At 37.8% G+C, this 144,179-nt stretch overlaps 2 protein-coding genes and 2 long non-coding RNA genes across 6 annotated transcripts; 2 read left to right on the top strand and 2 right to left on the bottom strand.

The window, feature by feature from the left end:
- The first annotated feature begins 2,501 nt into the window (after positions 1-2,501).
- LOC128507341 (uncharacterized) lies at positions 2,502-4,291 on the top strand. Its single transcript, XR_008355813.1, has 3 exons — positions 2,502-2,546; positions 2,765-2,958; positions 4,242-4,291. It is a non-coding gene; the product is annotated as an uncharacterized LOC128507341 (long non-coding RNA).
- A 36,128-nt stretch (positions 4,292-40,419) lies between these two features.
- On the top strand, positions 40,420-45,216 carry LOC128507340 (uncharacterized). Of its 2 annotated transcripts, XR_008355812.1 has the most exons (6): positions 40,420-40,596; positions 40,813-40,960; positions 42,207-42,321; positions 43,567-43,622; positions 44,746-44,897; positions 44,982-45,216. It is a non-coding gene; the product is annotated as an uncharacterized LOC128507340 (long non-coding RNA). The 2 variants fall into 2 exon arrangements; XR_008355811.1 differs by having other exon boundaries at positions 44,746-45,216.
- A 4,308-nt stretch (positions 45,217-49,524) lies between these two features.
- LOC128507336 (collagen alpha-1(XXIII) chain) lies at positions 49,525-123,251 on the bottom strand. The gene is made up of 29 exons (XM_053478134.1): positions 122,780-123,251; positions 120,860-120,926; positions 74,126-74,161; positions 67,804-67,811; positions 66,538-66,564; positions 64,539-64,565; positions 64,199-64,225; positions 63,717-63,743; positions 63,490-63,516; positions 60,433-60,492; positions 59,194-59,310; positions 55,266-55,292; positions 55,123-55,149; positions 54,323-54,376; positions 54,094-54,156; positions 53,969-54,004; positions 53,794-53,847; positions 53,124-53,168; positions 52,827-52,871; positions 52,586-52,684; positions 52,446-52,499; positions 52,213-52,278; positions 51,359-51,385; positions 51,202-51,270; positions 51,010-51,072; positions 50,875-50,901; positions 50,364-50,417; positions 50,172-50,258; positions 49,525-49,644 (listed from the first exon to the last, which is right to left on the bottom strand). The coding sequence occupies exons 1-29, from the start codon at positions 123,047-123,049 to the stop codon at positions 49,600-49,602; spliced, it is 1,635 nt and encodes a 544-aa protein (XP_053334109.1). The 5' UTR covers positions 123,050-123,251; the 3' UTR covers positions 49,525-49,599.
- Positions 123,252-128,968: 5,717 nt separating this feature from the next.
- Positions 128,969-142,471, bottom strand: clk4b (CDC-like kinase 4b). Of its 2 annotated transcripts, XM_053478896.1 has the most exons (13): positions 142,354-142,471; positions 139,993-140,185; positions 135,655-135,871; positions 134,973-135,063; positions 131,988-132,054; positions 131,787-131,903; positions 131,503-131,669; positions 131,301-131,395; positions 131,056-131,185; positions 130,885-130,967; positions 130,701-130,780; positions 129,472-129,562; positions 128,969-129,384 (listed from the first exon to the last, which is right to left on the bottom strand). In XM_053478896.1, the coding sequence occupies exons 2-13, from the start codon at positions 140,178-140,180 to the stop codon at positions 129,232-129,234; spliced, it is 1,479 nt and encodes a 492-aa protein (XP_053334871.1). In that variant the 5' UTR covers positions 140,181-140,185; positions 142,354-142,471; the 3' UTR covers positions 128,969-129,231. The 2 variants fall into 2 exon arrangements, with proteins under 2 accessions (XP_053334871.1, XP_053334872.1); XM_053478897.1 differs by lacking the exons at positions 134,973-135,063; positions 139,993-140,185; positions 142,354-142,471 and having other exon boundaries at positions 135,655-135,783.
- Positions 142,472-144,179: the final 1,708 nt, after the last annotated feature.

The raw sequence follows: 144,179 nt of genomic DNA, 5'->3' as shown, positions 1-144,179 counted from the left end.
TCATGGGACGTGATTGAGGCGTGAATCTGCTGTCTACGGTACAAAGAAATCTCTCACCGTTCACCTGTTTATACCATGCTGTGCGTTTTCTTAAAGAAAGTAAGTGGTTTAGGCAGTCTGTTAAGACATTCACCCAGTCACTTGAAGTCTGTCCATTGCTCAGTCAGTCAGTCATGTATTTAATGACTCTGCCCCTCAGTCAGTTGCTGTCCTTATTTGCTCAGTCACTCAGTCTATTGTTAAATCATTTCTTCAGTCAGTTCCAGTTTTTCAGTCAATCGTTTAGTCAGTCATTCAGGCAGTCAATCAGACAATTGCTCAGTCAGTCACTCAGTCATTGTTTACTTCGGTCAGTTGCTGTTTTTAGTTAGTTGCTCAGTTACTTAGTTCATTGGTAAGTCAGTCATTTTGTTGCTCAGTCAGTCACTTTGAAGGACTTTCAGGAAGAAGAGGAAGGACTTTCTGAAGGAGGGAGATAAGCTGAACCTGTACGCTACCACAATGAGAAAAGGAAGAAGAACATCTTGATGATGAAGCAAAGCCAGAATGTCCGGACCAAAGGCAAACGCTTCTTCAAGGAGAAACGGGTTTGAGTGTCAGCTGCAGACTAAACAGGAAGCTGTGCAGGTTTTAAACATGTTAGAGGTACAGTTTTAGTCTGAGTAACTTTTATGTTGTATTTTTTTTCCCACAGATTGCTCTCAGATATGCACTTTTGAGGAAGAAAAAAAAACAAGTAGCATCTCACTATCAGAATCTCTGTACAGATTAGTGATGGTTCGTTCATGAACGATTTGTTCTTTTTTAAAGAATCTTTAACGTGACTCAGAAGAATGAGTAGTCTCAGTGAGTGATTTGTTAATTTTCTACTGCGCGTGCATGCGGAAAGCATCGCAAAACCTCCGTAGGTTATGTACAGGAAACAGAAATGAGTAGTTACCTTTGAGTCCTTGGTCCGAATCGTTCGTTGCAGTGCAGTACAGAGCAAACAGAATTGAGCGATTCTTCTTCTCATGAGTCTTTTACTCGTTCATGTGTTCGTTTCGTTTCCTGTGTAATTCACTGCGTAGCGTCTATGAGAGTCACGTGACAAAAGAACAAATGATTCGGACCAAAAGATATGAGAGGTGAGCTGCTCATTCTGTTTATAATAATATGTCCCTGGCTGCACTGTAATATTTTCATTATTGGAACTATAACCAAATTTTTTGTATGTAGACGTATTTGGGGTCTGTTTATTGCAAATGTGACATTTTATTTTATTTCTGGTCAAAAGAATGAAATTAACTAAATTACTCAAAAAAAAAAAGATAAAAAAGAAATACACAGGAAGTTACAGGCAGTGGGTGAAAGGAATAAAAAAAGAGAGTATAAAAGTGTCAGTCATTTGTCTACACACATCTACAGTGGAAACAGCATTTATTTTGTGCCGAGAGGGTTTTAGGTAAGAACACCGCTTATTCCGCAACTGGCAACCCAGTCAGTTAGTCGGAAGTGCTGCATTCAGATCAACAAGTAGTTCATATGAAGTAGACTACACAGGGCACACTATAAAGTACACTGCGGCACGGACAACAGCAATCGGCAATTAAGTGCTCTTCCTGTGATATCCCGGATGTAAAGAAGGAAAAAAAACGGGACATAGGAGGGAAAGAAATCGAGACCACGTGAATCATTTCCTGCACCGCAAACTCCGAGTACAAACTAAATGCCTTTATATTTTAGGCCAAGCCGAAACTCACTTACTCAGAATTCTACATAGTAATTCTCTACATGCCTGTTTAACAACACACATATAACTCTAATCCGAGTACCCGAGAAAAAAAAGAAAAATATTTTTCTTCTTCCTTTATTTTTTAGCCAGGCGCATTACTGACCCTCACTGGACTGGATCGGTATTACACGGACAAGGATCAGGCTTTTAGGAGCATTGCTGCCACCTGCTGGACTAAATAGAAGAGTCAAGTTTCGAGAGATCTCGCCAAAAATTCTTCATTCAACGGTTCAAGGCCTGTCATTGCGCATGCGCAGTTTGTCTTCGCGGCATTTTGAGTGGGTTTTCCTTCAGTAACAGCGCTGTGGCAGGGGCTGAATATCCTCTGGTTTAGGTAGGTCTTCTTTTTGTTTTAACATCGAAAATAACCTAAATTAGTACGCAAATACGTTAAAAAAATTTATATTATGTTTTAAAATATTTTTCTGGGTAATGATATTTTACACGGAGCTCGGACAGCTATTTAGCGATCTGCCGAGTTCACGCCACGTGCTTCATTTGAAAGCAATGTTTAGTTTACTCAGTATAATTTAAAGGGAATGAATTAAAATATAAGGTTAGAGTGTGTAAATTATATGTTGTAAACGTAGGTTCGTTTTTTGGTCTTGTCATGCTGGTAGGGTCTTGGGAAGGCGGCTTTGGGACCCTGTAGAATTCTTCATTCAACGGTTCCAACTGTCATTGCGCATGCGCAGTTTGTCTTCGCTGCATTTTGAGTGGGTTTTCTTTCAGTAACAGCGCTGTGGCAGGGGCTGAATATTCTCTGGTTTAGGTAAGTTTTTCTTTTTGTTTTAACATCGAAAATAACCTAAATTAATACGCAAATACTTTTAAAAAATGTAATAGTTCACGCCACGTGCTTCATTTGAAAGCAATGTTTAGTTTACTCAGTATAATTTGAAGGGAATAAATTAAAATATACGGTTAGAGTGTGTGGTGAATTATATGTTGTAAACGTAGGTTCGTCTTTTGGTCTTGTCATGCTGTTAGGGTCGTGGGGAGGCGGCTTTAAGACCCTGTAGAATTCTTCACCGGCTGGTCCGTTCCGTTTCACTGACCGCGTTTTGGATTTAGCCCAATCAGTGTCGCTAAATGCAAACCACGTGATTACTGTTCATCCAGCCACACACAACATGGAAGCCGCATGAGGGAACACGTGATCAACCAGGCAAGTCGTCATTATTGTAAGTTAATACAGTATTGTTAAATACTGTAGATAGAAAACAAATAATAAGTTATAGGGTATTCCTTACTTTGTTAATTTTGTGGTTGTTTCTGATCTGTATAACATAGCAACACGCTGTACATAATGTTTAGTATAAAACACTGAAAATACATAATCATGTTGTATGGTTAATACCTATTATTTCAGAAGTTTAGTTTGTTTTAACATCAATTTTATTTTATTATTTAATATACCAATATACACGGTGCTCTTCATAAGTATTGAAACAGACAAGACAAAATTGTTGTTTAATATGGAGTTGATATATGATAAATATCATTCAAGGATAAATATGATGCAATAAAATTTCACATTTGATCTCTGTCGCATTTCAACTTGTACACGTTTTACCAGCTGAGCAGAACAGCATATTTAGAGTTTCATTTAGGGCTGCAACAACGAATCGATAAAAATCTATTACTAAAAGCTTTGGCAATGAATTTCATAATCGATTCGTTGTGCCGTGCGATGCAGAGACGTTTGATTATTTAAAAAAAAAACTTTAGTTAAGTGCGGAGCGAAGTGAACATATGCGTGTCCGTATGCGTGTAAAGCAAAAGCAAGTCTCATTAGAGACGTTAAAAATTTTCTCTCTCTGCTCAAGGATTAGCCTGCTCTTTGCCTGTTGTGTGTGTCTGTGTTTGTGTGCGTCATTGGACACCGTGCCCCACACACACACACAGACCCGTCCTACTTTCACCTTCACAGACACAGCACATGTCTGTGCACTTTCTAAAGATTTTAGTTCTGTTTTTGAATAAAAGGTTGGAAATGAATTTTCTTGGGTTTTTGTTTTTTATCCGATTCATCGATTAATAAAAAAAAAAACCGACAGATTAATCAATTATTAAAATAACCGTTAGTTGCAGCTCTAGTTTCATTTGGCTCACAGGTATTTTTATGTCCTCAGATGCATCCTGTTGCATTACTTATTTAAACAAAATGTAGGGAATGTTTAGTCTTAGTTTTATACATTGCTTCTGCATTTTGAGTCTACATTTGGTGACAACACAGACAGACTTTTATAACCATAAAATATTTGTGTTGAAATAGCTATCATCTTTTAATTATCTGTAGATTAATCTTATCTTTGCTTTTCCAGTTTGTATGGAGGGCACTGTATATATTTATTTATTTAATATTCTCCCCTTGTGTGTGTAATATTTGTTGTTTTAAACCAAGTCACTTTATTTGAAATGTAACATTGCACATGTCAAACTGTTTTTGCTTTTCTTTACATAGGTTTGGAATGCAGGGTAAGATTCAGCACAGGTTCCAGCACTATCAAGGGCGATCCTGGAAGCAGCCTTGTTCGTGTACTGACTGTGTCTGCACTTTTTAAAAACTGTAGGTGTTTTGTTAAAATCACAATTCACAAATAGACTGTTGCAGTTACTGACTGCTTTATTTTTAATTGAGTTACATGATTTAAAGGTGTTTGTCAACCAGCCCAGTTTTTAAACCCTATCAGAAACCATTTGATGAGGAGCTATGACAGTCAGATGTCCTCTAAAGGATTGTGAGCTGTCAATCATTGTCCTTACAACTTTCAGTAGTCACATATCTCATACGCATAAATCTTGAGGTTTTAAAGATTTTAGTTTTTCTGTTACAATGCGAACTGATAATTTGGAAAAGCAGTAAAGAGGCGGAGTCAGGAGATCTTGTGCAGAATCCGCAGTCAAACGTAGAGTATACAGGTCTAAAGCATAGACTTACATCATTGATCCTTTATATGCAGACAGTTTTGCACTTGTCAAAAAGTGCAACCCAGGAGATATTAATAGGGATGTGTGACATTGTTTCGTTGTCTAGGTTTACAGCAAAATAGTTCAGGAATATTTTAAGAAAATATGAAAGCCACTTTAGTGAGTAATTGGCAGAGGAGCTTGCTGAATTGATAATGTATAATATTGTAAAGACAACAAAAAAATCAATCAAAAAATAGGTAAAATACAAATTACAACAAGAATTTAAATCATCAACTCAAATATTTGGTTCTAATTAAACAGAAATTTCTATGAACTTGTAAGAACTGTGTAGAACATGAATCAGTCTGTGGCAGATTCTGAATCCGAAATTTCCACTGAAGTCACAGATGAGTAAATGCCACTCGATGTTGCTTTTTGAAGTTTGCAAAGACTGCTAAATTTTGGGAAATTTCAGGACTTCATTGTGCTTGATTTATTTTTTTGTATGTTTTTTTTGCAATTGGTGTTTGTTCTGGGTAAGATGCTGCAGACTCAACATGTCTTGTGATGCAGAGATTTCTCATGCGAGATTCATCTTCTTAGGTGTGATTGTTTTGTTTTTTTTGGCCACAAGATGGCATTGTGGGGAAATGGGACAGATTTAGTCAAGTGAATTGGTATGCTTTACATTGTATATTCGTATTAATTGCATGTAAGACTCACTTTGCCAGACTTAAGAACAAATCAGACTTCTGTGGCCTGTGTTGTGTATGTGCTGACAATCTTCGGGCTCACAGTCTTCAAAAAAGAGGGCTCTTAGATTTCAAAAAAAGCTTTCAGGCTAAAAATCTGTGTAGATATAGACACAATATGCTGGTTGGTTTCAGCTTCGAACTCTTAAACAGCACAACTCAATTACAGATAAACTGAGAGATCACCATGAGCTTCAGAGCAGACTGGGTGAAAAAAAAGTGTCCTTGGTAAGCACCTTTCTTCCTTTACTCAATAACTGGGTTCCCACCAGATGTTCTACATAAAACTTAGGTGGAAATTGTTCCAATTATCAGTTGTTACTTGTAAGAAGTCCTTGTAAGAGTAAAATTTAATGCAATTGTTAAGAGTAAGCAGACCTCAAGTAATTTCCCAGTCCAGTTTCTCAAAGAAAACCATAGGGGGACTGGGCATGAGAACTGGGCGTTACTATTATTATTACTATTCTTATTACTGGGCGTTACTATACTTATTAATCAGTAATCTTGTACCCAATTCTGTGGCTGCCTGGGGAAATTTTTGATGGACTTCAGAAAGGTAGTTGAGTTGGTCATGTAGGTCAAGTTCTCAAAAGCAACCCTGTGCTTTTTAAAACGAAAAAAATCAGAACACACAACTACTCCAATACACATTCCCAAACCTGAAATTGCGACCAAAACACCACTACGTGGTGCACTATCCGCATCTAATTCGCTGTCTTTTGGTCATTAGTTGAGCTCTGGGCAATCAGATATGAAGCCAAGCACAGCTACTTCAAAGATGTAGTGCATGATGTCCCCAATTTCAGGGAAGGAACATGATGGTGCTTAAGAGATTCTTTCTCCATTAATTGCTCTTCACATTGTCGCAGAGTGTACATAAAAAGTGCATCATTATATTTTGATCGAAATGTTTGTGGTAAAGGTATGTCACAGGTTAATGGAAAAGTTCCCCAAAAGATAAATGACATTTTAAACCTGTATGACTGTAGAATTCAGAAAACAAAAGGTGTCAGTTTTTTTTTTTTTATATGGGCCATATATCTAACTTCAAAGTGTCAAAAGTAGGCAATTTTAGTCAATGGGAAAATGATTGCCTCAACACTGTCCTGCAGATTTAGTATGATCAGTTTGGGTCAGAAACAGAATTTAGGTCTATGTACATGCCCTGCACATGTGATCTTTGGAAGTTCCATGAGCAGATGTTTAGGAAAATGTTTAACTCGTTGTGGGACGAGCAGAATTCCATCAATCAAAAAAATGGGTTTTGATCCTGCCCTGTTTTTTATTTTTTTATTTTTTTTTATACACTACAGGACGCAAAGCCAGAAGACTTCACAAAATGGATGAAGATGGGGATCTCAACTGTTGTTGAAGATGACCTTGCCACCATCCATTCGACCTTAAATGTAAGGTGTTTGTATGTCGTACTGGATAATGTGCAAGACCTTTCTACAGCTGTTGCTCTCCGATTTTATTAAGTTGTTGTGTGGTTCGGATGGTCCGCTGCGGCGACCCCTCGGCGGGAGCAGCTGAGGTGGTGGACACTTACCTTACATGCCGAGATGATGTTCGGGTCACACCTAGTAAACTCAGTCAGTACCAGTCAAAAATGTGTTTTGCCACAACATGGTTGTAGAATTAAAAAATGAAGAATTCTATATTTACATTTACAGCATTTTTAGGGTTGAGGGCCTTGTTCAAGGGCCCAACAGTGCTGTGTCCATCACTTCACTTTTTACAGTGTCAAATCTTGTCTGATGATGTCTCTTGTCGGGCCACTGAATCTTTGTAAATATGTTGTCGGAAATTCAATTAGTAAGGATACTTTATTATTATTATTTTTATTCTGTTGCACATTACTCCCATTTATATTCCGCAAGAATTCTACCATGAAATCTCAGTGCTCATAAATTTTGCGATTTGCATCTATATACAATTCTCCATCTTTAAATTCTACAACCATTTTTTTTATTTTTTATTTCTGATTCTGTCTAAGGAGACAGTGAATGTCTTTTGAAATGATCAAATGCCTGCTTGTTGTTGACAGGATTTAACTATAAATTCTCCTACTATTTTAGTACGTCATTATTGAAGACGTGTCCCCCATTCATTTAATGCAGTGTTCAGTTTGTTTTTAATCCTGCCTGTTGCATTTTGTCTTTCTCGTCATTTCTTTTTCCAGAAATTAGTCTTGTGGGATGAAAAGGCAAACCCAGACTGTTTAACATTAAATTGAATGTATTTTATTTATATTTATAACAGTAAGAAGAAAAGAAATAACACACTTTTCAATTTTTGCATGTTTTCAAATAGCAATGGGGTCTCCTGCCTTCTATGGCTGTAGTGCAAGCCTCTAAATAAGGAAAGATCAAATAATTTATCTGTCTGTAGTAGGGCTGCAACAACTAATCGATAAAATCGATAATTATCGATAATGAAATTCGTTGTCAACGAATGCCGTTATCGATTAGTTGGGCTGCGCACGTTACTAAGAAGCGCGACCCCAAGATGCTGAAATACACACAGATACACAGCCGCTCGCGCAATGGAGGTTACAGAAGCGTCTGCAGGAAAAAGCGCGCGCCCCGAGTCCTCCAAGGTATGGGAGTGATTTACATTAAACGCCTCTAAGAAGACGGTAACCTGCACGCTATGCAAGACCGAACTTACATGGCATGTCATGCACGAACACTTAAAGAGAAAACGTGTTGGTGTTACGGATGGCGAAACGTCAGCAGGGTCAGTAAAAGCTGTATCTCTTTATTGTGTAAAAGTTGTATAGTTTAAGTGCTTTTAGTTTAAACTGTTTGCTAACTTCGGGACAGTCGCGCTAGATCTGTTCACGTGCTACTCGCTAGGATTACATTGCGCAATCACCTCATGAGCAATAGTGATTAGTTAAATGGCGCTAATTTAGATTAGCTTAATTTACATGGTGTGAACAGTAGAATATTACATTTAGTGATTGTTGTGATTTTCAGCGAATGCAAATAACAGTATATTTGTGACTATTAGCTTTTTGCATTTCTACAGTTTTTTTATAGTCCACTACAAAGTTAACTTGTAATTTACTGTGGTTTTACTTATGCATACATCATTTTATTATACAAAATTACATTATTTTAGCTGTTTGTCTTATCAACTGAATATATCAGTGTATTTTTTAACTATATATATATATATATATATATATACTGTGTGTGTATATATATATACTGTATATATTATATACTACATTTCATTTAAGGTTTAAAATGTCCAAATTAAACATCATTAACTCTATATGTGGCTTTTGCATTTTTTAAAGTTTATTTTTATACATAAATAATACCCTGATTTATGTTTTTTTTTAAATAGTTATAAGCGAAATATCAAATGAAAGTAGCGGTTAGGCTTTATCCGATTAATCGAAAAATATAATCGCCCAACTAATCGATTATCAAAATAATCGTTAGTTGTAGCCCTAGTCTGTAGCCTGTTTAGTTCCGCGCCTTGTGCAAAAGTCCGCTCTGTCTGACGAGTCCCAATCAATGAGAAATGCGCTCTCTGTATGTTGGAAAAGCCCATGATAGACAGATTTAAGGAAAGGAGGGGTTTTCTTCTGCGTCTCATACACATCACTATTTTAGTAGGCTAACCTGTAATATTTCTCTCCCATAGATTTTACTCAACTTTTTCTAATTGGTTCAATACTAAACAGGTCTTTTATCTTCCAAATACGGAATTCTGTAGTTATGAGACAGTTGGCAACCCTAGGTATGATTTGAAGCTGTCCAATATTGCGTTGTATTTGCTGAACCGTGTGATCTTGCATGACAATGTACATCCGCACACTGTGTTTAAGCATCCGCCCTTTAGTCCAGATCCCGCTCCATCAGATTTTTACCTGTTCGATCCTCTGAAAGCAGCTCTATGAGGATGAATATTTACTTCTGATCGTTGGCTGGTTTAATTTATATTATAATGAAGAAAAATAGGCTCCTGGCTCAGTTATATTAACAGATCCAGTGACTTTCAAAGAGCACTTGCTTTAAAGATTTACAGTAAAATGACTATTTTGTGTGTACAAGTTAGCATTTATACTAATAAACACTGATGGTTTAGTCAAAATTATAATTACAATCTTGTAGAATGTGAAGTTACTGTTCGATTATGGAAAAAATCATCATGATTTTTTTGGTCATGATTGGAATCACGATTATTTTACACGATTACTTATTGACTATGAAAATATGTTGCATTTATTGAACAGAACAGTGAATTCTCCTTAAAACAGAATAAGACAGATAAAACAGATAAAGGCAAACAAGATCAACAATGTAGTGCACTTCCACAATCTTTTGAAAACAAGTAATAAATAAAATGTAAATATTAAATAAAATAATTAATAAATTATAAATAATAAATTATTATTAATAGTGTCGAGATGGCAAAGCATAACGCGGTGGTGTTACCAAACGGTGCCGACACAACCGTGTAGCAAATCTTGCACCTAATGTTTTTGTTTCAGGTGTGTGAGGATGCACGCGTCAAAACGCAAGTCAATAAAAATTTTTTAAAAAGTGAATAATCGTTTTTTTCGATTACACCATTTTTAAAATCGAAATTCGATTAATTGCACAGCCCTAGTTGCTGTGCTTTAAGCAGGTCTGTGTGGTCCACGTTTACATCCATGCAATAATACCCTGGAATTCAAATTCTAGGAGCCATCTGATAAGCTCAAAACCGTTGCATAGTTAAAAACAAAAGTTTTATTTCCATTTAAAAACTATTAATTTAAATTTTTTAAACTTATAATTTTATTGTCTGTCAATTTTTGAATAAATGCTATAGAAACATGACTCACCTTTAAAAAGATGACTAGTTCTTTGTCCTTTCAAACAACTACGTCCCATTGTCTAGGATGTAGTGCTAGGATAAGGTCAACAGTTGCTTTTATTTTCCCAATTGTGGGATTCTGATTTGAAGGTCAGGGGTTACAACCCACCACTTCCAATTGACCACTGCTGAGCCCGTGAGAGACCCTTAATGAAAATTATGTTGAAGTTTGGAATCATGTGGGAGAAAAGAATGATGCTGCTTTGTCTGTCAGGTTATTACAGGTTGTGGTTTTTTTTAGGGAGGGGTGGGGGTTTGGTGCTTTGGTAAGGTATGAAAAATGTCAGGTTTTTATAGGTTGAAGGCGAGGCATTGGAGCAGAGGTTAAGACTTTAAGATGTTTTAATAAGGTAAAAAAATGAACACCTTCAAAAGGATGACTAGTTCTTTGTCCTTTTGAACAAATACATCCCATTGTCTAGTATGTAGTGCTAGGATAAGGTCAACAGTTGCCTTTATTGTCCCAAACACATGAACGGTGTCCATGAAACTCACCCAGCCTAGTGGCTGTTGAAGATGGGATTCCTGAGCATCGGATTTTGCCATTGGCATTTGACCAGTGATCTCCATTTAGTTTGTGTTTTTAATGATTGTGCAGCAGTCAGTGTGAATGTGGGGTGTGTTGTCTAAGGATGTGATCAGAATACTTTGTATCTCTCTTGATCAATTTATCAGTATTTAAATCAGTAAGGTGACACAAGGATTGCCAGGGTCATGAAAAAAAAAATAATGCTTAATGTGGCATTAAGTGAAGTGTCTTTTTTTTTTTTTTTTTTTTTTTTTTTTTTGGGTTGGTTGGGGATGCTTTGGTAGTCGACACCAGGACAGGGGGGAATGAAAAATGTCAGGTTTTTATAGGTTGAAGGCGGGGCATAGGAGCAGAGGTTAAGACTTTAAGATGCTTTAATAAAGTAAAAAAATGAACACCTTCAAAAAGATGACTAGTTCTTTGTCCTTTTGAACAAGTACGTCCCATTGTCTAGTATGGAAACGATGTCCATGAAACCCACCCAGCTGTTGAAGATGGGATTCTTGCGCGTCTGATTTTGCCATTGGCAGTTTTGAATGTTTACCAGTGGTCTCCATTTAGTGTGTATTTGTTAAAATTGCGCAGTCAGTTTAAATGTGTGTTGTCTAAGGATGTGATCACAAATGTGACAACAAAAAACACATCTCTCTGAATCAGTTTATCGGTATGTACACTCACCTAAAGGATTATTAGGAACATTATACTAATACGGTGTTTGACCCCCTTTCGCCTTCAGAACTGTCTTAATTCTATGTGGCATTGATTCAACAAGGTGCTGAAAGTATTCTTTAGAAATGTTGGCCCATATGGATAGGATAGCATTTTGCAGTTGATGGAGATTTGTGGGATGCACATCCAGGGTACGAAGCTCCCGTTCCACCACATCCCAAAGATGCTCTATTGGGTTGAGATCTGGTGACTGTGGGGGCCATTTTAGTACAGTGAACTCATTGTCATGTTCAAGAAACCAGTTTGAAATGATTCGAGCTTTTGTGACATGGTGCATTATCCTGCTGGAAGTAGCCATCAGAGGATGGGTACATGGTGGTCATAAAGGGATGGACATGGTCAGAAACAATGCTCAGGTAGCCCGTGGCATTTAAACTATGCCCAATTGGCACTAAGGGCCTAAAGTGTGCCAAGAAAACATTCCCCACATCATTACACCACCACCACCAGGCAAAATTTTTTCAGTCTTCAACTGTCCAATTTTGGTGAGCTCATGCAAATTGTAGCCTCTGTTTCCTATTTGTAGTGGAGATGAGTGGTACCCGGTGGGGTCTTCTGCTGTTGTAGCCCATCCGCCTCAAGGTTGTGCGTGTTGTGGCTTCACAAATGCTTTGCTGCATACCTCGGTTGTAACGAGTGGTTATTTCAGTCAAAGTTGCTCTTCTATCAGCTTGAATCAGTCGGCCCATTTTCCTCTGACCTCTAGCATCAACAAGGCATTTTCGCCCACAGGACTGCCGGATACTGGATGTTTTTCCCTTTTCACACCATTCTTTGTAAACCCTAGAAATGGTTGTGCATTTTGTGAAATACTCAAACCGGCCCGTCTGGCACCGACAACCATGCCCCACTCAAACTTGCTTTAAACCCCCTTTTTTTTCCTTCCCATTCTGACATTCAGTTTGGAGTTCAGGAGATTGTCTTGACCTGGACCACACCCCTAAATGCATTGAAACAATTGCCATGTGATTGGTTGATTAGATAATTGCATTAATGAGAAATTGAACAGGTGTTCTTAATAATCCTTTAGGTGAGTGTAAATCAGTGTGGTGATGCAAGGGTTGGTTTCCCACGTCCAGGGGAAAAAAATTAAAGAAAAATTATTTCTATACACTGTTAAAAATGGCCATTGTTTATCCAACTGCCGTTTTTCAGAAATAAAGCTTTTCCAACTGCAACTAAGAATAATTAGTCTCTACAGCAAACCTCTTTGTATTGTTGCCCTAACAAGCAGTTTGTGAACAGCACAGATTTTGAGTTGTAAACAAAACAGTGCACGTGCACATTGTCTACAGGGTTTTCGAGGCTGAGACGCAAAAGCAGGACATGGTGGACTGCCACCCTGTGGACAAACATTTATCTGCATGGAGAAGGTTTCTGATTGGAAGTTTTTAGACCCAGCATTTGTCACTGTTGAGCATGTGAGCAAGACCCTTAATGAAAATTATGTGGAAGAAAAGAATGATGCTGCTTTGTCTGCCACCTGGCAGCACCAGGTCACACCACAAGTCTTTGAATACATTCTTACGACATCATTTTTTACTGCATCAAATCTTACCTGATATCCTCAGCCCTCAAGCCACTTTACCTTTGCAAATATATCAACACAGTTTTTTTTTCTGTTAATAAAACTAGTGACTTTATTCTTTGTTCATCACCCTCTTGCTCATTTCTCTCAGAAGTATGCTCTGCATAAACTGTTTCACAAAACTGAAAAGAATTTGTGATATCTTCCCATAAAGAACCGAATTGGCATCCATATAGAATTTTCCATTTTGAAATCTACAACCATTTTGTGTTGAATTTCTAATTCTGTCTCAGGTGTCAGTGTATGTTTGACCAATTCTTTAAATTCCTTCTTGTTGTAATTTGATATACTTAAAAAAGAGGAGCTGACTGCAAATGAGGTGATTATTTTACGGTGAAATTTTAATGTTATTGTTAAAGACGTGCTCCCCCCTTTTTGATCTTGTTGATTCCTCTTTTATATCGTTAAGTCGATACCCAATTGTTCTAATTCGCCAAATGCCTCTGTCAGTCTGATTTTGACCCTGTCTGTTACGCGCTGTCTGTCTTTTTTATCCTTAGCTCGAGAAATAAGTCCTGTGGGGAAAAAAGTCAAATCCAAACTGTTAACAAATTCAAATTCAAATTTTGAATTCTATATTAAATGTATTTATATTTAGTGGGAAGAGCAGAACGCGCTTTTAAATTCTTGCACATTCTCAAAAGGCAATGCGTCTCCTGTTCCCGGTGGCTGTAGTGCAAGCCTCTGAATAAGAAAAGATAAAATAATTCCGTAAAAACTGTTAAAACATGCATTAATTATACTATGATCAGGTCATATATAATGGTATTGATGAGCACACTGGACAGCAGGACCAGCCTTTTTGCCCCAGGGCACCGCCCTAAGTGTGCGAAAATAAAAGTTAAAAATTATAAACATTTGTGTAATTAATTAAATATTAATTATATATACATTGTAGATCAGGGTAAAACCTTGATGGTGTCTCTAATGTTGTAAAAGCATTGGGCAAGCGCTGTGTTATATAAAATAGTTTGTTTGGATTATATTGTAGGGCCATGAGGTCTCACAACCTAGTTTTAATGCAAATAGGGTTGAAATAGGATTGGTCACCAATGCAGTGTTAATTGTTACTTTTTAGTGTTGGCCAATCAGAGCCATCCTTGAGCGAGACTACTGATAAAGGGTGATTGATGAAAACAGGTGAGAGAAGTTTCTGGAAAAGAAAGACGTAATGGTAATGGAGCTAATGGTGTTTAGGAGTTTGCTGTTCAAGACTCTGGTTGCAAAAAGCGACTGGGAGGTATTTAAAACGTATTCACGACATTTCAACAGGGACTGTGAGTACAGTGCGGTGAAACAGGCCTGCAACGAATTAAGTTTCTGCCGGCAGTTTTGTTTTTGTTTTTACAGCTAGGTGACCGGGTCACATTAGTTAGTTTACAGAGGTGTACATAAAAGAATTGTTGTAGTAAGAGCAATAAGTGTTGTATTGCTATTTTTGTTTATTTCTAGAATTAGACTTGGTTTAAAAGCAGAAGAGAATTAAGTTGATGTTTACATGGTAAACATAGTATTTAGGTTGGTATTTATTTTATTTATCTTTGTTTTCTTACAAGGGATTGTTTTATTTATTTCAATTTGACAAGTACTTATTTTTTGTAAATAAGTGAACAATGTATTTTGGTTAATTATACACCCAAGGTTGTGTCTGTCCATTGTTTATAATTACTGGGCTTGAGAGTGTTCACAAGTTAAAGGCAGTTAGGCGGGTGAGAACCCAACATAGGAATCCAGGTTAAACAGTTAAATGTAATTTAACAACCAGCGCCCGGGTGGCCATGGGGGCGCTACATAAAATTGAAGACACCGCTGGGATATTTGGTAATAAAAAGCTAAATATTATTTGTAGTTAGTACTTTGATTTAGACAGTAGGTGAAGACTTGCTAGGTGTAAGAGGTCTTTGGTGTGGGAACACTCAACTGTAGTAATTACAGTGGAACCTTGGATTACGAGCATAATTCGTATATTCGTATAATTGTCGAAGCGGTCTCGTATTCCAAAACACTCGTAAACCAAATGTAATTGTCCCATAAGAAATAATGAAAACTCAAATTATTCAATTCACAGCCCAAAAAAATAAATACATAAAAATGATTAACACAAAATATTAAGCAGAGTTAAAACAAATTAACCTGCACTTTACCTTTAAAAAAAGTAAAAATAAATCCCGACAAATAAGTGTTTCTGTTTGTGCGTGCAGGCGCTGTGTGTGTGAACCTAGCGTAAGTTCCCCTCTCTCCCTTCTCGTCTTACACAGACCCTTCCTCCACTCTTTTCACACACAATGGAAACACTGTTTTATCGGAACAATAAACAAGAAATCTCTCTAACGACACTCGATTGAAAGTAAAGTAAAAATAAAACACATTAACCTGCACTTTACTTTTGAAAAGAATCGCGACAGAGCAGTGTTTCTGTGTAGAGCAGAGAGAAAGTGTCTGTTTGTGAAGGCGAAAGTAGAAGGGGTCTGTGTATGCAGGCAAAGAGCAGGCTAAGCCTTCAGCAGAGGGAGAAAATGGACACGCGTGCTGTACATACATGTATACAGACACAAAAAATGTTTTATGCACACACACGTGGTCACAGTGTTAGAGTAAACGGTACACGTGTGCACGGATGTTGATTATACCAGTGAAAGACATGCAGTAAGACCCAGCAGGGGAGACTATTACCCACAATTCCCCAGCGCAAGGGAGAGAAAAAACGTAGGCTCAGTTGTGATCACGTGACGCACGGCGTCAAAACAACAAGCAAATGCATGATCCATAATACTCGGTAATTGGTAAACCAAGACTTGTTCGTTTTCCAAATCAAAATTCATTCAAAATCTTTTTTCGTCTTGCGAAACACTCGTAAACTGTTACTCACAATCCGAGGTTTCACTGTATATAACATTTTGTAAGCATAGCAGATTTAGCAGTACGCTCTGAGCTATTGAAGGAGCTCAGGGAGTGGTGTAAGGGGGAATCCCTTAACAAAGCTTATTCCTTTGCTAGTTCTGGTCCCTAAAGGGTTTGAAGTGGCTAAGATTGAAGCAACTCTTGAAACTGTCAAGGTTTTTGGACAAGTACAAGTTAGAGGAAGGAGGTTTAGCACAAGCCTTAACCAAAAATTGTGTGTGAAAGCAAGCAGCAAGTTGACTTGAAGAGAGTCCCTTTAGAAGTGATGCTTGCTATTACTAATGTGTTATTTCGCCTTTAGAACGTTTTTAAGTGGACGAAAAGCCCCCACCTCCAATAAAGCACTTGCTTGATGCTTCATCCTCATGCCTCAGCTGACTCTATTATTAGGGGTGTGGGTTACCTGTTGTCTAAAATAGAGAGACCATATCCCTCAGGAGAAACTGGTAGCTAACGTCGTCTCCGAGTTTTCTCTGTGCAGTGCGAACAGCAGATGCTGATGTCTCACCCCTTTAGGTCTTAGAGGTAATTGAGAGCTCTTTTGAAACTGTTGAATCAGGTAAGGATCTTTACTTTGAGTTGTGACTGATGCAACAAGAGCCAAAGGAAAAATTGTCAGATTTTTTTTGAGACGACTAGAGCAGTCTCTCACAAAAGTTGTTAATAGAGGTGGTATTACTTTTAGTCGTGTGGACCAGGTAGAACAGCTACTTCGGGGTGCCAAACATTCAGATCTGATGTTGGTGCAGCTGTCACTAAGGGGGAGGAGGCAGAATCCTCCAATATCTGAAAGCTGATATTAAAGAACTGCAGTCAGTGTTCCATGAAAACTAGGCCATTTCAAAGAAAGGCCAGTGGCAGGGTTAGATCAGACGGGTCAGTCTAAATCTGCTCTAATGACAGAGAATGCAGAGATAGCTGTCAAGAGTTTGCAGTGTAAAGTGGCCAATAGGGTGAATAATAATGAAGTGTACACAAAAGATAAGGCATTGAGAGCAGACCCACCTAGACCTGCTCAAAAACTTTTTTTTAGAAGTACTGTGCTGCCCTCGGTATATGTCCTGAATATAACTTGACAGCCAGATAAACACTTTCCGAACATCAAGACTCTGAAGACGAGACTCCCCTTGTCCACAGGTTTATTGACATTTACAAGAAAGGTGAAACTGAAATGTTTAAAAGTACAAAAGAATAATCCAATTAAACTTCTGTGTAAAATGCACAGCTAAACAAATGCTCAAAGAAATAAATTAAATGTTCTCATTTTAACTGTAGCACTTTTTCAAATATAACATATTCACTAACATTTAACAGACAGTTACCAAAACCTTATTTTTTGCACTGTTGTACATGTAGTGTTAGCACTCTATGAACTGCAAAAAAATGCTAACCTAGTCAGAAATATAATTTTTTTTAAGAAAGAACTTAACACTTAAATTAAGTGCTGTCAATAATTTCAAAACACATGTAGGGATCAATAAAACAATAAACACATACCCACGATGCTACTACAAGCAAGGAGTACTCAAATATCGCATTTCACTGCAAGGAAAGCCGAACACGCTACTCTCTGTCTCTGCTTGACTGCCTCTGAGTACAGGTCACCTGACAACTCCCTACTTACACTTTTCTTAAAGGGGCCACTACTCAATTATATACAACAGTGACAAAACAAGTACAGAAGAATGCATTTGCTATCACTGTGGAGAAACTGGGCACTTTGCTAATAAATGCCAGAATGCAGAAAACCAGGGCAGAGTAATTCAAAAGCTAATTCGTTCTCTTAAGAAAGTGAGGTGATCTCTGTGAAAGGTAAACACATTCCGAAAGGGTTGATGGGTCCATCTTCAGTAGTGCCCAAATGGGTCAGTGTGTTCTTACCAAACAGGGATTGACTGAGGGTGCGCTCTTAATGAACTGAAGCTGCAAAATAGAGGTCTGTTTTAACTGTGACTGCCAACAGTTAATTAATTCATACTACTACTATTAATACTAATAATAATGCACAATATACTGTAGCGTAAAAAACTGTAGAGTGCTGTATGGCTGTATACAGCACAGCTGTTATGCGGTTGGTTTAAATTCTTACTGGCACATTGTATCAAAATACCCAAACCCAGCCACTGGATGCAGTGCCAGTCCCAAGCCCAGATAAAATGGGAGGGTTGCGCCAGGACGGGCATTCGGCGTAAAACCTGTGCCAAGTTTTTGTGAGGATCAGATGGTCCAATGTGGTGAGGTGGTGGACGCTTTTTACATGTCAAGATATTGCTCCGGTCACGTCTAGTAAAGTCAGTCAAAGTCAGTACAGTCATTTTTGAAGCAAAATCAATGCTTTGCCACAACATGGTTGTAGAATTCGAAAAAGAGAAATTCTATATTTACAGGATTTTAAGCAGTTGAGGGTTAAGGCCCTGTTCAAAAGCCCAACAGTGGCAGCTTGGTGGGGCTGGGTTTTTAAACTGAAGAATTCTGGTCATTTTCTGGGTTTCTGATTAGAAGGTCAGGGGTTCAAGACTCAGCACTGCCAACTTGAAACTGTTAAGAATGTGAGCAAGATCCTTAATAAGAGCCATGTGTAGAGTTGATTGCTGATGCTTGATCCGCCACCTGGTAGCACCAGGTCACGCTGGTGACCTCATCTTTTACAGCATCAAATCAAATTCTTCCTCATTGTAATTTGTACCTAAAATGGGGGCTGCAAATGAGGTGAATATTTTTGAGTGAAATTTTAATGTGATTTATTAAAGACGTGCTCCCCCCTTTTTGATCTTGTTGATTGCTCTTTTATATCGTCAATAGATGTTAAATTGATTCCCAATTGATTTAATTCGCCAAATGCCTCCGTCAGTCTGGTTTTGACACTGTCTGTAATGCGCTGTCTGTCTTTTCTGTTCTTAGCTCGAGAAATCAGTCCTGTGGAAAAAAGTCAAATCCAAACTGTTAACTCTTCAGTAAATGAATTTAATTTATATTTAGTGAGAAGAGCAAAAATAACACTTAAAAATTCTTGCACATTTTTGAAAGGCAATGCGTCTCCTTTTGCCGGTGGCTGTAGTGCAAGCCTCTGAATAAGAAAAGATAAAATAATTCTGTAAAAACTGTTAGTATGAACTGGTCTAATGGTGAACATGCAGTAATTATACTAGGTCATATATAATATTGACATATACTGGTATTGATGAACACACTGGACAGCAGGACCGGTCTTTTTAGATTGTTGCCTGCCTAATCTATTAAATTAATGATGATTTCCGAAATTGACATTCAATTAGTTCATTAAATATTAATAAGAATATTGATATGTTCAGTTATCTGTATGTGTTAGTCTTGATTGGCATCTTTACGCTTTGTTCTCTCCGTGCCTCTCCAGAGCGGCAAAGCAAACAGACATGCTAGAGAGGGAGTGGGCACAAAGAAAGCACTTGTCGCATTTCCGATCTATTCGGAGCAGGTCAGTTTCGGCTGTAAATTCTTGTATTTTTTTCTTTGCAAGTATTAAACTGCCTGCTAATATTAGATGTAGCGCACGTACTATCGTCACTTAAAATACTATATGTTAAAAGACATTCATATCATTTATTGTAAAGTTACATTAGCAGACAGAAAAAATTACATTATTTTTTTAAATGTAGGAATGGAGCATGGTGACAGGAGGTATAATGCAGACAATGAACCAAAATGAGTCATAAAGTCTGATTTTTCTAAAAATATTTTGTCATAATGTAGTCATAATTGTTATAATATACATTACATTTCAGAAAATTATGTCTGCATTTGTGAGGTTTAAAAGTTTTCCTTTTTTTTCAAAATAAGGTGGAGACTGATACAGAAAAAATAATTTGTTATAACATATTGGATGATAATTTGTTTTGCTAATTTGGGAAACTAAGTTATTTAAAGATAATTTAATAAATAGATATTTATTTCGATTATTAGATGATCTAATTACAATGAGATGGTTATTGGACAGCAGTCAAGTCAGCAGTCTTTCCCAAGTGAAATATTTCACCTTACATGTAATTAATCTACAATACACGAGTTAGACTTCTGGAATTAAAAAAAAAAAAAAAAAACTTTACATGATAGTCTTTTTTTATTATTTTTATTTAGATGGATCGTATACACACGCGCGTACACACAAATTGTTGATTCCCTTGCATTTAAGAAAACTAATTTAAAACTAGCAATAGTTAAAAGCAATATATAAATAAAAATTAATTAAATTGACCTAAAAAAGTAACAATTAATGACTTAGTTTGAGCATCAATTGATAAAAATTAGACACTGCGTTTGGATTGTAAATCATTTAAAAACCAAACTAATGAAACTGGCCTGGACAAAAATAATGGGAGCCTTACCCTAAAAACAGCATAAAGATTTATGAGTTGTAAACAAAGGTGCAACTGGAGGCTGGGAAGGTTGGGTCTGTGCTCGGTGCTGTGGTACTCTGGATGTCCTGTTATGGAGTCAGATTAGTGTCATAACTCACAAAAAACGAATTTGACCTTTTCTTATTTAATATTTGTTTTAATTCGATGAACATCAGGACATTACACGCTCCCAACTAAGAGTCAGGACTAAACCATTTTCCCTCGCGGGTGAGTTGAATGTTTATAAGTTATTCTTACAGATTTCACACAGAACAGAGAACCCAACCAATGAGAAGCGTGCTCTCTGCTCTGTGTGTTGGTAGAGAGCGTGCTTTTCATTGGCATTGGTTAGGACTAGCCAGACAGGGCGGAGTTTTGCCCAGGGCGCCACACTAAGCGCGCGAAAAATAAAAGTTAAGAATGATAAAAAAAAATTTTGAAACATGTATAATTAATTAAATTAGTTATATATAAATTAAAGAGCAATTATAATTTATCTTATAGAAAGTGAAGTTGCTGTGCTTTAAGCAGGTCTATGCACACTGCACAAATGAAAGGCAGCAATACTAGACAGTTTCAATCGTACCCTGGAATTCAAATTCTAGGATCAATCTGACTGGATGCAAGAAAACTAAAAAAACCCTTGCACAGGTTTATTTATTTAAAAAAATAAATAAAAACTTTTAAACTGACATAGAAACATGACTTACCTTTAAAACGATGAGTAATTCCTTGTCCTTTTGAGCAACTACTGTACATCCCACTGTCCAGCATGTGGTGCTAGGACAAGGTCAACAGCCACCTTTATTGTCCCAACGACGGGGACGGTGTCCATGAAACCCACCCAGCCTAGTGACTGTTGAAGGTTGGATTCATCAGATTTTGACCTAGGCATTTGACCTGCGATCTCCATTTATACTGTATATATATATTTATTTTTGCCTTCAATGTATGTGATGTGTGTTGTGTGTCATCTAAGGATGTGATCAGAAAACCTTTTTATTTCATCAGTATGTATGACACTGGGACAGGGGTTTGTAAACAGCATAAAGATTTATGAGTTGTAAACAAAGGTGCATGTGCGCATTGTCTACAGGTTTCCGAGGCACATAAGCAGGAAATGGTGAATAACCGTCTTGTGGACAGACCTTTATCTGCGGGGAGAAAGCTAGAGACGCAACAAATAGAGGATTGTTGGTCTATTTGTGCTCTACTAAGAATTGCCTAAGCAGGCAAGTGTGCGTTTTTAGCTATACAAGTAATGTTTAAAGTAAAGTTTGTGCAGCCAAGGGTTAGAGTTAGGTTTTAGCATTTTGGGCTAGCTAACAGTTGGTGAAGTTACAAATCCGTTTACAGTACCCCGCAAAAAAAAAAAATCACCCACAAACACACATTTTTGTCTAAGGACTGAGGCATTTAGAATGCGTTTTATGCCATACAATGCATAAATAGACCGTCCATTTGTGCATTGTAAACTGACAGTAAGGAGAGGGGCGATGTGGGGGTTCGGTCAGGTGTATAGATGCTGACTCTGCGGGATACTGTGATGGTGAGCGGACCAGGGATTTACTGTATGGAGTATAACAGTAACTTTAGCTGTGTATTTAACTTGGAGATATTAAAAACTGGTTTCCCTTTATGTCAGCTTTAATAAATCTCTCAGGGGTCGGCTGTACCGCAGGCGGAACGACATGCATTGTTTCTGGTAACTGAAAAGAATGTAAACGTTGAAAAGGTTTAGTTTAGCTCTGTATTTGTACTTGTCTGTAGTGAACGGGTTTGGTTTAATTTAGGCTATCTACTTTGATTTTGTTTTTTGTAGACAAGATGTAAGGTTTTTTTAAATTTATCTTTAACATGCCTATTACTGAAAGAAAGTTCAGAGATAATCTGACTTCAACCCTAAATTTTTTTTTTTGGTAAACTAATGCCTTTTTTTTGTTTTGTTGAGGTATCCAGTGCACACAGTATGACTGTGTATACATTTTTCGTGATTCACATATGTATTTTGCATTTACAAGCATCTCAACATTTATTTTAATTTTTTTAACATTCCTGGGTTTGCGTGTGGGTTTATAGAGACTTCTCTGCCGCGCTTCACTAACTTGTAGCCTATCAGATAGCTTAGAATTTCAGCCAATCACATGAAAGTAAATTTGAGGGTATGATTAGGGTTGCCAAGTCCCTGAAACGGAAATAACGGTCAGGGACAGGAGGGAAGTTGGCTTTTTTTTTTTTGTGGCACCAGTGGCTCTAGGGTGGAAAAACTCCCCTTTAACACCACAAAAAAAAAAGGTGTGACACTAAACATTGGATATAACTGACATTATATGTAATGTCATGCGAGCTAGCATATGCATAAAATTATACTCCTTGTTACGACCTGAGCTGTGTTTTTCTTTTTTTTTTTTCTGGAGAAAAAAAAATCACAGACACAGTGGTGCACTGCGTATGTCTCCTTATTATTATTATTTTTTTCGTGCTTGCACGTGCTCCCCCCTCCCCACCCCATTCAGGTTGACGCACCTGTTACTAATCCACGAGAGTGGTAATTAGTGGAGAGTTTTAAAAAGATGCTGCAGGGGATGTGAAGAGAGCTATCTACCTACATATTTATTTTCTTTTTTTCCCCTCTTTGCCATAAATCCAGTGTGTAAATGTAGTTTAAATGCGTGTAAATGCGTGCTTATTAGTTTAGTTACAACTATAGTTGTGTGAGATACTAAAGTACTAACAGCGTTGTTGCAGGTAAGCAAAATTCTCCAGTTATTTAGAGTGTTTCAGCTGAGCCGTGCTGAGCGCCGGTTCTTCCTTCGGTTCACTATTTTTTGTTTTGTGTTTTTGTTTTAGTTTGTTATTTTTGGAGGTATCCCGGGGGAGAGATTTATTCTCTTAACTGGTAACCCTCTGAAGACTAGTAAGAACTTAATTTAGAATTTTTGATTGAGCTTAGGTCTGGAGTTTATTTGTTTACTTGTTCATTTAACGCAAATGTAATTTAGTCATGTCAACAAAATTTAATTTGACTGATTTTGTGGAACAAGCAAGTGTAGAAAAAATAGACAATTGTAGGCAAGATGATTTATTCAAAATTGCTCAACATTATGAAATCACGGTTCTAAAAACCAACCTTAAAACGGACTTGTAGGCTGATATTTTGGGGGCGCTTTCAGAAAAAGGAGTGTTGCCAGTAGTTGCTGCTGGTCTTCAGCAGGGGGAGTTGCCAGTTGCTGGGACGGAACAGGACAGAGTGTCTACTACAAGTGGTGATGAAGAGGTATGTCCAGCACCTTTGTCTATGCCAAAATTTGATCCATTTTCGTTTTCTACGGTTGCATCACCGACTTTTCAAGGAGAATCTCGTTTAAAAATACGTTTAGCTGGATTACAGTTGGAAACTCATGATAAAGCTCAAGCAAGGAAAGATGAGTTGCAATATCAGTTAGAGAAAATATCGAATTGAAGCTGATACTCGAGTTCGTTTACAAGAACTTGAATTGCAAGATAGACAAAAAGTAGGTTCGAGTGATCAGGTTGATAAAAAGGTTAGAGGTGGTAATGGAGTGAATGTTACAGTTATAACGAATGCAATTGACCCATTGTCTGTGCCTGTCTTGAATGATTTATCGTTAAGCTCTTTTAATGTGGCAAAAAATATTGTGCTTGTACCAGCTTTTCTGGAAAAAGGGGTTGAAGCTTATTTTCAAGCATTCGAACGTTTAGCTACAGCTTTGAAATGGCTGAGTGATGTCTGGTCTTTAATGCTACAGTGCAAATTTGCCGGAAGAGCTCAGGAGTTGTGTGCTTCACTTTCATTGGAAGAGAGTGTGAATTATGAAACCTTAAAAATTGCTGTACTTCGTGCTTATGAATTTGTTCATAAGTTTGTGAGCAAGACTATTACTGAGAACCACATGGAAATTTGATTGACGCTGCTTTGTCCGCCATCTGGTAGCTCCAGGTCACGCCACGAGTCAGGGGTTCAAGCCCCAGCACTGCCAACTTGCAACTGTTGAGAATGTGAGCAAGATCCTTAATGAGAACCATGTGGAGATTTGATTGCTGCTGCTTTATCCGCCACCTGGTAGCACCAGGTCCCGCTACATTTTTCTGAATACATACTGGTGACCTCATCTTTTACAGCATCAAACCTTACCTGATGTCCTTTGCCCTCGGGCCACTTGATCTTTGCAAAAATATCAACGTACAATTCATTTCTATTGATAAAACTAGTTAGTGACTTTTATTTTATTTCATCGTCCTCTTGCTCATTTCCATTTTCATATTTGTCAGTCATAGTCTTTTTTTAAAAATTTGCCAAGATGTTTTGAAATTCTTCCATACACAATCGAATTGATATATAGAATTCTTCCATTTCGAAATCTACAATCATTTTGTCTTTAATTTCTGATTCTGTCACAGGAGTCAGTGTATGTTTTGCCAATTCATTAAATTCTTCCTCATTGTAATTTGTACCTAAAATGGGGGCTGCAAATGAGGTGAATATTTTTGAGTGAAATTTTAATATGTGATTTATTAAAGACGTGCTTCTCCCTTTTTGATCTTGTTGATTCCTCTTTTATATCGTCAATAAATGTTAAGTTGATACCCAATTGATTTAATTCGCCAAATGCCTCCGTCAGTCTCGTTTTGACACTGTCTGTTATGCGCTGTCTGTCTTTTCTGTTCTTAGCTCGAGAAATCAGTCCTGTGGAAAAAAGTCAAATCCAAACTCTTAACTCTTTAGTAAATGTATTTAATTTATATTTAGTGAGAAGAGCAAAAATAACACTTTAAAATTCTTGCACATTCTTGAAAGGCAATGCGTCTCCTGTTGCTGGTGGCTGTAGTGCAAGCCTCTGAATAAGAAAAGATAAAATAATTCCGTAAAAACTGTTAGTATGAACTGGTCTAATGGTGAACATGCAGTAATTATACTATAATCAGGTCATATATAATGGTATTGATGAGCACACTGGACAGCAGGACCGGACTTAATCCTGTACATTTTTTTAGATTGTTGCCTGCCCAATAAATAAAACCGATGATTTTTGAAATTGACATTCAATTAGTTAATTTAATATTAATAACAATATTAATATGTTCAGTTATCTGTATGTGTTAGTCTTGATTGGCATCTTTACGCTTTGTTCTCTCCGTGCCTCTCCAGAGCGGCAAAGCAAACAGACATGCTAGAGAGGGAGTGGGCACAAAGAAAGCACTTGTCGCATTTCCGATCTATTCGGAGCAGGTCAGTTTCGGCTGTAAATTATTGTATTTTTTTCTTTGCAAGTATTAAACTGCCTGCTAATATTAGATGTAGCGCACGTACTATCGTCACTTAAAATACTATATGTTAAAAGACATTCATATCATTTATTGTAAAGTTACATTAGCAGACAGAAAAAAATCACATTATTTTATAAAAGTAGGAATGGAGCATGGTGACAGGAGGTATAATGCAGACAATGAACCAAAATGAGTCATAAAGTCTGATTTTTCTAAAAATATTTTGTCATAATGTAGTCATAATTGTTATAATATACATTACATTTCAGAAAATTATGTCTGCATTTGTGAGGTTTAAAAGTTTTCCTTTTTTTTCAAAATAAGGTGGAGACTGATACAGAAAAAATAATTTGTTATAACATATTGGATGATAATTTGTTTTGCTAATTTGGGAAACTAAGTTATTTAAAGATAATTTAATAAATAGATATTTATTTCGATTATTAGATGATCTAATTACAATGAGATGGTTATTGGACAGCAGTCAAGTCAGCAGTCTTTCCCAAGTGAAATATTTCACCTTACATGTAATTAATCTACAATACACGAGTTAGACTTCTGGAATTAAAAAAAAAAAAAAAAAACTTTACATGATAGTCTTTTTTTATTATTTTTATTTAGATGGATCGTATACACGCGCGTACACACAAATTGTTGATTCCCTTGCATTTAAGAAAACTAATTTAAAACTAGCAATAGTTAAAAGCAATATATAAATAAAAATTAATTAAATTGACCTAAAAAAGTAACAATTAATGACTTAGTTTGAGCATCAATTGATAAAAATTAGACACTGCGTTTGGATTGTAAATCATTTAAAAACCAAACTAATGAAACTGGCCTGGACAAAAATAATGGGAGCCTTACCCTAAAAACAGCATAAAGATTTATGAGTTGTAAACAAAGGTGCAACTGGAGGCTGGGAAGGTTGGGTCTGTGCTCGGTGCTGTGGTACTCTGGATGTCCTGTTATGGAGTCAGATTTGACCTTTTCTTATTTAATATTTGTTTTAATTCGTTGAACATCAGGACATTACACGCTCCCAACTAAGAGTCAGGACAGGGGTTTGTAAACAGCATAAAGATTTATGAGTTGTAAACAAAGGTGCAACTGGAGGCTGGGAAGGTTGGGTCTGTGCTCGGTGCTGTGGTACTCTGGATGTCCTGTTATGGAGTCAGATTAGTGTCATAACTCACAAAAAACGAATTTGACCTTTTCTTATTTAATATTTGTTTTAATTCGTTGAACATCAGGACATTACACGCTCCCAACTAAGAGTCAGGACTAAACCATTTTCCCTCGCGGGTGTGTTGAATGTTTATAAGTTATTCTTACAGATTTCACACAGAACAGGGAACCCAACCAATGAGAAGCGTGCTCTCTGCTCTGTGTGTTGGTAGAGAGCGTGCTTTTCATTGGCATTGGTTAGGACTGCCAGACAGGGCGGAGTTTTGCCCAGGGCGCCACACTAAGCGCGCGAAAAATAAAAGTTAAGAATGATAAAAAAAAATTTTGAAACATGTATAATTAATTAAATTAGTTATATATAAATTAAAGAGCAATTATAATTTATCTTATAGAAAGTGAAGTTGCTGTGCTTTAAGCAGGTCTATGCACACTGCACAAATGAAAGGCAGCAATACTAGACAGTTTCAATCGTACCCTGGAATTCAAATTCTAGGATCAATCTGACTGGATGCAAGAAAACTAAAAAAACCCTTGCACAGGTTTATTTATTTAAAAAAATAAATAAAAACTTTTAAACTGACATAGAAACATGACTTACCTTTAAAACGATGAGTAATTCCTTGTCCTTTTGAGCAACTACTGTACATCCCACTGTCCAGCATGTGGTGCTAGGACAAGGTCAACAGCCACCTTTATTGTCCCAACGACGGGGACGGTGTCCATGAAACCCACCCAGCCTAGTGACTGTTGAAGGTTGGATTCATCAGATTTTGACCTAGGCATTTGACCTGCGATCTCCATTTATACTGTATATATATATTTATTTTTGCCTTCAATGTATGTGATGTGTGTTGTGTGTCATCTAAGGATGTGATCAGAAAACCTTTTTATTTCATCAGTATGTATGACACTGGGACAGGGGTTTGTAAACAGCATAAAGATTTATGAGTTGTAAACAAAGGTGCATGTGCGCATTGTCTACAGGTTTCCGAGGCACATAAGCAGGAAATGGTGAATAACCGTCTTGTGGACAGACCTTTATCTGCGGGGAGAAAGCTAGAGACGCAACAAATAGAGGATTGTTGGTCTATTTGTGCTCTACTAAGAATTGCCTAAGCAGGCAAGTGTGCGTTTTTAGCTATACAAGTAATGTTTAAAGTAAAGTTTGTGCAGCCAAGGGTTAGAGTTAGGTTTTAGCATTTTGGGCTAGCTAACAGTTGGTGAAGTTACAAATCCGTTTACAGTACCCCGCAAAAAAAAAAAATCACCCACAAACACACATTTTTGTCTAAGGACTGAGGCATTTAGAATGCGTTTTATGCCATACAGTGCATAAATAGACCGTCCATTTGTGCATTGTAAACTGACAGTAAGGCGAGGGGCGATGTGGGGGTTCGGTCAGGTGTATAGATGCTGACTCTGCGGGATACTGTGATGGTGAGCGGACCAGGGATTTACTGTATGGAGTATAACAGTAACTTTAGCTGTGTATTTAACTTGGAGATATTAAAAACTGGTTTCCCTTTATGTCAGCTTTAATAAATCTCTCAGGGGTCGGCTGTACCGCAGGCGGAACGACATGCATTGTTTCTGGTAACTGAAAAGAATGTAAACGTTGAAAAGGTTTAGTTTAGCTCTGTATTTGTACTTGTCTGTAGTGAACGGGTTTGGTTTAATTTAGGCTATCTACTTTGATTTTGTTTTTTGTAGACAAGATGTAAGGTTTTTTTAAATTTATCTTTAACATGCCTATTACTGAAAGAAAGTTCAGAGATAATCTGACTTCAACCCTAAATTTTTTTTTTTGGTAAACTAATGCCTTTTTTTTGTTTTGTTGAGGTATCCAGTGCACACAGTATGACTGTGTATACATTTTTCGTGATTCACATATGTATTTTGCATTTACAAGCATCTCAACATTTATTTTAATTTTTTTAACATTCCTGGGTTTGCGTGTGGGTTTATAGAGACTTCTCTGCCGCGCTTCACTAACTTGTAGCCTATCAGATAGCTTAGAATTTCAGCCAATCACATGAAAGTAAATTTGAGGGTATGATTAGGGTTGCCAAGTCCCTGAAACGGAAATAACGGTCAGGGACAGGAGGGAAGTTGGCTTTTTTTTTTTTGTGGCACCAGTGGCTCTAGGGTGGAAAAACTCCCCTTTAACACCACAAAAAAAAAAGGTGTGACACTAAACATTGGATATAACTGACATTATATGTAATGTCATGCGAGCTAGCATATGCATAAAATTATACTCCTTGTTACGACCTGAGCTGTGTTTTTCTTTTTTTTTTTTCTGGAGAAAAAAAAATCACAGACACAGTGGTGCACTGCGTATGTCTCCTTATTATTATTATTTTTTTCGTGCTTGCACGTGCTCCCCCCTCCCCACCCCATTCAGGTTGACGCACCTGTTACTAATCCACGAGAGTGGTAATTAGTGGAGAGTTTTAAAAAGATGCTGCAGGGGATGTGAAGAGAGCTATCTACCTACATATTTATTTTCTTTTTTTCCCCTCTTTGCCATAAATCCAGTGTGTAAATGTAGTTTAAATGCGTGTAAATGCGTGCTTATTAGTTTAGTTACAACTATAGTTGTGTGAGATACTAAAGTACTAACAGCGTTGTTGCAGGTAAGCAAAATTCTCCAGTTATTTAGAGTGTTTCAGCTGAGCCGTGCTGAGCGCCGGTTCTTCCTTCGGTTCACTATTTTTTGTTTTGTGTTTTTGTTTTAGTTTGTTATTTTTGGAGGTATCCCGGGGGAGAGATTTATTCTCTTAACTGGTAACCCTCTGAAGACTAGTAAGAACTTAATTTAGAATTTTTGATTGAGCTTAGGTCTGGAGTTTATTTGTTTACTTGTTCATTTAACGCAAATGTAATTTAGTCATGTCAACAAAATTTAATTTGACTGATTTTGTGGAACAAGCAAGTGTAGAAAAAATAGACAATTGTAGGCAAGATGATTTATTCAAAATTGCTCAACATTATGAAATCACGGTTCTAAAAACCAACCTTAAAACGGACTTTTAGGCTGATATTTTGGGGGCGCTTTCAGAAAAAGGAGTGTTGCCAGTAGTTGCTGCTGGTCTTCAGCAGGGGGAGTTGCCAGTTGCTGGGACGGAACAGGACAGAGTGTCTACTACAAGTGGTGATGAAGAGGTATGTCCAGCACCTTTGTCTATGCCAAAATTTGATCCATTTTCGTTTTCTACGGTTGCATCACCGACTTTTCAAGGAGAATCTCGTTTAAAAATACGTTTAGCTGGATTACAGTTGGAAACTCATGATAAAGCTCAAGCAAGGAAAGATGAGTTGCAATATCAGTTAGAGAAAATATCGAATTGAAGCTGATACTCGAGTTCGTTTACAAGAACTTGAATTGCAAGATAGACAAAAAGTAGGTTCGAGTGATCAGGTTGATAAAAAGGTTAGAGGTGGTAATGGAGTGAATGTTACAGTTATAACGAATGCAATTAACCCATTGTCTGTGCCTGTCTTGAATGATTTATCGTTAAGCTCTTTTAATGTGGCAAAAAATATTGTGCTTGTACCAGCTTTTCTGGAAAAAGGGGTTGAAGCTTATTTTCAAGCATTCGAACGTTTAGCTACAGCTTTGAAATGGCTGAGTGATGTCTGGTCTTTAATGCTACAGTGCAAATTTGCCGGAAGAGCTCAGGAGTTGTGTGCTTCACTTTCATTGGAAGAGAGTGTGAATTATGAAACCTTAAAAATTGCTGTACTTCGTGCTTATGAATTTGTTCATAAGTTTGTGAGCAAGACTATTACTGAGAACCACATGGAAATTTGATTGACGCTGCTTTGTCCGCCATCTGGTAGCTCCAGGTCACGCCACGAGTCAGGGGTTCAAGCCCCAGCACTGCCAACTTGCAACTGTTGAGAATGTGAGCAAGATCCTTAATGAGAACCATGTGGAGATTTGATTGCTGCTGCTTTATCCGCCACCTGGTAGCACCAGGTCCCGCTACATTTTTCTGAATACATACTGGTGACCTCATCTTTTACAGCATCAAACCTTACCTGATGTCCTTTGCCCTCGGGCCACTTGATCTTTGCAAAAATATCAACATACAATTCATTTCTATTGATAAAACTAGTTAGTGACTTTTGTTTTATTTCATCGTCCTCTTGCTCATTTCCATTTTCATATTTGTCAGTCATAGTCTTTTTTTAAAAATTTGCCAAGATGTTTTGAAATTCTTCCATACACAATCGAATTGATATATAGAATTCTTCCATTTCGAAATCTACAATCATTTTGTCTTTAATTTCTGATTCTGTCACAGGAGTCAGTGTATGTTTTGCCAATTCATTAAATTCTTCCTCATTGTAATTTGTACCTAAAATGGGGGCTGCAAATGAGGTGAATATTTTTGAGTGAAATTTTAATATGTGATTTATTAAAGACGTGCTTCTCCCTTTTTGATCTTGTTGATTCCTCTTTTATATGGTCAATAAATGTTAAGTTGATACCCAATTGATTTAATTCGCCAAATGCCTCCGTCAGTCTCGTTTTGACACTGTCTGTTATGCGCTGTCTGTCTTTTCTGTTCTTAGCTCGAGAAATCAGTCCTGTGGAAAAAAGTCAAATCCAAACTCTTAACTCTTTAGTAAATGTATTTAATTTATATTTAGTGAGAAGAGCAAAAATAACACTTTAAAATTCTTGCACATTCTTGAAAGGCAATGCGTCTCCTGTTGCTGGTGGCTGTAGTGCAAGCCTCTGAATAAGAAAAGATAAAATAATTCCGTAAAAACTGTTAGTATGAACTGGTCTAATGGTGAACATGCAGTAATTATACTATAATCAGGTCATATATAATGGTATTGATGAGCACACTGGACAGCAGGACCGGACTTAATCCTGTACATTTTTTTAGATTGTTGCCTGCCCAATAAATAAAACCGATGATTTTTGAAATTGACATTCAATTAGTTAATTTAATATTAATAACAATATTAATATGTTCAGTTATCTGTATGTGTTAGTCTTGATTGGCATCTTTACGCTTTGTTCTCTCCGTGCCTCTCCAGAGCGGCAAAGCAAACAGACATGCTAGAGAGGGAGTGGGCACAAAGAAAGCACTTGTCGCATTTCTGATCTATTCGGAGCAGGTCAGTTTCGGCTGTAAATTATTGTATTTTTTTCTTTGCAAGTATTAAACTGCCTGCTAATATTAGATGTAGCGCACGTACTATCGTCACTTAAAATACTATATGTTAAAAGACATTCATATCATTTATTGTAAAGTTACATTAGCAGACAGAAAAAAATCACATTATTTTATAAAAGTAGGAATGGAGCATGGTGACAGGAGGTATAATGCAGACAATGAACCAAAATGAGTCATAAAGTCTGATTTTTCTAAAAATATTTTGTCATAATGTAGTCATAATTGTTATAATATACATTACATTTCAGAAAATTATGTCTGCATTTGTGAGGTTTAAAAGTTTTCCTTTTTTTTCAAAATAAGGTGGAGACTGATACAGAAAAAATAATTTGTTATAACATATTGGATGATAATTTGTTTTGCTAATTTGGGAAACTAAGTTATTTAAAGATAATTTAATAAATAGATATTTATTTCGATTATTAGATGATCTAATTACAATGAGATGGTTATTGGACAGCAGTCAAGTCAGCAGTCTTTCCCAAGTGAAATATTTCACCTTACATGTAATTAATCTACAATACACGAGTTAGACTTCTGGAATTAAAAAAAAAAAAAAAAAACTTTACATGATAGTCTTTTTTTATTATTTTTATTTAGATGGATCGTATACACGCGCGTACACACAAATTGTTGATTCCCTTGCATTTAAGAAAACTAATTTAAAACTAGCAATAGTTAAAAGCAATATATAAATAAAAATTAATTAAATTGACCTAAAAAAGTAACAATTAATGACTTAGTTTGAGCATCAATTGATAAAAATTAGACACTGCGTTTGGATTGTAAATCATTTAAAAACCAAACTAATGAAACTGGCCTGGACAAAAATAATGGGAGCCTTACCCTAAAAACAGCATAAAGATTTATGAGTTGTAAACAAAGGTGCAACTGGAGGCTGGGAAGGTTGGGTCTGTGCTCGGTGCTGTGGTACTCTGGATGTCCTGTTATGGAGTCAGATTTGACCTTTTCTTATTTAATATTTGTTTTAATTCGTTGAACATCAGGACATTACACGCTCCCAACTAAGAGTCAGGACAGGGGTTTGTAAACAGCATAAAGATTTATGAGTTGTAAACAAAGGTGCAACTGGAGGCTGGGAAGGTTGGGTCTGTGCTCGGTGCTGTGGTACTCTGGATGTCCTGTTATGGAGTCAGATTAGTGTCATAACTCACAAAAAACGAATTTGACCTTTTCTTATTTAATATTTGTTTTAATTCGATGAACATCAGGACATTACACGCTCCCAACTAAGAGTCAGGACTAAACCATTTTCCCTCGCGGGTGTGTTGAATGTTTATAAGTTATTCTTACAGATTTCACACAGAACAGAGAACCCAACCAATGAGAAGCGTGCTCTCTGCTCTGTGTGTTGGTAGAGAGCGTGCTTTTCATTGGCATTGGTTAGGACTAGCCAGACAGGGCGGAGTTTTGCCGAGGGCGCCACACTAAGCGCGCGAAAATAAAAGTTAAGAATGATAAAAAAAATTTTTGAAACATGTATAATTAATTAAATTAGTTATATATAAATTAAAGAGCAATTATAATTTATCTTATAGAAAGTGAAGTTGCTGTGCTTTAAGCAGGTCTATGCACACTGCACAAATGAAAGGCAGCAATACTAGAAAGTTTCAATTGTACCCTGGAATTCAAATTCTAGGATCAATCTGACTGGATGCAAGAAAACTAAAAAAACCCTTGCACAGGTTTATTTATTTAAAAAAATAAATAAAAACTTTTAAACTGACATAGAAACATGACTTACCTTTAAAACGATGAGTAATTCTTTTTCCTTTTGAGCAACTACTGTACATCCCACTGTCCAGCATGTGGTGCTAGGACAAGGTCAACAGCCACCTTTATTGTCTCAACGACGGGGACGGTGTCCATGAAACCCACCCAGCCTAGTGACTGTTGAAGGTTGGATTCATCAGATTTTGATATAGGCATTTGACCTGCGATCTCCATTTATACTGTATATATATATTTATTTTTGCCTTCAATGTATGTGATGTGTGTTGTGTGTCATCTAAGGATGTGATCAGAAAACCTTTTTATTTCATCAGTATGTATGACACTGGGACAGGGGTTTGTAAACAGCATAAAGATTTTTGAGTTGTAAACAAAGGTGCATGTGCGCATTGTCTACAGGTTTCCGAGGCACATAAGCAGGAAATGGTGAATAACCGTCTTGTGGACAGACCTTTATCTGCGGGGAGAAAGCTAGAGACGCAACAAATAGAGGATTGTTGGTCTATTTTTGCTCTACTAAGAATTGCCTAAGCAGGCAAGTGTGCGTTTTTAGCTATACAAGTAATGTTTAAAGTAAAGTTTGTGCAGCCAAGGTTTAGAGTTAGGTTTTAGCATTTTGGGCTAGCTAACAGTTGGTGAAGTTACAAATCCGTTTACAGTACCCCGCAAAAAAAATTATCACCCACAAACACACATTTTTGTCTAAGGACTGAGGCATTTAGAATGCGTTTTATGCCATACAGTGCATAAATAGACCGTCCATTTGTGCATTGTAAACTGACAGTAAGGCGAGGGGCGATGTGGGGGTTCGGTCAGGTGTATAGATGCTGACTCTGCGGGATACTGTGATGGTGAGCGGACCAGGGATTTACTGTATGGAGTATAACAGTAACTTTAGCTGTGTATTTAACTTGGAGATATTAAAAACTGGTTTCCCTTTATGTCAGCTTTAATAAATCTCTCAGGGGTCGGCTGTACCGCAGGCGGAACAACATGCATTGTTTCTGGTAACTGAAAAGAATGTAAACGTTGAAAAGGTTTAGTTTAGCTCTGTATTTGTACTTGTCTGTAGTGAACGGGTTTGGTTTAATTTAGGCTATCTACTTTGATTTTGTTTTTTGTAGACAAGATGTAAGCTTTTTTTAAATTTATCTTTAACATGCCTATTACTGAAAGAAAGTTCAGAGATAATCTGACTTCAACCCTACATTTTTTTTTTTGTAAACTAATGCCTTTTTTTTGTTTTGTTGACGTATCCAGTGCACACAGTATGACTGTGTATACATTTTTCGTGATTCACATATGTATTTTGCATTTACAAACATCTCAACATTTATTTTAATTTTTTTAACATTCCTGGGTTTGCGTGTGGGTTTATAGAGACTTCTCTGCCGCGCTTCACTAACTTGTAGCCTATCAGATAGCTTAGAATTTCAGCCAATCACATGAAAGTAAATTTGAGGGTATGATTAGGGTTGCCAAGTCCCTGAAACGGAAATAACGGTCAGGGACAGGAGGGAAGTTGGCTTTTTTTTTTTTTGTGGCACCAGTGGCTCTAGGGTGGAAAAACTCCCCTTTAACACCACAAAAAAAAAAGGTGTGACACTAAACATTGGATATAACTGACATTATATGTAATGTCATGCGAGCTAGCATATGCATAAAATTATACTCCTTGTTACGACCTTAGCTGTGTTTTTTTTTTTTTTTTTTTTTCTGGAGAAAAAAAAATCAAAGACACAGTCGTGCACTGTGTATGTCTCCTTATTATTATTATTATTTTCGTGCTTGCACGTGCTCCCCCCTCCCCACCCCATTCAGGTTGACGCACCTGTTACTAATCCACGAGAGTGGTAATTAGTGGAGAGTTTTAAAAAGATGCTGCAGGGGATGTGAAGAGAGCTATCTACCTACATATTTATTTTCTTTTTTCCCCCTCTTTGCCATAAATCCAAAATGTAGTGTAAATGCGTGCTTATTAGTTTAGTTACAACAATAGTTGTGTGAGATACTAAAGTACTAACAGCGTTGTTGCAGGTAAGCAAAATTCTCCAGTTATTTAGAGTGTTTCAGCTGAGCCGTGCTGAGCGCCGGTTCTTCCTTCGGTTCACTATTTTTTGTTTTGTGTTTTTGTTTTAGTTTGTTATTTTTGGAGGTATCCCGGGGGAGAGATTTATTCTCTTAACTGGTAACCCTCTGAAGACTAGTAAGAACTTAATTTAGAATTTTTGATTGAGCTTAGGTCTGGAGTTTATTTGTTTACTTGTTCACTTGTTTAATTTGACTGATTTTGTGGAACAACCAAGTGTAGAAAAAATAGACAATTGTAGGCAAGATGATTTATTCAAAATTGCTCAACATTATGAAATCACGGTTTTAAAAACCAACCTTAAAAAGGACTTGTAGGCTAATATTTTGGGGGCGCTTTCAGAAAAAGGAGTGTTGCCAGTAGTTGCTGCTGGTCTTTAGCAGGGGGAGTTGCCAGTTGCTGGGACGGAACAGGACAGAGTGTCTACTACAAGTGGTGATGAAGAGGTATGTCCAGCACCTTTGTCTATGCCAAAATTTGATCCATTTTCATTTTCTACGGTTGCATCACCGACTTTTCAAGGAGAATCTCGTTTAAAAATACGTTTAGGTGGATTACAGTTGGAAACTCATGATAAAGCTCAAGCAAGGAAAGATGAGTTGCAATATCAGTTAGAGAAAATATCGAATTGAAGCTGATACTCGAGTTCGTTTACAAGAACTTGAATTGCAAGATAGACAAAAAGTAGGTTCGAGTGATCAGGTTGATAAAAAGGTTAGAGGTGGTAATGGAGTAAATGTTACAGTTATAACGAATGCAGTTGACCCATTGTCTGTGCCTGTCTTGAATGATTTATCGTTAAGCTCTTTTAATGTGGCGAAAAATATTGTGCTTGTACCAGCTTTTCTGGAAAAAGGGGTTGAAGCTTATTTTCAAGCATTCGAACGTTTAGCTACAGCTTTGAAATGGCTGAGTGATGTCTGGTCTTTAACGCTACAGTGCAAATTTGCCGGAAGAGCTCAGGAGTTGTGTGCTTCACTTCCATTGGAAGAGAGTGTGAATTATGAAACCTTAAAAATTGCTGTACTTCGTGCTTATGAATTTGTTCATAAGTTTGTGAGCAAGACTATTACTGAGAACCACATGGAAATTTGATTGACGCTGCTTTGTCCGCCATCTGGTAGCTCCAGGTCACGCCACGAGTCAGGGGTTCAAGCCCCAGCACTGCCAACTTGCAACTGTTGAGAATGTGAGCAAGATCCTTAATGAGAACCATGTGGAGATTTGATTGCTGCTGCTTTATCCGCCACCTGGTAGCACCAGGTCCCGCTACATTTTTCTGAATACATACTGGTGACCTCATCTTTTACAGCATCAAACCTTACCTGATGTCCTTTGCCCTCGGGCCACTTGATCTTTGCAAAAATATCAACGTACAATTCATTTCTATTGATAAAACTAGTTAGTGACTTTTATTTAATTTCATCGTCCTCTTGCTCATTTCCATTTTCATATTTGTCAGTCATAGCCTTTTTTTAAAAATTTGCCAAGATGTTTTGAAATTCTTCCATACACAATCGAATTGATATATAGAATTCTTCCATTTCGAAATCTACAATCATTTTGTCTTTAATTTCTGATTCTGTCACAGGAGTCAGTGTATGTTTTGCCAATTCATTAAATTCTTCCTCATTGTAATTTGTACCTAAAATGGGGGCTGCAAATGAGGTGAATATTTTTGAGTGAAATTTTAATATGTGATTTATTAAAGACGTGCTCCCCCCTTTTTGATCTTGTTGATTCCTCTTTTATATGGTCAATAAATGTTAAGTTGATACCCAATTGATTTAATTCGCCAAATGCCTCCGTCAGTCTGGTTTTGACACTGTCTGTAATGCGCTGTCTGTCTTTTCTGTTCTTAGCTTGAGAAATCAGTCCTGTGGAAAAAAGTCAAATCCAAACTCTTGACTCTTTAGTAAATGTATTTAATTTATATTTAGTGAGAAGAGCAAAAATAACACTTTTAAATTCTTGCACATTCTTAAAAGGCAAAGCGTCTCCTGTTGCTGTAGTGCAAGCCTCTGAATAAGAAAAGATAAAAAAAATTCGTAAAAACTGTTAGTATGAACTGGTTTAATAGTGAACATGCAGTAATTATACTAGGTCATATATAATATTGACATATACTGGTATTGATGAACACACTGGACAGCAGGACCGGTCTTTTTAGATTGTTGCCTGCCTAATATATTAAATTAATGATGATTAGGGTTGCCAAGTCCCTGAAACGGAAATAACGGTCAGGGACGTGAGGGAAGTTGGCTTTCTTTTTTTTCATCTCTGAATAAAGAATAAATAAATACATATTTATATTCTGAACAATCAAATTACAATGAGGTGGTTGTTTTGCACCAAGGTGAGACAGTCCTGTCTTTTGTCTTATTTGCATTTAGTTTTATTTGAGTTATTAAAGCTGTGCAAATACTGCATGATCTTGGGTTATTTTTATATGTTGTGTTGTCATTTTCTTTAAATTTATACACTCTAGATAACTAGTTATATTTTGAATTTAGTGACGATGTAAATTGTTAAAAGCGCTATACAAATAAAATTGAATTGAAAATTGAATTGAATTTTATCCATATTTGCACACACCCCCGCCGAACATTTCTATTTAAATTTCCACTTAATTTCCACACAATTTCTTTTCTTTTCTATATTTGTACAGAATCATTACTTCTCCATATTTGTACTGCTAGGTTTTCTTATATTTTTCTTATATTGTATATTTTTTCTAGATACAGTATATTATCCTTATCCTAACTAAATTTATTTTCTATTTTATTTTTTTTTTTTTCTATTCAAATTTATTTCCTGTTGTTAATCTTTTATTTTTAAGGTCATGGGCATTCATTTAAGCATTTTACTGCATATCATACTGTGTACGTGACAAATAAAATTTAAATTCTTACTTTTTTTTTCCAGAGCTGTGTATATATACTAGAGGGTAAATAATAAGTCTGTCTGTGGTTTGGAAATTTATTTGGGTGCCTAGGACGGCCTGGGTTGATGTGGGGTCTGGGAAATTGTGTCCCAGTCCGGCCCTGACTGAAGGTGACGTGTTTGAAGAGATTGGGGAAGATAGTAGGTGGATACTAAAACACTTCAGCACAAATTGGCTTCTTCATTTTTTGCCCGGAATTACGTGACAATCATTTGATTGGAGATTTTTGTTTTTTGAAAACTTTTTTTGTGTGTCATTTCACAATGAATTTTACATTTACTTCCTATATACTGTAATACACGAGGAAGGAACATGCACACACAAACGTTTGGTTTATATTAATTACCTCAAATTATCTCAACTACAGTACAAGTTACTGTATCTAGGTTTTCATCTTTATTTTCTTTTTCCACTATTAATTTTCTTTATTGTGTGTTTTAACTACTGATTTGTATATTGAATCCTTAACCCTTCTGTTCAGATTATTGTAAACCACTAACAAACAATGGTTTGGTACCTACATACAGACTAACAAACAATGGTTTGTTAGTGGTATGCATGTTTGTGTTTATAATAAAACAAAATCTATTAAATATCTTGATTTAATTTTCAATGATTCAGAGGTGGTAAATATGTGCATAAACATTTCCTTAAACAGTAGATTTTTAAACAACACACACAACTGATACACGACTGTCAATGATGAATACAAAATTGCAGTACTTGCAGTATGGTCATATTAATTGTGTTGCTTGTGATGTTATGATCTAGTTGCTACACGAAATGTGTCCACTAGATGGCAGTACAAAGAGTCCATGAAAACCTAAATGAGGCTTCATCTCACCATCAAAAAGATCCTTGCAAAGCATAACATCTAAGTTAATGATTCTGTTTTGCAAGAAATTTTGAATACTCTAGTTTAAGCTAATACACTTCTTTTTTTTCCACTACTTTCATAGAAAGGTTCGCTATCTACTGATTACAGAAGGAATTTATACTTCAAGGAACATTTTTGTGTCCTAGAACCCATAGAATATCTTTATAATCCAGGCCTTTATAATCAAGATTTTCCTTGACATTTTAAATCTTTTTAAGACGTTGTATTACAAGGATAGTAATCTAGTGGAATAGCAAAACACATAAATCAGTTTGGCATTATACACTGATAATTTTAAAGTTTGTGACCCTCTAGGCATCTCTAGAAAACTTCATAAGATAACTGCAGTATATTAAGTTGTTCTAAATTTACCAGGCAGGTTTTGATCACTTCTCACTTCAATTCAACTAGCGCTCCTGTGTAAAAGTGCAGATGCCAAGCAGTATGGTTATAAAAAGTTTCTTGAGCCATTGATAAAGGATATAAAGTGTCTAGAACAAGAGGGATTTTTTTTTAATTGTAGTTTGTCTGTATGTAGGTACCATATTTTCTGTGCGCGGAGTCTTGCAGGAAAGTTTTGTCATTAAGAAGTTTTGCTTAGGTTCGGGACCAAATTGAACCCACCTCCTGATGTTTAGCAAGACCATTTTGAAAAGATTGTTCCTTTAGAATTGTCATATAGTTTGAAAGAAATTATTTTGTCTTTGTCAACTTGCATCATATTGGTCGCTGTATGTGTTTGTGTTGCTTTGCTTTGTTGCGCTCGTGTGTAATTGTCCAGGTCGCGCGGAGGAGCTTTTGGACAAACTTGATAAACAGGTGAGTGAAGTGTCTAAAGCTATAATATGTAAAGGTTAAGGGGAAATGTGTTGTATTCACAACCACCAAACAGTTAGGTATAATAGAAATTCAAGTGGGAGTGAATACAGTAATTATATATACTCAAATATTTCAATACATTTTTGGGGGGGGGAATGGCTAAGATTTAAAAATGATTGTAAACTGAAAGCAAATTGTAACATATTTCTGATTTAGATGCAGGACCATCGCCATGGAGACGGGAGCTGAGAGCACACATCTGTGGTACGGTCCTGCAGTTTTTCTTCCCTCCAAATCATCTGTCGAAGGTCACCACACTTGTACAGCTGTTTCCAGCTGCTGACGGGCCTCCCGTTGATCATAGGTGAGTGTGAAAAAGAATATATATTATTATATATACACTCACCTAAAGGATTATTAGGAACACCTTTAGGGGTCTGGTTAGGGTCTGGTCTGAGTATTTCACAATCTGCTCAGTTACTGGGATTTTCACACACAACCATTTCTAGGGTTTACAAAGAATGGTGTGAAAAGGGAAAAACATCCAGTATGCGGCAGTGCTGTGGGCTAAAATGCCCTGTTGATGCTAGAGGTCAGAGGAGAATGGGCCGACTGATTCAAGCAGATATAAAAGCAACTTTGACTGAAATAACCACTCGTTACAACCGAGGTATGCAGCAGAGCATTTGTGAAGCCAAAACACGCACAACCTTGAGGCGGATGGGCTACAACAGCAGAAGACCCCACCGGGTACCACTCATCTCCACTACAAATAGGAAAAAGAGGCTACAATTTGCACGAGCTCACCAAAATTGGACAGCTGAAGACTGGAAAAATGTTGCCTGGTCTGATGAGTCTCGATTTCTGTTGAGACATTCAAATAATAGAGTCAGAATTTGGCGTGAACAGAATGAGAACATGGATCCATCATGCTTTGTTACCACTGTGCAGGCTGGTGGTGGTGTTATGGTGTGGTTTTCTTGGCACTCTTTAGGCCCCTTAGTGCCAATTGGGCATCGTTTAAATGCCATGAGCTACCTGAACATTGTTTCTGACCACGTCCATCCCTTTATGACCACCATGTACCCATCCTCTGATGGCTACTTCCGGCAGGATAATGCACCATGTCACAAAGCTCGAATCATTTCAACATGACAATGAGTTCACTGTACTAAAATGGCCCCCACCAGATCTCAACCCAATAGGGCATCGTTGGGATGTGGTGGATCTTCGTGCCCTGGATGTGCATCCCACAAATGTCCATCAACTGCAAGATGCTATATTATCAATATGTGCCAACATTTCTAAAGAATGCTTTCAGCACCTTGTTGAATCAATGCCACATAGAATTAAAGCAGTTTTGAAGGCAAAAGGGGGTCAAACACCGTATTAGTATGGTGTTCCTAATAATCCTTTAGGTGAGTGTATATATATAATATATATTATTATATCTGTACATCGGCTATGTTAACATGAGCAGTATTTCTTTAATCTGACTGAAGTCGTTTCTATTAGGGATTCTGACTTAAGTTACACAGACACTGATATGATCAGATGTGCGTTTACATGCTTAAAACATTTTTTCAGAATAAACCTTTTTTTGCTTGCAGGCTTCCCTTGATAACTCACCTTTATCTCAGAAGTAGCATGGTATTCATCTTTGCTGCTTTTTATAGCAAGCTGGTGTTATGGGCTCAGCGGGACTTAGAGTCTTACACAGAGGAGGTGAGTTAGAGAGCTAAACACAGACCATCAGCCTGAAGATTATACAGGAGGTGGGACAAAACGAGTTGTACACTTTAAGCCAGATGTTTACAGCTGTGTCAGAGATTCAGCTCATTGCAGATAAAGGATTTTGATTCTTCAAGGTGTCTAGTAAGTCTCCATACACAAGGGGGACTGAACTATTTACAAAAAATTGTCAATCATATGTACCAAATATTTGTTAAGACACAGAGTCATGAGTATCTTCCCTCATGATGCACATGTGTAAAACATCTAGTGTCATGTTAGGGTATAAACTATGACAGGAATCACCAATCACCTCCTGATAGCATATTATCACGGTACCGCTGTGTCGATTCTCTAGATTTATATCACTATTTTATAAAGATCCTGATTCAATATTACATTCCTCCCACGATTTTGTTACAATTTCTACAATTTTAAAGCGTTGGCATGTGGGGCTTCAAACATGTGCGATTTGAGACTGGTGTGAGTGTGTGTGTAAGGAGTTGGTTTGAGACTTATTCACTTAGAGTTTGTGGGGGGCGGGGGGGAAGGCAGATCGGAGGCCTTTAACGCTCACGATTTTTGATAACGTGACACCATAAAAATGCGTTTCCGTTGCACCTCTCAGAAGCTTCTGCGCTTGGTACAGAATCGTTTATATCCGAGGCTGATTGACTGATCATCTGTCACGGCCAATCAAACTGAAAACCAGACAAATCCGGTCCTTGGCTGATTGACCGGTTCATATCTATTATAAATGTAAAAATTGCTTTTAAAAGTCAGTGAGGAGTGAACCACCAAAAAAAAAACAACAATTTACTTAATAGATTTTTCCCCGTCTTTAACGTAAATGTAGATCATGGGTGTTGGTTATATCTCAGAGAACATGAAGTATTATTTTTATTGCAAGACTCTAAGTGATGCTGCTGGTGACGTATTACAGAAAACAAAAAACTAATTAGAGTGCTGTGCAGTAGGACTGTAACTAACGACCGAAATAGTTGGTTATTTACTCAGTAGCTCTTATTTATCTCTCAGCTTTTAAATTTAGCTTGATGATGTAAATCAAGCTATGAGAAAATAAAGACAATTTTTTAATTAACTTGATGAAATGCACTCTATAACCAAGGAAAAGTAAAGCAGCAGCAATAAAATATAACCATCGGTTAACGCTTAAAGATTGTGGATAATTTGAGTTAATCGATAACATTGATGAATCATTGCACCCCTCCTGTCCAGGTGTTTCTCTTTATGAAGTCACGGGACGTGATTGAGGCGTGAATCTGCTGTCTACGGTACAAAGAAATCTCTCACAGTTCACCTGTTTATACCATGCTGTGCGTTTTCTTAAAGAAAGTAAGTGGTTTAGTCCGTCAGTTAAGACATTCACTCAGTTGGACTCGGTCTGTCGGTCATGTATTCACTGACTCGGTTGATCAATCAGATAATGAGTCCATCGCTACGTCAGTCAATGACTCGGTTGCTCCGTCAGTAGCTGTCCTTATTTGCTCAGTCACTCAGTCTATTGTTAAATCATTTGTTCAGTCAGTTCCAAAGTCAGTTTATGGTTTCAGTCACTCAGTAAGTTATTTGCTCAGCTTCCGGGGAAGTCATTATACACGCATCGTCACCCTCTTTCTTAGTCAGTCTATCATTCAGTCACTTACAAAGTCCTTAAGTCAGTTATTCACTCAGTCAGACCCAAAGTCAGTTAGTCAGTCATTTATTTACTTAGTCATACTGTGTGTCAGTTGTCATGGACGTCAGTTGATTGCTAAGTCAATCATTTTAGTCAGTCATTTATTCACTCAATCATCATCTGTGCCTTAGTTTTTCAGACAGTTTCAAATTCAATCCGACAATTGCTTAGTCAGTCTTTCAGTCATTGTTTAACTCGGTCAGTTGCTGTCTTTACTTAGTTGCTCAGTTACTCAGTTCATTGGTAAGTCAAACATTTTGTTGCTCAGTCAGTCACTGTGTCGTTGAGTTTGTCAGTTAATATCTCCATTGCCCAGTCACTCATTTATTGTATCGTTGTTGTCGCTCTTTTGCTCTGTCAGTCAGTAGCTTAGTCAATCCACTGCTATGTCTGTCATTCAGTCAGTCAGTTGCAAAGTCAGTCACTCAGCAAATCCTTCAGTCAGGCAGTCACAGAGTCAGGTTAGTCAGTCATTTATTTATTCAGTCAGTTAGTTGCTTACTCAGTCAATCCATCACGGTCACTCATTAAATCAGTTACTGAAAAAATTTAGTAGTCACACAGTCAGGCATTCAGTTACTGCCTCAGTCACTCACTTGACCACTCACTTCATATCCCACTCACTTCATATCCCACTCACTTCATATCCCACTCACTTCAAGTCCCGAAAATTAAAAGTTACACATATCCATTCTTTGTCTTCTAATCTGTTGTGTCAGGCTGGCTGGACAGACAGGATGGACCTTCTGAAGAAGAGGAACAAGCTGAACTCGTACACTACCACAATGAGAAAAGGAAGAAGAAGAACATCTTGATGAAGCAGAGCCAGAATGTCCGGACCAAAGGCAAACGCTCCTTCTAGGAGAAACAGGTATAAGTGTCAGCTGCAGACTAAACAAGAAGCTGTGCAGGTTTTAAACTGTTTAGTCTAACTTTTATGTTTTTTTTCCCACAGATTGCTCTCAGATATGCACTTTTGAGGAAGAAAAAAAAACAAGTAGCATCTCAGGATCAGAATCTCTGTACAGATTAGTGATGGTTCGTTAATGAACGATTTGTTATTTTTGAACGAGTCTTTAATGTGACTCAAAACGAATAGTCTCAGAGTGATTTGTTAATTTTTTTGCGGAAAGCACCGCAAAACCGTAGGTTATGTACAGGAAACAGAAATGAGTAGTTACCTTTGAGTCTTTTGTCTGAATCGTTCATTCTTTTAACATGTGACTCCCTTAGATGCTACGCAGTGTAGTACATAGGAAACGGAATTGAGCGATTCTTCTTCTCATAAGACTTCTACTCCGAGTCGTTCATGTGTAATTCGTTTGTTTCCTGTGTAATTCACTGCATAGCGTCTATGGGAATCACGTGACAAAAAACAAATGATTTGGACCAGAAGATATAAGAGGTGAGCTGCTTATTCTGTTTATAGTAATATGTCCTTGGCTGTACTGTAATATTGTCATTACTGGAACTATAACCAAAATTTGTATTGGGGCTCTGTTTATTAAAAATGTAACATTTTATTTAATTTCTGGTCAAAACAACGAAATGAACTAAATGACTTTAAAAAAAAGATTGATTTATTTTGATGAACGAGATTCAAAAAACCAAGACACTAAAATTATCCAAACTTCCCATCACTAGTAGAGATCGTCATGTTTGACCTTTTAATAAATCCCTTTTCCATTAAACCTTTCTCAGGTTAAGTTTCTTTTTATTTCATCTCATCAATGTGTGTTAGACATGGTCAAATAACCTGATGGTGTAGTGATGAGTATGGAAGTATAACGGTGCCAAACTTCCACAAAGCAAAATAACGTCAGATTACATGAACTGAACAAAAATCTGTTGCAATAAAATTTGAATTAGAATTTTTCTGTTTTGCAATTTGATCTGAATGGAAAAAATCCTACAAGCATGTACAATGCTTGCTGCTGCAGTTTGTGGTGCTTGTGTATTTCAAATAAAAATGTCAAGTATTTAAAAATTCAATGCAAAAATAATTGCTCTTCAATAATATTTTAAAGTGCTAAAAATACAATCTTTATTATTTTTTTTAACCACACAAATTCAGGCTGCAAAAATTCAGGTAGCAAAAAAACTAACAAACAGGTCTTTACACCCGGGATATCACAGGAAGAGCAATGGATTGCCGATCGCAGTGTATCAAAAAGGGTCCCTTTCCTGCTCCCTGTGCAGTCTACTTCACAGAAACTACTTACGTGACATGGGATGGAAAAAAATCGAGACCACGTGACTTTTATTTCCGGCGCCAAAAATACGGAAAAGGCAAACTCCAAGTAAAAACTGAATACCATTATATTTTAGGCCAAGATAAAAGTTAAACTCAGCTACTCAGAATTCTACACAGTACTTCTCTCCATGTCTGTTGAACAACGGATGTGTAACTCTAATCCGAGTATTATTCTCAATCCCCCCAAAAATGCTTCTTCATTACATTTCAAGTCAGGTTTATTGATATTTTTTAAGAAAAACAATCAGAAAGCAACTACGTTAGTCATGAAATACCACAGCCATGTGAAAGCACATATAACAAACTTTTTTTTATTTTTTTTAGTCGTGTTCAATTCCTTCCGGTCACTAGGGGGCTCCCACATTGCAGCTACCACTACCTCTCAGTCGGTAAGACCAAAGACTATCACGTGTTTCCTCCGAACCGCGTGACGCCAGCCGACCGCATTTGAACCGCTCGCTCACGCACCTTTGGGAGCGGCGTAACACACTCGGAGAACAGGGCTATCCGCTCCTTCCGCTTGCGCCAGCTCTCAGACGCTCCTGATTGGCTAAAGAGCCATGATGTGGAAGCACTGAGTACCTCTCATCCCTTCCCTCTGAGAGAGCTCGGGCAATCATCTCTCTCTAGACCTCCCGCTGCGAGAGGTTACAGTGTAACGACTCCAATCTGCGTGTGTTTAATCACTGTGACAACTGAAACCATTTCACGCCTTGGGTGGGATATTTAATTCTGATGAACAATTAAATGTAGTGGTCAATTTTACAGCATTCTTCTCAAGACGTCCCATTACAACCACTCTCTTGCTTGGTGCGAAAATTAATGAATGTTTAACAGTAAATATAAAATACAGCAAATTACAATGATCTATAATAGAACATGTACCTGATAAAAAAACATTTAAATGTAGTGGTCAATTTCACAGCATTTTTCTCAAAATGTCCTGCAATGACAGGTGCACAATAACTATTGCAATATAATTTTTGAACAAGAAAGAAAAAGAAAAAAATACATCGTCAAAATATAAAAAGAGCACTTTTTTTTTTTTTTTTTCTTGCTTGATGAATATTAATGACCTAACCGGAAGCAATTTCCAAAGTGGCACCAGCCAATGAAAAGAGAGTGCAGGTTTATTGTTATTAAAAGGTTATACACCTAAAAATTCAAGCAAGTGGAAGCAACTTTTTCTAACCTGTTACAACAGCATCACCAATCAAATGGCGACCTCCGGATGATGGGGCGAGCACTTGACCACTGACAGGTCCCCAGTCATTGCTGTGCAGGTGTGAGTGTTACGTCACTGCTGTGCGAGCAAAGAAAAATTGCATGGACTCATGTTTTGTGGTCTGAGGGTGTACCCAGTGCTGAAACAACTTACAGAAGAGCTTAAACAGAAGTGTTTGTATATCTGCAGACAGAATTGTGTGTTGCTCTATCACTGTCTCACAGTGTGGACATGGCGATTTATTGCCCTAGCCACATCAGCAGTCCTCATGCCTCCCTGCAGCATGCCTAATGCACGTTCACGCAGATGAGCAGGGACCCTGGGCATCTTTCTTTGGGTGTTTTTCACAGTCGGTAGACAAGTCTCTTTAGTGTCCTGCGTTTTTAGAACTGTGACCTTAAATGCCTACTTTCTGTAAGCTGTTAAGGTCTTAACGACCATTCCACAGGTGCATGTTAATTAATTGATTATGGTTAATTGAACATGCATGGACAACATTGTTTAAACCCTTTACAGTGAAGATCTGTAAAGTTATTTCGATTTTACATCATTATCATTGTTGAAATATATATATATATATATATATATATATATATCACTCTGTCCAACCTTATCCTTCTGCACAAAAAATACCAAGTTATTAATAGCAGACACGGTAGAGATACATGTTATTATGTAATAACGTTATAGCCATATAAAGTTAGCTGATTATTGATACCTATAGAACATAGAACACTACTCAATACAACTGATAAGATTTTTTTGTTTAAAGTTAAAACATTTCAAGCTTTCAAACTGCAACACCTGAATCAACAGAACTCCAGGGAAAAAGGTTCCAGCTATAAATGTATCATTTATTTCTGTCAGATGTGTTCCCATGTTAATTGTACCAGAGTTATAGTTAATTGTAACTATAACTATTGCTGCAAAAATTAAATGTAATAAAATTACATTGATTACAGTTTTAATATAGAGCCTTTTAACCAAACTACAGAACAATTCATCTGCCAAGCTGAAAAATACATCCAATCTTTATAACATACACATCAGAATTGATCCAAAAAAAAAAATAATTGCAGAGGTGCTGAGAATCTTACGATACTGCATGACTGTAACTGTACACATGTATTAAAGGACAGTTGAGAATAATACATAAAACACATGCTGCATATCAGTAGGACAATCTTATCTAAACACTAAAAGACAGGTAGGATAAGAACTATACATATTATTTACACAGAACCCCAAAGAATGAGCTTTGAGAATGCCGCATAGTTCCTTAAAATCAGTAAACAGAAAGCTGAATCCCTTATCCACTTCTTCTAATCGTTTCATCTTGTAGTCCAAACCTTGACTTTATCACAGATTCATTTCCAAATTCATGTAGATGTAAAAAAAAAAAAAAAACTTGATTAATTCTTTTCTGACATTATTAGTTCTTCCTGTGAGGTCATCCAGGCCAAAGTCAACACTCCATGTAGCTGCATTTTAAGAGTTAATTCCCATGTGCTAACACTGCGCTGGTTCCCTCTGGGTAGTATACTGTAGTTTTCACGATTGTGCACCATTGCGCTCATTTCTTGCTGATAAACCTGATCATTTTAACGACCGTGATAAAAAAATGGACAAGCTGGATGTTTAAGGCTGCTTTAAAAAGGAAGTTTAAATCAGAACTTGTGTCAGGCTACACAGTCTGTTAGATGGGTCTGGGGTTATTCTGGTGTTTTTATGCAAACACGTGGTCAAGACTTGCATCAGAGTTCTCTCTCATTCCACGAGTCCGTGTGCAATCCACAGATAGACTCTCTTCATTTTAGTCCTTCGAATAAAAGCAGTAAGATAGAAAGTCCACATGGTGTTCGAAGTAGATTTTTAAAACACATCTCGGTATATTAAATAGAACATATAAAATGAAAGAGAAGATAAGAGTAAAAAAAAGAAAAGTTAGCTTTAAATATATATATCAATATGTACAGATTCCAAAGCTTCAGGTTTGTCATCACTGCGAGAGAGAGAGAGAGAGAGAGAGGGCAAAGGTTAATGCATCATTCTGAAACAAAACATCACTCTTTAAAAAAGTTCAAGTTGTAACGTTCAAACCTTATGCCAGCACCCTGGTATTGGGAGTCCATCCCGGTCCTAGGCAGAGAAATATCAAACAGATGACAAGTTACTTTCATAACCACTGTTTGGAAAATCTAGTTTGTCTTATTACAGTACTTATTTGTATGCTTGGAATATACAGTGGAACCTCGGATTGCGAGTAACCCGGTTTGCAAGTGTTCCGCATGAAATAACACATATGGTCAGTGGTTCAACATACAGTATACGTCAGTTATTTAAAACACAAAGGTTTTGCATTCGCAAAAACCATCAAGCACTAGCGTTGGCTCTCATGAAGACCATGCTAGGAAAGCAAGACCAAGACCTCTGCTGCAGAGAAGTTTATTTAGAGCTACTAATCACAATAATCAATTAACAGCGCATTTAATTGGAGTTGTTGCAAAGACTTTACAGAGTATAAGTAGCAGACACATCTCTTTAGCTTTAGCATCGTTTTACAATGTGGAAAGAAATACAAATCTGGTAAGACCACTGAAGTACAAAAGTATGACTGATCATGTACCATCTAGTTTTCACAGTGCAGGTAAAGATGCATGACCTACCACAGGACAAGGCTGATCCAGACCTGGGGGTCCCTGCTCCCCTTTCTCTCCTTTTAGACCCCTTTTTCCCAGCAAGCCTCTTTCACCCTGAAAGACATTGAAGGAAGTGTTATATAATGATACAAACTATTATACCATCACACATGATGTCATGACGTCCTGAAATAAACAGGGACAGTGTCTCTTTTTGACCTTTTCTCCCCGTTCTCCCTTATCACCCTTCTCTCCTCGAAGACCTGGGAAACCCTGTTTGGGGAGACATAAGCTCAGTAAGACCTTATCTCAATATAAACTATAATACTACATACAAGGAGTGTTTAAGTCAAACTGGGACTTTTTGGGAAATTTTTCGTGAATGAAGGCGTAAAATCATTTAATGTTTACAGAAGACTTCAAGCACTGTACGGTGATGAGACACTTGGGGGCAGTAAAACATTTGAATGATGCAAAATGGGCTCTGGTGTGAAAAAACTTTCTACCTTGATGGTATCCATGTACAATTAAATGCTGTGATAAGTGCAATAGTGTAGCAGGGGATTATATAGAGAAAGTTCTTACTCTTTTAACCATATTTTTTATTTTATTTTGCACAATCAAAAGTACTGATTGACTTAAACACACACTTTTAATAATAGCTGTATAATCCTATTTAATATTAGCTATAAAATGCTACAGTATTTGATAGTCTCCAAAGGGTACTCACATCTAAACCAGGTTCACCGTGTTTTCCCTGTTAGAACAAAATAATATCCATTTTTAAAGCAATAAGAACAACGTTTTCCAAAGTCAATACCCAAAATAAAATTTGAGTCAATTATTGCTTTTGGAAGACACTGACCTTTTCACCTTTTGCACCTGGTAGACCGACCAATCCATCTGAGCCAGAATAACCTTGAAGACCCTAAACACAGAGTATTACGGTTCACAAAAGACACTTATTTAAAGATGTCCCTATGCATTGGTTCTCTCCTGGACAGTTATCATTTATCATCTACTGTATAAACGTTGTAGTGTGAAAAACATGGCTCACCCGTGGCCCTTGTGGACCTTTTTCTCCGACATCCCCCTTTTCTCCTTTTATCGCCTCACCTGGCTCTCCCTGAGTAAAAAAATGTTTACCAATAAATCAAAAACAAATAAAAAAAAATCCTGGAAAATATTTTTTTCAACCTGCTATTTCACTGTACCTTTTGGCCAGGTATTCCATGATAGCCCTGAGAATAAAGGATATAAAATTATGGTGTTAAACAAGTTTTATACAGAAAAAGATAGAAGTGTTTAATTCACATTCTCTACAGTGTTTATATAGGTCCAGCTGAACTGAAATAAACTCAGTTTAAGTAAAAGTGTTAAATCAACACTGGGAATTTGCTAAGTGATAATTATACAGGAAGTCACCGGTTAATGGACATTCGAGTTATGAATTTCCACAGATACGAATGGACCGTGGTTCTACGAACATTCGTAGATGCAAACAAATCACGTGAGTAGCTCACATGGATTGTACAAAAAATAGACATTGCAGTGAATGTAAAGTATAAAATGTCTAAAGTCCTGTATGTTGTATGTGTGTGGGTGGGGGGTGCAGGAGAAATATGTTGGCATCACTGGTTTCAGTGAATTAGTCTGGAAGCACCATGATAGAAAACTGTCCAGCTGTCCTGAGGGTGACTAATCCTAATTTAGGAAAATTAGGAAATTCATAATTTAGGAAAGTTCACAGTCCAATACAGTGGAAAACAGCTCTGACAAAATGGCGTAGATTTAAAGGCGCAAAGACATGTCACTGTGAGAATAATTTTCTTAGGCATGGTTATAGTTTTTGGCCACATGTTGGCAATGTGGGAAACGAGACAGAGATTTAGTTAAGTGGATTGGTATGCTTTATATTGTATATTCGTGTCAAAGGCGTATAAGATTCACTTTGTCGGATTTAAGAACAATTCTGACTTACAAACATGCTCCTTGAACAGAACTCGTTTGTAATTTGGTTACTACTTGTATCTGAAAACACAAAGAAAAATCTCTGATATATATTTACCATAATTCCTTGAGGGCCAGGTGGTCCTGGAGGCCCTGGAGGGCCTGGCAATGCGATCATCTGAGCCTGAAAGAAGATTTTTGACATTGACATAACAATTAAAATGCTGCAATAGTATCTACAATAATAGCTTACATTTAGGTGAAGTAGGTGGAAGGAGGTGCACGTTTTCTAGTTTTAATTAGAAAAAAGCAAGATTATATAGTAAATGAATACTCATAAATATAACACACCAGATTGTCCTCAATTCTGGAGTCTCCCTTCTCTCCTTTCTGCCCACCAGCTCCCTGAAATAAACCAGCAATCTTTAATCAGTACAGAATCTTTTTTTTTTCATTTTCATTTTCTCTTATACACTCCACATCACACTCACCACTGGCCCAGGCTGACCGATCTCTCCCTTCTCTCCGCTCTCTCCCTTATCTCCTGTCACTCCAGGTTCTCCTCTTTCCCCCCTTTCTCCTTTAAAACCCTGTAAAAAAAAAAAGTGGTGGATGACCGGGTCAAGACACAAAGTAATTTACAAAGTCACAAGGTCTAATGTGATTAAAGTGATTAAACATATGTCGCAGATAAGATATGCTACAATACACGTTATATATGATTTACACTACCTGTCTGCCTTCAGGTCCAGGAATCCCAGGAGAGCCCATCTCTCCCTGTTTCAAAGGTCATAAAGGTGGTTAAAGCGCATTAATTGCACCGGGGTCATTTTAACGGCATGAACTAGCATGTGAAAAGATTTTCTATTATCTGACATAGTGGTGTACACATTGTATACAAATGTAGAAATAAGCATTCCTCTTGTTGTATAGTATACAAAAACTGTGATATGCAGATGTACAGTTTTCTTACTTTCATCTTTTCATACTGATTGAGGACAAAGTGCAAATCATGAGGAATATTCTCACCTTCACTCCTTGCTCTCCAGGAGGCCCAGGTGGGCCAGGTGGGCCCTGTAGGAAAAGAACGAAATATAAATTAGGTCGGAAAATCAGCTGATTTTATTTAAAGCCCTCGTGCCACTTAGCCGAATTTGCTACAGACCTCTCCCGGCGTCTCTCGATTTGAAATCGGCTCTAAAGTTGTTGTGGTCGGTACCAATTCGGTTTTAAGTGGAGTGAACCCACATCGAGCCGTTAACGATTTAAGCAAAATAAAAGGACATGGAAACAACTCTACAGCACTTTTAGACACGACCAATAAGGACATATTATTTACATAATATTGTTTCAATACGGGCTTCCTAATGTGCTTAAAAATCAATGATGAGTCGATAACGGCGCTTATGAATTAATACTAAAGCATTAACGGGTGTTAATTTTGGGAGGGGGCAGCCGAAATTTTTGAACATGCTTAAATTTTTCTCCCGACATTAGCGATGCTGATGAACATGTCAGAATTCATACGGAGCCCTAAAGAGGCTGTAAGCAGCCGTTACCGTCCTGTACCGAGCTCCAGAGGTCATGAGAAAATTGCATCGGTCTAAATTCAGAAAAAAATTCGGCTCAGTGGAATGTGAATTTAACACTACTACAAATTAACATGGTTTTAATATTATAATGACCTGAGAAATCCCACCTGCACCTGTAATCTTTCAGACAGGTCAAAGTTCTCTGAGACTCCTGGAGCACCCTTCACCCCAGCAAAGCAAGAAGAATAAGAACGATGAGAAAACATATACAGCACATTATATGATTGCGCTACAGTGAGATAAATTCATTAGATCCATTGATTGAGGACACACCCCTCTTACCTGGAGTCCTGGATCACCAGCATCCCCTTTATCCCCCTGTAAAAGGAGTTTGTTTTTCAATACGAGCTGCTCCATGCTACAAATGTTATCTGATTCACTTTATATGTTCTTTATCACAGTGGTACCTTTATGCCTGGTGGTCCATCCGCACCTCTTTTCCCTTCATTACCTGGCTCACCTTGTTCTCCCTGCAGAGTAACAATGAGATAAAAACAAAAAGGCAAAGCTTAAGCATATAATACGAAAACAAAAATTTAAAACTTGGACCTACATTTGGTACAGGCTTTGGTGAATATTATAGTCAATAAATGTTCTTTTAATTGATTCTACAGTAGGTAAGGTTTGACAGCATACCTTTAGCCCTGGAGGACCCTGAAGTCCCGTTGATCCAGGCTCTCCAACATCACCCTGTGTCAGAAATAGCAGATTTAACAACAACAATTTAACAATTGTGCCAATGTAATACAGGTAGTCCCCGACTTACGAATAAGTTCCGTTCTGGGAGCATGTTCGTAAGTCTGATTTGTTCTTAAGTGCAACAAAATGAGTCTTATAGAGTATGCCTACGACACGAATATACTGTACAATATAAAGCATACCAATCCACTTGGCCTAATCTGTCCTTTTTTCCAACGCTGCCGTCATGTGGCCAAAAATCACAATCATGCCTAAGGAAATTAATCTTCCACAAATGTAACATTGTGTCTTTGCGCCTTTAATTTTGAGTGGGGAATCCCAGGCACCATTTTTTTCCAGAGCTGTTTTCCACTGTATTGGACTGTGAACTCTGTTTTGTTGAGGATTTTCTGAAATTAGGATTATTCACCATCAGGAGAGCTTTTCAAGACAGACATTTTCTATCATCATGCTCCCGGACTAATTCGTTGAGGCCAACTCATTTCTCCCACACCCACACAGGCACACACATAAAATATACCAGACTTGAAGATACACACTGAAAATATTGTATATAATTGCAAATATTGGTATCTGGTGCACTGCAATGTCTATTTTTTGTACAATACACGAGCTACTTCTATGACTAAACCGGGAGGTAGAAAAGCGGTCTGTTCATATCTGCAGAAATTCGTAACTCGAATGTTCGTAAGTCGGGGGCTACCTGTAATTAAAATCAGTTGTAATAAATGACTTACCTTCATACCAGATGGTCCTCTTGGACCCTTTTAAAGTGGGAGGAGATCCACAGTCAAAAACAAACAATTTAATCAAAGAAAAAAGTGTTTTCATGCTATGTATTTGACGCAACACTGAAACAATCGAAACCTGAAATACCAACCTCATTCCCATCCTTCCCAGGAAGACCCTGTTAAAAAAGAGATCTGATATTAGTGCATCAATTCATTTAAAAAGTGTGATGGTGTGGTTATAAACATTATCCACTAGATGGCTCTCTTTAACAACTTCACATAAATCACATAAGTAGTACTGCACTCTGAGACTGAACTCGATCTGCATGGACACTTCACATCTTACGCAACTCATGACCAGAGCTTGAAACCACAACTCAAAAGAAAAAAAAAAAGACCATTAGGTTTGTTTTGTGCTGTGTGTTCTGTCTGTAAATAGTTAAGAGTAATTCAGTCTGTAATAGGGAACTTGTATATAAAAGAGAAACGTGTAAACAACAGAATTAAGCCTGAACGGCACTGCCTGCTTTGAAGGAAAAGGAGAAAATAATCGAATTCTACAGCTGATAGAACTAATGTTCCATAGATGAAAGCCTTCTGTAATAAATACATTATTTATGTTACCGATCTTTTTACAAGTTTAATTAATTTCCCCTCTGGCACAAAGCCAACTTCACTGGTCTGTAACTGTACATGAAGGCTATGAAAACATGTTTGAGAAAATTGAGCATTGTGAAGCAGGGTGTGTTTGCTAAAGTGTCAGTAATGTTTAGGTGGAATAACAGCAATACATCCAATGGTGTGAGCATGAACATATTTGGGTAAAGCAGTGAAAGCAGTTGTTAAAGAAACATGCACATTTGATTAAATTCAAGATGTGACGAGGAGGAGGCCATGTTGGGACTCAACAAACGTCCCTTATGCTTTTATTTATTATAAGTAGACACAGCACAATGTATTGTTTAAGCCAATGCCTTTTGGAGACCCAGGGCTTGCGTTGTGGACTGGGTGAAAAGGCCGGATCCTTGGCATCAGGCCTTAAGCTTTTAATGAGGTAGTTTTATGCAACCGAGGAAAAACACATTTACAATTCGCATGACAACAACAGGAAATGCCATTTGAGCAAATGAGCCCAACACATGTGCTCAGGTTATGGGGAGAAAACAGTTAGCAAGTGTTAGAGATAATGAGGAAAACAGGTTTGTCGATGAAAAATGAGGAAATTTGTACCTCAGATCGTGTTGAGCTGATAAAGAGTTTAAAATGGGATCGAGAAGTAGAACAACAATCTCTTAATGCTTGATGTCTTATCTCAATGGCCAGACTTATAGCTTTTACTGGACTATAGTCATGAACTATGTCAGTGGTTCTCAAACATTTTCTGTCATTCCCCACTTAAGGGGGTGGGCGAATTTTCAAGCCCCACTTGTCAACAAAATGATAACGAAAACGGCCAAGTGTACTATTTATTGAAATATCAATTTCTAAACCAATAAGATCAAATAACACCAAGTTCAAAACAGATAAAATACACGTGCAATTGTTATAACAGGCTTACTTCGTCACTTATCTAGAGCTTTCTTTCAAAGAAGTCGAGTGGCTTATTAACGTGACTGGGGTGTGTTGTCTTTAAGTGTCTTCCTACTTTGTTGGGTCTCATGCTGTCTGCTGCCAGCGGTTTAAGACACAAAACACACAGAGGTCTCTCCTCTGCCCTCACCATCACCACCATGAATCCAAGCGCAACATAGGCTTCATCATAGGCTTTTTGGTTGATTAGGCTGAGGATGCTGAATCACCTGCTTTTTTGTGGTCCATGTAACAAATGTATCTATTGACGTTATTATACTCACTACATACAGTACGCTACTGACCCGGTGTTATGCTCTAAAATGCCCCTCCTGCCACGGATTGCCTCCCCTACATAATCTCTTTCAAATAATATATTAGAACATAAATTCATAGATTTATGGTTTACAAATTACAAATAATAACAAACGAATTTAATTATAAAATAAGCAATATAAAAAATGTTGTATGGGGGAAAAATATATAAATGATATATATATTTTTATATACCACATGTATATTTTTATGTTGCTTATTTTATAATAAAAATCGTTTCCTATAATTTTTCACCACAAACAATATTTATTTAGTATAATTTGTGATTAATAATTTGTTATTTGTACATTGACAAACCCCTGTAAATAAATGTGCCATAAAATAGTCATTTTGGGGGATTTGTATTAATCGTCTCGACGGCTGTCACGTGCCTAGGGTTAATTATAATAGTAATAATATATTTGATAATAAAAGACCTTTGAATGCATGTCCTAATATAATAATTGATCGAGATTACGTGTGTATGTGTTGGGGGGGGGGGGGGGGGTGATGGGTTTGGGCAATCCGTGGCAAGGGGGGGATTTTAGCAAATAACACCGGTTTGTGACGGCGGTAAAGTTAGTTTGATATTCGCATCTCCGAATTCAATAGCTGCGTAAATAAACCCGCGAATAAGATACCCAGATATATTTCCACTCTACATTGTCTTTAGGCTACATCCGCCTTAAATAATACATGTTTAAAAGCATAAACACCATTATTCTCTAGGGCGCAACGAGTGATTTAGGGAACATTGCAAAATGCCGCACATCAACAAAAAGCGTAGAACGATATTGATCTTCCCTTCTGTTCAGTGCCTGAAGGATCAAAAAACAACTTTGTTTCCACACTGGAAACTAGAAATGCCAGACTAGTACTGCCTGATAAAATACAGAAACATCAGCATACACATTGGAATAAATGAAATTACATATATAATACCGAATGTTTCCTTATATATTGTTCCTCAGCAATTAACAAGCCGACGTTAAACCGTTATTGTTGCACTATGGTTCCACTTTTTCTCTGATGTTATTTTAATTTACTTGTATTAATGATCCATTTCTCTGCGTGTGATTGTTTTGTTTGAGTGTCCGATCTTTATTATCAATAAAGAAAAGCATGAATTAGAATAGGTACTTTCCTATTATTTTCCACTAATTCCCTCCCGTTCATTGCGCCCCACCTGTCATGCCTGTATTCCACGATTTCGGAACATATAAGACAAATTGGTTTTAAACTTTCCGCAGGAAAAATAAACATACATTGATCTGTCCGTTCATCTTTGAATGTTCAGTTTTCATAGTCTACTTTCCTTTTCTTGGAGTAAGCCCTGCTGTGTTGCGCTTTCATTTCTGTTTCCTCCACACGCTCTGTCTATACACTCTAACCTATCTCACTGAATGACACACCTCGAGGGAAAAAAAAACATAAGATTACTGGTATATTAATTATTCTCATTTATCAGTAAAGCATCGGTGTCTAGACAAAACTATAACTGTAACTTAGTGATGCCTGGTTGAGAGCCATTTTGGCAAACATTATCTACCGCCTTCAAACAAAAGTCTTTAAAAATAACATAAATACGATTGAATTCTTCTGAAGGTTTGCTTTAAATTATTTGTGACAGTTTAAAACAATATCTTTTTTTCACTGTATACTAGGTTTTAAATACGCAGACATCCGCAGAGTCTATCAAGGATGATGAAGCTTTCTGCCAGAAACACGTACAAAACTCATGTGTGGAGTGTCTGAGGATGAGACTACGTGAGATCCATATTAAACAGATGAGGACTGTGTGGAACAGTCAATTTCTGTCCTCTCTAATAAATCTCTAAGTCTATGATGTATCTATGGGTCACATAAGAAAAATAGTACCAGGAGTCGAAAAACACTTGCAACTCTACAAGCAGCGTGTCAGACACTAGATTGATTCTGAGGAATGCGCTTGAACCTCATTACCCCTGCGCTCTGCCCCAGTATGTCTACGATTAAAATAAATTTGATCCCAAGCATGAACATTGGGTTAACTGCTGTCACCGTGTGAAGAGCTAGAGAACACCTGGTGAACAAAGAAAAAGGTATTCTGCCAGATGTGTCTGAGTCATGTAGGCTGATATGAAGCATGAGCTCATCACATGACACGAAATGAATGTGCGTATGAATGTATATGTGCCACATTCGCTCTCCTACCGGCTCTCCTGGGTGGCCCTGGGGTCCGTCTGTGCCCATGTTTCCTGGGGGCCCTCTAGGGCCAGATGGTCCAGGAGGCCCTGGGGGACCTGGAGGCCCAGCCTGACCCTGATCACCCTGTACACACATAGGAAGAGAAACCGAGACCAGATAAAAAAATAAAAATTATAAGTATGAATCTTCATTTACCAAAATTCCTACATAATATCCTTTTGTTTCAACTTCATGCCTAGATGTTACATGGCTGTTTTTTGCCACCCACAAGTAATTTATGTTTCATATTTGTTTCACAATACAATACATAACAAAGCTTTTGTCAGCCATTGGCCAGGCCTGAAAAATTGGCTGGTTTGAAAGGCACGTGGCGAGATGAGTGGGCCGTTTTTCCAAAGCCTTGCTGAGAAACAGAGGCTGCTGGCGAACTGCACTGTCATCTAAGAGAAAAGAATTCCAGGCTGCGGTTTCATGTAAAATACTCCCATTTCAGCATATTATGTTGTCAAAATGAGAAAACCCTATTTTGGTTGATTTCATTAGCTGTGGTTGGAGTGGCATGTTTTTTTTCTTGTCATGTCTGTAAACAAAGCATTTAACCACGCCAAGCATATATACCTCTCTCGCTCTCTCTCTTGGTTTTGCTCGCTGTAATTCAAAACAGTCATGACTTAACAGTCCAGACTTCTATAGGAGCTAATTACGGGGTCAAGGTCAAGGACACATAGGCCATATGTCAGTGAACGTATAAGTGGATGCTAAGGAGAAGAAAGTAAGAAAGAGAAATGATGATGATGATGATGATGATTAAGGTGATGAGAGCGATAAGAGTTTGAGGGAAGGAGCTGAGACATGCGGGATGTTTTTGCTCTACCTTCAGAATGTCTGGTGGTCAACTCTGACCTGTGAGGAAGCCATGAGCTTAGTGAGGAAAGACCATCTGTCAGCAAGGGCGTGAAGAAAGACAAGAAATAGAGTAACAGTGTGAGAAGAAGAAGAAGAAGAATAGGGTAGGACAGAATCAGTGAACCACTTTGAGAAAAAAAAAATCTGTTAGTGTACAGTAGGTGCAAGATCTCAGCAAAAAAAAAAAAAAGCGGAAAAATTTCTATGATTCAACTTTTCATTCACATGCAGAATAGAAGACAGAAGAGTCAAAAAAAAAAGCAAAAGAGTCAGATATTTAGAAACAATGTTAGGAACGGCCATAAATGAAGAGGAAGAGCAGCTTATCGAGGAACAAACCTTGACTGTAAGAATCTGATTACTGAGCAGGCCAGCAGAGGCAGCGTGTGCTGGAGGGCCCTGGAGAACAGAAAAGAAAACCAGGAGTGAAGTGACAAAGGGACATGAAGAGAAAAAGGGAACATAGAAAAGAGAGATTTACAGAAGGATAACAGATAGCATGAGGTCATCGTTAGAACACACACGAGAACTAGATGACTCCATGTTTGTGTTGAACGGCGGTGATCTTTATGCCTCTTAATGTTGAGGTAATTTACTTTGACTTCGTTCCTAGCCAACAAATTACAAGTAGACTCTTATGGACATCCTGATTACACTATTGTTTCAGATACCATGCGCTTCTGGATATGATTACCTTTCATTGGAGCACAAGGTTTCTATTTAGTGTTGCGGTTAGCACGGATGGCAAGGGGTTCAGGAAAAGGCAGCATTTTCCCAGGAGAAGTTGACTTTCTTTCCCAAAATAACAGTGGCTTTTGGTGCTGCAGCTCTTTATATTACAATATCTATAATGAAATAATGACGCCAACTGGGAATCAAAAAAAAATAAAAATAGGAATGTTGGGGGAGAACTTTGTCTTTTGTCTGCAAAGCCGTACAAGTTCGTTTATCCTCATTTTTTCTATATAAACTATACAATGAGCGAAGGTGTTGAGAAACTTCTCATGACTGATGGGGAAAACGTAGAGGTCATGGGTCACCATCATCCCACATGCAGTACAAGCCATCTGGATGGAAACAGCTTGGATCTGCTTCTAGGTCTAAACGTAACCCTCTACCAGGAGAATTAACGGATTCCATAGATCACAGATCTTCAAATATTACACAGGCATGACTGGATGTCGGAACACATGACTAACACACTATTATAATGAGATCATAGAGCACTAGGACACGTAGAAATCAGACTGTCTTTTTAGCCTGTGTTGGTAGTAGTGTTTTTGCTTGCATACTTAGTATGACTTATTAATGTTAATAATTAATAATTAATTGTTCTAAGGTGCGACAAAGTGAGTCTTATGCGCCTTTGACACAAATATACAATGTAAAGAATACCAATCAACTTGATTAAACCTCTGATGCCTTCCACTGCCATCATGTGGCCAAACCCCGTAACCATGCCTAAGCAAATCAATCTCACAGTGAAATATGACAGTGATATCTCTGCGCATTAAAATCGCAAAGGGGAATCCCAGATGCCATTTTGTCTCAGAGCTGTTTTCCACTGTATTGGACTGTGAACTCTGTTTTCTTGAGGATTTTCCCCGAATTAGGATTATTCACCATTAAAACAGCTTTACAGGACAGACATTTTCTATCATCGTGCTCCCGGAATGACTGATTAATTGAAACCGGTGAGGCCGACTCAGTTCTTCTGCACCCCCGCCCCCCCCCCCCCCCCCCCCCCCACACACACACACACACACAAACAACAGACTTAAGACATTTTATACATTGAATTACACACTAAAAATATTGTATATAATTGTAAATATTGCTACCTGGTGCACTGCGGTGTCTGGTTTTTGTACAATATGCGTGAACTACTTCTGTGATTTGTTCGTATCTATGAATGTTCATAGAACTGCGGTCTGTTAGTATCTTTGGAAATTTGTAACTCAAATGTTCTTAAGTCGTGGACTTTTTGTATAAACATTGTGTATACACATCTTTGCTGTATTTTAATAATAATTGCAATATCAAATAAAAGGATTGACAATGCAAACTGTAATGAGATGTAGTAATTGGACACCATGAGCAAGAAATTTTTTTTTTTTTTTAATCTAGGACATCCAAAGGCAAAATCCTGAATAAGAGAAACTGGTTATTTTTTTTATATGCTACTAATAAGTAGAAAAAAGGGGGAAGGATTCGATTCAGTTAATCTTATGACTCTTTGGTGTTCACTCTTTATAATGGAACTTTTTTTCAAAATATTTTGTTAATTTACAGACGTTTCCCTGGCGGCACAATGGCGTACTGGTTAGCACTGTGGCCTCGCACCTCCAGGGACGAGCGTTTGATATGCCTTGGGTCTGTGCATGTGGAGTGTTCTTCCTCTGCTTCGTGGCTTGCTTGGTTTCCTTCCACAGTCCAAAGACATGCAGATTAGGTTAACTGGCGTTCCCAAATTCGCCATTTGTGTGTGTGTGTGTGTCCTGCAATGGATTGGCACCCTGTCCAGGGTGTACCCTGCCCCTTGACCTTAGTCTCCTGGGATATGCTTCAGGCCCCCAGTGATAATGTACAGAATAAGCGGTATAAAAAAGGAAATAATTAATTTATCTTTCTCTTTGAGGTGGTAAAACATTGCACAGGTGGTGCACCCATTGGCAGACAGCAAAGTGTCCTGCCAGTATAGTATAGTATGGACAAATAATTTGCTATGTCTTTTGTTTATTGTAATGGAATCTAAATCTTTATATCGAATCGGAATATTTTTTAAATCATGATACTTACAGAATTGCAATACAAATCAAAGCAGCACCTAGAGATTTCCCTCCCTACTAATAAAAGTTTAATATGGAAGAACATATAAAACATCTAGGGAAAAAATACACCCAAGGAGTATCCTAAGCTACCTGGAAGAGCCACTGCGTTTATAGATTTGTGCGTTTAAATCTTTTTGCATAGATGCAGATGGCCACTTTATAACCTGCTATCTGTGTGTGAGAAATTGATAGTTAACACTTGTTTGTGTAAGTCAGTGAGGCATTAACCAATCATAGGTGTCCATGAGCTTATGTATGCAGAAGAGGGCAGACAGCTCTTTCCTTACAGTGTATAAGAGTGTCATGTGAAGCAGCATAAGCAGCAGTTTAAAAAGCATTTAGACGTTATGCTTTTTGATTTGGTAAAAATGATATAAAATTGGCAGGAATTAAATAGTCTTTTTGTTTATGTGAATTTAATGTGCATTATCAGAGTAATTGGTGTACACTAATGCTACGAGCTACACTGCCATGTAAATGTTCTGCAAAAAAAAAAAAAACCTGGTGTGTGTGAGCTCACTAGTGCTTCAGGGCATTAGTTTAGTGGTTGATGATTAGTACTCACCCTGGGCCCCACGTCTCCCTGATCACCCTGTGGAGATAAAGGTTAGATTTTACTTAGGTGCAAATGTATCTGACATAAACACTCCGCAGTGTTGTGTAATCTGTTTTGCAAAACGTCCCGAAGCTGTGCTTGCGAAATGGCTGCCATATCTAAAGACTGGTTTATACAGTATTAGCCTAAAACCTTACTGATATCACACTCAATGCTCTGAAGCTTACTATACGTACCTTATCTCCTTTTGGCCCTGGCATCCCCTAGCAGAAGAAAAGACAAATGTAAAAAAAAAAAAAAAGATAAATCGTTTCTTATCGTTATAGCATTTGATAGTTAATGGTCAATGTCTGCTGCTCTTGAACTTGAATTCAATTAGTAGACGGCCTCAACTCTTCCCTACAGATAGATAACTCTATAGGGCTTATGTTTCTCAGACATTCAAGACATTTCATGTGGTTCTGCCACTTCCTAATGGACTCTTAGTGATCACTGGAAAATCAGTGTAAAGTACAAAGTACACTCTACTCTGAATTTGCAACACATAGTACAGTAGTGATAAATTTAATTCTTCATATAAATATCTACTAGTTTATATAGTAATATAGTTTATATAGTGGTTCATAAAAATTTATTAAATTATAGCTAAATTATTACATACTGTACCCATAAGCAAAGTTGTCCTTTTAAAAAGACTGATAGAAATCTGAAAACATACCTGACTACCTTTAGGACCAGCAAGACCCTGTAAACAAAGGCAACATCATCATTAACAACAACAACAACAACAAGAACAACAACAACAACAAAAATGTCTTACATCATATTCACTACCAAAACATTATAAAATAAAATTAAAAAATTATTAAATGTACTTAAAATGCCTGGATAGTTTAACAAAATATATCTAAGCATTTTATAAACCTAATATATCAGAGTCGGAAAAAAAGTAAGAGCTAGATAAGACGACTAACAAAAGAATATTAAATGCCTTACAATGCATGCACTACTGTATGAGTTATATTCTATGTATACTGTGACCTGTATGGTGAACTTACAGGCTTCCCATCCACACCCAGAGGCCCCTGAATAAGAAAGAGAGAAGCCATAAGAGCTTAAAATGCACAAGATTTGGATTTTATTTTAGAATGCATAGCATTTTTGAAGTTATTATTCGTATTTTACATTCTGAATATTTCACATTTGGGCAAAACGTATGTTACATTTGTTCTTTATTATTAATATACTGCAATTGATAAAGAAATAAGATATGTCTAAGAGTATTGGTCTTAAGGGAGAGCAGGGTTTCTTGCCCACAATATGCAAATGTGGTTCTTTCCCAAACTGTTCCACCAAGTTGGAAGGACTCAAACCCGTTCCGGCATAACACTGACCATGTGCACAAAGTGAAGCCTGATCTCAACACCTTTAGGATGAACCGGAAAACATTTAATGCACCTCAGATCTCCACACTCATCATCACTAAGCTTCTTTTGGCTAAAAGCGTAAACCCAAACAACCATGCTCCAACATCTGGAGAAAGGTTTTCAAAAAAAGGGGAATAAATCTGGAATGTTTTTTTTTTTTCCTAAGAGAACATGTAGGTCTGATGACCAGGTGTCCAAAGACTTTTGCCTATAAGATGTATGTTACAGCACATACAGTACAACAGGTATCATCCAGATTAAGAAATTCGATCCTTAAAGCCTCGTTCCTTAAATTCAGACTCAGGCTCATGCTGCAGGGCAAAGAGGTCGCTGTCCACTCCACAGGAGGTGCTGAAATACCCCTCGGTGACTCTTTCCTGTCAGCAATTTAACATACGTGTGACTGACTGAATTAAAGGAAAACCCGATATAGCGTGTCTTAATAAGGTGTTAGGCCACCATGAGCGGCATATATTGTACATGTACATACTGTATATTGTAGAAATACAAGTCTCTAAAACTATAATGGAGCAATTTGCGATGACCCTTTTGTCTAAGAGGACAAGCATCCCCAAACCATGCATAAATACATAAATAAATAAATAAATGCCCCTACAGGATAACAAGCCCATGGTTTTCTTATTTAAATGGTCACTGTTTTAAGACGAATGATAACCATACTGTACCCGTTCATGCTGTGAAAAGAAAGAAATTCTAAAAGCGTCCATGTGACCCGCATTACCACAGACTTGGTGCCTCAAAAGAATAAAGAAAAAAACCCAACCCAAAACCCTCCAGTGTTTACTTTCCAAATCCAAGACAGGCATGCAAGATGAAGACACACAAGATAGAAAGGGTCAAGAGATACAGATACGCAGGTTAAGAATAAGAAAGATCAGTAGATATCTTGTTTTGAGATAGCTCTGGCAGAGAGGATTACTAAGACCACATATGGCAGTACAGTTCAGACAACAGTCTGGACCAGCTCAATTGTTGTACTTGGACCGACTTCATACAGTTGCGTGTTTGCATTATTGCAGTGCGGGGACCGCTAAAATAAGTTGCACATGCAGTAGTCAACTAACTCCTGTGTTCCAGTAAAGGCGTGGACATATGGTGTTGTAAGTCCAGAGACTTTTGTTCAGTATTCATATACAGAGGAGGATGGTGTATTCTGAAACTTCAATATAATATATATAGTATTATACTATAAGTACTATATATAATATAGTAGTTCTTGTTTCAAGTGTTTTTGGTCTGGTTGTGTGTAAGCTCTGAACACATATTTTTTTCTAGTTTGCTTTAAAAGCATGCGAATAATCTTCAGTCGGAATAAGACGATGTAAAACATTTTGTTGATGTTCGTGTACTTGAGGTTACAAGAGATGTTAAGAGAAGTTCAGAAACAGGAAATTAAATCAAAGTTTTGTATTATATTCATTAATTCTTGCCACAAGAATAATGTCTATTTCTTAATATAATGTAGAAAAAAAATAGAAAGAAAAAAGAAGATAAAAAAATCCAGTAGGTGGCGCTCTGTATTATTTAAAGTTGGATGAGTCTAATATTTTCATTAAATTCCCAGTCTGCAAAGCAGTTATCCGCTGATGAGAATTAGAAAAATATTTACCGGGTATCCATCTCGCCCTGGAGTTCCCTGTTAAGGAAGAAAGAAAATAAAAGGACATTAAATCTGGAATATGCACACAATCCCACTACTGTCTCTGAGGAGAAAACAAAGTGAAGCTGCACATGCATGGACTAATCTCCTGTATTTAAAGATGGTGTGTGTCCTGTAGTAAAAAGCGAAAAACATGGAATGCATAATTTAAATCTCTTCCATCTGCCTGTAAGTATAATTAACATCTCTAAAACTCCTTCCAGCAAATGTTAAAGCTTTACATTTTATATTTAACTGATGTCGTTATCTAGGAAAGTTAAAGCATGTGTGGAAAATCTGAGCACCATGAAGCACGTTGTATGTGTGCTGCTGGAGTGACGGTTATGCAAAAATACAAGGGGTGTTCAAGTCAAACCGGGACTTTCGATTGTTATGAGAGTAACAACTCCATTTATTTTCCTATATAATCCCCTGTATATAAAGTTCCTTTATTGTGCAAGTGATGTTTGTGAATGATTGTGTTCCCACAAACAGATGCCGCAAGTTGGTGACAAGTGATTTGTCAATTTTCATGGATTAAACGTTCCACTCGCTGAAAGTTCGTGGGAAAGACTGCAGGGGGCTCTGAGCCACCTCGGACGAGATCGCCATTCTCAGACATACAGCCTTCTTTAAAACTTTTCCACAGTTAGAGTCTCATCACCTTACTGTGCTCGAAGTTTTCTGTAAATGTCCATCTGATTGATCTGATTTACGTCTTCATTCATAAGAAATGTCATAGCAAATCCCGGTTTGACTTGAACGTATAAGTCAAGTGACCCTGTAAAACTCATCTATATACAGTAGTCTGACCGTGCGGACCGCTGCTGTTCCTTTGGAAGTTACTTTTTCATTGTGTGTGTGTCTTCATAAGCAAATACGTACTTTACATATAAGTCTAGATTACATTTTATGCAGACTTGCATTAAATAAATGAGAAAATAAATAAATAAAATCCAGCATCCACTCTGTGTGTGTGAAAACACTTTAAATTTTTTGGCAGCTCAGACTCTTGGAGCTGGACCACGACATCGTCAATGCCAGTAAAATATGCAGAGCATGCAACTGCAGTTGATTTAAAATTATAATTTCCATGGATCCACACTCTTTACTGCATTCCTTTCACTCTTACCTTGTCTATAGCCGATGTTATGTCTGTTAGCTAGAATTGTGATGTGAGTCTGATTTACATACATGTACTCTGCAATGTGTGTCCACAAATATACGGGTACTTACTGGAGTTCCTGAAACACAAACACAAAAGATAACCGTTAGCTATTTAGTATACATTTTCTCAACAACAGTTTGACTCAGTCTTTGTTTTTATAGTATTTGATTGTCAATCTCTATTAAATGTCATGAATACATAAAAGTCCAATAAATAGTGTATAGCATCCTTGTATCCAGTGCTGGCCCACCCAAAAGGCAATACAGGCGCTCACCTAGGGCCCCGCCTTACAACAAGGGCCCTGCGCACGTTATTAAAAGCATATCCTTCTCGTCACTATTGAACGTGAATACATAAATATATTGTTGTAATAACGATACACATGGACCCATTAAACATGATACATTTCACAACGGTGAGTTAATCTGTATCATAATTTGGATTTAACTGATGTGTGTATTGCCTCCCACAATGTTGTCTATCACGTTGCCGATTTCACACGCTGAGATTTTAGATTTATGCGATGAACATTGATGCTTTTTTAATTTGAAGTGACATGGCAACCAAACAGCTGAAAAAAAAAAGAAAGAGGAGAAAAGCAGGGAAAGAAAAGCAAGCCCAAACTAAGTGTATGTTCTGCTACATAAACACATGACTTACTGCTATAGTATTAGTACTTATACTTTTCATTTATATTTACTTTAAGTTGTTTCATGTATATCTATTTTGTTTACTTTTCAAGTACTTTTCAAAATTGTGTGGTAGTTCATGTTGCACCACAGTGACTCTAAAAACATATTTTTCTTTTAAATAATTTTTTTTAAATTAAATGTTGGCATTTGAGGTGGTTAAATTCAATTCAGTTTCCATTCAAGTTTTATTTGTATAGCACTTCTAACAATTGTCATTGTCGCAAGGCAGCTTAACACAATCAAAAGAAAATTATAAAAATTTGGATAAAATATAATAAATGTGCATGAATCCAAATGATTCCTCTAAAATCTTGCAGGTGGCACACGCTAAAAGTTTGCTCTAACTCTAAGAAAAAAAAGTAGTTTGAATATCGGGATGTTTCATGATCCTCATGATGCTTCGCAATACAAAATCGAATCGGCACCTCGCGCTAACGTTGACTAGCAGTAAGGAAAGATTGAAACACAACCGATCTTCACTGGACTTCACTGGTAACCACTTTATCCTGTTCAGGGTCGTACTAGAGGAACACTGGGCGTAAGGTGGGAGAATACACCCTTTGTGGGACGCCACTGCATCTCGGGGCACAATGCACAAACACACACACATGTAGGGACTATATAGTGTCATGCCAGTCCCTGAACCCTCTGCACCGTATTTTTCTTTTTATATTCTAAGATGTTGACATGGGCTTGAGTTTGCTGCGATCATTGTTTCAGTGCAGACGCCAAGTCTTGTTGAGTTTACTTCCTGTTTCAGTTATTGTTCCACTTGTTTCTTGTTAGCTAGTTAGTGCACTACATAATCTGTCAGTTTTGCTGTTTGGCCTTTTAGCTCAGTTGCTAATCCAGAGCTCTAGTTACTGTGTTTATTTTCTTGAGTGCATACGCTGTTTAAATAAGATTAAATTAGCTTGCCTGGGCCGATGTTTCAAATCCATTACCTTCATGACATTCATAATACTAAGGGTTTTTTTGGCAGTGGTTGGAAACTGGAGAACCTGGAAGAAACTCATGGGAGAACATGCAGAATTCCATACATGTTAACACGTGAACTGGACAGAACCTGGGACCCTCTGTGTGTCTGTACCTCCTCAATATATTCATAAATTGCTGATTTTTAAGTCGCCTATTGTGTGCTTCCAGTAAGTGTTTTTACAGGTACAAAAAAAAAAAAAAAAAAAAACTTTACCCAAAGGAATAATGTTTCCTAAATCACAGCCACACTGACACTAAAGGAAGAGGTCAATGTGTAGAGCCCTGAACCTGCCGCACAAATATTCACTAGTAAACCCTTATGGCTTGATTCTACAGTAGATAAATCCCATTGCAAGTGATCTTGTATTTATTGTCTGCCGTAATTCTGACTGACTGATGGTTAAAACAGGGACGAAACAATACCAGTTACGACTGTGTCTGTGGTTTTGTAATTCCTGGATGACCGTTTGAGGTGGTAAGAAATACAATGGCTCATTCTTCGGCACAGGCCAGGATCGTAGATCGGTCCTGCCAGGAATCTGATTTTATATACTTTTACCCTGACGGCACTAAAAACATCAACAGATTTGAGTAATGGTCAAAAGAAAAAAATTCCTTTAAATCACAGGCATCTGCTGAACCGAACACAAGAAAATGTGACGCGTCCCAGCATTGTGGAAACAATCTTGGTGAGAACAAGTTCAGTCGTGCGTAATAAATTTTGTACATTCTCATACAAGATAATGTACGAGACTTTTCCAAATTTAATTCCTTTGTGTAAATATGCAAATCAGTTGATGTAGAAGTTTGAGCTCTCTTTGTGTTATGTTAAAAAGGTTCAAGATATTGTAAGTGTTTCATAAGTTTTGGGTAATGTAGGCTGTAACTTCCCATTCCTTCTGCATAGTTTCCTTCACCCTGGTCCATTACTCTAAGCATAATGGATTAGGCAGACATTGGCAAAGCTCGGGTGACTCCAGAATATGATAACTGGAGAATCTGACAGAAAAAAAGAGTTTGACTTGTATACAGAGCGGCGAAGGTCTTGAGTTGATCTGGACAGGATCAGAGCACAGCGTAAACAAACATGAGGTTCTACAAATGGCTGCGCTGATAAGGACTCTTTTAACGGCTGTGCTGTCACACAACCATGTGGGAAACCCGATCCGTCTCTGCCATGGTGAGAAAAGGGAGGGAGTGATTAGAAGATAGAGAAATGTAAGAAGGATCCCACTGTGTCAGTTCAGGTCACCCAGAGCCCTGGGCCACTGAAGGGGAGCTTTTTATGGAGAGCAGCCTGTGTGTTTTGGAGGCTGCAAGTCCTCCCGTCGTCACCACGGGCCAAAGTCATCAGACGAGAACAAAGACACGGTTCTTCTCCCCTCGTCCACCAAGGCATGTGTTTGTGACTGTGAACTCGGATGATGTATGTCTCTTGTTGTTTTTTTCTAATGATTGCAGGTGTTGATTCCCCATTATCTCACCTACCATATCTCATTATCTCATACTGAACACATTCATCCAAATCAACACTTCATGCTCACATACACACACACACACACAGTAATGGTCTGTTTCTGCATTTAGTTTTACTTGTGTACTGATAGTTCTGCACTGTGTAAATATCTTGTAGTATCTAAAAATAAAAAAAAAACTCTATCTATCAGACAATGCATCAATTCATCCCATCAATCCGCAATCCATAAATTTATCCGTCTGTTTATGAACCATTTTTTATCCCATCAACTATCATCCATCCATCCAACCCCCGTCTACCCATACATTCATCTATTCCTCCAACCATTAATTCACAATTCATCATCCATCCAACGATCTATTTCTTTATACAACCATTTATCTGTGCATCCCTCATCATCTATACTGCTTAATCCTGTATTCAGGGTCGTGGGGGGCCTGGAGCCCATCCCAGGAGACTTACTGTAGGGCACAAGACGGGGCAAACCGTATACAGGGTGCCAATTCAATGCAGGGCACACACACATACACACATTCATTTACACACTACGTGCAATTTGGGAAAGCCAGAATACACTGAGAAAACCCACCAAGCACGGGGAGAACAACACAGAGGGCAGGAATCAGACCCTAGAGGTTGCAAGGCGACACTAAGCCACCGTGCTGCCACGACCTATCCATTCATTCTTTATTAATAAATCCACAAACCATGCATGCATTTATCCATCCATCCAGTAAATAAATTATCCCTTTATCTGTCCAGGAGTCATTTATTTATTTACTGATTTATTGTTTCACCAAACTCTCATTCCACAGTCCATACATCAGTTCACCTAACCTTTCATCCATTCATCCATCCATCAATCAATACATCATCCAACCATCCATCCAGTACCTATAAACTCATTCATCTCTTCATCAGTCCTTAAATTTGCAATCCATCCATCCATCCATCCATCCATCCATCCACTTCCTGTATCTCTTTTGGCCTATAGATTAAAGTTGTATTGGACTTCATATCATTGCAGAATACATAAAATAGGTGCTTGTTGTAAAATGTTGCAGCAGAACTATTAAAAGCAGCAGCCGAGTCAGACTGAAAGATTTAATAGGAGCACCTTTCATCCATAAATTATTCAGCAGTCAGGTAAAAAAAAAAGTGTAACCCCTCCAGGTCTACATATAGAGTTATAAATATTGTTCTTTGATCTGATGCATGCAGATAAAATGAAGTCATAAATATTGAAACAGCCTCACACATGTGCATGGGTGAATTCAGAGACTTGTCTGAGTAATTAATTCTTTTAAATTGTTAAAAGTCCTTTGAGGTAAAACCAATTTACAACTGGCAACCTTCTTTAACTTTTTATGACTTAAAATGATTTTTTTTTATAGATATATCTTCTTCACTGCCTAACTCCTGCTCTGGCTTCACATGACATATTTCCCTTTATCATTGTTATCTGTTTTAGGTGCTCGTGATTAGTCTCATGTTATTAGAGTTTAGTTTCAAAACTGTGCAAATTTGTAAAAAACAAAACAAAAAAAAACGGTTCTCTAGTCTTGATTTCTTCATTCTAGTTGAGTAGTTTCTGATTTATGCTACAAATACATTATAGGGTTATTATGCACTGATCAGTAAGGGTGGCTCTGGCCCCTGGGGGCGTAGCTCGACAGGGCCTCTGGGGGTGTGCTGTGGGGTCTAGCACTAGGATGTTGTCAGCGGATCATTTGGGTACTGTAGGTTGTGGGGTGGGACCTCTGTGGTTTGGGCTTTTTAGTCTAGGAGGCTGTGTCAACAACCTTGAACTCCCTACCTGCTAAGCCACATACGCAGCAGGCTGTAAAGCACTCGGTGTCCTGATATCTTTATACCCATAGCCAGCATTGACTTTACAGTAGTTTGTGCTACAGAAGCTCTTCTGTGGGATGAGGCTGGTCAGCCTGGTCTTTGGTCCTAGTGGGCGTAGATGGTCCTTTGGGTGTTATTTAACCGATTGGCTACGATAGCTATAAACCCCATCATATACAGCATGTTTTTTTCTTTGCATTTTTTGAAAATGATCTTCAGGATTAAGTACAAGACTGAGATCACTGAAAATAATAACTACTATATTTAATATATGCATGCATTCATCCATCCATACGACAACCCATTATTCATCCCTCCATTTATCAATTAATTAGTACACAGTCTGGCCATCTATTTCTTTCAATTATTCCGCCAACTCACTTATTCAGCCGTCCATCAATCCAAAATAATTCATCTACTCATACACCTACTCACCCATGCATCCAAAAACCACCCATCTGTTTAGCCATCAATCCATAATCCATTCATTTATTCATACACCCACTCATCCATCCATCCCTCAATCAACCCATTCAACCACCCATGTGTCTACCCATAAATACACTCATTCCTTCAAACATCAATCCACAATCCTTTTATCTATTCAAACAACTCATCCCTTGGGCCATCTATTTTCGATTCATTCATCCATCCAACTATTCATCAGTCCAACAGTACACAATCCATCGCTCTATCCCATCCACTTTCCCAGGACTATTATTATGATACAACTATTCACCTATTCATATATTCACTTATCCATCATCCATCTACCCATCAACCACCCATCTGTTTACCTGTCAATTCGTTTTGGGACGATCCATCTGTTTACCTGTCATTTCGTTTCATTTTTCCATAAATCCACAATCGTTTGATCTATTCCCATAACAACTTATCTCTTGAGCCATCCATCCATCCATCCATCCATCTCCATATTCATGCGTTCATCAATTCATAAATCCATCATTTGTTTATCTATTATACCAGTCATCTACCTACTCGTCCCTTCATCTACCCATCATGGATGAAAAATGTTACAACAAGGAATTAAATCTTGAGTAGCTTGTACAGTATGAAGCACCTTGCTATAATAGATACTGAAGTATTGTCTTCTAAATGTTTTTCTCAACTGCATTCTTGTCCTGGACATTAAATGTTAGGGTTTGAAAGTATAATGGATCAAATGGTAATTTTATAGGTGACCTCATACTGTATGACAAATATACTAGAAATGTTACCCTGACTACACTATAAAATAAAGAAAAAACATTCCTTAAATGTGGACAGACTGTTCATGTGTCATGATGGTATATCAAACATGAAACAGCTATAATACTGCTAATTACTTTTATATTTAATATATGACTGGAAAGGAAATAAATAAATACTCACCAGGATTCCCTTTTTTTCCTCGTCTACCTGGTGGTCCTGCAAAAAAAAGAAATAAAGACAGTGATTAGTGATGTTTAAACCGAATCGAGACAGAGAATAACAAACTAAATAAAATAAATGTTATGCTTGGTCATGGGTATGTATCCTAGGTATGAACTGTATTTCTTGTAACATGGGTTATTATGTAAGGAATAACACACTTTGTATACAAAAATAATTACGGTCATGCTGGTGTGACTTGGCACAATGTGGCGCCAAGTGTCATTACCACTCCAGAGTGGATTCGTTTCTTATATACACAGGTTGTGTGTCAGAGTGTGTTCTTTTGCTCATAACATGATTTTGCCAACGATAATTACGAAGCACATCACACATTTTAACGGCTGATAGACGATCATTCCCTCACCAGGATCACTTCTTTCATGCATGCTCTCAGCATCATGTCTCTAAAAAAAAAGACAAATAAAGTTGAGGTAATAAATAAAATACCAGGGCTCCGAGACTATCAAGTGAAACTGCTCTGTCCACTCGTTAGTCTAGTGTCTCTTGGCATTGACTGCACCATTGACGCTCATCTATGCGTGAGAAAAATGGCACTTCCTTTTTCCCCAGTTGAGGCCCACGTTGGCTGATTAGACAGAGGAAAATGTCCTGAGGAGTGTCCTGCCGGTAGATAACGAGTGGAAGGAGTCTCCTCCTGACAAGGAAATGTATCTGAACCCGTTCACATTGTCCCGCATCTGCAGCGCCACTGGAAGCCAAGAATGACATCACATGAGCTTGGACAAACAAACACAGCCATCTATAGTCACTCGTCCTGCTGACCACAGACCGGACGGAACGGATGAGAGTGGTACAGAAGACTGAGAGCTGCCAGTCGCGTAAAGACCGAACAGAAATGAGTTGCAGATGCGAGAGAGAGAGAGAGAGAGAGAGAGAGAGAGAGAGAGACGCTTCACAACTTGTACTGATTGAAACCTGATTTCTGGGGAGAATTTACACATTCGAACAAGTAACAGCACTCACTATGGCTGAATGTAGTTCAAGTTTATAGGAGTACAGTCATGTTGCACCTAACCCTAACCTTAACCTCTATAACTTTTTACACTGAGTCATGCAGATTGTTATGGCTCTGAAAGCATGAAAACATTTTGGTTGATAGCATAAATCTGCACAATAAAGCGCGCGATGTCGACGTTTGGAGCTAGCAGATTTATTTATTTATTACTAAATATAATGACTAGTCCTAGTTTTACAGCCTTGTGGAACTATTTTAATTAAGAACGCACAGTATTATCTCCATAAAACCCTTATGACATAGCTGTTAAGATTTGCTTTTGTACCCAAAAGTATTTCCTTCTGAAAAGGGAAGTGAGTGTAATGTCTTGACTGACTTGCATTAAGAGCCAACAGCTTTTAAGATACGCCGCACCGCCATCCAATCTTAACCTGACAGTAGCTAAGATATGTGAGCTAGCAAATCCTGATCACCATATTTTACTTATTGTTCCTGATGAAGAAGGCCTGAATGTTCTGTCTTTTTGCTCAGTCTGAAAACTGATATACTGTATTGCAATATTGAAAAACCATTAAAAAAGAAGTTACATAACCATAACCTCACACAAATTCCTTTAACGTCTTCTAACCCGATGGATTTTCTCTTAGTCAAAACACACACTGGGGAAAAAAAAAGGTAATGAAAAACTATTTACTAAAGACAGTTCATGCGCAGCTACTGTCGAGCGTGGCCTGCCTCAGAAGCATACGGTTCTAGACGACATTTAGCTCATCGGTTATGAAAGTGTACCTAGTTATGAATCATCAAAAGTTTTGGAGCATTTTCCAGGAAGTGATGATGAATAAGAATATCATGATTTTTCCTCTAGAAATAATGAAGGACAGACACAAAAAGCTCTGAAACACCAAGAGAATAAAGTATTGAATGAATGAATGAATTTGTGAGGTTCTGTTCGTCTCATTTCCCACTAAAAGGGTGTATCCACTTCTCAGACTCAGCCAGAACAGGAGTCTTCTTTATCATCCAGAAGATAAAAGTGTCGCTGCTTAACATGGATTAAACACATGAAGCAGTCAGAAAGCTTCCATCCAGTATCTTTAAGTCTATACAGCATAAGAAGACGTATATAGATTGCTCTAATGCATGAAACCTACGCCTACAATCCTGTACAGGCATGCTCAGAGATAACTTATGCTCTTGTGCATTACTTACGCAAAAAAAAAAAAAAAAGACTCCCATTTTTCTCCTTATGTTTTCATTTTATGCAATGGGAACTCTTAAGCCAAATGGAGCAAAGGCTGTTAGTAAGTAATGAAGTGATACATCCATCCATCAAGATAAACAACTGTGTTCAATAACCATGCCTTTTAGACGTTATTCAGAAGCCCTTGTATCGTTTCTGAAATTAAATTATCCTAAGACGCACAAAGTGTTTCCAGGAAAATGCTGAAGGTATGTAATGATTTCTGCTGTCACTATTTCCTTTATTTAACCCATGAGAACGATTAAGGATGTAATGATGAAACAAAATCTCTGAACAATAGGTTATTAGTTCATAAACTTAAAAACAAATTTTTTTGAGCATGCTCGAAATCTTGAGATCTAGTCAGGAAGTAAAAAAATCTTAGCAATTTGAAAGTTATTCGTAAGGGGATCTTAGATAGGAAATCTGTGATAGTCTTAGTTATTATTTTTTTTTATCACTATTTTGTTCTTTTACACTGAAATGTTTGTACTTAGTGTTTTTCAATTCTATATGTATGTACTGTACATGTAGCAGAATCGACAATAAAGTTAACTTTGACTTAACTTTGACAAAAAATTTGAACCTTAAACATGAAATTTCGCATAATCTGAATTTCAGTTCATATATCCGGGTTGTTGTTGGCTGACAGTCGTGACCATCCTGGGAAGGTCTTCATGAGAGCCAGGTTCATCCTGGTGCTTAATGGGATTTTACAAATACACTCGGCAATACTGTTGTTACAGAACAGCTGACTTTCATGTCTTTAAATAACAACTGACTGCTGCTGCTGTTGTTACTTAATTACCTAATGCCAGATGTGTTCTTTCATAGTTCTCAAATCTACAGTAACATTCTAGAATCTTGAAACAAGATAAATCACAAAACAAAAAGGACGGAATTAGAGGGCATGTCCAAACTTTTGACTGGTACTGTGTAAGTGATTTATAGTGAATGCCTAGCGTATTTGTAGAAAATTAAGGCATGTGATTTCATAAACTCAAGACCATCAAGAATTTCAATTTCACACAGTCTAACAAAAACCTTCGGCATGTGAGTAAGGCCCCTTACTAAAAAAAAAAAAAAAAAAAAAAAAGAGGAAATAAAATTGTTGTGTGCAGGGGTTCCAAATTGATCGACTGAAAAATAATATAAGGAAATTATAAGCTAAAATTCCTAGTGCACTAATACCCCAGGAAATTATATATATATATTTAACATCACACTCTGCACTGCCATTTTCCTTCTTAATAAATGAAATCTGGCATGCACATAAAAATCCATTTCCTCTTACTAACTACATCAGATGAAAAGCCACAACATTTACAGTAGGCTTTCCAAAAAAAATCTAATTAATACAATAACACTTCAAGCGAACACAGTATAACTGAAAATGATTAAACCCTAATTAATACCGTAACACGTCCCTCTGGAAAGTTTTCTCAGGTGTCCGGTGGAGGTTTGGCTCTCCGTGAGTGTTGTAGTAAGAGTGACGTCAGAGCCTAAATTAATGAGTGGTTTTGGTTTCATGATGAATTCTGCAGGGACTAATTGCACACGTGTTCCATGTTAGGATGTTTAATTGGTTACACCAGAGACGAAGCTTTACGGCACAGAGAGGTGAGAAAAGAAGGAGGAAAAAGCAATAAATGGGCCTGGCATTCCCCACCCACCTGGGATTAAAAAAGAAATAAAATTCACTCCAGATTCAGATCAATGCTGCATATCGAACTGCGTCAATAAAAAATGTACAGTATGAGATTAAATGGCTAAAACAGGAAGTGTTTTTTCTTCTCATTAGTTAATATTCAAGATAATGTTAGATATCATGAGCAGCACTTTGGAAACCAGAGGAACAAAGTAGCTTATGTTTAACGGTGCTCTCCTATTAGACCATGTAAATAAATCCCTCCGGGTGTTATACTGTCCACATGCTACAGTACCTGGTATACAGAATCCAACTATTACATTAAGAATTATGCAAAACAATAATGTTTTATATTTATTTATGTAGCAGAATAAATATAAATAAAATAAAGCAGAGGTAATACAATTTTTCTTATCCTTGGGCTACGATTCCAATCTTAGTTACAGTAGACTCAAAGACATAACCCCTTTATGAAAGAAAGAGAATTATTCATTCTCATCAGGTATTTTTTTATAGTCAAATCGCTTGTGCTGATCAGTGTTTAATGGATTAGATCAATAATTTTCTATTAACTAATAATAATATTAAGGTCTAATAATAACTCACTCACTCACTAATTCATCGTCTATACCGTTTATCCTGTATTCAGGGTCGTAGGAGGGCCTGGAGCCTATCCCAGGAGACACGAGGTGGGATACAACCTGGACAGGGTGTCAATCCATTGCTGAGCACACACACACACACTCAGTTACACACTACATGGGAAATCTGGGAATGCAAATTACTCCAATCTGCATGTCTTTGGCTTGTGGGAGGAAACCCACCGAGCACGGACAGAACATGCAAACTCCATAAACACAGACCCCAAGGCGAGAACTGGACAACCATCAATGAATCATTAACACTTACTGATAATAACACGAGTTTTTTTTCCTCAGTTGAAGTTTAACGTTAATAATGGTTACTTGTGGTAATCACCACAATCCCAGCAAATTAGCTACTAAGCAAGATGAATTTATGAAGCAAAAATGAACTGCCTGGCCAAAAAACAAAAAAACAAAAAACAAAAAAAAACACACACTCTCAGATTTTATTCAATCATCTTTAACTTTAATTACAGCACACAGTGTGTTGGCCAGTTCATGTGTGAAAATTATTCCTCATGCTTCCAAAAACCCAAAATTCAGAGAAATACCCGTGCCATCAGGAAAGAAAAACTCCATAGACGTGATAACCTGGTCATTCAGTACATTAAGGTTGTCAGCTGATTTCCTTTTTTTTGCCATATAACAACTGAGTCTAGACCTGAACAACTGAAGCAACCCCAGATCATAAAGATAGATAGATCACTGTCTCCAGAGGCTTGTACAGTGGACACTAAGCATGATGGGAGCATCGCTTCATGTGTTTGCCTTTTTACCCTGACACGCCCGTCGCTCTGAAGTAGAGTCGCTACAGAGTCTGATCTTTATGCTCCACAGTAAACGGACACATTTTTCTTCTGATTAGTCTCACTAACAAGTGGTTTTCTTATGGACAGACAGGTGTTCAGTCCCAATCCTGTACAATCCCAATACAATATACCGGACTTTAGATATCTTATACACTCACTTACACACTGAAAATATTGTATATAATTGTAAATATTGATATCTGGTGCACTGCAGTGTCTATTTTTTGTACAATACACGTGAGCTACTGTCAGGGACTACCTGTACTACCACTCCTTTCTTGTATTGTATGTTTGGCTTAGATCAAATTAATCAAGATCTTAGATCAAGTATACACTTAACATCAGTTAACTATGTTAATTAAGAATGACACAATAAACAGGCGTACAAATCAGTGTTAAATCTACTCTACAAATTAATGTCAAGTCAACAGCAATTAAATCCATTATTCTGTGCTGGTAATATACCATGTTTACACTCCTCTTTGCGTGCACTCGTGCCACACAGGATCCTATTCCTGAACATCTCATGCTTTCAGTAGAAACAACTAATTTCTTTGAGTAAATATGCAGCATCTGTCTGCCCGTTCTTTAATGTTTATGCATGCAGTCGGAATTCTGCTGGGAAGCCGGAATCAGGCACGATACCAACAAGCAGTTCCCGACTGCACAGCTGATAATATTATTACGTCTTCCCCATCTGTTCTTATAACTGAAACAGTGGGAAAAAAGTATTCCTGACTTTTAATTTGTTTATTGTGACTTTTTAATGGTAAATTGCACTATGACGCAAGCCAAGTAGAGCGTAAACCCAATTACGTACTGAGTTTAACTTTTATATGACACAAATTAAGATTCATTACATTAGAATAAATGACTTCTTAATGCATTTCAGAAACAAGAGACCCTCAAGCAAAACTGCAAAAGAAATTCTGGCAAGCCAAAAACAAAAAAAAAAAGAAAAGAAAAAATTAAAATTAAAATTCGGATGAAAGCACAAGAGCCTTGCACTGCATGTGAAGAAATGCAATCATGCTTCCATGAACTGTAGTGAGCAGAGACCGAACAGATCCACATGAGGCACGCAGAAAGGGAAGTATGAAAAGCAGAGAATAACACTGTAATAAAAAGCTATGACAGTGATGTCATCATTTCTGCTCTGTTTATTTATCAATTTCTGGGTCTACTGCTTTGAGTTAACTATAAAAACATTGTGGTTAAACTTACAGATTGCAATCAGCGTGTGTTGATGTTTACATGGTGTGAAAATGACGAACCTGAGAATTCCAGTGACATATCCTCGTACGACATGCTCACCGTGTCTCATATCCACGTATACAATTGACTCGTGTCCAAGTCATCGGCGGTATTTCACCTCATCCAAATGTTTCTATAAAGTCTTCCTTGTCATAACACATTGCGTAACACTCACATTTCAGTTCAATGATCAATTCCAGGAAGAAATCAGAAAGTCTAAATCCCTAAAAAGTTTTAGTGTAGGACAACAATGCCCACAAGGCAGCACTTTTAAGCTCGAGCAAACAAAACACTGTAAAATGAAAGTAGAATGTTTTAGTTGAAGAAGTGAGAACACAAAACATGTACAGCTTTTTCTCTTTCTAACATTCAATGGATTTGCACAAAATTCATATAACACATTGTTACATTTATGGCGCACCGATAAAAGATAAGTTCGTCTTAATTTTCTATAATATAAGAAAGAAAAAACGAGCAATGCACCGATTTACTAAATAATGTTCCTACATGAACAACCCATTATTTCCTCCTTGAGAATTAGATGCTTCCACAGGAAAAAAAATGGCAAAAACATCTATATATTCTTATACCAGATGCTGACAGATTTTTGGAATCTCTATCCAGTGTGTTAAAGTGAACTGGAGATGATTGGGGAATAATGTATTATACCGCCTGCTGGGCAAGGAATCTACCCCTGAAGATCAGGAAATGGTTCTGCTTAAGAAGTAGCTGCAATTCTTCAAGGGGCCGTTAAAAGAATGGGGGGGAGCACAATGACTGAATTTATATAGTTACACTAATAGAGAGATCAGACTGCTTTTACCTTAGTCAGTATTTTGATATCCCTGTATTAATATTTCAGGAGATTTTAGGATTATGTGCATTATTGGGGCATTGGTGGCTCATTGGGAGGTTTCTCACCTGCCATAAGGACAGCCTGGTTTTAATTCCAAGCCAATGCCCTAAAAATACCCCAGAAACTGGAAGCAGTGAAGATCCCAAACCTTGATAAAATTGTGGAGTCGCCTGAGGAGGGGCATTTGGTGTAAAACCTGCCGCTGGGTTGTGGGCAGATCAGATTAGATTAACCTAAATTCAAATTATGATCAGACAATCATGTAGAAGGGAAAAAGTCTCTTAATGACTTTGTGGAATGGGTGAAAAACAAAAACAATCCAGTAAGGACCGATTTTTTTAACAGAATTTAGCAGAAAAGCATCTCAAACACTCGAACCTTGAAGTGAGTGACCAACAAGGGCAAAAGACCAACATCGGGTTTTACTCCTGTTAGCGCCAAGAACAGCAATTTGAGGCTACAGTGAGTCAATAGTCAGAGTCGTAGACTACTGAAATAATATCACCTGGTCTGGTCCAGGTCTGGTTTTCCTGCATGGCTTTTCCTCCTGGAGTTTCTTGGAAAAAAATGGATGTGATGTTATACAGGGAATAAAGGAACATAATAAACATCAGGGTTCCCTCCCTCCCCCCCCTGTTTACTGACTTGGCTCATGAGTTCCATGGAAGCAACTTGTTATATAAGGAATCCTCCAGTGGAACATAAATCCGGTCCAGTTGTAAAAACATTCCCTCTGCTCGTTATGCCGCCTACCAGTCCAGCTGAAGACGTCTGCAAAGTTCACTTTTTTTGAAGCTCTTGGTCGCTGTGCTACCTCATGTCAGGCTTTCATTTTAGGCCTCGTCCTAATTTGCTGACTGTAGAGTAGAGACCGTAGTTGGGCATGCATGTGTACATACTACTTGGCTTGGGGTGGGGGATGGGTGACCGTGTTGGCAGCTGCAAATGGATCCAGATGTGGAGAGACCAGGGTGTAAACAACAGATTAACAGCCACAACATAACAAGCTGTTGTGAGAAGAAGGAAAAAAAAAAGAAGACGGAGAAAGAGATACTGATGAGAGGGTTCTCCGGACCTCGATGAGATGAGACTCTTAAAATAGAAACAAACAATTCCTGCTGGTTTGTTTTTATTTTGGATTATATTTTTCTTACGAATGTATTTATAATTTATATAAATTATAAAAGTTGCTTACTCTTTTCCAGGTTACACTCACTGGACACTTTATTAGGAACTTTATCAGGAGATCAACAGAGATATTTTTATTCTTCAAATGAACCTGTACGAATGTACAGTAGACAAGACGTTTCCATCTGCAAAACTGCTGCTCTGTATATTATACGATTCTCCGCTCTTTAACAAAGCATTACCTGTAGTCATGGGGTCATAATCAAAAGCATGGAAACAATACACGTCTTTAGAGCTTCAGATGTGTTTTTATCTTTGTAAACAATATCTTCCATTGGGTCATGTTGTCCTGTGCAATTGCAAAATTGTCCCTTGCATATGAGGATATGAATGTCCGCGCGTCCCTCAGTGGTTCCAGATGAGTGACTTATAAAAAATAAAAATAAAACCCTGCATATCACTGCTTACATAAACATTCACGACAGGATAATTGAAATGAACTGGTGCACAATAACAGGCATAATGTAAAAGTTAAAGACCAGGACAAACTTTTGTTTTCCACACAGGGGTTACAAGTCTTGTCATCGTTCAGTTGGACAAATCCCGTCTTCCCAAAACTGTCCATGTGGACGCACCGAATATAGAGAATCCTTTCATACAAGTCTGTGTTGAACTACTGATACCAGAACAAATCTCTGTTGCTCATTTGCATCCACTTTATTTTCTCTCTTTCATGTAGTTGAGCAATCTCTTAATAACAAACATTCTGTCTCCTTATGAGAATATGCGTAATCCGATTCCCTGATTTATTATTGTTTTTCCCATCTACTCTCAAATGACCCGGTCTTATAGAACGCTGCAAAATGTATTTCTGTACCGAACCATGCATTTCGACGAGCTGCAAGCCTTACCCCTGTTGGTACGCGGGTTACCCGGGGTGGTACGATAGAAATATACATATCCGTGCAGCAAAAACAAACATTTCAGACCTTCCAGCGAGTTCAGTATGTAATCTGTGCTGTGTAAATAAACAGCACTAGCACAGAGCTCTGCTTTGCTTTACAGACTGAGTGAGAGCGAAAGAGAGAAAATATATCATCAGTACAATGTTAGATGTGAGATAAAACATTCAAAGGGGTGAAAATATTTGCCACTTTTCCAGATATAGAACGTAACTCAGAAGCACGTTGTCTACGCCGTCTTATGTTCAATATTTCATCAGAATCAGGTTCAGAGGTCTAAACCTAACGCCACAAACTGGTACCACACACATTTTTTTTTTTGTTATTCTTTTGATCCAGAAATGTAATTACTTTAATAAGAGAAGAACCGAGTCAGTTGTTATTTTAAGACATAAAGGTCAGGTGCACTTCTTGCAAGAACAGTACAGTATATTATGTCAAGTGCAATTGCAAAACCCATCATGCACCATGATGAAACTGGCTCTCATGAAGACCTTCCCAGGAAAGCAAGACCAAAACTTGCTGCAGAAGAGAAGTTCATTTAGATGAGGGGTACTGGTTTTCATAGTCTACGGTCCTTTTTTTGGAGTAAGCCATGCTGTGTCATGCTTTCGTTTGTTTCTTTTCTTGGCCCTGTTGAGTGATGTGTACAGCCACGCCCACCTTGAGAAAAAAGCGGTAGATTCCTGACACAGTAATTATTCTCATTTATCAGAAAGACATCAGGGTCTGGGTCCGGACTGTGGTTCACCATTTAGTGATGCGTGATTTAGAGCTACCAGCCTCAGGAATCAACAACTAACATCACCTCAAATTAGAACCAGATGTAGGAAAAAAGAAATAAAAATCAGGAAAGACCATGGAATGGAATTAGAAGGTGGTATATTATTATAAAGGTATATCATTTCATAACAGTTTATATCAAAGCTGATAACTTGAACAAGCTGCTAACATGAAAGAAAACTACAGTGCACTGTTCTGAAAACAGCTTTTCCTAGTTGAAATGACTACGAGATTATGTAAAACCGGCTTTCCAGAAGACAAGTTATCCGAGGAATCACGGAGAAACCATTTTGCCCAATGTGACATCATTTAAAGTATTGTGTCGTGCGATGACGCACTGACAGCTGAGAGATCTTTACGGAGCGTGCGCCTCTTCTCAACTGCGGATTAGCTGAAAGGTCAGGTAGCGCCATTCCGTCGTATCACTATCACAGCTTTAAAAAGAACACAGCAGGAAGGAAGCCCTCTAACCCTGAGTTTCAGCTCTGTGAGTGGCATAAGCTCCAGGATTCCTTTGAGTTAACAGGAACCAGACATGCACGCTAATGGAACTTTAACAGCGTGGTTACGTAGTAGGACACAAGCTCAGAGGGAGGCGTGTGAAAATGGCAGCAGATTAAGACCGCTACGGTGTCAGGTTCTGACAGTGACAGGCGGCGGGAGCTCAGAAGAGGTTTTCTGAGAAATCCCTTAAGCTTCTGCACCTTTTCATTACAGATATAAGAGAAGAAATTATAATTGATATTTAAAATTCCAAACTTTTCCAGAGGAGTGTCTTTTCCTTTTTCGGTCAGAAGGTATTGATTAACGTAGGACACACTGCCTGGCCAAAAAAAAAAATAATAATAAAGTTGCATACTCTAATATTTCATTTGACCTCCTTTAACTTTGATGGTTACAGTGATTAATTTGCTTCCCTTTCCACCCTGACGCACCCATTTCTCTGGTATACGGTCAATTTGACCACATGACCTTTACTAAAGAGTTTTCTTATGGATACACAGCTGTTTAATCCCAATCCTGTGAGTTCTCATCCCATTGTGTGTGTATGAAAATGCTCTCAATTTTACTTTTAAAAGTCCCACCTTGACAATATAGGCTTAATCTTTGCTACTCGCCCCAAATGGAAAAAACAGGATTTTATCACAGCATTTACTTGACTATCCATTTTTAGAGTAGGATCCATTTTAATACCCAAGTTTGTAATCAAGGCTTTCTCAAATGGGGCCAAAGAGGAGAGGTCAAAGCGAGGAGATTTGCGGGAGCCATTGGGTCTAAACAGCATAACTTCTGTCTTTTCCTCATTGACATTCAAGAAATTTAAAGCCTTTTAACATCAACAAGGCAGTCCAGTAGAAGCTTGACAGAACATGCACCACTGTGCTTTAATGGGAGGTAAACCTGACAGTCATCTGCATAAAAATGAAAGGAGATGTTAAATTTCCGGGAAATAGCTCAGAGTGGGAGCAAATACAAGGAAAATAAAAGTGGACTAAGAATGGAGCCCTGTGGTACCCCCCAAGGAAGGGCAGCAGAGTTGGAAGTGAAACCATCTATATTAACACAGAAGGTTCTATCAGAGAGGTAGGACCTAAACCACTGCAAGGCTGAGCCGGTAATGCCCACCCACTGTTCCAACCTGGATAAAAGAATTTCATGGTCTATGGTGTCAAAAGCCGCTGTTAAATCTAGAAGCACAAGTAGTAAAGAATCTTCGGAGTCGGTTGCTAAAGAAATGTCATTAAAAACTCCTAAAAGAGCAGACTAAGTGCTATGGCGAGTTTTAAACCCAGACTGAAACACTTCCAAAATTGCCTGTTCATCAAGAAAGGGCTGCAGTTGCAAATAGGAAAAAAAAAATTTCAGAAGTTTGGCCAAAAAAGGTAGCTTGGAGATAGGCCTAAAATTTGACGAAACAGAAGGATCCAGGCCAGACTTTTTTAGCAAGGGTTGCACCACAGCATGTTTACAATTTTTCGGCATCACACTAGAAATTAAACTGCTATTGATAATAGCAAGAATAATAGGACCCAAAGTGGGGAAAACTTCCTTAACAAAATGAGGAGGGGTAACATCAAAAGAAGAGCCAGATGGCTTATACTGGACACCAGATCCTCTAAAAAAGAAAGGGAGACAGGCTCAAAATGCTCGAACACATTCATATAAGGTCTTAAAATTGGTGGGTCACTAACAGATGGTAAAATAAGGGACCTGATGTGTATAACCTTATCCAAAAAATAGTGAAGAAATTCATCACAGGAAATTGACAGGTCAGGTCAGGTCAGGACTATCCTTCTAGGTTGTAATAATGTGTTGGATGATTCTAATTCCATTCATAGTAATTTAAAAATTTTCTTTGCTGGAAAACGTCAATAATTCGACTATAAATCCAAAATGGCAAATAGATGTAAACCTTTGATAAGAAGAGACATGGAGATGTTTATTAAACATTTTTGGAAGGAGTCTCCAGTGTCAGAGCTCTGTAACACTTAGAGGTCAAGCTGTTCTTGTGAATTTCTAGCAATATGACAAATTGTGGGTATACCGTTGTGTTATGAACACTAAAACATTCCAGGAAGTACTTTTATTGGAAAATAATGAGACTTTAATATACCGTATAATAAAAATATTTGCAAAATTAATATGTGCAATACTGTGCAATGCCTCTGATATTTATTTGATAATCCCCCACAACCTATTCCATTTCTTGTTAATATTTCTTCTTCTATCACCAAAACAACTTCCTTGCACTTTCTGAATCTAATGTACAGTATATACAACATGCATCACAAAAATGTACCGAAATGCTTCATAGTTCAAATCATCATGAAGTGTGTTTCTATACTGTACATTATGATATGATACATTATATCTGCTGTTGATTTCACCACACTGCTCGGGGAGGTATCTTTAGGGGGGTTAGCCTTGAAGCCGAACCCATTAAGAAGAAGAACTCCACTTTCACGTGCTTTGGCAAAAAATGAGAAGTTACACAGTTACTTGAGGAAGGAAATATTCCCTATACAGTCGAGTGCAGAGGTGCATATACTATTAGGACAAAAAAAAAAAAAGAACAAAAAACACTTAACGTGTGTTCATTTACCATTTCATTTAGTTCTTTCCTTAATAAAGTAATACAAAATATGAACAATGTATGTTAAATATTAAAATATAAATAATATTTTATTTCCGATCCGAAAAAATAAATACGCTCTAACAGCGTTTAAAACTATCCCTCACAGTGTGTTTATTCTTTGACCAGATTTTGGATTCTCTCAGTGGAAATATTCACTTCATTCTTCCTGACGTTTCCTTTAGAACTCTTCCAGATTGTCTGGCAAAGTTCTGTCGATTCTTCTTGACATATGTTCTTCCTCTGCCAGATTTTACACACTCACTTATTCAAATCATAAAGGCTGGAGACAAATCTTCTGTTTAAGCAACAGTTCTTGTTGGTGTTGTTTTTTTTTTGTGTGTGTGTGTGTGTGGATTTGTTTTTCGATCACTGTGTCGTTATGGGATACACCAGCATTTCAAACCAGAGGTTTCGAGTCTGATTGGGTGAAAATAGCAGCAGATTAAAAACTCTACAGTATCAAGTTCTGACAGCGACAAGCGGCTGAAGCTTAGAAGAAGTTTTCTGAGAAATGCTCAAGCTCCCTCTGAGGATCTCCATCCTTGTCACTCCCAAAGACAACCTCAACATCTTCATCTCTGCTAACTCGAGCTCTGCTTCCTGTCTTTTCTTCAGTGTCGCTGTCTCTAAGCCGTAGAGCATCGCTGGTCTCACCACTGCCTTCATCACCTTTCCTATCATCCTCGCTGATTCTCTTTTATCACACCTGACACTTTTCTCCCCCTGATCCAACTAGTGCTGGTTCGTTCATGAAGGATTCGTTCATTTAGGTGTGACTCGGGAAGAACGAGTCATCTGAGAGAATGATTTGTTCAGTCGCCCATGTGGAATATCAGGAACCAGTTCATCTGTTTCTCTGGATTTCCCGAGTCGTTCGTTAATCACGTGAGAGTCCCGAACAATCGGAGTTGGTAAAACGATCCGAACTTTCCATGACTGTTTCCAACCTGCGTGCACACGCCTCTACACCTCCTTTCCACACTTTCCAAGTACTTAAAGTCCTGTACCTCCTTTACTTCTGCTTCCTGTAGCCCCACCTTTCCTCTTGGGTCCTTCTCATTCACACACATACATTCTGTCTTGCTGCGGCTAACCTTCATTCCTCTGAGCGTACTTCCACCTCTTTCACTTACTGTCTTACTTACTTTCCATCTCTCCACCCCTCATTTCTTTATAATAATTCAATAGATGAAAGAAATGGGAACAGATGTTTTACTGTGCCAGACTGCAATGTGTCAAAAAATTCAATAATAAAAAAAAAAATCAGTTGTTTATGTAACAACCTCAGCAGCAGCCTCATTTCCTCTCTCGTCTATTCCGACCACTTAGCATTCAGCATCACCAGTATACTAATCACTGGCCTGATCAGCTCTAACATCTGGACTGAAAATAACAAGCAGAAAAGTCATTCAGGTATGACATGATTTATCACAGGTTAAAAGTGACAGTCATAATGACCGACAGTTAGTTATCACTACACTGCTCTTGTTTCGGAGAGCGGGACTAAACCAATAAAGATATCTGCAAAGAATTTTGAATTGTGGTTACGGTTGAAACACTTCAGACTCAACTCTAAAGTCCATAACCTTTAATACGAAGCTACAGCTGTGTTGTAGCAACTGGCAAGATGTATACATTCCCTCTAAATCCCTCACTCCTTACTGCAACGCAACTTAATTACCAGAGCCAAACAAGTCATCTAAAAGGGGCTTAAGCTATCTTTTTTATCCTGCTTTAATCCAGGAAGAGTTTACATGTAGGTCAGCTTTAAGACCACTCGGGCCTACAGCCAGACTCTCCAAATGTAGATCTAAAGCAGCTCCAGATGCTGTTCGTTCCACGCAGATCACATTCTCTCAAGCCTCGCTGGCTGACTGTATATTTTGCAAGACGATAGAAAAAAAATCACGCTGAGAATAACGCAAGACGGCAAAGGACGTCTGGTTTCATCAGACCGAGTTGGCGCGTTTGCCGTCTTAGAATAGAAAATAAAAGCACGAGCATGTAGAAAACCCACCAGAGAACAGGCTGACTGTACAGAGATCAGGTTTTGTATAGATAAAGAACAGGTCTGTCATTTATCCTTTCTGGCCTGACTTGGGTATCTCCCTCCCCGAACGCAGAGCAAAGGATAAAAAGCAGAGAAAAAAAAAAAGACCACACAAAGCATGTGCAGCTCATGAGGAACTGTTTAAGTACGTGTTAGGAATTCCACCGTCTGTACATCACAAGTCTGATCCCTGATCAGCTTCCTGTTCTCACAAGACACAATAAACAGGCAGAAGTGTCAGCAGCAGGATTAAAAGTAACTGGATTGTAATTGATGAATGACAAATTGGACGATAATTGGCACGTGGGACGGGGGGAAGCTTTACGATCCTCTGCGCCAAGCAACGTATCAAGGGTAAAAGCGTACACTGGGTACACTGAGTGTTCCTTGACAAAAAGCAAATAGTGTAAATAGCATGAACTTGTAGGGCAGATACACGAAATATAAACCCCACCTGTCAAAAGCTGACAACAAAATCTGATTTACGCTCTAGATAAATGCCAGACTTTTCTCAGTAATCGGTTACGGCCAGTTCGACAAGAAGCTTAAAAGAAAAAAAAAAGCGTAGGGTTTTACTTAAATCGGTTCAATATGAGTGATATTTCATTACATCTGTAGTTTAAAAATGATGTACTCTTGTTTAATGATTGCTCTTGCATAAGAGATACTACTTTAATAAATCCAGGAAAGGCATTTCAGTATTACAGCAGGGGATAAAGCACAATAGACAATATGATAAATGAACAAAAAAAGCCTAAATAATAGCAGAAGAGGGGTCATATATCACCGCTTTGAGGTGATTAGCAACTTTTCCTCCTGCACCATAGAGAGCATCATGGGAACAGAACCATACAAGGCAGACAAGCTCTTTAGCGGACTCTCAATGACAACACCACATAGGAATCAACACTCTGATCTGCTTTCACACACAATAACAATCTCACTACTCAACACAATGCACGTTACATATTTGCACATTTTAAACACCCTGGAACTTTTTTTTGCACATTGTCTTGCTCATAGGGCGGCACGGTAGTGTAGTGGTTAGCAACGTCGCCTTGCACCTCCAGGGTCCGGGTTCGATTCCCGGCCAGGCTTGATTTCCGTCTCTGTGTGCATGGAGTTTGCATGTTCTCCCCGTGCTTGGTGGGTTTCCTCTGGGTACTCCGGTTTCCTCCCACAGTCCAAAGATATGCAGGTTAGGCTAATTGCTGTTCCCTAATTGCCTGTAGTGTGTGTATTTGTGTGTGCCCTGCGATGGATTGGTAACCTGCCTTGTGCCCTAAGTCTCCTTAGAACACGGTGCCATTTTAAATATTGTTCATTCTCAAAATATACAAAGCTTATCCAGCTGTTATCAGTATCCTTTTCCATCACAGGTGTTCGAATAACCGTTAACTACACTAACAGTCTGTTGCCAGCGTGGCTGAAAGTAGGTCTGTACGGTCCGGAGTACTGAGGAGAGAGAGCAGCTACCTGCCAAAACCCACACCCAAAACCAATCACAGAAGCACTTTCAGCAAAGAAAACACATCTGGTAATGTTATGACATCTTAAACAACAGCTTTGTCTCCTTAATAACTGCTTCTGTGTCGTCCTGGATCGCCGCTGTGTTTCTTTCATTCACACCAAAGGCGAGCTACAAAGCTAAATAGCTTTAAAACCAAAGTTGAAAGCAAATCCCTTCCCTAACCCCTAATCAAAGGCACTATGTAGTGCGTGGAAAAAGTGGAGTGTGCATCCTACGTAGCACACAAGCTTTCTTTGATCCTGTTTGATATTCAAGAAGCAGAATAAGAGGAAATAAAATGAGTAAAATTAAGAAGATTTACAGGATTGTCCACCATCTCCATGGTGTATTCTCCTCACCTTTTAGCTACATACAGTAGTACCGATAAGAAAACCTCCTTACACACTTGTTAATTACTCTAATCGGTCACTAATTGACGGTCGCCAGATCTGCCAGGCGGAGTTCATTAGTTCTGCTAGACGTTGATGGAGTAAAATAACTGGTTAAATAAACATTTTATAATCTGTTGATGATAAATCTGAAACTGTAGTATAAAAGCAATATCACACTCGAGGTCTGCTGTTCTGTGGAATAGTATCAAGGATGTGATGCAGTCGTAGGGATGAGAGAGATGATGCTGATAATACAGCACTCCATCTTGTATAATATTGGTTAAGTACTTAAAATAATACTTTTTTTTTTTTTAATTGCAGGACATTTTTAAAACTTTAACTTGTTATCGTACAGTATTCACAGACTAGATGTGCCCATGACTTCATTCGCATGGAATTTAGTCGTACACAAGCGCGTTTTAAAAAAAAATGTACCAATGTTCCATCTGTTGAATTTTGGACCAAACTAATATTTTTACATGTTTCCGTGAAGTTTGTGGAATGAAGGTGTGAGAACGCGTTTATTAAGTAGAGATCAATTGCACACTCATTAGCCCTTTACTAAAAAATGCACAGCGCCATCTGTTGAATTTTGAGAAGAACCAATGATTTTTTTAAGGGGTTGATTTTTTTTATGATACAAGGGTGTTTTCTATTTAAATTTCAAAGCAGCACATCTTCTCTTCCCATGAGCCGATTGCTATGAAACAAAGCTTATATGTTACCTCAAGCTTGGCCAGATACACCAGTGAAAACCCCATTAAAATTAATTCAGTAGTTTTTACGTGATGCGTGCACAAACAAACAGACAAACAGACAGACAAAAATTTCAAATACTTCCAAATCTTGATGTGTTCTATCACTCATCCTTCGTCCATTATCATATATATAATGCATATAAAACAATATTGTCTTTGTTGCTGTGCATGAGGTGATGAGGTGTTACTATAAAAACAATACCACATTAAAATAAGTGTATGATATAAATCTGTGATTAATACACCAACACTCCTATCAAACCACATTCACAAAACACCTGATGGTCAATCAGATTTGAGATTTCGTTAGCTCCGTGGTATAAATGCCAGTAATGAATTCCCAAATGCCCGAATTCCAAACGAAAATGACCCTGTGATTACAACTTAAGTACGACTTCACCCGTCATTAATCGTTCCACGGAAACCAATCTGTCAGACTATTCATCACTATTAGTGCGAGCTTCCTGTGTGTGTCAGCACTAGAGGACTCTGGGGAGCGTTGTCAATCAACGCCCGTGCAAATTAATCAATCAATCAGTGTCGGCAGAGTGCGTACTAGCCAGCGATCTGGCCGCTGCATTTCGACATCTACAAAAATTCAACCTTTTTGTGGTTAAAAAAAAAAGAAGAAGAAGAAGACGTGCCAACTTGGCTGCCTTGGTCTACCTACATTTTTTGTTAAGGATGGATTTTAAATCTTGTAGTTTAAATCAAGCAAACAGGACCAGGCATTCTAGTGTTATATGTTTCACTGCTTGGAAGCTAAAGAGTTGTTTGACATCTATAAAGGAACATCTTTATATCACACCTGGCATCTTTCTAGCAATTCTGTGTCATAAACGCTCCTTGTTTTAACCACAAGCTCCTCTGTATGCCTTTATAGACTTTTGCCGAAGGTGAGGGATCTAAGAGGCGATACATGACGCTCATCCATGGTGATTTATAGACCCAATCCAGAGGAACCACGGTTCAGCAATGCTGGTTTTTGTCAGTGTCCCCATGAATGACCTTTGCCCTTTGCTCCTACCTCCTGCTGGATCTCTAACCCGTCACGCCCCCCCACTGATGTCCTCACTTCCATGTCCTTCCAGCCACCTAAACGTGAGACAAACCAGGCTTTTACCACCAGCAGAAACTGCAGCTTCAGACACATTCCACAGCCATGCCGTCTCTGCTCACTATCCAGTTTTTGGACTTTGTCTGAAACGCTGGGAAAGCAAACTCGGTGTAAGCGAATTCTGACTCGGTTGTAGCTGAAGTTAAAAATAGATTGTGTCGGTTTTTAGAACCACGGAGACTCGGGATGTTTTATTGACCAGGATTTCTTAACCTAAGTGAGAGCAGAGCCCGAACTTCCCCCTCGGCATATCATTATTACATAATGGCTGTGGTTAACCCGTCAGAGAATCGAGTCTTGTGGTGTCCATGGAGACTCCTGAGACAAAACTTTTTTTTTTTTTTTTTTTGCGAAACGAGAATTGTGTAACTATGCAGTTATCTAAGCATCCTATGGTTTGAGACCTTGTCCCGCAAGATGTGTAACTTAAACGACCATAATAGATGAATTCTTTACTCTACACCAAATGAATTCTGAGCGAAGGAAGAGAAAAGTCTCTCTAGGGCTTAACGCGAAACAGAAGATGTTCAAAAGGGTCTGCAGCCTTATAAAGAGAGAGAGAACACATGCTCAGATCTATTTCTGAGCGATGAAACATAACCTGACATCCATCTCTGTGTTAGAGTGAAGTTTTCGATGTTTGCTCTCAGCACCGCTCTTCATGAGTCACACAGAGTAAGGGGAGTCAAAAAAAACAAAAAAATAAAAAATAAAGCTAAAGCTATTCTCTTTAGATATGTGGCTCTAAATAAAAAAAAAGAGAAAAAGAAAACCACAATGCATCACTTCTCGATCTAAGGCACACACTGCAGGAGAGCCACTCCTTTTTCAAACGACTAAAGTAATAACATTTTAAGGGTTTCTGGCTTTTCAAATACTCATGTACCTTCGCCGTGGTGAAAAGATATCACGGTAAATTAGGACTAAGTAAACGTAATCGTTCAGTTATTCAGCACCAAACATCGTCTCATACAAAAAAATTTAAAAGCCAGATATGAAATAAACAGATTATGGATATTTTTCCGATTCCAACCGGATTGATTCGATTAGAGCTTTGGCGAAGAGCAGCATGAAAAAAACACATAAAAAAAACAGCATGAAGGATTCGACCTCTATGGTAGGCTTGGTAGGTCGCCACGTTCCTCGCGTCATTTCTTATCATTTACAGCTTATCAAAGATATCGGGGTTTTTTTCCCCGATTGATGTAAAGTCTGGCGTTTTCCCACATCACTTTATCATCATACTGTACCAAACACAACAGTTATAAATCATAAAATGACACAAGAGTTCACGTCCTCTTACTGGTGTCCCGTCGGAGGACCGCTTTCCGCTCGTACTGCATCTCCTTGGCCTTGCATGTGGACAGAAACAGAGCGGATAAGATGAAATCATGGTTGTACTAACTGATTCTGTGATCACGTGATCAAGTCTATTTTGTGTTTTGCTGTGTTGTGATGTAGTATTGCGCTTCTCAGATGTCCAGATGTCCTGTAGTGCTGTAAGTTTGGGTCTTAATGCATTGTGTTGTGTTGTTGTGTTGTGTTTTTATGTTGTAGTTCTGCATTGTGTTGTGTTGTAGTGCTATAATGTGCTATACTGTGTTTTGTTGTATCGTGCTGGGTTACTGGGCTCTATTGTTGTAACTTAGTGTTGTAGTGATGTGTCGAGTAACTGGGCTGTTGTGGTGTGTCATGCTGTGTTGTTGTTGTAGTGCTGTATTGTTGTAAAGTGGTGTTGTCATGTTGTGTTGTGCTGCTAGGCTGTTATGTCATATTATCCTCTGTTGTGTTGTAGTGGTGTGTTGTGTCATGCTGTGTTGCTGGGCTTTTATGTAGTGTTGTATTATGTTGTTGGGTTATAATGTGTTACGTTGTGTTGTAGTGGTGTATGCATTCGTGTTGTCATGTATTATGTCGTACTGTATTGTGTTGTGTTGTGTTGTAGTGGTGTACTGCGTTATTCTGTGTTGCTGTTGCGTTATATATTATGTCATAATGCGTTGTGTTGTGTTGTTTGGTTGTTGTGTTGTGTTATTGTCTTGTAATGTGATGTGTTGTTGTATTGTGTTGTAGTTGTGTATTGCCTTATTTTGTGTTGCTGTTGCATTATTTTATGTCTTAATGCATTGTGTTGTGTTGTAATGTATTGTGTTGTAATGTTGTGTGTTATTATTTTGTACTTTGTTCCTGGGCCGTTGTGTCGTTATGTTGTAATATAATTTGCTGTGCTGTTATGTAGTGTTGCAGTGGTGTATTGTGTTGTCTTGCAGGGATGTTTTGTTGTTGTGTTGTTCGGAGCATTGTGTCATGCTTTGTTGCAGTGTGTTGTGTTCTGTTGTATTCTGCGGTTTTGCTGGCTTGCTGTGTTGTAATGAGTTATGTTGCGTTGTTGTGTTGTTGTGTTGTGTTTGGTTACTTTATCCTGTACATCAGGTTAAATCAGCTCTTATCACTCGGTGTACGCTTGTGTGTGTGATGTTGTGTAATTCTAATGACTACCACACTGCAGTTCCACACCAGCACGCCGACTTTAGTTGTGTGTGTGTCTGTGTAAATCTCAGCTACCTATAGCTCACACCAGCTGTACTGTACACTGCAGATGTGTGTGTGGTGTTTAACTAAACACACCTGGCAGCCTCTACCTGCACAGCATACAGTGTGTTCCCTAAACCCGGCTGTGACAGGTGTGTGTGTGTGTGTGTGTGTGTCGTAAAGCAGGCATTAAACAGAGCAGTGAAGACCTGTGTGCTGCCTTGTGTCACGTCAGACAGGCTGTTTAGAAAAAACAACACTGGGATATTTACACGCTTTACACCATGTGCATTTTACACGCGGGTTTTTACGCTGTACACCCTCGACACCACATGTGTTTAGCGTGTTAGTAACATTAACACGATCTCCAGTTGCTACGGCGCTTGGATGAAGCTGGATACTTTATAATCCTCAAACCCTTGTGCCTTAAGTCTTCTTATAAACTTGTCGTAAAGAGATTATTGTGTTGTTATGGATATGTGTACGGATGTGTTTTTACACAGTTTATTCCCGAGTGCCTGTGTGATGTCACAAAGGATAAAGAGAACAAGTGTAAATTAACATATAATAACATAACACAAAATAACAACCCAACATAGCAACATGATACAATACAACAACAACCCAGCAGCCGTGTAACAGCAGTGTTACAACATAACACAATGCAACAGTATATAAAAATAGTACAACACGCCAACACAACACAACACAACAAATTAAAACAGTATATAAACATAGTACTACATACCCACACAACATAATACAATAAAACATGACAACACAATAACAGCAGCAACACACCACAATACAATACACTAACACAGCCTAGTAGCACAACACAATGCAGCACAATACAGCAACACAAAAAACAACATATTACAAAACTTAGTAACACAACGCAACACAACAACACAATACAGCAGCACAAAAAATACACAACATGACAACCCAACAACACTTGACAACACTTCAACAACACAACTGCACAAGAGAACACAACTTAACTGTACAAACCAGCAACACAACACAACACTAGAGTATAATATAACAAAACACAACACAAAACTTAGTTACACAACATAGCTCAACAACAACTTAACAACACAACATGAGAACACAACAACACTCAGCAACACTTCATAACACAACATAACAACATTAAACATCCAGCAACTTAACCACACAGCACAGCAACTCAACACAATACAGCTTAGCGATACGACATGACAACCCAACAACACTCGGCAGCACTTCAACAACCCAACAACACTCGGCAGCACTTCAACAACCCAACGACAATAAACAACCCAACAGCACAAGACAACAAAACTTAACCATACAACAGTCCAGAAACGCAACACAACATCAGACTACAACAAAAACAAGAAAACACAACACAGCAACAAACAGCCTGCACCTTACACCACGGTCTCCTCTTATTGTCTCCATTCTGCTCGATTCATACACATTTAACACACTAAAGCGCTAATGTTAATCCTGTAAAATGGTTTGATGTTGGACGTGTGAACGAACTGACTCAAACTTATCGCCATGGACTGTATTATTCTCTTATCAAGTCATCTGGATGTGTAAAGTAGAGGCGGTGTGCTGTGTACAGTACAGTAACACACATTCCTCCCCGGCTAAGTGCTCTCTTTATCCTTCCTCGAATGACTTTTATTGTCTGCTGATTCTTTTCTAATCTTTGAATTATTACAGATAGAGATCTCTAATTGATACCACATGCCTGTGTAATGTCGAGCGAGACAAAAAAACCGACTGCACGCGCGGGCTGTGATCTAGCGTGGCTACGCTACGCTATACTGTTTAACCTTGCCAAGGATTAAATCTGGCCTCCTGATGAGCGTTTTTACTTTGAATACATCTTCAGTCGGTCTTCTGAAGACGGTTCCCAGCGCTCAGAGATTAAGCGTAACACGTCTAAACGTTACTTGATGCTATTTGTACAAGGCAAGTGTTTAAGTCAAACCAGGACTTTTAACTGTCTAGAATACCAGGACAATTTTTTTTCAAGTGTAAAAACTTCTCCTCTATATAATCTCCTGCTACACTGGATACCATCAAGGTAGGAAGATTCCTCAGTACACTGGAGCCATGATCTGTATGCCTGCTTCACGTCTAAAACACTGGCCTCCCAGGAACTCCCTAAATGGCTCAAACATGTGGAAATGGTTTGGAGCGAGGTTCTGTAATGAGCAATCGGTATCGGTGACTCTACGCCCCTCGTTTTTGATCGGATCATTTGTTTGGCTTGTTTGTTTAGTATCTTGTTTCAGACCGGGAGCGAATAGCCAGGAGGAGAAGAGGTCAAAAGTTTAGACACCCAATCACACTCTCGCCGTGATGTATTCCAGTGGACGAGTCCACGAGAACATTTCAGACCACAGGACGCAGCAGCGGGTGAGACATTCTTGTGTCCTCATTATCCATCATTCTTCATGCGTGTAATGTGTAAGACGGTTCGGGGGCTTCAATAGAAAAGATGATGTGGCCTGATGAGATTGATGCAGGGCCCTTTCGTAAACCCGTACACGCACTTGCAGCCCGCAAACCTTCCTGACACACTCGAGACGATTATGCGATGTTCGATGTTTAATGTGATGTGGTTGTGTGGTATTGTCGCAGCTAAGATGTTCTCAGAATGTTCTCTTATTGCCAGTTTAACTGGCTTAACTTTATTTTTTACCAGAAGTGTTTATAAAAAGGCTATGTGTTAAAAAAGGGCACATGTGGTTGTGGTTATTTGTTTTCCCTCCTCTCTCTCTCTCTCTCTCTCTCTCTCACTTCTCTCTCTCTCTTTCTCTTTCTCTGTTTGTCTCTCGGGCTCTAAAAATCAGCAAACATAACTTTCTTACACAAAAAAAGACAAGATCGTGTTTCCTCATTTACAGTAATATTCATACAGCACATATTACAAACTATTCATCCATAAAACAAGCAAAACCACCACTGACCAAATTAGGCTTCCCTTTTTTTAAGCACAGGCTTAAAATCAATTAAATATACAGTACATTGACTTTATGCTTTATGTGATTGTGAGCAGACTGTACCTAACTGTTCTCTCTCTGACGAGCTACACATCAGCTGCCAGTGATCCAGACCGCATGGTCTGCTTGGGATGCGTGTGGGGACTGAGGACGGTTCCACTTGACCATGAAGATAGTCTTGGACTCGGCTGATGCATGAGTTGTGACTGCAGTCAGGCAATAGTTCAGGACTATTATGGAATTTCCTACAAACAGTTTTATACCTGAGCCTCCAATAATAAAAAACACATCTGTTATATCGGACTTTCAGCCACCTAACACACAGTGAGACTGCTGATCAACCCCTGCTATTCGTTATCACCCAATTAAGGATGGTTCCCCTCTTCCTACAGTATTGCCATCCCAGGGAGTCTTTCTTTGCCACCATCGGCCTCGACTTGCTCATCAGGGACACTCTGATAATTATGATTTATATATACACTATATTACCAGAAGTATTCACTCGCCTGCCTTCACGTGCATATGAACTTGAGTAACAGGGTTTAATATGATGTCGGCCCTGCACCCTTTGCAGCTACAACAGCTTCATATCTTCTTGTTAGGCTTTCCACAAGGTTTAGGAGTGTGTTTATGGGAATTTTTGACCATTCTTCCAGAAGTCTGTTTGAGAGGTCAGACACTGATGTTGGACGAGATTTATGGACCTTGCTTTGTGCACTGGTGCGCAGTCATGTTGGAACTGGTGTGGGGTTGTTTTTCAGGAGTTGGGCTCGGCTTCGTACTTCCAGTGAAAGGAACTCTTAATGCTTCAGCGTACCGAGACATTTTGGACAATTTCATGCTCCCAACTTTGTGGGAACAGTTTGGGGACAGCTCCTTCTTGTTTCAACATGACAGCGCATCAGTGCACAAAGCAGGGTTCATAAAGACATGGATGAGCAGTTTGCTATAGAAGAACTTGACTGGCCTGCACAAAGTCCTGATAGAGCGGAGACTGCGAGACAGGTGTTCTTGTCAAACATCAGTGTCTGACCTCACAAATGTTTTTTTGGAAGACTGCTTAAAAATAAAAATGGTACAAAGGGTGCAGGGCCATATGAAGGGTTCATATTCAACCTTATGGATTAAGAACCGGATGTTACTCAAGGTGCATCCCTCATATGCATGTAGTGAAGGCAGGCGAACGGATACTTTTGGCAATATAGTGTATTTCCCCACACTTTTTAAACTCGTTTTTGATTCTTTAAAGCTGCTTTGCGACAACGACCATTGTTAAAAGCGCTCGCTATATAAATAAAACCGAATTGAATTAACCTAAAATAGACAAAGCATTTTTAGAGAACATGAATACAAGTTGCATTTGATTCACGTTCTGAACTCTCACTTTTTAAACCCCCCTCCTTCCACAAAACCACAGCAGTAGAACAAGTTACACCACAGTCTCCTGAGGAAGAGGTATCACTCAGCAGTAGGAGTAGATAATAATCCTCCGGCCATGAAGGAGCACATCAGCCAAACCCTTGCTGGAAAACTGCCGCCTTACTGCTTCCAACCCTTCTAAAACGCACAGGACCATTAGATTCCCATTAGTCGAAAGAAAAAAAATTCCTGCTGTAAGTGTGTGCCGCTTTCCCGCACCGCTACGGAAATGTGTCCCACTGGACCTGCCGTGAGCGAGCGCTAATTAAAGAAAGCTAGCGAGAGCGCGCAGCTGCTGAAAGGCCGCGTCGCTAATTCGTCTCTGCTCGTGCTCCGTTTCAGCCAGCTCGAAATCGCAACCTGATGTGCTCGTTGTGTGTAAACTCTCGTGAATCGGTGCACATAAATCAGTCCTTAGCTGCAATTAAGAGTAATCAGTGGTAGTGAGGGGTTAAGGGTGAAAGGTTAAATAGCCGGAGCTGTTGTCTGGTGTGTGCTGTGGGCTGATGAATGATCTTATTTCCTTTAGTGCATTTCTTTAGTCTTGTTTCTCTTGCTTTCACAAATTGAACTGGCCAGATAAACGAATAACCGTGCTCCACTCTGTTCAGCCACGGCAGCTTGAATTATTATTATTTTATTTTTTTATGGCGAAGCGTGCAACCTTAATCTCCTGAGACTCAACACTGCATTTTTCTCCTCACTGTTTCTCCTCACCTAATAACTATGAACTTAATCAATGGCTTCAAACGAAAAGAAGTTTGGCAAAAGAATTATACCTTTCAGTCCTCAAATGAGGATCATACAAGAATATATATACAGTATATAACATAACTGGGAGAAAATCTCACGTCCTATTTTAAGGATGTTTGTGTCTCAAGAGATTCATTCGAGCTAAGACTTAAACCTTTTAACCTTAAACCTTAAAATTGCCATACTGCCCCTGTACATCTACTATACAGATTCATAATTATTATAAAATTTTTAAGCTTTGCACGAAATAAATTCATTTAGGTATATCTAATGGACAACAGGTGTTTCTCATCTGAACATCTGCACAAAACATCTGCATAAAAAACACGACTTAGATTAATTGTCGGGAAATGGGACACAAATCGTTTTTTTTTTTCCTTAGTGATTTAATGACAGCTGTGGTTAGAAGAATTTTTGTACTTTTAAGGTCTTTTTTATTTGTGCGGTAAGGACGATGCGGATGCTGAGAGAGAGAGAGAGAGAGAGAGAGAGAGAGAGAGAATCTGGTTGATGCAGTAATGGAGGAACAGGTGCTGTAATAATGTAATCCCCATGTGAAAGTGAAAGGCTCTACTACAAAACTACTGTGATGAGGATTTAACCCTGAGCCCTAACACCCTCAAGACTCCACATATTTCCACGTGCACTCAACATTCCTGACATACCCTGCTCAAGTCGTACGACCAGTCTGGCTTACATCATGCATGCAAATTGCCCCAATCTTGCCCTGGCAGGCCACCTCCTCTGATGTGAGATCTGATAAGTCACACTGCTTAACGGGCTTTTATTGTAACATCTCTCTAATGTCATGAGCATTTAACTGAATAAAGAGCATTCAAGAACACAAAACTACATGAGTGAAATAAAATAAATAACTTAACCAATAAATCAATAAAATAGTAATTTTATTGCATTTGTTGCATTTCCCTTTTAACTCTACAAAGGTAAACTAGAGCAAGACACCCTAAGATTGCACCACGTCTAGTCAGGTATCAGCTGATATTAATTCGATTACTAGAGATTAATAGCTTTTCACTGACATTACAGAATCCCAGAAAACTATAAACATTGATGAATGCGGTGACTGCTGGTTGACTTTTGAACTTTTTCTCGGTCGGCGAAGTGATGAATCCACGTCTCCAGTTATGATTTTCTTTAAGAAACGTTCACCTTCCTTAGAGTGTCGGTCTATATTTTGATTGCAGATATCCAAACTCTTCCGTTTATGCTCTTCTGTAAGTTTTAATATAAGGGGAGTGTTTATATAACAAGTTTTAATATACGCGGGAGTGCGTATAATTTTTGACCCACCCACATTTGTATTAAGGCTCTCTATATACTACCACATGCACACATTTTTCACACCTAGGCTCAATTTAGCTAATCCGATCGACGTTTTTGGCAGGAAACCGGAGAACTTGGTGTAAACCCACGTGCGACCTGGTGAGATCATTCACACAAGCCTGACACGCGATTAGCGTGGCCCCTGCATTTATTCACACTTGCAGACACGTTTACGGTGCGTGTCTGTGACTAAATTAAGTGTTGTGTCCATCACCTTGCATGTTGCAGCTGTCTGTGTGTTTCACGCGTATATCACTGAAAAGCTCCTCCAGGGGCAGAAAGACGTGTCGTGTTGCTCGCACGACGGGGTGCTGACACCGAACCTCCTCTGTGTCACTCGCCCCCGCAGTAACTGCACCGTCCATCTGAGACATTCCAGTCGTTCGACGAGGCTCACACACACGTGAGACGTTTCTGAGCGCTATACCTGGGCGTGAAATCTGAAACAGCATGAGACTGGAAAGGTCTGATCCGCCATATTTCTTACCTTAGGGAACATATTTTTCTCATCTCGCCTTCTATAGAAACGTTCAGACACCTTTTGATTCGGGGGAACGACTTTAAGATAGAACTTTTTATGCTTTGAAAAAGCTATCATAACAAATTTATACAACATTAAAGGAGAACCTTAGCATTTTCTTTCAACCTAATCTATATCCGCCACATCTATAGCACATGTCAAGTTACCACAATCATGAAGCTCGCCAGTTTCCCAATTCCTTTAGAAATCTGTTTACTTGAAACCCCGCAGTATAGACGTCCAAAGGCTCAGATAAACATTTAGGCAAAACACGATTCTGTAAAGCTCTTTCATGGATTCCTAAGTCATGGGGATTTGTAAGTTAAGCTCTAAATCTGCATAATTTTTCCTTTAAGAGATGGAACAGATTTTTTTTTTTTTTTTTTATGAGCAAGAATTTGTGGTCATGTGCTCCCATAGCCAATGTGTCTCAGAATAAACATAGAAGTATCTCAGTTTCAGTTTGATGGCCTCTGTTTGCCAGGACACCACAAAACGACTTATTATTCATCTTGTTCTACTCCTGTGGTGTTTCAGATTTGATAAAACACTCTTAGTGTAATATGCGACAACTATTTTTTTTTATTTGCACCGTATAATCGACCGATAGCCGCCCTCAGACTTCTATTGTTAGCGACTTTTAAGGAAAATAGTTTTCTGTTTGATTTAATTTTCTTCTCAATTCACCCGAGGCTTTGACAGAAACTAGTTTGAACAATGATAAACTTTTCCTTTAACCTTTAACCTTTCTGTGCAGGTGAAATCAAAGCCCAAGAGAAAAGTAAAGCATCATCCTCACTTGTGTCGGACAAAAACACATGTTTGCCGTAAAAAAAAACAAGCCCTTTGACTTCAGTTCTTTGGTTTTAAACCAAGCGGACTCATCTCCAGAGGTTAGGGCAGCCATTAACACGGAGAGCCCGGGTATATCTGTTAGAAAGAGGTCAGACATACAGGAAGGATTCAGTTTTACGGCCCTTGCTTAAGCCCTGTTTACCAATTCTCACAGTCTGTCCTGGTTAACATTCGCAGTAATGACATTAGCATGTGGACGGCTGAAGAACTGCTAGTTAGAAGAACAAACGCTCTTCTTTCTCATTGTTACAGGTGATGGATTATTATTACAGGTAATTTACAACAGTGTGAATATCTACCTACACCTGCACCTTTCCATTTACTGTACAGCAAACTTCATGCTCTAAAGCACACTGATATGAGGATGAGTTAAAAATAATTGTAATACTTCTGTCTTATCAACACTTTCCGGTAAAGGCGTGATTTTTTTTTTTCCTGTTCTATCCGGTGCTGAAACAACTCACGGAAAAGCGTAAACAGAAGCGTTTAGATATCTGCAAACAAAATTTGGACAGGTACGGATAAATTAGGTGAAAGTTTCTTAAAGAGAATCTTTACTGGTAACGAGACATAAATTCCTCACTACAAGCCTGAGAGAAAACAGCAGAGTATGGATCATATAAAACATCCTCAATCACTGACGACGGAGAAAAAGTTCTAAAGTCAACCATCAGCTGGAAAATTCATCAATGCTTACAGTTTTCTGTGATTCTCAAGTTTCAGTTTTGAACCATTATCATGAAAAAGGTTTAACAATCAAAATCGCTCGTACAGCGAGACGCTTATTGAAGAGCTAAAGCCGAAACTTCTGATTAAACAAAGAGGAGCTGATATCAGGGGGCGTCGTGATCCCGCAAGACGATGCACTTCCACACACTTCTGCCCACACTGTTGACAGTCTGCTAAAATTTTGTTTAGAGATGTTAAAGCATCCTAACTATAGTCCTGATCTCGCTCTGTCAGACTTTCACCTGTCTGGTCCCTAGAAGCAGATTCATTTCTGATGAAAAAGTGACGACAGCGGTGCATTCATGTCTTGCAGCTTATCCTACTGTAAAACATTTTTTAAAACAAAATTCAAAGACTTGGTGACAAATGGACAAAGTGCGATGTACTTGCCTTATATAATTATAATAATTTTTGACTCACTTCTGTACTTGAGCGATGTCTATCAAAGGCTCTGGCAACGAAAACATTATCTTTGCATGACATCAGAGCGTTTAGTTTTCAGGCATTTCATACAAACATGTCGGATGATGAGCGACAGCCTTGTAAGCAATGCAAACCAAAATGGCCTCTGCAGTGCTTATTGCAGTCCTTACATGTGTATAGAGTTAGATTAAACACAGCTTGGTTTAGATGAGAGAGAAACCAGCATGTGACAAATGTCCTGTTTGCTTAGCAACTTCAGGAAAACAGGATATAGGGCCTGTAAGATTTATGCGGGAGAGATGAAAGGGATCAAATCATCACCCTTGCATAACACTCGCGTCTCGGTTTACATCACTGCTCAACCATCCTGCTGTAAAAAAACTCCTGTTTCTCCACAATCTTGAACTAAAACTGATCTAAAATACGATTAACACTCGAAACTTATTGCAGAAATTTCAGTGATTTTTACGCCTATTATATCACATAACGTTTACACATTTTGTGTAGGAACGCCACAATTTATCATTAGAGTACACAAGTATGAGATTTGACTTAAACTTGCCAAAAGATGGGAATGGTTACATCATCAGGACTTATGGTGACCTCGTTTCCTGTCGAGGCAGATTTGCGAACTTTTTTTTAGCTCATTACAATGAAATAAAAGCTATTACTGCGCATTCAAATTAGATATTAACATGTAAACCAAAAACATAACATGAATTTGGTTAATAATGGTAGGAATGATAAAACATCGACCTACAGTTATTAAATAATTAAGGTATTCAGGACAATTCAAAACTACAGTATTTTGAACTTGTTGATCTTACACGAACAATTTTGACCAAAATTGTGCTGGATGGTAGTTTTGAACTACGTTAGTACAGAATCATCATTAAAATTCTAATACAAAACCTTTAATTGTCATATACACAACTATACACAGTATGATATGCAGTGGACTGCTTACATGACAATTTTTTATACCTAAAAAGAATAAAAAAGAAAGTAAGGAGGCATAAATGCTAATAGCCAAAATATAAAATATAAAATCTGCTATATATTGTTACAGTAAACTCAAATGAAATAAAACATTCGTAAAATCCACTCTTCTCAATTCTGAAATGGTATACATGTCGGGAGACACCTCAATTTAAAGAGACTTAGATAAGTGCTTAGATATGTTTCCATCAATAAATACACCCTTACACTTGTTCACTAGGATACCAACTAGACGTATTCTGCTAGAAATGGATAAAATGCTTGTTTTGGCCAAAAGAAACATCGCATACTCCCCATGAAGAAAAACTCTATTGATGTGATACCCTGGTCACTCAGTACATTCAGGTCGTCAGCTGACGTCATTTTATTGCATAACGTTTATGAAGTAACCCTGGATCATAACAATGCCTTCACTGCACTAATCTGTCGACTGAATATTCATCCCCATTGCTTACTGTATATTTGCACATATTCAATTCATCCTTTACACTGACTCACTAACAAGTGGTTTTCTTGGTGTTTAATGCATCGGGCAGTTCTTAACCCAATTACAAAGACAGACCTTTTATGGCAAGGCTGCACTAATTATTGTTACTTATTAACAATAAATATATAAATATTGTTTTTTTCAAATGCAAGGACGCAAGTCAATATTATACAAGCCTAAATTGGAAAAAAAAAAAAAGTAGACACGATATAAGGCAGTGCCGTGGAGACAGCAAGAGAGGAAGTGAATGCACAAACATGGAAGCCTGTGGGAGCGGATGCCCGCTTGATGGACTGGAAAGGTTTAACGTCCTACGCTTCGCTGCGCATGCCGAAAAAATAACCAACAGGTCAACGGACCCAGACAACTAATATCAATATGCGCATTCACGGACACACGGACACACTGCTTCATGAATAATACAAAGCAGTAATACTACTTAGCCGAGGCCACATGTGTGATTTATACTCTGACCCGGAGAGTCTGGGGGTAACCACAGAGGTCACGGAGAGGACGGGAACTTAGACGGAGTGGTTAATTGTCTAAATTAGGTTATATAATCGTGTGGTAGCACCTTTGACACGGCACTCGTGTTCTCGGCTTACCATACTTACGCATCACTTTTCTAAGCAAGGGTTAATTTCCTAAGCAAGCATATTAATCAGATAAACATGTTACGTTACCTGAAAGAAAACTCGATTGAAAGGAAATGCACATGCAATGAATAATTTCGAAATTAATGAAAAAGTTCTGCTTTGCATAAGGCGATGGTTCCCCCGAACGAACGAAACACATTTAAGACTGACCTTTTAAAAAGCTGTTGTGGTGACAAATGTCTCCTTTAATGTTTATAAAAGCACTTAGTGACTTTCACTGAAAGTACAACATATAAAATATGTCTTGCTCAAACATCTGCAGTTTTACCGCTTAAGGATTAAGTTTTAAGGACAGCACAGATAAGTATTATTATTTTCATTAGTCCGGGGAATTACTTTTTTTCTCCTACTGTACTGTAATTATATTGTGGTGGCCTGTTTAAGCAAAGACACGTTAATAAGCCACAAACGATTTACGAAACACATCAAAATCACACAACAAATCTCAAAAATTCTTAAAGAAAGATATTTTAAATGAAATATTTCCTGTTTATTGGTGATGGAAATTAAGAATGCAGAATGTGTAGCACGATCATCAACCATCATGTGAACTTCAATAAGGGCGTGTCTGTATATATAGTGTTGATCTAACGTAAGCTCGAGTTGTGTTTTTTCACTTTTTTGCGACTGGCCTGTTTTTATTTCTTCTGTTCTGTTTCTGGTTTTGATTTGTGTGTTGTGCTTTTCAATTAAGTCTTATGTTTCTGGTTTTATTGTTGTGTTTTTTGAATCCAATTAAAATCGTCCGGGGTCAACAGATTCGATCGTGCTTAGGATCTCTGTGTGTGTGTGTTTGTGTGTGTGTTTGTGTGTGTGTGTGTTCACCCCGTGCTTGGCGAGTTTCCTCTGCATGTTCTGCATTTCTCATTTTTGATTTTATTGTTGATTTTTAAAATTTGCTTTCATGTTTTTGGAATTCACTGTAATGTTTCATTGTGTCCCCCCCCCCCCCCCCCCCCCCCAATTTACAAAAATTACGTGTTTTTTTTTTTTTTTCTTATTCCCCTTCTTGTTATTCTTATTATTTTTTCTTGTTTTTGCTCTTAAGCTTGTGGCTTTTCCTTGCTGTGCTTCTGGTTTTGATTTTAGTGTTAGTTTAAACGTGCTCTCATCTTTTTGACCTTGTTGTTGTTTTGTCTGGATCTTGTATTTTGAATTTCTGTCTTTTTAGGAACTTTTTTTCTCCTTCTAAATTTGGTTTTGCTGTGTTTTTTCACTTTTACTTTTAGTATTGTTCCTCTTGTTTTTCTGGTTTTGTGTTGTCTGTTGTGTTTGCGTTTCAGTTTTATTGTTGTGTTCTTTGGCGTCTCTTTCAAGTTTCTAGTTTTACTGTCCTGTTTTTCCCTTCTTTCTTTCTTTCTTTTTTTTGGCGTCGGGTTTTTACCTTAAATAAATTTTCTGCTGATGAGTTTGCTATTGGCTTTGTTCTTATGTTTTTAGTTTTGTTGTTTTTCTCAATATGTGGTTACGTTTTTATATTTACTGTCATGTTCCAAAAATTTGCTGTCATAGTTTTGGTTTCGCACGGGTCATCGTTCCATAGTCTCCTCTCCATGGACCATGTTCAAGCTGAACATTGAGAATCTTCTCCCAATATAAAACCTGAGAGCAGTACTGATGAGACTTTTTAAGCCTCTGAGATATCTTTTTATGTCTTTGTTGATTTTCATCTTGCACTCTTAAGTGCTTCCTCTAGGCAGTAAAATCTGTGTTACGCTGTTTCCACTAATAAAGTGTACTCAAGCCTAAACCCACTGTGTCGTGTGAAAAGAACGTTCTGTTTTTTTTTTTTTTTTGCCCAGACTCTGTGCTCTCAGATCAGATAAAAGCCATGTGTGAGAAAGTGAAAGAGGGACGCCGGCGATACTGAGCACTAATCGATTAATTAAAATTTGTTCGGTGGTGTGACAATAGAGCGAATTAAACCTACAAAGTGATACGATGACCGGCCACTGAACCTCTGGAATACTTGAGGCGAGACAAGTGCTCACTTTCCCTCCCCCGGTGCACGCACACACACACACACACACTGACAAAGTCATAAACTGCTTTCACGCACAGACAATGTGAGCGCTGGAGGGACATCCTGAGCGGAAGTTTGTGCTTCTCCATGAGGTCTGAGTGTCATCGGGACAGCCCGTGGCATGCGTGTGCACCATGGCTCGACTCGGAGATAATCGGGAAATTAAATACACACCCCATCTCTCTCGATATAGCAGAGGAACACTGGATTAGTGTAAAGGAATTGACATAGACAAAAAAAAATGGGACAACAATATAGGGATTTCAATACTATGAAATAACACATATGGAATTTGGTAAGTATGTAACAACAACAACAACAACAACAACACTAACAGTCAGTTGTTATTTTAAGACATGAAGGTCAGCTGTTCTGGAACACTTTTTTCTACCAAGAACAGTATTGTGTCAAGTGCATTTGCAAAACCTATCAATCACCATGATGAAACTGTCCTTCCCAAGAAAGCAAGACCAAACCTTACCTCCGCTGCAGAGGAGAAGTTCATTTAGAGTTACCAGCCTCAGAAATCACCAATTAACAAACAGCACCTCAGATTAGAGCCGTTATGAAGGATTTACACAGACACATCTCAATATCATCTGTCCAAAGGAGATTATTGCACATTTTGAACGCCTTCAGCGTTGTTTTACAGCATCCGCTAATGCTCTGCAGCTGAGTGACATCCAGCGCTGTGGGTTTTTTGCAGTTTGAAGTAACAACTCCCGAGTGAAGTGTGTAGCAGAATAAGCTGTGATGGTACATGATCGCTCATTCTCACTCATCGTCTATACCGCTTAACCCTGTACACTGAGTCCCAAGGGGCCTGGAGCCTATCCAAGGAGACTCGGGCTATGAGGTAGGGTACATCCTGGACAGGATGCCAATCCATTCACACACTACTGGCAATTTGGAAACGCCAGTCTGCATGTCTTAGGGAGGAAACCAAAGTACTTGGAGGAAACCCACCAAGCACGGGGAGAACATGCAAAACTCCGTGCACACAGAGACAGGAACCGAACCCGGACCCTTGAGGTGTAAGGCGACAGTGCTAACTACTACACCACCGTGCATGAATATATGGTTCATGATATTCTGTTTTATTTTAAGAACACAGATAAGTTGTGTGTGAAGTAATGAACCGGGATTCCCTGCGTTACTTCCTCCACAAAGCGCCTGTGAAAGTTTTTTGTCTGAGGCGGTCAATTAAAACAAAACAAGTTACTACGATTATGAACGTTTCGTCACATAAGCTTGTTAAAGGTTGCACTTTACCCATTAAAATAAATCTTTTCCTATACACAACGTCAACTGCTTTTAATTTTTCAAGGATGCACGAAACTGAGACGTGATGAGGGTTGTGGCAGTATTACCTGCAAGAATTTAAAATGACTTTCAGCCCTGCTGTTACAGTAGATCTGTTCTATTCAATCTTTTATTGTTGAACCTTGTCATATAATTTATAAAAGGCTACGGAAAAATATAGCCAAAAAAACAAAAAACATGCCCTGTGATTCCCTCATGGACTCAATATTGTAAAAAAAAAAAAAAGGAAACAGAAAAAGGAGAGGGCACCTTATCAGCGGCCATCAGTAGTGCTTACAATAGTACATCTAATTACGAGATTGTCATCGTCCAAATTCAACAACTGCACGCAACTCGGAGGCTGTAAATCCGTCTGCAAATTCTCTTTCAGCTGACCGGAAGATAACTTCTCTTGTCCTCTGGCTTCCGAATCAGTCCGTGGAGACAAAACATGTTACGATATGATTCATTTTTTTCAATCCATTTTGTAAAGAATACACGCTACATGTTTGTGGCATGAAATTGATATTAGTCAAATAAATCTTCAGCAAAATTCCACTTTGCCACATGAAAATAACACAACGGAATCGACGGTAATTCATCATCTTCATCAGTGTCGGTTTATTGGCCAGGCGTTCTCTTCTGCACTTCTGCAGCTTCCGATCCTTATAACTTAAAAATAAATAAAAAAATCTGCAGATCCCTCCAACATAATCATCATTTTAATGTACAATAATAATATTATCACTATTTCTTTAGAGCAGTAGAGCACTTTTTTCTCTCTGTGTTTGAGGCTTGAACTTCATTCAATTCAAACAATCAAATGATCAGCTAAGCAAGCAAAGAACCATAACACCCTAATGATAAGTATAATAACTTTATATAACAGTGGGTTATAATTTCTACCACTGTAACAAAATTTGAACAAACTCACCCACAAACCCCCTGGCAGTGCTTCATAAACCCTCATTTGTGATCCATTTAAAGACACGATGAAACAATACGCCAAATAAAATCCATCGTAAGTGATATGAGAGTGCAGAATTGGACAGTAAAAAAATTGCCATGCTGTTACAATTAGTAGAACACTTCACTAACACAAATAGGTGACATTTTATGTACATTTGTTATGTAAACAAGCATTCTTATTCATTTATACCTAGTGCACTCTCAATACATAAATAACCACTGTATATACTGTATTAACCCATAACCTGATTTTACTATGTGGGTTATTTAAGCTATCTGCATATGTACTTTGCACAAAGCCGATAAAGCTGAATCTAATCTAATCTAATCTAATCTAGTCTAGTATAAGAGAAGGTTTAATTAAATTAAGTTAAAGTTAAAATGGCAACCTGTTTTGTACATGTACATTGCACAATGGAGATCTAATCCAATCTAATCTAATCCAATCTAATCTAATCTAATCTAATCTCATCTAATCTCATCTAATATTAGGAGATTAATTAACACCTGTTAGGTGTATCAATAGTTGTTTTTTTTTTAATGATTCAGATCACCATAATAATTGGTTGTGCCACGCATGGGGGCAACAGCTGCAATTAAGCATTTGGGATAACTGGCATTGAGCCCTTTATATCACTGTGGAGGAATTTTGGCCCACTCTTCTTTGCAGATTTAATTTAATTCAGCCACATCTGGTGGGATTTCGAGCATGAACTGCCTGTAGAAGTGACAGTGGGGGGGAGGGGGCAATTAGTTTTTCCAGATAGGTTTGGACAGCTTGTTTGGACAACTCTTTAACTTGGGTTACCTTAGTATAAATACTTTTTATACAGAACTGTATTTAATTCAGTGATAAAAGTGAATAAACAGACAAGTGATAAAAAAGGTATATTGCAGAACCGCAAAAATCAGAAATCATCCTTTTCTAATGCTTAAACTTTTTTTGGGAGTGCTTTCAGTCATTCTGTATTTAAAAAAAAAAAAAAAAAAAAAAAACATAGTTGGAAATTTTGCTGGGGTTTGGCCCATATGACATCAGTTTAGCAAAAAACTTTGTACCTTAAAGGTCCCTTATTTTATTACTTCTTTAACTAGGTAACATTGTCCTTAGAAGAACTTTCCCTGCTACACTCCTCTTCCAGTCACGCCGTTTCAGTGTCTACTGTAAGTACATGAGCTACAGCTGAGCCCCGCCCCACCAGCAGAGCTGAGCAAACAGATCTCTTTATTTAATCAAAAAACAATTACTTCGAGACTGATTTTGACTAAATGAAAAGACCTCAACCCACTGAAATTTAGCCACTGGATGAGGGAAGTGACGTACCATCTGAAGCTGGAGAAAATTAGATATACAGTTAGAGGGTCTACTAACACATTTTATAATATTTGGCAACCTTTCTTCTGTTGAGGTAAAATGGTATTGTAAAGAGAGCTGTGGGGAAGACTACTTACTGTATGTTATTATTATTATTATTTTTCTTCTTCTTTTCACAGGCATTTGATTGGTGTAGCATCCTTATATTTATGTCTAGTGTTGGGGGCATTGAAAGTTTGGTTTTGTGTTTTCTTTTGCTGTGTTTCTTTTGTTCTTTCTGTATAGTTTGAAAAAAAAAACTTTAATAAAAAAAAAATAATAAAAATCTTCTCTAAATTAAAAATTATTTTTGAGTACATGACCAGGCCCTGGCGAGCTTGTAAAGAAAACTCGGCTTTTGTTCAATGCACCACTGGGTTTAATAAAATCCCCCAGATCAGTTAAATTAGGATTATAGTATGTAAACAAAATAAATGTGTAACTTTTGACCTTTTTTTATTTCTACTATATTTCACAGCCGTGTTACTACACAATGAAAGATGAAAGCACATCTGTAAAATTCTAACAAGTTTCTGAAGACTGTAAAAAGTGTTCTGCGTGTATACTGTATACTGTAAATATATGCACATGCAGTACAAATATACTCATAACATCACCAAAACATTGCTCCATCCAGCTCCTGCTTCAGGAAATGGGCTCCACAGGTCCAATGGATCCCCTGCGGATCATAACGGTTCTAGAAAATGCCGTCTGGAGGAAAACTAAAGTCCTGAAGAGAGATGGCATGTTGCCACACAGATGGAGGAAGCATGTAAATAAATGCCTGGCTGGAGGCATTTGAAAGATTTGCAACTAAGATTAGCCCAGGGCCTGACGACGGTATAAGAATCAGACTATTTCTACTCATATGAGCACGCAAACTAGCGGTGATCTGTAAGGATTCTCCAACAGAGCCAGAAGGACACGGAGGAAGTGAAGAATTTCATTCAGTAAGGAAAGTCAGGCTAGGTTGGCAGAGCGCTTTAGTGATTGTGTGTTCAGAAAAGGAGCAATAAAAGCTGTAGATTCCCTCAGCAAACCACAACAGGGCTAGATATTTAGTGCAAAGATAAATCCAGAGTCATCTCCATAAACTGATCTAAGAAAATGATGCAGACGGTATTTATTGCAGCTTTCCCAACTGAGTCAGCTATCACGAGCAGACGTGCTATTACAGCGTCTGCTCTGTTCATCTGACCGCAAGTGCTTAATGAGCTTTTTAACACTTGGTTATCAAATTAGGACACAGACAGAATTAAGCCAACTCTGAACACATACCATCAGTCCATGGAAAGTAAAAAAAACTTAAAAAAGCCAGGTATCATTAATTGTATGTTATATCACACTTAAAACTGATTGTTGAAGTACATATTAGTGATGGATGTCACTACGGACCAACTGATACGATATTATCACGATACCTCGTTGTCAATTTTCTTTGTATTGCGATTCTCTAAGTTTCACAATTTTATAAATATCATGATCTATTATTATTTTTTTCTATAGATTTAATTACAATTTTAAACTATTTTAGCAAACAATTGGCTTGTACAGTGCCACATAGGATCCTGTGCTGCCTGCAACGGTGAGAATAGTTTAGAGTTCACCACCTGTAGGATTATAGAGGAACAGTAATGTTTCATCACCTGAAATGCAAACATACATGAATAAAAAAATTATTAATAAATTTTATAAAGTTTTTTTTTCTTTCTTTTCAGCCAATCAGCTCTCCAGCCTCTGGCATGCTCGAGGCAACAACATTACCCGGAAATTAAATAATCTAAGTTTTAATAAGGTTTACTCCCGTCTAAACTCCAACACAACCTGACGTGTAATCCATAAGCTGAGAACAAGAATTTTTTTAAGACCCGGGTATGTTTTTGTATGTTTTGTCAGTGATCCGACTGTAATTTCAGATCATTGGCTAAGAAAAGCAGAACCTGGTATGTTTTTCTCTGCGGCTGCAGCTCATCCTCATCGGAGATGCTTTTCTGCTCGTCACCGTTGTAAAGCGTGATCGATATAATTAATTACTGTGGCTTTCTTGTTTTAACTTTAACCGCTACGGTTATTTGTCACTCATCTCTCTCATCAAGTCATTTCAGTCTGCAGATTTATCACTCAGTGGAGGTTTTTATTGTGGATGACTTTTACACCATTTTGTAGGGAGACTATAAGACTGTTGTGGGTGGAAATTCCATGGGATCAGCAGTTCTTGAAATCCTCAAACCAGCCTATCTGGCAGCAACAACCATCGAGCCATCGAGCCACTGGGATCACTTTTCCCTCCATTAATACCCTACCCCTTTTTTAAAAATACTTGATGTTAACATGAATTATAGATGTGTTTCTGCATATTCTTTATGATAACTGCATGGGTGTAGACATTCCTATCAATGTGGCTAGTGAGTTTATTTAATAATTTGTTATACAACTTTAAGCTAATATAAACACAACAGACTATAATTATTTCCACACCCACGTTCTTATATAAGAAACGCTGCAGTGCATAAAAGGAGCGGATTTTTGTTTTTTCACAGTACAGACGAGAACATGCATACAAACTGCACGACAGATGCTTTCAATAAAGCAGTGGTACTCCGACCATAATGTTGTTATTTTTTTGTTTTATTTCGACCTCGATGGAGGTGATATGTTTTGCCTGAGTGCTTCAAGAAAGCAAATGCAAGCCAATGTCAATTAAAGATAATCAAAGGGGGGTTTGAATGGCATTCAAGTATGGCAGAGGGGTTAATCTTAAAATATCTTGCTGTGGACATGCTTACCATCACTCTATTATCACATCAAATGTATTTGGCAGTGGAAACAGTATGAACACAGGGGAAGAAAAACACTCAAAATTCTCAAAACTTACCCACAATTTTAGTAGACGTCATTTCGCAATGACCTCCAGATTTCACATCGTACATCGTCGAGCGTGAAATCGTTTTACGGATCACTGACACGTTTAATACGATAACAATTCGAAACAAGTCAGTCTCGAGACTTCCTTCAACAAAACACGTACAGAGTGAGACCTTTGCAGACACAGACAGCTTCAGGGTGAAAGTATTAAAGTCTTCTCAATGGGTAGGCCAATAAAACTGGGAAGATCACATTCTTTAGGGGTATACAGTACCAGCAGATCTCAGCACAGTGCCCAAAGCAGCTCTACTGCTACATCAGTGTGTGTCTAAACTAACACTAACTAGCTGTTACCCTGCAGGCTAGGCCACATGGTTGTCCTGTTTTGCTAAAACTATCGACTCCCTTTCACAGTGTCGCCGATCAATTCTATGTCTAAGTATTCATGCAGTTTGCTGGGTCATTAAAAAAAAATCATTTATGTTTTCAGGTTTTAGAGTGAAAACACTTTTCCATAATCACTAAAGTATGCTTTTGTACTTTACACCACTTTTGGTCAATGTGGAATCTATTAATTTAGGGCCAGTAGTAAAAAAAAAAAAAAAAAAAAAAGGGAAGTGCAAAAGATGGCATTCTCATGCAAGTTCTGAATGTGATCATGTTGAAATCTCGCATTAATCACTTGGAACAATATTATAGAAAACCTATAATCTTTTGAACCATCACCCCTAGCTTTTGGAGACTTCTGGTTATTAATAGATCTTTTTTCTTGAAATTTTTTAACAGGGAACGATTGTAATCTCTATGGCATGGCGGTTGGACAAAGATGGGCTGGTTTGAGTATTTCAGAAATATTTCCAATGTCCTTGATCTGGACATAAATAAAGTCTCAATAATAATCAGTCTTTACAGTCGTAGTAAACAGAAAAGCATCACTTATCATGTCCAATAGGGACCGGAATCACTGGTGAACACTGGATATAATATTATCACGATTTCTAGATGCTAATTTGATTAATATTAAAAGAATTACAACTTAAATGATTTATTTATACCTTAACTTTATTCAAAGTTAATGCAAGTTTTACACTTAACATTTTACATGTAACTAAGCTGCATTGTCACTGAGTAGCACATGTCTCTGTCATCCACCATGATTAATATTTCTAAACAAAATTAGCAAATAATTCACTCCGACCACATGCTATACCAATGTGTGAATACTTTAGAGCGCCACCTGAAGGATTATAAAGAAACCGCCTCAAACGCCTCCTAAGTCTTGAGCGTGTGAGAACAACAAAGGAAGATTTTTCTTTCCGCGTGCTGCTTTTTTTTTTTTAGATTAATTAGCACTTGTTGTGTTTTAAGACTATGGTTTAAATTTTGAAAAAATGGCTAATTAGACACTTGACGTTAGACGATGCGTGTAACTTTTGGTAATGTAACGCCATAAAAATTCATAACTGAATTGATGTTTTATAACTCATCTCTAATGTCCAGTATTTGCTACTGATAGGCAACAAGAACAGGAGACCTTTGAGCTCCACTACGGTCAAATAAGTTTAGGAATCCCACGCCACACTAAGTACAGGTTCATCACAACGGTACGTACATAAGGATAAGGAAATCATTGCCTGTCTTGTCCCATCTTCAACTGATTTCTTGTTTCCCCATTTTTATATCCCGCTGGCACTTTCTTTACAAACCTATATACACATAGAGAGAGAGAGTGATGGATAATGTGAATCATATACAATATTTTTGTAATTTTGCCCAGCTCTAGAAGGAACTAATGGACCACATAGCGATGTCACTGCCTCTCAGTCATAGCGCAATGAATGAGCTGCACAGCGGTCATTATGGTTTGTGGTTCTTCTACTCTGTTACAGTTCATTATCCATCTCCTCTGAACATGGCCTGACAGGATGACTGAAGGGAACATTCACAAAGTTGAAAACAAAGCGAAACCCATCGGTACAAAGCTCAAGATTTGAAAGAGACCACTGCATTATCATTCAGGCTCTTGAGGAAACCAACAATTAAGTGGTGAGCATGCTCCAGTGTGTGGCCCATCAGTTTGATTTCTACAGGCCTCATTCAAGTGTGCTTTCATGCTTCCTATGAATGAAAGGCTATTAACAAGGGGGCGAAAGAAGGCTCTCGTGGACTTCCATTCATGTTTCTTGGCGATTCGGGAATATTGCCCCGAGTTTTCTTCATCACCAGTCCTGAGTCTCCGCTCTTTAATACCAGAGAAGAAGCGGAAATGCTCCACAAAGACACACTCGGAAAAGCCCCGAGACGTTATTCACGGTCTCGGTCCAATTAATTTTGGTCAAGAGCCGCAAGAAACAGACTCCGCTTCCGTCTCGATTGTTCCCACCGAAAGTCCATTTGTGTTTGTTTTACATACAATAGATTTCAGCAATGGCTTTCGAGGAGACAAATATGTTGAGACAATAAAAACGAAAGGAGGCATTAAAACGTCCCTGGTGGACGTTCAGGAAGGCTGTGAATTGTAAGCAACCCTTTATAACAGTAACTGCCACCAAATGAAGTTTTGTTAGACAGCCAGGAAAAACAGTTCATTGGGAGCGCTTGTGTTTCTTTTGGAAGAATAATGTTGAGCAAACAGTCAACATTAACAGATAATTAACAGTTAATAAAATGATTTGAAGGACGGCGAAGCAGGATATGACTTTCTATGACTTGCTAATTTTACGACAAATGCTATTTAAAATAGGAAGAAATGAGTCTAATGTAACAGGTAACAAAAGCTCTGTTTACATCGACCCTAATATTCCACTAACAATGGAATCCTAGAGCCAAAAACATTGATTAAACATTGTGTGAATCCTTGTTATTCCATTAAATAGGAAAATATTATGTGTGTAAATCCTTGATCTAATAGTTTCTCTCTTGTTGGAATAAATATAATAATATTCCATCTGCATGTTTGCCCCATGTGAGGGGTAACATAAGGTGAAGAAAAATTTCCTTCTGTTCTGGATCGCTAATCTCAGTAAGAACATCTCTTTCTCACAAGTCTTACTGTAGCTTCAGTCTGTCACAACCGGATCTCAGGCAATGATAGATTAGATTAGATTAGATTAGATTAGATTAGATTAGATTAGATTAGATTAGATTAGATTAGAATTATTGCAATCAATCATAATGTCGGATTTGTGAGACAAGATAAGTATCTTAACCTAAGTTGAAAAAAATAGTTTCCTTGTTTTTCTTCTTCCTCCTCTCGTCTTACATTAAAAATTTTGAGTATATTAAATGCTTTAACATTTAGCTAAACCACTTGCACATGTCAAAAAATAAATATTCTTATTAAACGCTTCGAGCACTTAGACATGCATTTTATCCGATTAGCGTCCAAATCAGTCTCATGTAAATGCAGGTAATGTAATTGTCAAGGAAATCCCTAGAGTGTTTTCATTTTATAAACTATAAAGGCGTCCTAGCAACATAAACCGCTACATAATGCTTACTCGCTGAAACTGTAAAATCACACTTCCAGGTGGAGTAAAAGATATTTTGTTTCCAGAGTTGCAGCAAAACATCCGTGAAAAAATAATTCACTGGCAACCCACGAGAGTATTTTCAGCTGATAAAAGATTGCATGAAGCACGCGTCAGTGTAAACGCACTCAAACTGGTAACAGCAAATTAGTTAATAGTGAATGGAAACTGCCTTGAAGAAAAGCAATAGGTTTCAAAATGAAATGTGCAAACATATCTTTTGGTACTGCCCTGGCCCCTGGTTTCCCAAAAGCCCCATTGGGTAATTTTATGCCTGACATTATGAGTCTGACTTTGTTGGATTGTAGCCTTTGGTTCCAGTCGTGGAACGGACAACAGGAATCCCAGCGGTGTTTTTCATAAAAACTGCCTGCACCGTGTATTTCTTGCAATCTGTATCATTTCTGTCAAGAAAGCAGTAAGATTTAAAACAAAAGTATGAAAATATTATCTGGCTGTGAAAAGAATAAAAGCAAGCACGATAAATAGTAGCCTTAGCGCTGACTGTTGTTTAGAGATCATCGGGATCCATCTACTGTTTTCGCGGTCTAAATGTCAGCGCCTCGGGAGCTTGAGTATCCCTGTCATAGAAAGTCGAAGGAATGATTTGTACAAGGTTTCTGCCAGGTGCTCCGCTCTGGAGTTGGTTCTTGTGAAGACCGTACAGACACTGTATCATTAGAACGCTCTGTCTTTTATAAAGATTATAAAGTGATCTCATGACTGCAGGATTTTGAGGAGACTCACCTGTCCTCGGTTAGTTATGCTCCATACTCAAATCCTCAGGCAGTGTGCACATGCAAACCGTATGCTGTTTCGGACTGCTTATTTTTATATTGCACAGGTTTGCAATGTATCCTTAAGATGCCCTTTTACTAAAGAAAGAGATATGACTAGTTTTGTTAAAAAAAATGCAGAAGCAAGATGAGGTCTCCTCCCATCTCTGAATTTAGGAGGTGTCTTTCCACTTGTCCACAGAGCCAGGCTCTACCACCACCCTGACCATGAAAATGTCTTTCCCTGTTCCCTTTAGAGATATATTACATGAAAATAAAAAATCTTTTAAAAATTCCATTAGATACACAAATTCACACTAAGTTAAACACCCAGTTCCTCTCAAACACTTCTGCACATCGCAAAAATTCAGATCCTACAGCATGTATGGCTGAGGTTACACAATATACCATGTCTGTCAATCAATCTAATGGGAGAGAAAGAACCGCATTTCGGGCTAAATAACTTCCACATGTCGGCTGCCTTTCAACTACGAGACGTCCATGAGATGTATTCAGTTTTGCGGTCGCACAAATGTTGTCACTCAGCAGCACGTATCAGGAGGAGAGATGCTGGATACACACTTTTCTGAACTACCAAGGACACATCTGCGTCATCTCGAAAGAAGTAGAGGTCTCGCTTCTGAAGCGAGCTCTTGATTTACAGCACCCCCTTAAAAAACTCTGAAGAAAATGATCCCGACGCTGGAATATGATTCTTTTGAGCCAAAAAGATCATGGTTTATTTCATATTTACATTACATTACTCACACAATCTCCTCTCTGCTAAATAAATATCTGGATTCATTATAAACTCTACTAAGCAAGGACGGATCAATCTATTCAGATGCCCTAGGAAGAGACGAACTAATAAGAAGGACTAACCTGGTGGGCAAGAGCACTCCTGAACTTCCCTTGGTGTGCGGAGTTTAGGCGATTCCTCCATAAGTCTCTGCAGCAATAATGAAACAAAACATTTGTTAGAAGCTTGAATTTTTCGTGTGTTGATTATAAATTTAACATCTACATTATTTTACAATACATTTTTATACACTACATAAAAAGTCCAAGATGCCAAAAGTATACGGACACCCCAAAATTACATGCTTTTTTCTCAACCAAACTGTTACTCCCAAGTTGGAAGCACATACTCGTATAGAATGCCTTTGTATAATGGAACACTGCAGAATTACAATACTTTAAGTTAGTAAAGAAAGCATGGTGGTGCTCGTATGCACAAGTAGACCTCCAAAAGAAGGTTTGGAAGAATAGTGCTAAACTCTCAACTTAAAAAAAAAACTCATAAATGAACATTAGAAATCACTTTAAAGCCTGGTGAAGTTGCATCATAAGAAAATGAACAGTATAAATAATTTTTAAGTTTAAAACACACGCAGTGTTAAAATGTGATAACTGACAGAATTGGGACTAAACAACTGTGTGTCCAAAAGAAAATCCATGTGTTAGTGAGACTAATCAGAAAAAAAAGTTTCAGTTTGCAAGGAAGCATAATGATTGGACTTTGGAGCGATGGAAAAATCTCATGTGGTCCGATGAGTCCAGATTGACCTTCATGCATTATCACCATCATGCATAGTGTCCACCATACAAGCCTCTGGAGGCAGTATTATAATCTACTTGCATTAGTTCCTCAGGTCTAAACTCAGCAACATGATGTGGCATAAAAATGACGTCAACTGAAGACATTAATGTACTATGAATGCCTATAACTACATTAAAATTATATACCCAATTCTGACTATGTAGTAGTAGGTTAAAAAAGTGGTGCCTGTTCCAGGGGTCCACATCTGGAGGCTGAAGGAGGAGCCTCCAAAATTCCAGTAGGATGTGCACATATATATCAGGTATACAAAAAAATGGAATTAATTAGGCGTAAAGCATGGAGCAGGTCCAAATTCCTAATTACATCCATAATCTGATTAATAATTTGAATATTCAATAATTCTCAATAATATACTTTTTAATATCTTTAAAAAAATTAGTGGCAGTTTCACCAAAAAAAGTTAAGAAAATATTTTGACATAAAATTAACTATCGATCCAAACTGTTTTTAGTAAAGTTCCACATTTGCATGTTTAATTTCTGTTGTTTAATGACTTATTTTGATTGAAATTAAAATTTAAAGGATTTCTTTTTGCACAAGATATAAAGCCAATGCATGGAATGAATTTCAATACCAAAAAAGGTATTAATAAATATTTACTGAGATGCAATTTTGCAATTTCACATCACCTAAAAAAACAAGAAGTCACTAGGATAGAAGACTAAAGAGTATTTGAGGAATTGTATTTATTCACATTTTTACAACCATGGTATGCTCTCCGGTCAACATTCATACACTCATTCACACATTACAGGCAAATTGGGAATGCCAATTAGCCTAACCTGTATGTCTTTGGACCATTGGAGAAAACCGGAGAAACCAGAGGAAACCCCGCAAGCACAGGGAGAAACCATGCACACACAAACCGAAGGCAGGAATCGAACCCAGATCCTGGAGGTGCAAGGCTACACTGCTAACCCCTAAGCATCCCTTTGCATAGGGAATATTATACAGTCTAGTCAAAGGAATATAGTCAAAGGAATATATATTTAAGGAAAATATATTAAAGTGGAATATAGTGTATGTAAAAAGATGTATTTCTACAGTACCACTACAGTACACTGACAGCACTGTGCTTGTATTCCAATGCAGCAGGTCAATGTCATCTTTAACACCTCTATGCATTAATGCAACAATTGAATGCTCTTGACAATATCATGTTTTGCAGTTTTGCATCTCACCTTATGAACGAGTTTGTCTATGGCTTCCTTTAGAGAGAGGTTCTGCTGCAGTGATGGAGCTGCAGTGATGGAGCTCAGGACAGAAAGGCGCTCGCTTTCCAGGAACTGCATTCTGTGCTCCAGGTGAGCCGTCCGTAAGGTCAGGACTACACACAACACCACGGAGAACACGGACAGAATGAAGCAGAAGACAGTGTGGAGACAGTGGACAGGGCTGCTGTAAGTCCCGCTGACCGGGGCGCGCTCCTGCGGCACAGCCTTCACGCGCATCCTGGTTACTCGCGCGACTCGTAAGAAAAGTCTCCCAACAACAACAACAACAACAACAACTGATATCTGAACAAACCTCAGGTTATTAAAAACTTTTAGAAATCAGTTTCATAAAAAAAATCGACAGTAAAGATGAAATGAAGAGAGACAGAGAGGAAAACCCGAGCGTTTCGGTATCCGCCTGTGCGCTGTGTGCCGTTACTCTGCGCGAGCGCTGTTTAAACTGTTCCGCTCGCGAGGATCTCGTGCCAACACTCCGGCCTGCGCACTTCCTGTCATTCTGAGCGCGTGTAACTACAGCGCGAGGATAAATCACTGGGAGCACAGAGATACAGACCTACACTAATGAGCATTAGCACACAGTATCTATCTATCTATCTATCTATCTATCTATCTATCTATCTATCTATCTGACTGTATGTCTATCTATCTATCTATCTATCTATCTATCTATCTATCTGACTGTATGTTTGTCTATCTATCTATCTATCTATCTATCTATCTATCAGTCTGACTGTATGTTTATCTATCTATCTATCTATCTATCTGACTGTATGTTTGTCTATCTATCTATCTATCTATCTATCTATCTATCTATCTATCTATCAGTCTGACTGTATGTCTGTCTATCTATCTATCTATCTATCTATCTATCTATCTATCTATCTATCTATCTATCTATCAGTCTGACTGTATGTCTATCTATCTATCTATCTATCTATCTATCTATCTATCTATCTATCCTGTATATACTGTACATACATGGCCAAAGGTTTTGAGAATGACACACATATTCACACAACGTCCGCTGCTTCAGTGTTCTTAGATCTTTTTGTCAGATGTTTCTATGATAACCTGAAATATAATTACAAGCATTTCATAAGTGTCAAAGGCTTTTATTGACAATTACATGCAAGCAAGTTTATGCAAAGAGTCAATATTTGCAGTGTCACCCTTCTTTTTCAAGACCTCTTCAATTCCCCCTGGTCCTGCTGTCAATCAACTTCCGAGCCACAACCTGACTGATGGCAGCCCATCCTTGTCAATCAATGCTTGAAATTCGTCAAGCACTGATTTACATTATTGTAAGCAAGTCTATTGTGGAATGGGTAAATTTTTTTTTTTTTTTATTATTAATTTTTTTTTTTTTCAATTATGGTTTTCGAGTGCCCTAGTCAAAGTCCAGACTTAAAACAAATTGAGAAGCTGTGGCACGAGGCCATTCACGCTTGAAAACCGTTCATTGTGGCTGATTTAAAACAATTCCTTCTAGAAGAGTGGGCAAAAACCTTGATTGTCGTTGTTGCCACCAAGGGTGGCACAACCAGCTATTAGGTTCAGGGGGCAATTACTTTTTTACATAGGGTCAGGCAGGTTTGGACAACTTTTGTCCCTTAATAAATGAAATCATCATTTAAAAACTGAACTTTGTATTTACTCATGTTATCTTTATTAGTTTGATGACCTGGATAATTTAATTGTGACAAATGTGCATTAAAAAAAAGCACTTGTATTGTACCATACAGTATCCTTACTACCTACTGCAGCTTCTGCACATTAATCACTCTCACACCTGTACATATTGTATGGACCCATACCCTCATCTACCACATTGTTATTCATTGTAAATTCTGGTTAGATACTGACTGCATTTCAGTGGCTTTGTACATGTACGCTGCACAATGACAAATTCAATCTATTCTAATCTCATCGATCTCTGTATGTTACCAAATGACCATAATCTAAACGCTAAATGACACTTGTATATAAAAACCATGTGTAGGGAAATGAGGTCAGTTGTGTGATTGGTGAAGCTGGGTTTAAATTGTACAATATTCTGCAATACACTGCATGATACATGGTAAAGGATAATCTTTAATAACAATTGGGATTTATGGTCTTAAACCCAATTCAGATTATTTGGATGAATTGGATTTATCCAGGGGACGACAGTTAAAATAAAAAAAAGTCCCTAGACAGCAATAAAATTAACATAGGACGCCTGAGTTTGAGCATCTAAGCTATTTAAAGAGTCATTGGAGTAGAGAAGAGATTTTTTATTTCATGACATGGACTGATTATTATGTGGTAAAAACACCCTGATACTGCATAAGCTACAAGACAATACCAGCAGTCAAATATATTTTTCCCCAAAAAAGTTAACAAACAGTATGTATGGAAAATGATGGTCATGCTTCATTAATAATTCAGCTTGTGATTTTGAATGATGAAGAAGATGAAGATTTTACATCCTACATGTATTTTCTGATGTAGACATGTTATTATACAGTCTGCTATAGAATCCTTATTGGTCTTATCTCACAGTGCGACAAGTAATGAACATAAAATTCTCCCAAAATTCATAAAAGCTTCAGTTTCTTGACAGACGGCTGGTAAATTTCTGTTAATATCAAAGAACACAATAAATTAATGGAAATGACCAAAATGTTATAACTGGCCCTATGGTGTGGGATCAGTTGCCTACATTATACATTTACAGCATTTAACAGACAACTTTATTTTTTAAAACAACTCTCTACAGAAGCGCTTTGAAGTTCCTATCAATAAACACATCCCCATACTGGTTCACTAGGTCAGGGACTAAGAGTAAATCAGTCTAAAATCCCTGTCGGGGAGGTTACTAGGGAGATTAGCATTTTTTAAATAAAAAAATAACTTAAATACTTGCCCTAGCGGTAGGTCTTTAGTTGTCATTTGAAGACTACCAGGGGATGTTCAGATCATTAAGTGCCAAGACAGAGTTGATATCTTCCATGTCTTTCTTGTACCATGAGAGATGGGTGGTCGAGTCGGGCCGGACTAGAAGATTGGTGGGACCCTGATGCAGTTGCAACATCTAAAGCTATAACATGAAGGATGTAGTAAGAAAAAAAAAATGAAGCAGTTATACAATGTTAGCACCACACAAAGCAGGTTGTTTTTTTTGCTAAAATGCATTCTTATGTGGATGTACAAATGTTGGGCACCGTGTGGCACACAAATACCGCTGGTCAATAATGTGAATTCACTAACAGTGGACATCCAAGTGTCATGTTTTTTTATTAGGTAAAAAAAAAGAAAAAAGAAAGAGAATAAAAATTATATACATACAGGTGCAAATTAGAATATCATCGAGAAGTGGATTTATTTCAGTAATTCGAATAAATTATATACTTATATAATTACATATATACTATATTCATTACACACAGCCTAATATATTACTCATTGTGTTTTTATTTATTTTATTCCAATTTTCTGAAACACAGATTTTTGGGTTTTTATTAGTTGTAAGCCATAATAATTAAAACTAAGTAATAAACATTAAAAATATATCAGTCTGTGTGTAATGAATTTATGTATGAGTTTACATTTTTTAATGGAATTACTAAAATAAAATAACTTTTCAAAGATATTCTAATTTATTGTATGTAGAAAAATTAGGTAATTTTTTACTCTTGCAACCGTGTTCTTCTACTGTATTCTGCACAATCAAAAGTCCCAGTTTCACTTGAATGGCCCTTATTTATTTATTTATTTTAAAATTCTAAATATTTAAATCATGAATCACCCATGAATTTGGAGGGCGGAGCTTCTGGAGGAGCACTGAATGTACAGTAGTGAAGGATTTATTTGGCAGTTGAGTTCAAATGATCTGGCTGCGTTCCAATCTGAAGTATACTTCACAGTGTGCTCCCTACTCCCTGTGCAGGGAATGACGGTTATAGGAACTTCTCTTCACAAAATCACACTATTGGAAACACCAGTGCGGACGTCACTTCCTCTGTGAGTTACCCTGGCAACATAATCACCTCGGATACTTGTTGCTGCTATTAATGCGGAAATTTCACACTATGAAAATTAAATATTAAATATTTATCCAAACTGATCCCATCATAAAGCATAAACTATTGAAATGTGTATAACTTGTTGACAAATCATTAGACTAATTTACAAGATGTACTGTACATATAGTTTATTTTTATAGATTACGAGCCTATATAATACTAAGGACTTTAAATTAAAACTTTAATTATTGCGTCAAATCAATAAAATGTCATCCTATATAATAACAACAATAGATAAACTATATAAATCCATTTTTAAAGCTTTTTTTGTTTTTCGCCAACTACGTAGTTGCAATGACTGATGGGAAATTTTATATTATCATATCCACTTTTGGTGAAATGAAGACCTAGTGTTCACTTGTTCCCTACACCATTCACAAGTCCCTTTAAACTGAGCAGCTTTCGCTCTCTGTGGAGTTTGCATGTCCTCCATGTTAGCTCGGTGGGTTTCCTCAGGGTACTCCGGTTTCCTACAACAGTTCAAAGAACAGTTCGAATTAGGCTAATTGAAACACTAAAGCAGCTTTTTATTTAGCCTTTCTAAATTGCAAATATCAATGATGCCAACAAGAGCTTCCAGTCAAATAGACTTATTCTGATTGAACACAGATTCCAAACGTTTGTGCGAGTAAAATTATTTTCATCTATCAAAATCCGACTTCTGACTATACATTCCTCAGAGCTGGAATGAATCTTGCTGCTTTTTTTGCAATCCAGGAGAGGATTCTCTACTGGTCGTGAGTGTACCTGGTTGCTGAGTGGACAAATCATAGTATAAATACTGATCCTAATCTCCCCTACAGTAATATTAATACATGGCAACCATTAGTATTTTCTCTTTTAACTTTCCAGCAACAAAACCCAAACTGCTTATATAAAAATCTACTGTAGAATTCAATATTAGAAGCTATTATTGAAAACAACACATTTATATCAACAACATTTTGCAGATTTTAGATATTTACAAGTTTTATTTACATTGCACTCAGATTCAGGTTGATTATTTGTAAGCCTATGTACTTGGTCCGTAATTAATATTAATAAGTAAATAATAACTATAGTAATTGAAAAATCAAACATATCACAATATCTGCATCTGCAAACTTTATGAACACAAAGGACCTGGATCTTTTTTTTTCTTTTTGAATTGCCCAATTGTCAAGACCCTTAAAAGTGCCTCCATGATTCTTAAGGGAAAAAAAATTATAAACGGTTCATTAAGAAACCCAGATTTCAGTGAAAAGGAAGTAGGTTTGTTTACAGAAGGTATAATGACATTTAAAACAAACCACTTGAGGTTTGCACTGTTCATATATTCCACAAAATTTTGCTGTACGGCAAAATATCAGGATCGGCTAACCTTGCCCACATTGAGTAATTGTGGTTTTTGGCACATTTGTGTGTAATTAATTTACAAAAAAATTTAATAAACACAAAAACCTTACCAGCCATCAGACTGTAATTTTGTTATCTACTTCTGCGTTACTTGGAATACAGATTGGAAGTCCTAAAGTGTATATATTTTTTAAGTAGACAGGTAAATAATTAATGTTAAGACCAACAGGAGATATAAACTAAAGCATTGTAGGGAAGCTTAAAAATTCATTTATACTGCTGATATTTTTATAAATAAAACGTACACGAAACTGATTTACTAATGCATTTAAATTCCAGTAATCCGACAATGCTTAGCTCCAAAACCTAATCTCAAACTTGCAGTGATTTATCTGCAAGTTATGCAGATTGCATCATAAAGAGCTTAGCAGATACTATACTTTGTCTCTGAAACTCTGCCACAATCAGATCCTGTTGTTGAACTGTAGCGCCATCTACAGGACACCAACAGGCAGAACTTTTTTTCCAACTTCCCATTCAGAACACCACTTCTTTCATCCATTCATCCATCCATCCATCCATTTAAGCCATCATCACAAACAATAGTCAGCTATATGACCTGTGACTTCACATCATAGGGTGATTGCTGTAGGGGGAACTTATGTTCCTGGGGAACATCCTTTATTCCCATCTTAACACATCAACCCTTTAAAAAAAATAACATCACAGTTATTGATTGTCTGAAAATGTAGTAAAGTTTAATTAACACAAAAATCACAAAATAAATATGTACATTATGCAATCAGGCAACTTTGAATGAGAAATCGGCAGAATTCTTGTTTTGTCATCTGTACATTCTTACATCAAAGAACCGACAAGCAGTTTGTAGCGGCAGGCATTTTATTCACACTTAGTCGTATTGCTGCGGTAAAGCAGACTGATACAGTCAGCAGGAGTCTCCGTGGGAGGTGTAAAAGAGTCAAACAACTGATCAAAAGTTCACTTAGTATCACTCTCTTCCCTAAGTGGAGTGAAAAACGGGTGACTGATGGCCTCCTCCAAGGTGATGCGCTTGGACACGTCGTACTCCATCATCCTCTGGAGCAGGTCGAACAGCTGCTCGTGTTCTGAGCTCTTGGTGAACATGTATTGCTGGAAAGCCAGTCGAGAAAAACAAATTATCTATATGTTTTTGGTTCATTCATCGTCTGTAACAGCGGAGTTTTATAGCAGCGTTACCTTAAGAGGCTTGCAGTGCTTCCTCACGTATCTCCCTGATGAGCTGTACTCATCCCAGTCCAGCTTCCCATGATGAACATAGCGCTGTTTCCTGGTCACAAAACCAGATAAATTTTTATATTAAATTGCTTACATTTATTCAATTCTTAAATCATGCATGCTTGTGGGGAGCGAATTAATCTCAGTGCCAAATGCACAAACTAAAACCCAATGAGTGATTAATACTCAACCTTTAGAATAAGCTTTTTGCTCTATTGGGTTGGAGCACTGTAACAGTTAATTTATATAGACAATGAAACAGCAGATTTGGAAGAGGAGTAAAATAAGGGAGTCTGAGATATGAATAAATGCATTGTGCGAGTGGCATTTTAGTTGGAGCTTAAACACACACTTGAATAGACCTCTGACCTAAGACCTACTTGTTAAAAGAATAGTAAAATATGGGACCTTTAAAATGTACCCAACTCAATAGCTAGCCACATATGAGTTTTGATAAGCTTTTGGAGTACAGTACGTCCCCGACTTACAAACATTCAAGGTACGAATTTCAGCAGATACAAACGGACCGCAGTTCTACGAACATTTGTAGATGCAAAACAAATATCAGACGTAGCTCAAATGTATTGTAAAAAAACAAAAAACAAAAAAGAAACACCAAAGTGCACCAGATACCAATATTTACAATCCCATACAATATTTTCAGTGTGTAAGTGAATGTATAAAATGTCAAAAGTCCGGTATATTGACAGAATATTGTACCCGACTTACAACAAGCTCCCGGAACGTAACTCGTTTGTAAATAAGGGACTGTATTATTTATCACATTTAAATGATTTGGACCATCAAACTAATTTTATTATTACACAAAGATAACCTGAGGAAATACAAAATCCACTTTTTAAAATGATTTCATTTAATAAGGGACACAAAAAGAACTGTGAAGACAATAGCCTTGAATGGAAAGTGCTAATAAATGCGGCCAACAGAAGTCTTACAGACCAATATAACCTGAGTGCGGATAATTTCTGACTTACCCTTGTGTATACACACAGCACATTTTTCCCCATTGTGTCAACTGCCATATTTATGTGAAAATTAGATGAAACAATGTCTCACTCTTACTTTGATGAAACAAGTCTCTAGAGAAACCTGGAGGTCTGACTTGCAAGACTCTACAACAAAGTACAACAGTTTATGTTTAATCTTCAGATGCTTCATCTTCACACTACCTTGTTTGCTGGAGCATGTGTGCAGGTATTGGTCCTAGCACTCTTTCCATCATGGCTAGATGCTCCTTGCTGTCATGAGTCTGTACCAAATACAATATCAATATAAAGGTACTTTAAAAAGTGTGCATTTCTCAGGCGGCATTAATGTTCAGGACAAACGGTTGGACAGCTGTGAAGAATTTACCTGAAACAGCGTTAATCCTAGATAGTACTCGATCAGAATGCATCCCAAACTCCAAACATCACACGCCTGATTCCAGCCCAGCTCTAACAAAGACAATAGTTATAATGAGTCAATAATTCGTGCTGATGCTCATTCTTGAGAAGAAATACGATAACAGACGGAGCATTTCACCTAGGACAACCTCGGGCGCTCTGTAGTGACGTGTCGACACCACTGAAGTATGGTGCTCGTGGTCGTACGTAGCGTTTCCGAAGTCAACAACCTTCACGTCGACGTTCTTTAGCGTCCTCTCATCCCGCTTCTGTAGAAGAAAAAAACGAAAAAAAAAAAAAAAACAACAACAACACTTCAGCATGGCCTGAACTTAAAATTTCTGGATTTTTAAATTCCCGTGGCTGTCTGTAAGCTTTACTCACCAACTTGGCATTGTATTCTACGTCACAGTCTGAATCCACAAACAGAATGTTTTCAGGTTTCAAGTCGGTGTGTGTTAGCTTATTCTGATGAAGAACTACACAAGAACATAATCAAAGGATAAAGAAAGCATACTACACGTCACATGTTGCTTGCTTTCACTTTAACAGTTTGTGAAACACTAATTATTGGTGCCGTACTCACAGAGCACAGCTCTAAAGATCTGGAACGCCATGTGTCTGATCTGCTCGACACTAAAGGGCATGTAGTCGTTCTCCTTCAGGAAGTCGTATGTGCTCAGTCCCAACAGCTCAAACACGATGCAGATGTGACCGTGATGGTCAAACCAGTCCAGCATCCTCACACACGCACTTAAAAAAAAAAAACAAGACCAACAAAAAAAAAACAAAAAAAAAAACAATCAGGTTGCTTTGTGTGTTTTATGACAAACTTGTAGTATTCCTACAACATCCAGCGACTTAACTTACAACTGATTTTCAGAGTCCAAAACATTCATCTGTTTCAGCACCTCCACCTCGATGAGAGCTGCTTCACGGTAGCGTTTCTGACTTTTGATGACCTTCAGGGCCACCCTGACGCCGTCTCTGCCAAAACAGCCATAAATGTCGAGTGAAAGCATGTTCGGGGTAAAAACGTGTTTAAATGTTTCATTTACAGAAAGAACTTACTTTGTATGGTCAATACACTCTACTACTTTTCCAAAGGCTCCTTCACCTACAGTGCTCACAACCTCATCTAACAAAAATAAAATAAAAAAATCAAGTCAAGCAAAGCTTATGAACAACATGATAAAAAAAAGGCAGCTACGAAAACTGGGCATACGCTGCAGGACTTCAGGTTGGATCTTATACTTAAGGATTAAATTATTTGTTACAAGATTTCTTAATTTTTGACACAATGAATCATGTTACATGAGTAGCCCTGTACCATAATGCTTGATTATAATTTTATTTTTCTACAATAGATTTCATTGCGCCATTAGATATTATTGTCACTAATTAAGATTATAACGTACTGTAACACAAATTTAATTCCACCTTTAAAGTTTTTTAAAAGAAGTAACCCAGGAAAGAAAGGGAAAAAAATTATATTACACTTTAGACTTTTAAGGGGCAGTTTAGGTTCTTTAAAATCGGGTTTTAAATATAAATTGAAGTGAATGTACAGTGAGGTCAATAAGTATTTAATCACCCTGTGATTTTGCAAGTTCTCTTACTTAGAAATCATAGAGGGGTCTATTATTTTCAGCATAGGTGCATTTTTACTGTGAGAGACAGAATCTAAAAGGAAAAACCAGGAAATCACATTGTATGATTTTTTAAACAATTTATTTGTGAATTACTATGTCAAATAAGTATTTGATCACTTGCTTATCAGCCATATTCCTGACCCTCAAAAGACCTGTTATTTTGCTTTTAAATAGTCCAGCTACCCTCTGCTCATGATTCTGAATTAGTAGCACCTGTTTGAGGTCGTTAGCTGTCATAAAGACACCTGTGCACCCCACAATCAGCCAAAGTCTGAATAGATACATGGGGTTTCAATGATGCTAAGAATGTGGAAGAATCAGCCCAGAAGTACAAGAGAGGAGCTGGTCAATGCCGTGAAGAAAGCTGGGACCATCATTTCCAAGGCTGCCATCAGTAATACACTAAGACGTCATGGTTTAAAATTTTGCATTGCACGGAAGGTTCCCCTACTTAAGTCAGCCCATGTCCAGGACCGTCTGAAGTTTGCCAGGGACAATCTGGATGATCCAGAGGAGTCATGGGAGAAAGTCCTGTGGTCAGATGAGACCAAAGTACAACTTTTTGGTCTTAACTCCATTCGCCGTGTTTAAAGGAAGAAGAATGATGAGTATCATTCCAATAATACCATACCTACAGTGAAGCATGGGGCTGGAAGGTCTGGGGAACTGGGGGTGTTTTTCTGCACAGGGGACAGGACGACTGCACTGTATTAAGGAGAGGATGAACAGGGCCATGTATTGTGACACATTGGGCAAAAGCCTCCTTCCCCTCAGTCAGAGCAATAAAGATGGGTCTTGGCTGACCCAAAGCACACAGCCAGGAAAAAAAAAAAAGAAAAGAAATGGCTCCGTAAGAAGCATATCAAGGTTCTGGAGTGGCCTAGTCAATCTCCAGACCAAAATCCAATAGAAAATCTTTGAAGGGAGCTGAAATTCCGTGTTGCTCAGCGACAGCCCCGAAACCTGACAGATCTAGAAAAGATCTGTATAGAGGAATGGGCAAAATCCCTCCTGCAGTGTGTGTAAACCTGGTGAAGGACTACAGGAACCATTTGACCTCTGTAATTGTTAACAAAGGCTTCTGTACCAAATATATATTTTTTTTATCAAATACTTATTTGACACAATAATTCACAAATAAATTGTAAAAAAAAAAAATCATACAATGTGATTTCTGGATTTTTCTTCTTCTCTCACAGTGGAAATGCGCCTATGCTGAAAATTGTAGACACCTCCATGATTTCTAAGTAAGAGAACTTGCAAAATCACAGGGTAATCAAATACTAATTGACCTCACTGTAAGTACATTACCACAGGTCTTGTTCGTCAGAAATTTTCCTGCTTCTCACACTGACTGTGAAGTTTGTCAGAACGCGAGTACGATACAAATAATCGAGCTTCTGCAATTTCACCAAGCTAAATGATGGTCTTTCAAAGCTAGGTTCAGATACTTTTAGCTAGTTTCAGGCAAAGAAAGCAGTTAAATTTGTGCATAACTTTAAAAGACACCAACTTGATTAAGCTCAATGAGTCTCAGCTAAACTTTGGAATGCATTTGAATATGCGGAAATTTGTAATTCGAGTAATAACGTAATCAGAGTCAAATTGCATTCCAAAGTTCAGCTAAAACAAACTTACGGAAGTAGCTCACTTGTATTGTACAAAAAAATAAACATACAGTACAAAAAAAATACAATAGTTTAAATTCTAAGTGTAAGAGAAAATATTAAATGTTTTAAGTCCGGTATATTATACCGTGTGTGCATGCGCGTGTGTGTGGGTGGGGAGGGGGTTCACAGTCCAATACAGTGGAAAACAGCTCTGATACCAAATGGCGGCCGATATTTAAAGGCGCAGAAACGATGTGAATTTCCTTAGGCGCGATTCCAGTTCTTGGCCATATGATGGCAGTATGGGGAAAGGACAGCCGGAGATTTAGAAAAGTGGTTTGCTATGGTTTACATTATGTATTTGTGTTAAAGGCGTATAAGAGTCACTTTGTCGGACTTAAGAACAAATCTGACTTATTAACGTGCTCCTGTAATGGAATTCGTTTATAAGTCAGGGACTAGCTGTACTTATATTGTACTCGTGCTCTGTGTGACAAATTTCACAGACTGTTTGCAGAGAGGGAAAACGTAAAATGAATTAAAAAAAATGTGGTAATGCTCTCAAATTCCTACATTTAGATTTAAGACGGACTTGAAAGAAATAAAAGATTATTACTTTAAGGACTGTTTAAACACGCAGGATGGTACCTCATGGGTAGCCTCTAAAATATTCCAGCTCGTCTATTTAAAAAAACAAACAAACAAACAAACAAACAAAAAAAAAAAAACACCCCTACCCACCATCTCCCAAACATTAGACACAGAACAGACAGAGAAAGATACGTGTTCTGTACATCTTGCTCTTATCACTTGTCCTTTGTGATAGATCAGGTGACCTTCGTCATCATCCTCATAACTCCTGCTTCTTTTCCGCCGATGACTTTTCTGGAACAGGGTAGGGGTAGGGGTTTGACGTTCACAGACACCACCATCATCATCACCACCATCATCAAACACCAGTCAGAACCAGGCCCGAACGCGCCATTCATTCATTCAGCAAGGAGGGTTGGCGACGGTGAGGGAAGGAGGGAACGAGACGTGTTCGGGAAACCCACAGCAGACCACGATGACGGCGGCGGTGGCAGCAGCAGCAGCAATTTCAAATTCAGTCCCGAGAAAACGGCAAAGGGCCAACATAGTGTGTGTTACACAAGAGAAACATGGCAACAACATTTTCAGACAAGAGGAATTTGGAATTAAAAGCAGTAAACATTAGACCAAAGTTATACCGGGTTTCCCAAAAGCAACACAAGACCCTCTTGAAAAACCTGAACCCTGACCCATTTATTGCAGCCCTTAATAAATTTTTTTTCTTTTCTTATCCCTTTAATATAAAAACCAACCTGTGGTAGAAATTGCATTTAAAAATGTTTTTTTTTTTTTTTTTTAATCTGTGCTAATTCTACCTTCACAATAGACCTTCCTTAAAAAATACAAATCCAGGACACACTGTACCCTAAAGCCAAGAATGTTTACCGAGTGTGAACGGCTGGCGTAGTGCTTGGAGTGCTGATGTTCTCTGCTACCGTACTGAGCCAGGGATTTGCTGTAGTTGTGCCAATGTCGGTCCTTGTCCTGCTTCTTCTCAGGAACACCTCGGTCGGTCGCTCTCTTCTCATGTCCCCGTGTCTTTAGACCGGGCTCTGGCGCGCTCCGCTCGGCGTATTCGAGCCCCCTAAAGCTTTTCTTGCACCTGCAGAAACAATACAGTCCACAGTCGTGCAAATGATGCAAAACGCCCGGTACCTTTTCTTCCTGGCCGATCTGCAGAGCAGCCATCTGGAGACAGAGCGTCTCTACTACGTATGTTCGTCTCTACCTCAGAACATGAGTGCATGTCTCTCGGGTTTTTGCGCAGTTAATTACTTCTTTCAGCAGGCGTGCGAGGAATGTGCCGTCCTGCCCTGCCTGATGTCAGAAAGCATCGAGTGTCTCACGAGAAGCGAGGGATCCTTAACGGGGGGCTAAACTTAGAGCGAGCCATAGAGACACCGCTTGTGGGAATGTGCACGCCTCCCCTTTTTACACATAGCTTAAGGAAAGCCATGTGTTAACCTGTCAGTGTTGTAACAGGACAACCTTAAACCGGATGCCTCAGCTGCTGCTCATGCCGACATCTTATTTGAGTCTATTCACTCAAATCATTAGTCTAACCTGAATGAGATAATCTGAACTAACTTATGTTATCATTATTTTAAATCACTTTCCGTTAGGGATGGGAATCACTAGGTACAGAGCCGATAATACCTCTGTGCCAATTCGATTTTGTACTGCGATTCTCTAGGTATCACGGTTTTATAAATATCACGATTTGATATGAATTGTGTGTCAGATTTCATAGCAAAAGCTTTTTTCTCATCAGCATTTGACAACCCATTTAGGGATCAATTATATAAATGATTATGTACATGTATTTTATATTGTACCTCTGCATACATGATATCTATACATATAATAAAACTGTTAAGTCAGCATGTCTGTACATTAAAAAAAAAAAATCATTTGTGGAGACGCAAGATGAGTAATAGAATACTTTTTTTTTTCTGTCGGTCTGTTTGTGCATGCATTACTTAAAAACAACTAAACGAATGTTAATGGGGTTTTCACAGGTGTATTTGAGGTAACATATAGGATTTGTTTCATCGCAATCGGCACATGGGAAGAGAAGATATGCTAATTTGAAGTTTAAATGTTTAACACCCATACATCATTAAAATAATTAAATAAATTATCAAAAAAAACCTTCAAAAGTTAATTTATCTTAAAATTTAATAGATGGCACTGTACATTTTTTTAATATATACGCTTACGAGTGTACGATTAAGTCTACTTAATAAATGCGATCTCGCACCTTCATTCCGCGCACTTCATGGTAATTCCAAAATTTAACAGACGCCGCTTAACTTTTTTTTTTAAATGCACTTATAAGTGTGCAATAAAATTTCACGCAAACAAAATTCCTCACGAGGACATCTAGTACAGAATAAATCTTGAGTTTCAAATCACAAGGGGCGTTCAAGTCAAACCTGGACTCTCTTTATTTCTCCATATAATCCCCTGCTACACTAACACACTCGTCCCAGTGTTTCACTAGTACTTGGATACCATCAAGGTAGAAAGTTCTCTCAGCACACCATAGCCATGATCAGACTGTCTGCTTCACAATCTGAAACGCTGGCCTCCCAGGAACACCTCTAATGGCTTTTCCACACATGTGGAAATGGCTTGGAGTGAGGTCAGGACTGGACGCGGGACAGATGCATCCCTTTTGCGAGGTATGTCCTATTCACAGTTTTGCTGTTCCTATTAGTATTGCCTGGGGACCTTTTGTAATTTACAAATTATATATTATTTATATTACAAATAATAATACGTTTCATACAAATAAAGCCCTATTATCTGCACAGACGTGCTGATTTGTACGGGACTAATATCACATGAACTTGGTGTTCAGTGAAATGTGGTAAGTCATTTTGGAGGGAATTTTAAACTTTACAAATTACAGACGTGGCTGATTCTCACGGGATTAAGATCACAGGCAAATTATTACAAATCGCACGAGGTCGTCAGGTAATACTAAGCCAGTGCGAATAGGATCCGGCGTTCCACTCGCTGAATGTTCACGGAAACGACTGCAGTGGGCTGAGTCATACACACACATTAGTCCATTCAGGGTAATTCATTTTCATTTTCTTACGGAAAAGAGTCTCCCCTCCGTACTGTACTTAAAGTGTTTTATAAATGTTATTTGTCTTTACACATTCATTCACACACACAAAAAAAAAGAAAGTCCCGGTTTGACTTGAACGTGTTTCATATAAATCCAACCTAAAGATTGCGTTTCAGTCTGGGGGAAACTTCTGCTTCTCTTTCACAGGAGTCTCTAAACCGTCAGTGCCAGTTAATTTTGGCAAAGGCTTACACGACATTCATCACAAGGACAGTCATTTTTAAGTACCAGATTAAGCTGCAAAGTATTTACACCATGTATTAAAACAAACCTAAATATATATGACGGAAGATGACAAGTGTAGCTCGACACTTTCTGCTTGTTAAAAGGCTATAAATAAGTAGGGAATAAAATGACGGTCAGCAACGAGGTGATGATGTGCCGCCTGATGCAAAGTTGACGTGGATTCTTTTACTATGTCTAGAAGTCGAACACCCAAACAGATACGACAAACATCTAGCATTTTATTAAATAAAGACTAAGCAATTGGATTATTTAAAAATCATCTTCAAAGTAGCTTCAACAGAGCCGGAACAACATTGATAGGTTATAATTTACAAATAAATTTATTCATAGGCCTGGGCAGTGGTGACTCAAGTCAAAGTAAAAGCTGTGCTAATAACTTGAGGATTAAATTATCTGATGTGGCAACCCCGAGAAAGAGAGAAGGCCAAAGAAAAGGATAAATCATTCAAACAATGTTTCATGAGCTTAAACTATATATGAAGCATGCATCATATGGTTCTAGAGAATGAGCTGTTACTACAAAAAACATAAAATATTAGAAAAAGTCAAATATAAACCTGTGATTTATTATTAATTGGATTCATCAGCCCTTGGGTCCAAATACGGAATTTACATGAAATTTTTTACAGAATATTACTGTATTGTATAAGAACGTATAAGAGCACTTCATGTATCACCACTCTGACTACAAAATATATCTTTTATAATAAATTATTAATTAATATAGGTTTGCATTTGGAAGCAGTGAAATATTCCACTCAAGTAATAAAAAAAAAGGAATAAAAATAAAATCAATCAATAAATATGTGCTCTCTACACAAAACAACACAACTCTTGTTAAAAAAAAACCAAAACAAAACAAAAAAAAAAAACACTTTTCCTTAAATTGCCCCTTGAGGATAAATAAAGTTTTTAAATTTGAATTACCCTATTTTGAAAATCCATAAAGTGAATAAGCTGTTGAATATTCAATAGAATGTTGACAATAATAAATAAAAATAAGCATATAAATAATAATTAATTATACATACTGTAGCACCAGTGCTCTTTGGACACACAGCCAACTACAGTACTTCATCATCACATGCATTAGTTTATATTATTATTTATCAGTATAAGGTAAATGTCCTAAATGGGTTTTTTTAGGTAGTTTGAAATTAAATACATGTACTTAGTTTACAGTATGCACATCTAGTATACATCTCTGCAGATGTTGATCTGTTCTCGACTCTCTGTGTAACAGCTAGAATCGATGCAACAGGTTTAATTAACTAATACGTATAGCAATTCATATTCCAATTAGACCTGTGCATGCCCGTCTCGTCTCGGTTTGAAAATGCATACGAAAATTCGAGGTACAAACTTTTGAAGATATGAACATCCTCTGCAAGTGCAGTACAAGCCCAGGATGTCCGTCCTTTAGTGTGAAAAAGCAATGTTGCAGCTGGTACTGCTAAGAAGTGGCAGTAATATACTATGTATAGCCATTTGTGTTAGTATCCTAGTATCTACTTACGAACAAACCGGACTTACGAATGAGCTCGGTATTTTAGTTTTTTTGCACGCGTGTGTGCGCAAGAAATATTTACCTTATTCTGAAAAAATTAATAATGATATAAATGTATGTGATAAAGTATGCTGTTAAATGCAAGAGCGGAAAAAACAAATAATAATGGCTTTACAGATACACTCTAAGGGACACTGAACGCATCTAATATGATATCAGGCTGGTACCTGGTACTGGGCTGGTAAAAAAAAATAAAAATAAAAATAAAAATAATAATAATAATAATTCATACTCCAATGAGAAGCAGACTCTGTCCAGCTGTAAGGAGTACCTTTCATATGTTCTGTAGTGATGGTTCCGTCCTGGTCTCCTGTTTCTCTCACTGCTGTAAAAGTCCCTCTTCGGGCGCTTGTGGGCCTCGACACTCCTGACGTCGTCGTCTTCTTCCTCATCCTCCTCCCAGCTCCACTCCTCCGTCCTGCGTCCATCAGGACAGCGCATTCGCTTCGAGCGTCGCATATGTCCTGCCAAAACAGGAAAAAAAAAAACACAGAAGTGATTAAAAATATATATATATATATATATTCATCACAAAATATGAAAAATGAGTGGGAAATGGGTCCAAATGGCTCGAGTGTTTAAGGTTGCCCACACCAGTCTTGGGCAAATGAAATTAAATAGGCTTAATGTTGACAAATGAAATATTTATTCATCAAAACTCCGTATTCAAAATGATTTTACAACCAGTTTCACAAAACTTCACAAATGTTCAATCTACTGTACAGAACTCCATCTAGATGCTGAGCGGTACTGAAAGGGAAACATGTTAAGAAGATAGTGTGTGTGGAAGTACCGGATAAAACAGACAGAGAGTGACGAGGACAAAAGATTAAGTCATGACAATATTATGTCAGTGTTGCCTTACAGGTTGGTCTGGAAAACCGGCTTTAATTAAAAGGACAGTAGGACAAGAAAAAAAAAAACACTACAAACCGCTCACACCCTAAGCACAAACTTTCATCTCCTCTCTTCTGGCAATGTGCTACAAAACCCTGTACAGCAAAACTGCCAGGCACAGGAAGTGTTTCTTTCCTTGGGCAATCACACTTATTAAAGTTGAACTTGATTACACACCAATCAGCCATAACTTTAACAAAACATCAGGACTTTCCAGAAGTGAAGTGAAGGAATGAAAACGGGTTGTTTGCATCTTACAAGAGCCATGGTCCGCAGAGAGCTTCCAAAGCATCGTTGTTAAATAGATATCAGTCAGTTGTAGATATCAGTCAGGAGAACACTACAAGGCATTAGATATACCATATATATACACCGGATAGATATATCCAGGAATTTCTGGCAAGTACTGGCTATGTTGAACACGTGACAACATTCTCCCGTATTATTCCTATGTCTAGGCTATGATATAGGGTGAAGGGAAAAACAAAGCTAGGCTAATTTTTTAAATTTTTTATTATTATCCAAAAACACGTTTAAAGTCTCCTAAGAACATGATGAAACGAAAATTGATTTTAAACTACTTGGCCATAATTGCAAAAGCTATGCTTGGGGCAAAACAACATTGCACATCACCAAAAGAACACATTGAAGCATGGTGGTGGCAGCATCATGCTTTCAGGGGTGGTTTTCTCCAGGTGGAACTGGGGCCTTGGTCAAGGTGGAGGGAATTATCAACAGTTGCAAAATACTAGTCAGTTAATATTGACACAAAACATTCAGGTTTCTGTGGGAAAGCTGAAGATGAAGAATAACTTTGATTTTCAGCATGACAGTAACCGAAAGCATACATCCAAATAAACAATAACAACCAAAAAATTCAAAGCCAGATTGAAAATGTGTGGGATATAAGCACAGTAGATGTCCTCACAATCCAAGCAATTTTGCAAAGAAGAGCGGACAAATATTACCAAGTCAAGCAAAATGTGCCATGCTGATAGACTCCTACCAAAAAAGAAAAATAATCAAAATGTACCTCAACAAAGTACGAGTCGAAGGATGTGAATATTTACGCAACCACATTATTTCAGTTTTTTTACTTTCCCCTAAAATATTTTGTTTTTCACTTGAGTTGTACAGGTTAAAGGTCACAATTGTACAGGTTAAAGGTCACAGTTGTACAGGTTAAAGGTGGGAAATAAATCTTCTGAAATGATTTATCTTGGTCTAATTTTTTTTACTTCACAAAAACCTGACATTTTAACAGGGGTGTGTAAACTTTTTATATTCACTGTACTCTGAATATTATATATAAAATAAATATATTTATCATTATTTTATTTTTTTAAACCTGTATATAATTATTAAATGTTGTGTAGTTACCATGTATAATGTTTATCTACAACAAATGAGTCACAAACTCTTATTCCAGCTAGCAAACAATTAGCAGTTAGCATGTTTGCTAACTATTACCACAAATACAACCTGACATTATACAAGCTTACACAATTTATGAGTTAACTTGCACACAAAAATACTTGTTTTTACTCTCTAGGAGATTTTGAGTTAGTTAAATATTTTACATTTAAGTTAATTAGCCTTTTAGCTTTCATTTGTCTGAAGCAGAACTAGAACTTGCTAGCCGGTTTCGCTTTAGCTTCCCGATTTGCTTCCAGACGTTAAAAATAAACAAGCAAAAAAGTATATAAAAAAAGGACAAAATAAAGCATATAGTCACCTCGGCTTTAAATATCCCTAAATCGAACAAGAGTTTATGATAAGTCGTGAAAGCAGACACGACACTCCCGGGAACGAACCACAAACCTTCACAGCTCGTAATAACTCTGGCTGTAACCCAAAACTTCAGTCCCGTTAAGCATCGAGTGCACTAGGTAGAGTGTACAAGCCCTCATTTATAATGACTCCACGTAGTGCACGTATACAAGGCAGGGTAGGTGATTCTGCACGCAGCCTTACTCTGACTTAAATTCTATTACAAAAGTCCATATGAATGGATAGGTGGCAAATTATTTGTTTTTCAGTATTTCTTTTTGGAATTGTTATACATTTTTAGACACAATTTAATGCATTCTTTACATTTCTGGTCGCAAGAATAAGTACAATGAATAAAAAGTATTTTATAAAGTAAAGGTATATTTACAAAAAAAGTTTGTAGAAATGGTTAAAAGGTTAAAACTTTAAAATAAGATGTCAGCTTTAATGTAATCAGTGTTGTTATTATTGATAATAATAATAATAATAGTAATATTCTTCTTATTATTCTTATTATTATTAATTTATTACATGTCAAGATGAACCCTTTAATTGTAATTTTACAACATTTTGTTTACATTTACATTTGGGCATTTGGCAGACGCTCTTATCCAGAGCGACTTACAAAAAGTGCTTTAAAGTTTACATCACTGGATACATACTTACACTGGGTTATGTTTAATGCAACAACATTATATGGTATTGGTTTCCAATGGATTGATGGCTAAATATTAGAAAACTGCACTAAAAAAATAACTAGATTTTGCAAGATTTTGAATCTACAGTCCTTTCGTCTTATTAAAATTAATGGGAAAAAGAGGATATAGAAATGTTTATGTTTACGCCTTGTTTACACCAAGTTGTACTTCTTTTACCGTCAGCCAAATACACTCCCTGTTCACTTATCTGTGTGAACCACAGATAAGAAATCGAACAAGTAAATTGGATAAAGATTAAGTTTTGCGTGTTAAAATTCACTTATATCACTTCTGCGCTGTTATTTCAGCTGTTACAATATGAACTAATCCCAGTAGTCGCTTATTTTAAAATGGATTATTAAATCTGACACATACCTGTTCATAACATCGCTTTTACTCAACATTTGGATTTCATTTATGGTGCAGGTTAAACTTTTCAAATTTAATTAAATTCAATTAAAATTTTATTTCTGTATAGCGCTTATAACTTTGTTGTTGTTGCAAAGCAGCTTTACACGATCAAAAGAAAGCATACAGGCAGATTTCTTCAGGCAGATAAACCTCAGGCAGAAATACTGCACAAGTTTCATTAAATTCTGCCTGGTCAGTTTTGTGTGATGCTGTGACAAAACCTGGCTCATAACTCATAACTCATAACTTTATAGCGTGCATCCCTTACTGTGTAACCATCATCATCATCATCATCATCATCATCATCATCACCTTTTATGTTATAATGTCAGGTAATTATATATCTGTTGAAACATTGGAACAGTATAAGGAGTGGCAGCAAGTTGAAATATTCTTCTTTAATTTCTTTAATAGATCATGAGCATCCTATTAATCTCAGAAGTCTGAAATAATCATTAACCTAAATGTAGAAAAAAACAAGACGTCATCATTACACTTAAATATTAGCAGGACCAATTTTGCTGAATAAATCAAATCGTTAATAGTAAATACAATGCCTCATTATTGTTTAGCTGATGCTTTTATTTTATTTTTTTTAAATAACACATTTTCATACTTCAATGTGTTGTGCCCCAGTGTCAAGGGCACCCTGATTCAAACTGAATTATATGGGCTTGCAGGA

This window comes from Clarias gariepinus, chromosome 19 (genome assembly GCF_024256425.1).
Source record: "Clarias gariepinus isolate MV-2021 ecotype Netherlands chromosome 19, CGAR_prim_01v2, whole genome shotgun sequence".
Lineage (NCBI taxonomy): Eukaryota > Metazoa > Chordata > Actinopteri > Siluriformes > Clariidae > Clarias > Clarias gariepinus.
Note: the sequence above shows the minus strand (reverse complement) of the source record. Positions and strands in the feature narration are given on the sequence as shown.

What these genes read in the sequence shown, in the direction of transcription:
- LOC128507336 (XM_053478134.1), bottom strand. Translation starts at nt 123,049, where the DNA reads ATGCGCGTGAAGGCTGTGCCGCAGGAGCGCGCCCCGGTCAGCGGGACT. An exon ending in TGGGTGTGGATGGGAAGCCT is followed by an intron (nt 64,226 to 64,538) that starts GTAAGTTCACCA and finishes CTTTGTTTACAG; the next exon opens with GGTCTTGCTGGTCCTAAAGG. An exon ending in AGGGCCACCCAGGAGAGCCG is followed by an intron (nt 55,293 to 59,193) that starts GTAGGAGAGCGA and finishes CTTTTTTAACAG; the next exon opens with GGTCTTCCTGGGAAGGATGG.
- clk4b (XM_053478896.1), bottom strand. Translation starts at nt 140,180, where the DNA reads ATGCGACGCTCGAAGCGAATGCGCTGTCCTGATGGACGCAGGACGGAG. An exon ending in ACAAGTGATAAGAGCAAGAT is followed by an intron (nt 132,055 to 134,972) that starts GTACAGAACACG and finishes TATTTTTGTTAG; the next exon opens with ATGAGGTTGTGAGCACTGTA. An exon ending in AGCGCCCGAGGTTGTCCTAG is followed by an intron (nt 130,968 to 131,055) that starts GTGAAATGCTCC and finishes TGTCTTTGTTAG; the next exon opens with AGCTGGGCTGGAATCAGGCG.